Here is a 140,759-nt window from a genome sequence, read left to right as displayed (position 1 = left end):
GCACTGGTAAGTGACTAACGTCTTGCATAACCTTGTATCATAGCACACTAAGACTGTGCATTGGTACCTTTTATTACTGTACCTTCTGTGCACCAAATAACAGAATGAATCTATTGTTAAACAGTCATTTGATAAATTTCACTTTCACAATATCTTACTTCAGTAAAACCACTGTTGCTGCTCTGGTTCTTTGAGTTGTGGAAATCTTCCCTGCGTCAGAGGGACGGTGGGCATTGGTCTTTGGGGGGTCACTATCTGTCATTCTTTGTGCTGGGATGACACAAGACCTGAGTGGGCCAAGGGGGAGGCTGACCTTGGCTGGCTGTGGAATACCCATGGTGATGGAGGAAGAACATGAGGTGGAAAAGTGCCTAAGACAGGGAGAGCACATACTGACTATCATCACACCCATGTTGTAGTTAAGGAATGGCACTCCTCAATTTAGTGCTCCCACTGAGACTCCAAACCACATGCTGCCTGCTCACTCCCTCCTTCCTCCTCTCTCTGCAGCTTGATGGAGAGGAGAGGAGGCACAAAAGTGTGATCGCAACATGCAAAGCAACCACACGGAGACGAGAGATTTGCAGGGCAGAGTTGTTCCTCTGAGAGAACCCAAGGCTAAGCCAAGGCCGAGAGCCCCTCTGCCTGTTTATTTCTTACTTTTTATACATTTGTGGGTCTGGTTGTGGGGTGGCTTCTGGAGTTATCACCTCCCAGACGAATGGCCAGACCAGCTGTCAGTTACAATTGTTTTCAGGTTAGAAATATGCAAACAAAGGACAGAGAATGAAAAACAAAGGATTTGTTTATGTTACATGTGTGAGAAAAGGCAAAAACTGCTCCTAATATTGTACAGAAGCTAAAGAGACTGACTCTGTCTTATGAACAATCAAAAGGCTTTAAAAAACTCAGAAAAAACAGAGTGATACAAAAAGCAAAGATTACAGGTTGAGATATGAACAGTTGACTGCAAAGAGCAATGAGATACACAAACAACAGTAACAGGAACAACACTAATGACTGACAGTACAAGAAAGAGGCAAAAATTCACATACCTGACCTGACCTGTCATTCCACTGACCCTGGAAGGCACATAATCTCTTCAGAAAAGACTCCTTCCCTGTGGGAAATAAGATAAAGCCTTACAGAATAAGGATCTTTTTCACCTTTGTTAAATCCTGTTCAATTCTGTTCACAAGCACTCTGGGAAGTGTTCAGCCATGGGTGGGATGAGTGGGTTGGTAGCCGCCTCATGTGTGAGGCAGTGCTCGCTGGGGACACACATGGACACCGCATGATCAGAGAGCTGGTTGGGTAAAGGGACTCATGAACAGTGACACCACAGTGGCAGGCAGCAGATTAATGCTTATGTCGGTGATTGATAGATACAGGACTCCATTGCTTGTATGCAAGAAGCCAATTTATTGGTTCCACAGATCAGTTTATATACTCTTAAAACAGCTAAAATTAGTAACAATCAAACATTTATGTTTCTTAATAACATTGCTTAATCGTAGCACTGCATTGACTCATCCAGGTACTTACGGTCTTGCATGATTCCTTTCAAACGAAGCATAGCAAGCACAATGTTACCTTCTGCTTCCTCCTCCAGGGTTCAACCTTTTGTTGCCAAGGTTTGAAGCCTACAAGGGTTAAAGTATCCACCTTGGTTACAAGCTGAGCAGTACTTTCAGTCCCACTCCCCAGCTGTATTTCCACATGCTTATTTTGGTTAAGTTTCTGTTAAGTTTCCAATATAAAAAGGCTTGGTTCTTTACAATTAACTATCTTCGTTGGCGCAAACAGGGAGGTCTGTTTGTCTTTGTTCCCCATCGCTATGCTTCCCCTGTCCCTGGCAGTGATGAAGTGGTACAGAACAACACCCATAACATCAGTGTCCTGGACATGACCCTTCACGGTTATTGCAAAAATTCACCTTGTTCTGGAAACAGGATAGGGCAAAATTAACTTCACTTGGGGAAAATAATTTGATTTGTTGCTATTAAAATAGATGCATAATATTTGTTAATTAAAATAGCCTTTGATAGTGAGAAACAAACCAAAAATGAACCATCCCCCCCACCTTTCATTTTTCCCAGGCTCGTCTTCATTCCAACTCTTTCACCTCTGCTCCTTGAGTAGACCAGAGGGAAGGAGGAAAGCAGGTTGAGGTCAGTCCCAAACCGCTCCTTTCTGACATTCCTTCCTCCTCCCTATTTCTCTTGCTCCGGGGCGCGGTCCCTCGTACAGACCGCAGTTCCTATAGTGAACATCATCCACCTGCCCAACCGCGGTGCTCTCCAGGTGCCTCCTCGCAGGCGTCGCTCACTTCCGCGCTTGCATCGCTGTTGCTCCCGTTGAGGTTTCCCTTCGCTCCTCTGCTTGCCGGGCCCTTTCCTCCTCAGGCTTCCCCCGGGCCGCCGCCCGCTCGGCTGCGGGGCTGCAGCCGGCAGCGGGGACACTGTGGCCGCTCTCCCGAGGTGCGAAGCGACCGGGGCGACACAGGAGTAACGCGAGGCAGGCGGGTGTGGGCGCAGCTGGGAGGGAGCAGGGACAGACGGGTGAGCTCCCAGCGGCAGCCCCGCGCTGTAGGGCTCAGGGAGATGGGAATGGGCCCCCGATGCCAAGGAATCTCTGTGGACACGGGCCACGGCGGCGATACGGTCACACCTCTGCTTTGGGCACGGTCGCACGGCTTGGGCTTTTTGCCTGTGAGAGACGGAGCCGTGAGGGGTGTGTCCGCAGCTACAGATCCTCCGGCGAAGAGGAGGTGCAGCCTTCTCTGGACAAGGGAAATTTTTCTCCCTTGATGCCTCGCACAAGCCTAGCACGTTCTCTTCTGGCCATCTCAGCCACTAAAATCATCTTCCGGACTTTCATGTGCTTCTGCCCTGTCTGTTCTGCCCCTTCCACCCCAGTCCATCCTTCCCAGTGACTTGCCAATTTGAACATGCCGGAAGAGGCACAAAGACCTGATAAGCCTGGTTGTTTGGAAAAAAATTAGGGTAAAGGGAGGAGGAAGAAGAGGAAGGGGGAATTAATTCTAAAATGGGAGGAACTCTCAAAATCTTAACAATTAAAACAATTAAAATAGAGATCTAAAGAACTGTTTGCAATAGGACAAGAATGTCACAGATTAATTGTTTATGCTGGAAAACTTAGGTTTTTTTCCTCTTCAGCTGCCCCATTTGTCTCGCTGTAGGTGCTACTGAGTACATTGCAGGCAGAGTGTGTTGGGGTGTTTGAGGAGCAATTAGCTTGACCAGGAAGCTCAAGAAAAACTTAACACATCTCCTCCCCTGCATCTCCCTTACCCCAGGTAGGGACATTTGTATTATATCTGCCCAGGTGTATTTGCAGTCCTGTGCTCATGGTGGGGAAGACTTGCCCCTATAGGAACTCCTAGGAGTTTTGCCTCTGAAATCAATCTCTCTAAATGTCACCTAAGATTTTAATCCTCCTATGTTTACATCCATGTAGCCTGACACCCACCCAGCAGAAGCTTTTCTGAGCAGATTGCAGGCTACGTGTTATCACGTATGCCATGATAAGCGAATATAACTCATGCACATACAATTCAGAAAAAGTTGAGGTATACGAGTATAATTAGCAAAGTGGAAAGAGATATTAAGTGTAAGATGGTTTAATTACAATTTTTATACTGATAGAGTTAATTTATGTTTTCTTCATCAAGTAGAATATGTGATGCCTTGGGAAGGCTGACCTGGAGCAGAGATGGAACAGAGCTGGAGAATAAAGTAGATATTTGTTGAAAGGCCTTTAAAGGCACACCTTGGGCAGGACAAGAGCCTGACCAGGGCTACACCAGAGATGGACTTAGAATGGTCACAAAATGGACAACCAGTCATGAGGTCTCACATTTTTATAAGTTTTGGTCCATTTCTATGTTGGATTTAGTTGTCCAATTACAGCTTTGGGTTGTGAAGTATCATCCTTCTTGTTTTCTTTCTTCAGTCCACCGTTGTTTATGCTTTTGGGCCTGAAAGTTTTACTCATTGTCCTCAGTCTTCCACAGGAAAAGGGTTTGTTTTGCCTACCTGCTCTATGAAGAGAGCTTACTAGCACTTAATATGAGGCTCAGAACTAACACCCCTAGGCAGCATAGAATCTGAAAAATGCAAATGCTGAAACTTAAGCCATCACATGGTAAAAGAAGAACCTTGGAAAAAGCTATGAGAATAAAACATGTTTTAAGTTTTTTTGTTTTAGCTTGTTGCTATATAAGTACCAGGGAGACTGTGATATATATATATATATAGATATTTTTTTTTTTTTTTTTTCCCTTGAGTGATTTCTGGTTTATTTTTCACAACAACCCCCCCCAAAACCACTCTGTGAAGCAAAATGAAGATGTGCCTTAACATCTGCATAACCTAGCTAAGGTCTGTGGCTTGAATGATGTATCACCTTTTGGGTTTAAAAATGTTTGGAGGGGAGAAAAAATATGGTAAATAAAAAATCTACTTGCTTCTGTCTGGGTTATAAAATACCTCAGAGAATGGATGGATATGGCTGATTAAGATAAAAAGACATGTTGGACTATTTGTCTAAGCCACAAAAGGAGAATTTATAAGACTTGACAGTTTCAGATGCTTATTAGGATTTAGCTGTGTTCTAGAGAATAATGAAAGCCATTAGTGATTACAGCATGCTGAAAATTGGTATCTGGAGAAGGCTGAATTGTCTGCACTAGTGCAACAAATAAACTTGAAAGGCAGCTAGCTGAAACATGAGGTCGAACTTCATTTCAGTAATTGGGAGCATATTCATATTTGACTTCTGGAAACAGTGAATAGAATCAAGAACATTTTGTCTAAAATGGTAAAATATTTCCCTACTACATACATGTCCTAAAGATGTATCACTTTTTAATTTTTTAAAAATAAAAAATTCCGTAGTTTATTGCAAGATATTTTTCTTTACTTACCTTTAAGGAAAAAAAAACCCCAAAAACAAACAAACAAACAAACAAACATACAAAAAAGCCCTCTAAGAAATACATTTGCTGTGTTGTTAGCAGATGCAAATGAGAAATTAGAACTCTCATCCCAGTTTATCCAATTTCCTTATTCCCACTCTTTTGCTAAGTACTATATAAAAACCATAATTAATGAGACAGAAAGTGTGAGGTCCTTTAAAACAGTTACCTGGCACTGTCTTCAGCCTGCTTCTCTGGGGAGCACTGTTTTGATTATTTGTCTTCTGTTTCAGTCTCTCTGGGGCTGATGTTATACTTCCACTATTAGAGGAATTGTGCAGCAGTAAATCCAGGCTGTGCAATTCCCCTCCTCTCTTTGGTAAATACAGTTTAAGATTATGGAGACACTCCTTGATGTCTTGCTCTCTGCTCTGAACTGAACACACACCCTTCAGAACCACAGGTTTTCAGAAGGTAAGTAAGTACCTGGCAAATCTCTTCTGCCTATTGCATGGCAACCAGTAGTTGCACATGATTTTATAATTAACTGTTTAACTTCAGCTACAGGAAGCCTCTCTTCCAGATACAGCAGAAAGTGTCTGGGTTTGGGAGGGAGAACTCATGAGGACTTGTGTTATTTTACTTGGAGAGGGATATATTTGCTCCTCCAGACCCCTGTCAAAAATGGGCCATTGTATTTTCTCTGTGTTTGTCAGGGTTCTGTTTAACCAGCTGAATTACAAGAGATGAGACCTATTTCTTTGTCTGGTCTGTGTTTTCTACCTGGCTTCAAGGCTGTCCTCTGAACACACATGCACATTCGTGTCTGTGAGAGAAGGCACAGAATAGATGCCATGTGGTCTTTCCACTGCTTTACAGTTTAGTCCATGGTTGCTCTGAGAAAGGTTAATTTATTCCCATTCTTAATTTGGTTGACATCAGATGTCCTATAGAAATTCCAAGATCTATGCTTGAATGTGCCACAAAATTGATTGCTGGTTCCTGAGTCCACAGACACCTCCACAGAGCTAGGCTGTGAAGAATGTGGGACTATTGCAATAGGTCTGTCTAATCTGTGTCTGCACAGGGGGATTAAAGCCATAGGGGTAGCATCTCATCTTGCCCTGGTGAAGGTGATGAACATGCTCACATATATCAGCCGGAATGTTTCCAATGGCACAAAAATGCAATTTGAAAACAATATAAATTCACTCTGACAAGCCCAGAAGAGACACTAGCTTTAGGCTGCTGAGATCGAACAGCCTGATGTATCTGGAATGCTGGTCACCACATTTCATGCCAGCTGAAACATTCAGCTGTGTAATCTGCAGGGATCATAAACAGAAATATTAAATTATTGAAAAAAACAGATATAGGAAAAATATTTCTTTTATGAGAATCATAAACAAATGTAATTCTTCCCAAATCCCAACAACTTCTGAAACTGTTCTCTGATCAGAAACATCTGTGTCATGGATAAGACTCTGAATATAACACAGCCTCTGATTTTCTTCCTCCCTTACTCTGCTTTTAGCCTAGTCAGTGGTTTCAAGGCTCTGTGCTGAAATTGCCAGTTCTTAGCTATAACTAACCACGATGGGATGTTCAGCTATCACCTCCAGAAAAGTACGTGTTGTATTCAAAAAGCATGGGAGAACACAGGTTTTGGTGGAGGAAAAGTGCAGTTGCTGGTTATCCTCAGAGCTGAAATTTTTTTGGAAAAGACCAATGTTCAATGCATTATCCCTGGATTAGCACTACAGTCAAACTAAAAATAGTAGAAGAAAAAAAATCTGCTTCAGGACTAAGAATACTTTCCTTTGTAAAATTATGTTCTCCAGACTTCATAGTGGATGTCTGTATCTCCCTCATTTCCATATCTCCTCAGAACACACTGTGGAGGATAATCAGTCCTGCTCACTTTCCTAGTCACATTCAGATTCATTTTTGTTATCTCTCCTGGACATTAAAATTCAACATTATATACTTAAAGTATATCTATGTGGAGACAGAAATCTGCTACTTTCTCTGTGGAGTATATTTTTGCTGAGGTGCAAGGGCATTTAGAACACATCTGTGGAACAAGATGCTTGTTCTTTTCTGTTAGTATTTAAAATTAGGTCTCTGATTTAGTGTGTTTGATTCTAGATAACTGTTAGGACTTAGTTGTTAGAACAGTCAAATTTTTACACCACCATCACATGACACGTGGAAAATGTATGCTTACACCGGTAGCTGCTGTTGGCTTTTCTGCTTCTGCACCTGGCATACTTTGAAAAGACAGGCATGGGTGACAATCATGCATACTCATGAAGTGCTTTTACAATGCTAGATGCATGGTTGGACTGAAGAGGAAATGTAGGAAGCAAATCCTTACAAGGATTCCAACTTCAGTGCAGATGAAAAACAATACTCACCTTCTTTAGAGTGTTGCCCTTCATTATTTATTTATTTGTGGACCCTTAACAAATTTCCTGTAGGAAAGTAGGCTCCCCCATCTAGTAAATATTAATTGCCTGGTAATAGAATTCCTTTTCTGACCTTAAAATGATACTCAAGTCCCAGAACTAAAACAGTTGCTGTTAAGCCTCCAATTGTGAACAGGGTCACATCTGTAATTCTTCAGTTTACTGAAGAGAACAGGAAACCCACTCTGAAACAGGCTGAAGGCTGTTTCACCTCTCAAAAAGACAACCCCTCCAGGTAGTACAAAGTCACTCCCTTCTGGTTCCTATTCTCACTTTGACTGTCTCCCTGCAGGAAGTGGCTGCAAGAGAGGAAACCTAAGGCTTGGACTCCTGCTTATATTAGAGCGGTGCTGGTCCTTGGGCAGTGGTGAAATGAAGATCTCTGGCACAGGGTTGGGGCAACAGTCCTGAAGTACAGCCACTTTGCTACCTTTCAGAGGTAATAGGAAGGACCAGCAGCACGTGGGGAAGGGTTGGAGGAACTCCAGAAATCTTAAATTATTTCTGATTCTCTTTGGCATGAAAGTATGAGACACTGGTACTGTATATTGTATAATTATTTTTTTAAACTAAGTAGCTGCACAAGGTTGGTAAGAGGTATCTGATATCCATCCTGAATCTATGATGATGGTAGAGAGGTGACGGATGGTATTTGTAGAATAGACTCACAGGACCCGTGGACCTCCCTGGGTACTTTGTTAGCAGAGGGAGTGATGTCCTTTTCTCTATTAAACTTAAAAGGTCCACATTCTACTTTATCCAAAAAAAAAAAAAAAAAAAAAAAAAAAAAAAAAAAAAAAAAAATCATTCGCAAAGGAGTGAGATTCAAGAGCCAAGCACCTTACGTTTATTCCGTGGGTTGGAATCTCCGGGGGGAACGCCGTGGATCCGCAGGGAATGTCGGAGATGGGCGAAGCGCGCACCGCCGCGCAGGGCTTGAGCAGCAGCGCCACCTGCGGGCTGGCGCGGGGACTGCGCGCGCGCCGCGCCCGGGAGCCACGCGTGGCGACAGCCCTCCCGAGCTCTGTGTGACTTAAACACCAGCGGTTTTCCGACGTGTGCTTTGCGAATTGTGGAGTGGCTTAGGTGACAGAGCTTTTTTATATGCTCGGGGTATTATTTTATTAGAGTTTTAAAATCGAGCGTGTTACTGAGCAACATTTTGTTCTGCATGTGCAGAACACGTAAAAGCCTTGTGTGGATATCACTTGCTTACCTTGAAACTTTAAATTACAAGTCTCTTTATATCGTATGTGTTTAACAAATAGGTGAATATTTCACAAGGGTGGTCAAATGAGTGATCTCATGGAAGAAAACTGCAGGAAAAGCTATTCTTCCCAGGAAACATCTGCAGAAAAAATAGTGTCTCCTGATAAGGACTGCTCAGTAGGACACAAAAATTTGGTATGACTTCTCCAGTACTATTTTATTATCCAGATACTTACAATTGCCTTCAATTTCTTCAGTCATTGCAAAAATTAAGAGCTGGAGTCAAGAGGACAGTATCAGTAGCACCAAGAGTGAAGTGATTTAGAGAGCTAAGAGCAATTCTAAGTAAGCAGGGAAATAGAAGTAGTCTTAGAACAGAAGTAGCCTTAGAGGAAGGACTATCACCATACCTTATTATTCTTTTTAAGCTTAAAATTGCATTATTTATGATTGTGAATGGCAATGATGCTGAAAATCTACCCCTGAGTCCAAAGCACACACGTCTGAATATGGTACATGAGATTGCCCTGTTATGTTTTCAGGAGGATGCAGCTGAAGATACACAGCATCAACACCTTGTAAAAAAAATGCACTCAAGTGCATGGATATTTCTGAATCACTGTATCAGCAGATTGGGCTGAACTGCCACTGCTTTCCCCTGAGAAACAGTGAAAATGCTCAATTGTTTGTGGAAAATCACTGTGGACTGTGAAAGGAATGACACCCTCCAGGGAAGCTGAGAGATGTCAAGGCAACTCCATTTACTTAAAAAGAGAAAAAGATAAATTTGTATGTATTTTTTTGCCTTTACATAATGAATGACAAGTGTATGGTCAAAGTTCACAGTCATTGTCCAAAGGGAAATTGTTTGACATTATGCATATGTTTGTTTGCAGTCACTTTAGAAATATCTGTCAGCATACATGGACTATGTGGAATGGTAATACACAGAGATAAAATTTTAGCTTCCAAAAGTATTCAGCAGTTTTAGCTAATTGCAAACATGAATTCCACAAAATTGGCAGAAAAATGCATCCTCCTATTTCTCAGAAAACCATGCTCAGTTGAACTTTTTTGTTTTGTTTTGTTTTGTTATACTTCTCATGTGTTCAAATGCTTCCATACTGCATTAGTTGCTCCTTCAGACATTTTTCTTGCCATCAGGTTATCTGGACAAAGATAGTTTCTAAGCATCTGAAAGAAGAGTGAAAATAAGATTGAAGCCATTTGAGATGCTTATAATCATAGTACTTGTTTTTTACATTTTAGATGAAGCTGAAGAACAAAACACATAGTTCTGCCTCTCACATGGCAACTTGCAAACTCCATGCTGCTGTACCAGAGTCATGTGTTCAGAGTAATGATTGTTCCATCTCCAGTCAGGATGCACACTCGGTAAAAGGAATACTTGATTAATAGTTGCACAAGCAAGCATTTTAAACAATCAATTTGATCTAATAAGTTATCAGGAATAATAATTTTAAAGCCATTCAAAAGCCAGTGAGGCAACTTGGCAGCTAATATATTATATATGTAATATATATAAATATTTTCCGATTTTACTAATTACAGAATTTCTGGTGTTCATTTATAGCAAAAACTGGAGAAACAATTAAAATGCTTAGCCTTTCAAAATCCAGGACCTCAGGTAGCTGACTTCAATCCAGAAACTAGACAGCAGAAAAAGAAAGCGTGCATGTCACGGATGAAAGAAACCTTTTTTAATGAGTCCAAGTAAGATCTCTAATTTATTACTCATTTTACTTTAAAAAGTGGCTGGTAGGCTGTTCACTGAATCTAAATGAAATTAATAAAAGCATTGTATTTTTCAAACTGATTTCTTACTACCCTTGAAAGCCGTGTTGGGAAAACAAGATTTTTCTGTGTGGCTATAAGGGAATTTTTATACAGTATGGCGTGCATTCATTTCTTAGTACCAATGGCTGTTGCAATTAGGACATAATGCTGGTATTTAATTTTGCTGTGAGTTTGTTAAAGACTAAATACTTACTATACAGATGGTTTTCGCATGTTTGTTTTAGTCTCTGAATATGTTGAAGCAGTGTCTGAGAATATATTTTTTCTCTTTCCCAGATTTACGAAGAAGTATGACAAGCATGGCAAGCTGCTTTGTAATGGCATAGATTTGTGTGATTGCCTGGAAGCGGACTGCCTGGGTTGCTTCTATCCTTGTCCCAAATGCAATTCAAACAAATGTGGACCAGAATGTCGCTGCAATAGAAAATGGGTTTATGATACGATTGAGTCTGAAGCTGGGGATGTGATCAGTGTGCTACCATTTTTTGTCCCTGACTGATTATGTTCTGTTACTTTTTGTGTCTGAATATTGTTCTTTTTTCTTCATGTTTTATTAAAGTAAATTTTGGTTTTATGAACTGTCTCTAATGAAGCACCTGGCAGTGGTGCCTGTGCTGTTTTACTACTGCCTACCTAGCAAACTTTACCATTCCCCTTCAAGTAAAAGTACGTATTTAATTCTTCCTCATCCTTGTGAGCTTTGATGAGGCACCTCATCAATCCTTTCTAAATCCTGACTTTCTAAAATTGAAGGTGTCTGAACAGTTATGGGAAGACAATTTTGTTACCCTGGGAAGCTGAACTGTATTACTTGTCATAATCATTGAGCTTGAGACTCCTCCTAACATACATGAATACCTCCCCACTTCTCCTTCCTCGCCCATCCCTTCTGAAAAGTTTGCAGCCCTCTGTCACAGCACTCCGGTCATGCAAGTTGTCCCACCATGTTTCACTGATGGTGATGGTGTCACAGCATTCCCACAGCACAATGGCAAGAATCAGAGGAAAGGACAACAAGGTAGATATCCTGGTAGGAATCCACTGTAGACCACCAACCAGGATGGAGAGACAAATGAAATATTCTATAAGCAGTCTCACAATCGCTTGCCCTTCTTCTCTAGGGGGACTTCAGCTTTCCATATACCCACAGCCAATAAATTATAGCAAAGAGGGAAAACAGTCCAGGAAGCTCCTGGAGTATATGTAATACCATTTTCTTACGCAGCAAGTCAGCTAAGGGGAGGCACCTGTTGGACCTGTTCTTTGTGAACAGAAAAGAACTAGAAGGTGATGTGATGGTCTGAAGCAATCTTAGGCACAGTGATCATGAAATGATAGTTTTCAATTCTCAGAGAAAAAAAGGAAGGGGGTCAGTATAACTTAGATTTAGGAAGGTCTGTCAAGGGAGCTGGTCAAAATCCATTAGGAGGCAGTCCTGAATGGCAAAGGAGCCCAGATTTTTCGAGAAAGGACTCTTCAGGGTGCAGTCTGTCCTCAACTGCCAAAAGACAAGCTGATGTAGAAGAAGGCATCCTAGATGGACAGATAGCTCTCAGGCTGGAATTCTGGGTTAAAAAAGAAGAGACTATATCACATTTGGAGGAAAGGGAAGGCAGCTTAGGAGGACAACAAGACTGTCATGAGGTTATGCAGGGAAGGAAATAGAAGGGACAAAGCTCAGAAACTAATCTGGCTACTCCTGTAAAAGACAACATAAATGTTTTTATGAATACACCAAATGTTTTCATAAATATATAGAGAAGTTTTGGGAAAATGTTCTCAAGCACACAGTATAACACTTGGAAGTCCTGTGCAGGACTAAAAGTCAGACTTCATGAGCCCCATGGGTCCCTTCTGACTCAGCATATTCTGTGATTTTTTGATCATGACAAAAAGGAGGGCTAAGGAGGATCTCCTTATGTCATGGATGTGGGAAGATGCATTATGACAAAGGATGAGGGAAAAGCAGGGGTACTTAGTGCCATCTTTGCCTCTGTCTTTAATAGCAAGACATGTTGTTCTTTGGGTACCCAGCCTCATGAATTGGAAGACAGGGATGGGGATCAGCATGAAGCCTGCATATTAAAGGGGCCATGACCACTGACCTGTTACACCACTTAGACGCACACAGGTCCATGGGGCTGGATGCAATCCACTGAAATTATTGAGGGAGCTGCCAGAAAAGCTGACCAAGCCACTTTCCATCACAGATCAGAAGTCCTGGATAACTAATGAGGACCCAGATGACAGAAGGTCTGCAAATATTATGCCAATCTACAGGAAAGTTTGGAAGGAGGATTCAGGGAATTATGGGCCTTGGTGCCAGAGAGGGTCATGAAGTTCATGCCTTCACTTGGCATGTACGGGGCAACCAGGGGATCAGGCACAGCCAGTTTGGGTTTAGGAAGGGTAGGTTCTGCTTGACTAACTTGATCTTTTGTGACAGGATGACCCTGCGTAATGGATAAGGAAAAGACTGTGGATGTCTCTACCTGGACTTTGGTAAAGCCTTTGCACTATTCTTCACAGTATTCTCTTGGATAAACTTGCTGGTCACGGCTTGGACAGGGGCACTCAGCCCTGGGGAAAAACTGGCTGGATGGCCAGGCCCAGAGAGTGAAGGTGAATGGAGTTACATCCAGGTCGGGGCTGGTCAGCAGTGGTCTTCCCCATGGCTCAGTGTTGGGGCCAGTCCTGTCAAGTAACTAGTTTGCATGCCTCCTCAGTCAGTTCAGAGATGACGCTAAGTTGGGTGGGAGTGCTGATTTGCTGGAGGGTAGGAAGGCTCTGCAGACGGACCTGCACAGGATGGATTGATGGGCCAAGGTCAGTTGGGTGAGATTCAACAAGGTGAGGTGCTGAGTCCTTGGGCCACAACAACCTCATGCAGGAGTTGGAGAAGAGTGGCTGGAGAGCTGCATAGAGGAAAAGCACCTAGGGATGCTGGTCATCAGCTGAACATGGCCAGTGTGTGCACAGGTGGCCAACAAAAAGGCCATTGGCTGGTGGTGTAGCCACCAATACCAGGGCAGAGATTGTCCTCCTGTACCAGGCAAAGGTGAGGCCACACCTCAAGAGCTGTGTCCAGTTTTGGGTTCCTCATAAGACACAGATTGACTCTGGAGCATGTTCACACTCTGGAGTGGGTCCAGAGAAGGGCAATGGAGTTGTTGAAGGATCTGGAGCAAAAGTTCTATTAGGAAAAGCTGAAGAAGCTTGGAGTGTTTAGCCTGGAGAAAAGGAGGAACAGGGGATACCTTTTGTCTCTCTACAACTACCTGAAAGGAGATTGTGGACATGTGAGCGGTGGTTTCTTCTCCTGGGTAAAAAGTAATGAGAGGAAAAAGGATGGTAAAAAGGATGAGAGGAAATGGTCTTCATTTGTGCCAGGGGAATTTTAGGTTAGATATTAGGAAAAATTTCTTCAATGAAAGGGTAGTCAGGCATTGGAATAGGCTGCCCAGGGAAGTGGTGGAATCTCCATCCATGAAAGCACTCAAAAGACATATGGATGTGACACTTGAAGTCATGGTTTAGTGGTTGGACTTGATGATCTTATAGCTCTTTTCCAACCTAAACAATTCTACGAATCTATAAAAACACCCACTACCAAAAAAAAAAAAAAAAAAAAAAAAAAAAAAAAAAAAAAAAAAAAGATCTCACAGGAATATCTTCTATGATGGTTAAAACACTCTGGTAATTGGATCTGCTCATGTTCTCTCATATACTTCAATAGTCCCCAAGTATCCTTTACTTGGGAGTCCAGGAGTCCAAATAGCCCACATCATATCTGAGCTATATTTCTTAAGGTAGGTGGACATCCTGCTGATGTGTCAGGAGTTAGGGATTGTTTCTTGTTCCAGATGTGCCACAGACTCATTCTAGACCTGAGGGAACAAGCTCTTTAAGAAGATAAATTTGATTTAAGTCAACAGGGAGATAGCAGACTTCTTTTGATATAACCTCAAGATACGAAATGGACAGGTTTAAATTAGCATCTATTTATTTCCATTTTAAAGCAAAACTCTTAATAGTTTATCACATGGATTCCTGCGGTAAGGCTACACGTTACATTTTCTGAGTAATGTGGTTAATACCAGATTGATGGAAATCCCATTTTTGAATTCATTTGTGTTACTCCATGGTTTTTAATATGGACTGTGACTCAGTCATAGTCATAGCTAAATGCAAAGTCTAAGAGAACTCCATCACAGACACATATATTGCAGCCTTGGAAATAGAGCACAAAACCTGAAAAGAAAAGAAAGGTGAGAGCCAAGATAAGGAAATAATAGGGCAGAGTCAGTTCTGCTGTGGTTTGAAAATGACTCTACCATTGCAATGATCCTGCTAACTTTTCCCTAAATTCCAAATGACCAGTTCAGAGTGCACAAGTATAATTCTATTAGGGTAGATGTACATTGGGAAGAAGAAAACTTGCTATACATATTTTTATATGGATTGTGAAAGTTAGTGGTAGATACAAATAGCAACACAGTACCCATATTTGATAGTTTTCTTAGGCAATTACATAATACCACACTGTATGACATTGTGGTTTTAAATCCTTCAAGAAAAATGGCAGAGAATATTTTGTGTGAGAAAATCTCTTGTGAGATTGGTTAAGCTCCAGATGACATCAAATCATCTTACACCTTATAAATAAGTCAAAACAGAATATAATGGAATGGAATGAGTTTGCTCTACAAAGCTATTTACAATAATGGAAAAGAGATCAATGAACTTTTCTTTAAGGTCTGTGTGTCCTTCTTCTCTCTCTTCACAATTCCGCCCCTCCTCCTCCCCAGATTATGGAGGTTAAAGAATTTATGACTCCGTGAATTTACTTTTCCTGTCTTTTCCTTGTCCATGTGGCTGCTTTCCTCATGGCTACCAATGATCCCACTGTTGCTTAAGGAAAGGGAAGCGTATAGATAGATACATATTAAGCAATGACCTAAACTAAGATAGCATCCCTCAAGCTCTTGCCTAAAAATTAATTCTCTTTGTTTGATTTGAAATTATTGTGCCTTCCACTGTATTTCCCTTGCTTACAATCGTTATCTGTCAGGAGGGAGATACCCCCCCTCTGCTTTATTAGATGTTATTACTGCAAAGAAGCCAGCCTCAGGGAAATGAATAGTGTGTTCCCATATGATTTTTGCAAAAAGATGCTTCTTTTCCTTCTAGCCTCCTATGTACTTGGACGTTGTCTTATTGGAGTTGTTTTAATTCCAAAGACTGCAATGTGCATCTCTTGCCTTTTACAAACTTGAAACCTCAGAAAATAAAATAAGACCTATGCACAGTATCCTCTTGTTTGCTTTCATTGCACTGAGCTAGACAACAAGCTAGAAATCTATCCACTAAAGACACTCTCTATTTAACAATGCGTCTCCTTCTCTATAACTAAAGTTGTCACAGCTCTGAGGAAAAAAAAAACAAAACAAAACCAAAAACATAATAGCTGTACTTTCACATAGTATTGGATACTTACAACTGCTTCTAGAGTTGAAAAGGCCATTTAAAAAGAAGTATTAATAGAGTTATTAGCATGTGACTCAGAAGAAGCAAAGGCAAGAGCCATTAAATATTATGACTTTTAAGATGCAAAGGTATGTGAAAGACCATGAACATTTGAGGCTTTATTGGGTGAGTTAAGAGATGGGAGTTTCGAATACGACAGACCAAAGCTGTATCAGGGCACAAGGGTAACTAGCTAGCCAGCTGTAGCAGGACCACCACTCTTGTCTACCTCTATTTCTCTGCTACTAAAAGGAACACACGATGCTGATTTCTTCCTCACTCAGTATTTGCAAATCCTTCATGCAAAGTCCCACCGTGAAAAATTGTATAACATAGCACTTCTGAAACACAGACTAGGAATAAAATAGACCATAGCACTGTAAAACAACTGGCAGAAAATTGAGATCTTTCCCAAAGTAAGCCCCCACATTTTAAATAAAAATTGTTATGGGATTCCTGTCCAAATGGGGACTTAATGTTACATAGCTTTAGTGAGCCACAAGGCATTCCATTCACCTTCAGTGCTTTAAAAACTATGAAGAACAGTCAGTCCTGGGAAAAGTCAGATCTGTGGTTCCAGAAAGTCTACGTATTTCAGTTACAAGACCACTAAACTATTTCTCCTGTCTTAAAATTAACTTCTGCATATGGCAAAGTGCCATTCAATCCCACTGCATTATTAAAACATAAAAGAGAGAGAGAGAGAGAGAGAGAGAAAGAAAAAAAAAGATACATTTTTGAATTCTTTTCCCGACAATTGTCATCATCCTTTTAAATGCTTTCTATAAGAGCATAATTGAACTTCATCTATATCCATCCATACTATGGTGGAATACAGATTTGACTCACTTTAGGGCAAAAACCAAAAGAGATGAACTAAAGAAATATAGACTGACACTTTCTGAATAAATATTCAAATATCCTTAAATACATATTTGCACAAAATGCACTACAGTTGCTACGGGTCTTTTGAGTTGGCACAGCAGAGGATGGGTTGATGAGGGGAGAGAAGTGGATGTTGTGTAACTCAGCTTCAGCAAGGCTTTTGACATTGTCTCCCATAGCATCCTTGTAGGTAAGCTCAGGCAGTGTGAGTTAAATGAACAAACAGTGAGATGGATCAAGAACTGGATGAATGGCAGAGCTCAGAGGATCATGATCAGCAGAGTAGAATCCATGTGGGGGCCTGAAGTCAGTGGCATTCCCCAGGGGTCAGTACTGGGTCCAGTCTTACTCAACTCATTTATCAATGACCTGGATGAAGGGATTGAATGCACCCACAACAAGCTTGCTGATGACACAAAACCGGGGGGGGGGGGGGGGGGGGGGGGGCGGGGCGGGGGACAGGGGGTAGTGGCTGATCCACCTGAAGGCTGTGTTGACATTCAGTCGGACCTTGATAGGCTGGAGAGCTGAGCAGAGAGAAACCTAATGAGGTTCAACAAGGGCAAGTGTAGGGTTCTGCACCTGGGGTGGAATAACCCCATGTACCAGCACAGGCTGGGGGCTAACCTGATAGAGAGCACTGACTCATATGTCTGTGTGCATGGGCTATACCAAATGTGAGAAAAATGCTGTTCTCCTAGATTCTTAACTGCTTAAATTGTTTAACTTAATTTATGAGTTGAGTTAAATGCTGTTAAGTTGATATACTGTTATAAATACTATCATAAATTGGACCTTTGGGGTATATTCCCCTTTCTCCTTCCCATTTCTATCCTCAGTGTGCCTTGACCATCTTATAAGTAGTAAAGAGGACCTATAGAAATTTTTATATTAAACCTGTTTTTACTGATACTTTTGCCAGTAATTTTTTAAACAATCTGTAATTGTTTTAATTTAATAAAACCAGGCAGAAACACCAATTAATGTAGGGGTTCTAGTATTAATTTTCTTTTTGTGAGAGAGAGAGATTAGGAGAAAAAAAACAAAGCAGGCTTACACTTAAAAATGAACAAAAAATAGTTTTATTAACATATATTAAAAGACTGAGAAAAGAAAAAAAAAGTTGAGAAACAAGAAAAACTTAAACTAAAACAGAATGATACCTTAAAACATGCTTCTTTCCTCTTACAAACATTTAACTTTCTTATTGAACAACACAGAAAGACACAATTTAGGATTTTCAGTCAGTTTCACTATGTAATAGACTATGAACACAAAGAAAAGTTCCAATAGGAATTTATTACATTACAGCAGGCAAAGCAAAGGCAAATACAGCGCTGGACAGCAGGGGAGTCTCGCTCCACCAACTGCCGTGAATTGGCAGGTTTTTCAGTCTTGCTTTTATCTTGCTTCTTTCCTCCGATGATGTATGTGTGACGTGTTGCTGGGAGGGTCTCTTTCTGTCCCTCGGTGGTCGCAGAGATGAAGGCTGTAGTTGTAAGCTGGAATTCCTGAAACTTAAAGCTGATTAAGCAAGTAGAGAGAGAAAGAAGGAATGGGCAAGGGTCTGTTTGTCTATAAGCTTAGATAGTAACATAGTAACTTCCTGTTATCTTGAGTTATTTGATCTCCAGTGAACAAAAAATAGTTAATGTTTATCACAACTATTTAGACATAACCACTCATTACTTTAGGAGAAAAGTCTTTCTAAGATCTTTTTATGAAGACGTTTGCCACAAGACAAAATAGTCCAGTGCTCCCAATGTCACACATCTGCTGCTGCCCAGAGTTTTCGCAGACTGTGATGTTCTATCAGCAAAGCTTCTCAGTGTATCTGGGGTACTACTTACGAATACTTCTTCTTATCTAAAATTATCTTTGTCTCAAAGGCTGAGACCTCCTTTTAACCCAGGACCGGGGGCTTCAAAGTTCCCAAATAAATCTCAATTACTTCAGTTCTCAATTTTGATTAGAATAGCATTCTACCCAACAATACTAAGATGCTGCAAAGAACAATTCATTGCTCCATAATTTACCTTAGAAAAGTCTGGTTAAGAATGTCCACTTCTTCAATCCTATTCTAGTATTATTAGTTCTTTCACTTCTCATCTAACTGACTTCATTCGGTGTCTGTTCTATATGTAGCCTCTGGTTTTTTTCCTTCTTTCTCTTAAGGAAGAGTTGTGCTTTTAAAGTTCCATGTTGCTAGGGAAGGGTTACATCCACCCAGGCCTGCAAAAGCCACATGCAAGCGCCGAGGCTGCAGGAGCTGAAGAAAATGCAAAGCTGTGCTGAAGGAGGAAGCTGGTAGATGTCCTTTTTTTCACCCCTCAGTCTTATCCAGGATGGTCCAGCTCGGAGCTACCACAAAGCTGTAAAAGGGCTTCACCCAGGCTGCTCCCATGCGGGTAGCAGTTCTCAGAAGCCCGGCCGGACCCGGCCCAGACGCCCAGCCGGCAACGGGGGGGCTCGATCCGGGCTCCCCCCGCTCTCCATGCAGGCAGCAGCTTCTGAGGGCCCGGCTCCGCGCGGCTGCCTACGATGTTACCTCATGGCTGATTCCAAAGAGAGAAAGAGACCAATCACCAGCAGATTAGTTTTAAATGTCCCCTCCAAAGTCGCATTGACATTTCCCATTGGTTAACTTAACTGCCAATATCCTGGCTAGCTTTTTGATAGGTCCCTGTCCTCCTCCCCAAACTACTCTACGGTTAGGGCAGGGAAAAATATCTCACATTTTTCTATAACTAGAAAACAAAATTATGCCAACCCATGATACAATCTTAAACACTCATTCATGACATGGGTGCAAGTGCAAACCAATAACAGATAAATGGATGTTTGAGAAGTCACAACTTCTTAGAATTCTTTTTTAGTAACAGGAGAGGTATTAGGATAAAGGATTGTATAATGGTGCACTTGACAGTACTTTGTCAGATTAGCTTAATTATTTATTGTTTTCAATCAGGTGCTCTCCTGTGTTTCTTCAGCAATGGTCTGAACACAGAATCATACGGGATAGAAGAAACCTCCAGGGTCCTGCAAATCAAACCTCCACTGTGAAGCAGGACAGCTGGAGCAGGTTGCCTAGCTGAGTTCTTAATGTTCATTTTCCTGATTTTTCATTTAAAATATTCATTTGATGCAGAAAAGTGTGAAAGAAAACACTTTAAAATAGGTCCAGGTTGTAAACCCAGAGAATTGGCAGCAAACCTGAGCAGCACATCCAATACCTGTATCAGCTGGAACTTTATGAAATAAGTAAGCAATTGTCCAGACTTCCAGCTGCCCTTGCTTATTCTGTGTGAACAAACTTTATAAAATTCTGCTCTCGGGGGAGAGTTCCTAGAACAAAGAGATATGCTGGGGTTTTTTTCAGTGTGAAGCAAAACACTCATTTTTTTTTCAGCCAAGAAAATTTCTTGCAGGAATATTTTTTTTCATGTTTTATAAGAGCACAGAAAACCAGATGAGGTAGTTGAATATAATTGTATTTCATCGCAGAAGAATAGCTTGAAAAATGTAATGGCCGTTCATAACAGTGACTGTGGGTCCAACTTGTGGTAAAAGTTTGTCTCGGTTTAAGACAATTTAAAAAGTGGACACTCTGAAATGAATTACGTCCCCCTCAGAGTTTTAACCAGTCCTTTTCTACCATTAGAAGAAACAAATATGAGTAGATGCAAGTGAAAGAAATAACAGTTTACTGACATGCGAAACAGCAACAGGAAAAAAATAACAGTGAGTAACCACTAGATACAAAATTGCTAAATCTCACAGGCCCTCCAGCAAAAAAGAGAAACTTTAAATGGTGGAGTGACTGCCCCTTCAGGATGGCGGACCCCCCACAGCCGGCAATGTGGTTTGAAAGACGAAGGGGAATTGGTGACAAACCCCTCCCGGGAGAGTAGGAGCTTAAGAAGCACTTCTGGTGATAGATGGAAATCACGGGCATTGCTGGTGTGTGACTCTGGCCCTGCGGTGTCAGGTGTCAGTTCTTTAGGTGTTGGTGCTGTGTTGTCTCTCTGTCTCCTGTCATCCCCTGGACTCTGCTGGTGATGCTACTATTTCCAAGCCATGGGTGTGCTGGGAGAGAGCAGGAAGGAACAGTCTCAGCACGGACATGCCGTGATGTGACCCTGACTGGCTCAAGCTTTGCACAGTCGACAGGTGTTGCAAAATTCACTCTGAAACAGGTTCTGATTTTAAAATGCAGCTTTTTGGGTTGCTACTATTGCGACCCCAGAAAATCCACCTGAAACAGCATCTTCCCTCAAAAAAGTACCATGAGGGAAAAGAGCACTTGGTCTGAGCGTGCCAACGTTTTAAAGGGATCGGCACCACCCCCACCTGCCTGTTTCTGGCTGTGGCGCTGGACCTTAAAGTGTCAGTAACAAGTTTCAGGACACATAGATATGGAATCCAATAATATTTTGGGTTGTTCAGGACAGAGTATAGCACAAATATTTTTAAAGTCTCAGGGCGGAATACTCTACTTTCAGATTCCTGTTGGAACATGGCCACATTTTCTCACTTTTTTTTCCTGCTAAATTTGCTTTTTAAGGCCAAGTCTATTTAATCAGACATTATCTTTTCAGATATTCTGGCTGCAATGCTGACCATATTGAAGTTGACCCTACTGACTAAATTCCCTTCAATTAATAGAGGCAAGATTTCAGCTTATATGTTTATAAACCATTTCTTCATGGTACACTCAAAAATTTCCAACCTTTTCCCACCTGTCTGTTGAGCTTACCATAATTTAGTACCATTTATTACCTTTGTGACACACCTTATAAACCTTTGTGGCCACATTCAGAAATCTCCAAAAGACTTTTAATATTTTGAGACATTAATTTTGAAGAATTAAGGATTTTTAGGAAAGTTAAGATAATAAGTTGCTGAATTAGCTGAGGTAGATAGATAAGCTCTGTTTGCAGTTAACAGAGGCCAGATCTCAGATAAGCTATCCTGAATTTAGTAACTCATTGCTTGTCAGCTTTATATTTGTGTAGCTATGCTTGTAACAAAAACCAAAGTGTGGTAAATAGGACATAAGATAGCTGCAGATTTCCTGTTTAAAGAACCCATTGAACACAGGAAACTATAAGTTCTACCAAGGATTCTTTGTCACGAATGCATTGAAAAGGTAGAAAAGTCAGAACGAGGAAGACTCATCTTACTTCCTCATTTTAGGTGACCCCTCCCCAGAATAGACCCCCGACTCATTATAAGAAACACACTACACATGCTTAATAGCCTTTTTGCCAATTAGTATACGAAGCGAGGAATGGGAGGTGACAGGGGTATGAATATGCATTTGTGTTTTGGGTATTCAACACTTTTGTAAATAAAAGGCTTGGTAATTACCTGTGATTTTCACAGTGCGAATTAGGGAAATATCCTTCGTGCTGCCCGGCCGTAATAAACATAGACTTTCTAACTTTAAACTCTTAGAGAGTTTTTGTCCATCACAGTTGGGTATCAATACTAGATCAATACCCATATTTCTTTAATAAGTCAATTCTTAGTTGGCTTCCTAGGAAAACAAGGCTTATGCAGTTATGCTGCCTGTTCCTCTCTCCTCATCCTATTGTCATTGATCCTGTTTTTCAATTTCAGCCAAATCTGATGGAAAATAGGGGTCTCACAGACATTTAATCCATTCAAGTGGAGTAGAAACACACAATTCAATGTTCGAAAGTTGATGGTTCTGTTCTTGTAGCTTGAGAACCTTGTACTTACTTTGAAACAAGGCATGGCGTGCTCTGTGTCTTTATACAGGGGAGTTCAATGGTGTGGGACGGTGCAGGACCTCGGGAGCATTACCTAGGCGCAAGTTGGTTGGGGAAGGCGGGAATGCAGCCAGTCACTGTAGAATCCACGGCCTCCAGAACTATTTGCAGTTGCCGTAAGGGTGGCAGCTTGCTTTGACAAGTTCACGGCCTACAAACAAGATTCGTGATGACAGGAGTTTTAGGGCTGACTGTGCACTCCCACATGGGAACAAACGTGGAGCCTGAGGGGCTGATGAGTACCACCACGAAGTGAGGGCTCAGGGATGTGCCTCAAGGATGAGCACTCGTCCCTGCTGCCTATTGGTGGGCACCAGTGTGCCTCGGAAGCGTCCGTGCCGGGGTTCAGCCGCGGCCCCTCAGACGCCGCCGCCGCTGCAGAGCCCCGCGGGGCGCGCCCTCAGGCCGCCCCGCGCCCTCCCTCCCCGCAGGGTCGGGGTCGGCGCCTTCTCCCAAGCTGCCAGTGATGGGGAGAGAGGACACAGCCTCAAGCTGCGCCCAGCGAGGTAAAGGTTGAACATGAGGAATTTCTTCACAGAAAGTGTGATTAAACATTAGAATGGACTACCCGAAGAGGTGGTAGAGTCATCGTGCCTGGGGGTGTTTAAGAAAAGGCTGGACGTGACACTACAGTGCCACAGTCTAACTGATATGGCGGTGACCGATGATGCACTGGAACCCGACCATCCCAAGACGTCTTTCTCCACCTAGCTCGTCCCGTGATTCTGCGGGTTCGCGTTGCCCTCGCTGAGAGCGGCGCGGCAGGGCTTGGCCCCGCCAGGCCGCCGTCGGGGGTGGGCCGGTGCTGCAGCCATGGCGGCGCCTATCGTGCCGGAGAGCGACAGGTACGGGCGCTCCGGCGGCACAGCTCCCGCCGGGCCGGGCGGGCCGTGCGGGGTGGGGCGGAGCAGAACAGGTCCCGCCAGGGTGCCGGGGCGCAGTGCGGCCAGGGCCCCCCTGACCCTCCCTCCTTTCTCCCAGCATCCGCAGGGCCGTGTCGCTGCTCAACGCCGTGGACCCGGGCCGGTTTCCACGGCTCCTCTCCCGCCTTCTCCAAAAGCTGCATCTGAAGGTTGGCGGGGCATGGGGAGCCGGCTGAGGGTCGTGTCACGCTGGGCTGGGCGGGCTGGGAGCGGGGGCTCGGCCGGAGCTTGGTGCTGGGAGGGCGCGGGGTCGGGCCCGGCCGGAGCTTGGGCAGAGCGGCTGCGGAGCCTGAACCACCCCTCTGTCCCTTCTCCCACCGCCCCTTCTTAAGGATTTTCGATCTTATTTTAATTCATCACTAGTTCTTCAGAACTATATCGGGGAGATGAAATAAAAGCCGGTTACGGATGGCGTGAGAAGGTGAATGGCATGAGAACGAGTAGCTTGTAGCCCGCTGCCTCCGACTGTTGGTGCATCCGAGACCGCTGTCTGAGGACGCGCGAGTTGCTTGGGCTTTTGCACAAACTCGTCCTCTGCCCTCACGGGTGTTGTCCACAAAAATCGGATTTGCTATCCGGTTTGCAAAAAGCAAGTGCTTACACACTCGAACGAGACATTGATTATTTATTTCAGAATTGTGCAGGCCCGATTTTTGGTGGTATTCCCCAAGACAAGCACCCCAACCATGAGAACTTTTTACCATTTATACGTTTTATCAAACAAAGGCTTTAGTCTTCATTGGCAACAAGTTACATCGTTCTTATTAGTCAATATTCTGTGTTCTGCTGGTTAATGACTCGCTTCCTGTGCTCAGTGTTTCTCTTATTTTGAGTCACTGGGCTTCTTGGATTGGCAGTCCGTGAATTGCTGATTGCGGATTCCCCTGCAGGGGGTTGAATTCAGCTCAGTTGCTGACTTGGCTTTATCAGTTTCTCCTTTATCTTGGGAGTTCTGCCAAATGTCCTTGAGACCCATAAATTCTGGGTTCTTTGTGTTCACTATCAATGGTACGTTCTTTGTTCTGTTAACCTTTCCCTAGGTCTGAGATCACTTGACGTACTTGACATGTGTCAAGCCCTAAACATTAACAAGGCAATCTTTTCAACAAGTAATATGTCTTTCTAAAACCTGCACATCACTTAGAGCTTGTTAGCTGCTCTCTGTTTCATGGATTAAATCACCTTTCTGGTTGATTAGGCTTAAAAGTATACAAAGATAAACAGCAAAGAACATCCTTATGAAAATGTTACATGTTCTGCATTTTACAGCACAAAGGAAACACTATATGGATGTTTTATTTATTTTTCTACATTTGTGCATGTCCATTCAACTAACAGACCTGTGGAATTGAGTATAAAAATTAAATCCAGAGCTTTTAGTAAATATTGCTGTCATCTTTGCAGACGACTTTCTGATTGCAGAATTAAACAACAAAATAAAGTAAATCAGTAGTCAGTTTCATTTCACAGTGCTCAAATGTTAAATGCAGGCTGACTCTAAACTTTATACTAAATATTGCCTGGGAAACCATAAAATGAATCTTATACCGGAAATTATTTTGTTAGTTTCATTGTCTTACAGTGTCAGATTTTGTTAATTCCATTGTTTTGTGTTTAGAAAAAGTATAAAAACAAACATGGAAATTGTTTTCTATAGGCATATACATATAGACTAAATGATAAAATATTACAGGAGCAGCATGCAAAAAATTCAAATATATTAAAGATTGTAAGTGTGAGACTGTAAGGATTCATTTGAGTCAACTGCTGGTTTGATTTTTTTCTATAAGCATCACTAGCTTGGATGCCGCTGTTATTGCAGAGAGTTTTCTCATTTGTTTTGCATGGATATTAAACTCTTTGGTAACTAGAATGTATCACCAACTTTTGGGTTGCTTGGTTTGTTCCTTTTTACTACTCCATTGCATTTTAGTAGCTTTTCATAGTTTTAATTGGCATTTACATGAGCTGAAGTGGTTATTGTAATTCAGCCCACTCAATCTCATGAATAGTTTCACTTTCTAAAGTACCTAACTAAATAACTAGTTAAATTGCTGGAAGCTTGAAGTGAACTTCATTGCCTTAACAAAATAGACACTGTGAGCTCTGTGTTTCCTTTTAACAACTAATGATTCAAATAATGTTTGCATTTTGATACTCTTGTTATAAACGTTGGGATCATTGAGTTTTGTATAATTGCCTTATTTTTTTATTTGGATAGCTAAATTGTTTTGTTCGTCTAACTTCGCAGTTTTAGATTACTGAGTGGTCTAAATGTGGTGTTTGTTAGTAATTGGGTTTTAAAAGAAGTGCAATATCTCCATTTTAAATTACTATTTAATTTGCTGTAGTATAATAAATACAACTGCTGTATTTTAAAAGTACAGCACATTCTCAATTGTCTTCAGTAACACAGTGGATATAGATTCAAATTTGACTTTCAAAATATGCATTAAGCCTTTGTTTCCTTTGCAACAGCATGGGTAATTTTTAGAAAGATATCCAGAACGGAAGAAGCATACATAACTAGCTTAACTACAGTTTTGCCTTCAGTTTTCTGGGATGTGGTTTAAGTAATGCACTTTGTACTTGCCTAATTTTTATTTATATAAGGTTGTTTGAGATCTGATAACTTAAAGAAGAATATTTCTGTAGTGTCTATGAGGTACAAAGAGAAAGCTTTTTCTTCTGATGTATGTCAGGTAATCCTGTGGTACTGTATTGGCTTTTAATGTTGATTTTCAGTGAGAGGAATTGCATTTGCTTTGTGATTTCTGTTTAGAAACAACTGATAAGACACTGTGTTTATAAAGATGAGGAGAAAGTTTTTATTTTGATAAGTATGTGCTTGGTCCTTAAATGAAATATCAGCACTAACCATTTCTGTGCTCCAGGCGGAGAGTACCTTCAGTGAAGAGGAGGAAGAAAAACTTCAGATAGCTTTTTCATTGGAAAAACAGGATCTTCATCTGGTTCTTGAAACGATATCATTCATTTTGGAACAGGTATTTTGTTTTCACCATTAGATAAATGTGGTGTTGTTTTTTTTTTTTTTTTTTTTTTTTTTTTTTTTTTTTTTTTTAATCCAGCTATAGATTTCAGAAATAGGGCAGTGATGTTAAAAAGGAATTAGTGAAAATGTATCTGTAGTATATTTTGGGGTTATGATTTAACCGCTTTTTGTTTCATACCTTTCTGATTTGGATGGGACTATGTGCCTTTGTGGAGCAGTTTTTCAGCTAACGTAAATATTAATAGTAGAAGTTAGGTCTGCATGACTCCAAGGGAACTCTTGATAATTATGAGATACAGTATTCTCTCTTATTCATTGTATCAAGCCAGCTGTGCATTTTTTAAGTTCTTGTGAGGAAAATCCTAGACAACATTACTGAGCACAGCTTTAAGTTATTTTAAGAGTCCGTTATGGAAAATTTTCACGGACAGAAGCAGTCTATGCTGAGGTGAACAGGCACAACTAATGTAGCTCGAGTATTTGGAGGAGTGGATGACTGCATGGTGTAGCATGGTGCAGTGACCTTGTAAACAGAGAAGGTTTTCTGATTCCGTGGTCTGCCTCTACTAAAGCTGGAGACCTGTTGTATTAGCAGGTAAATATGGTAACTGTTTTAAGAATTGTTAAGCTTATGATGTAATCTGTCCATTTCATGCAAATATAGAAAGTGGAGTCTCGTGCAGAGGGAATGCATAGTGATGGTCTTTAGATGGATTTAAGTCGGGTCCTTTTTTACACATGTCAGTTTATGATCAGTTCACTTAATTAACACATTCCACTGCATGAGAAATAAACAGTTCTCCTCATGGCTCCCATCTACCATCTACCAAAAAATAAAAATGAAACCTGAGGTCACCTCCAGACTGGAATCTTTAAGTTTCTTCTCGGCAAACCAGCACAGAATTTTTTACTCTTTACTGCCTTGTCCTGATTTCCTCAGGCTGCTTAATTTATAATACAGTTATTGAAGAGGAACAGGAATAGCAGTTAATTATCTTCTTGCTTCTTTTGTATTAAAAAAAAAAAAAAGAGGGAAGAATATTAATATCTGCAAGAAAAAAGTATGAGAATTCTTTTGTTTTCCTGCTGATAGCTGTGCTTCTTGGAGCAGCTGCTTGTTCTGTCAGATAATAGCTGTTTTAACAGCCCTTTAGTCTATGGAGGCATTATAGATAAAAAGACTGCCATACAGCCTTTGCCACATATGCTGTTTCTTTTTTTAACCTTACCTGGTGGTGCCACAATCCTCTTTTGATAGCAAAGATACATATAGAGTGTCTTCCACAAAAACGGTGATGCTTAATAGTGAGGTAACTCACTCAGTTTAGGCGAACTGTTTTTGTTTTTTCAAAATATTACCTCCTAGTTTGGGTTTGCTTGAATAGTGTGAATTTGGAAAAGTTCTCCTTTCTTGATGGGCTTCAAAGCCCATCTTTTTTTCATTGATAGCTGCTTTGCCATTATGTACAGTGGAAACCTGTACATATACTCAGATCTGGCTTGTGTCTACTTTTTTTTGTAGTTTGTCTATCTTGAGTTGTTTGTAAGACTGCATTTTGAGATAGTTACAGTTTTCTGTCTACCAAGTAAGAGGGTAAAGATGAACAGGATGCATATAGTTCCCCTAGCAGAGTTTCTAGTAAAAAAATCTTGTGTGACCACAGTGGCCATTTGTGCTAGAACATGTCTTCTATGATTTGTAGAACAGCACTTAGCAACAGCAGTTATTCTTCCTTTAACAGGCAGTCTATCACAGTTTGAAGCCTACTTCATTGCAACAGCAGCTACAAAGCATTCACCTGGATCAAGACAAAGCGGAAGCGTTTGCTAGTGCATGGGCGACTGCAGGTCAAGATATGATTGAAAAGTTCAGGCAGAGGGTTTTGACCCCTCAGAAGGTAATGTGTGTGGTGTTTCTTCTGAGAGAATAAAATTGTATGAGTTCGGTTTAAAGCAAGGAGTTTAAAGCGCAAAGTTTGTGACAAGGTACTCGGTCAGTTACAGGTTCTAGATAAATTTGATCAAGGCAGTTGAATTCTGTTGTCTTAAAGAGATGTTACATGTTAGCTGAGGTGCTGTAATTGCTGTAACCCATCTGAATATGCATTATTAGCTACTCGCTTACTGTTTGTGAGCAATCTTTACAACGTAGCCAGGGGACAATGTGTTCATGAGCGTTTGTGGTGATTGAGCTCATCGGGATGGTCATTCTCTGCACTTTTGTCTGAGCTCCTGCCATCTTTAATTTTGTAAGCTGCTTGTGTTGTGAATTTTGTGAGACACTTTTTACAATTTTGTGGTGTTTTTCTACAATGGCATATAGTCTTGCTTCCCATATGCCTTTTACCACTTAAAACTTGCTATATGCTTTGAAAGTCTCTTAGTATATTTAGACATAGATGTCTATATCTATGACAAAGTATAATAACATCATTTTGTTGATTCATAATAACTCTTCAAATGCATAAGGAATTGTATATAGAACACACCAGTGTCAGCCAGGATCAAAATTCTAGAAAGAGTTGTGAAACACGACTCAATTATTCTTACTTTATTTTTTTATCATTGCTTTATATCTTGTTGAATAAGGTTCAGTTTGTTAATTAATGATTTGGTGAGTAAGAGAAACATAAAAAAAAAATTCTATGTATTAGGTATACGTGATGCACAGAGAGAACTAGAGTAATATAATTTGTACCAGCATGCTTGCTCCTAAATAAATCTAGAATTTCACTTAGGTGTAAAATTCACATTTTGAGAAGAGGAGGTATATCTATGGAACAGATTAAAGATACTCTGAATTGCATCACAGTTGATTTTTTTTCAAAGCGTTTAAAGTTGATCCTTAAAATTGGGTCATTTTAGACACAAAATTTACAGGATTCTGATGTGCAAAATTATAATAATTCATTAATCTAACAGAGTAAATGATCGGTAGTATAAGTATGTTAAAAAAAAAAAAATCACCAAGATACCTTGGGTTTCTGTTCTTTTTTTAAATGATGTTACCAATGCCAAGTATACAAGTCCCAAAGTTTTAATGGTCAGTGGTACAGTAAGTATAGAGGCAGGTATGACTGTCCATTGTAGGAGGTAAGTAATTTGAAAGCCAAGTGAAATAATGAAAGATTGTAAGGTAAACTTTTCAACGTACAGAGTATATGTGCAGAATGGAAAGCAGTTCTGAAGACAACCTACAAAGCAGACGTTTTTAAAAATTTTCTTCAGGCAGACTATGCATTAATACATATTTTACTGCTGGTTCCTCAGGATATGAGAAACTAATAAAAACACCTTTCATGCTCTTCCATTTCCAGCTTGTACCATACATACATGTGGTCATTCTGTGACCTGGTTTGGGAATGGCATTGCTCTGTTACTTGTCTCAAGTTTTGTGAATCCTGTAACATGCTATGTTTCTGGTTTATGTTACTTTCTAAATTCAGCACCATCTGCTAATGCAATGGTGTTTTCCTACTATATTGCATCTCATATAAAGAAGCTTTAAATTGTCGTTTTTAATTGAGCTTGCAAGTTTAACTGCAAAAATATTATAGTGCCATTTACTTGCTTTTTGGTGTGAAAGCAGGTTTAAATTCAGGTGTGTGCCCCTACATATGCTTAAACAATCATTTTTCCTCGTGCCTTTTTTTCCAGATAGCAGGTGGAGTATCAACCTGTTGAGTAGATTTGAATATAATTTGAGTTAGAACTTGGATTTGCTTTCTCAGTTTGTTTTGAAAATCTCTGAAGTATTACTCCTGTAGACTTGAAGTTCATAAGAGTTTTCCTTAAAGATTAAATTCACAAAACTAATTGCTGAATAAAGAATTTATTCTGCTAGCAAGAAGTAAAATATTTTTAAAATTGCATTGTAATGGAAGAACAACTTCCCATGTCCTTGTAATCTTCCAAATCTCTTTGTAATATCTTACAAGTGCAGCAAGTGTCTGCATTGTTTCCTTCAATATTGTGTGTAATTGCATATCTGTATGAGTTTTCTGTATTACCTTTCTGTGCCTTGAAAAATAGTGAGCAGAATATTCGCTTGTGGTGGATTGCTGTACTAGCCAACTTCCTGTAAGTGTTCATCATCATCTCTTCAATTGAAGTTAAGAAAAATTTTATAATCCTGAAAAATACTTACAGAAGGGTGATTGCTTTTTAGGGTAGGTGTACAATTTAAGTATTTATATTGATTTAGAGATTGTATTAACTTTTTTTGTACAAAGAGATGTATATTGAATTATTAATACCCTCTTCAGCATGTAAATATGGGTGTAACACATTAAACAATTGATCCTGTAAATATGCCCTGTATATAAGTATTTGTTTACATGGCCCTGTGTGAATTCCCAATTTACATTGTTCAGTTCTCTTCCAGAAGCAATATTCTGTACAGAAAAAGAATTATATATTTTTCACAAGTTCTACCAGCATAATCACAAGATAGTTGAAGCTGGGAGGAACCTCTGGAGTGTATCTGATGCACCCCTTCTACTCAAGCAGGGACATCTAAACTGGGTTACTCAGGACCATGTCTAGACAGCACCTGAACATCTGTGAGGATGCAGATTCCACAACCTTCCTGGGAACCTTTTGTCAGTTCTTAGTGACCCTTGAAGTACCTAAATATTTTCCTGTGTACCTAAATATTTTCCAAGGGAGAGAGCCTCCCATGTTTTAGTTTGTGTCTGTTGCCACTTGTTGTCCTATTACAGAGCATCACTGTAAAGAGCCCGGCTCAGTCTATATAGCTTTCCTTTACATAAGGAGTTAAAAAGCTCTCCAGTGGCTACTTCTCATATGTGAGGTGCTCCTATCCCTTCATCATCTTGGTGACATTTGCTATACTCTTTCCAGTACCTACATGACTCTTATACTGTGGAGCCCAGCACTGTAATAATCTTCCAGGTGAGACCTCACCTTTGTTGAGTACAGGGGAAGGATCATTTTCCTCATCCTGTGGGCAATGCTCATCCTAGAGCAGCCCAGGATGGCTCATGATCGGCTTGGTGTCCACCAGGAGCCTCAGGTTCTTTGTCACATGGCTTTTTTCCAGCTGGACAGCATCCAGCTTGTACTGATGCTTGGACAGTGCAGGGCATTTCGCTTCTTGTTGAACTTCATGAGAAGAATTATCAGACCATTTTTCCAGCCTGCTCAAGCCCCTCTGGATGGCAACACAACCCTTTGGTGTACCAACCACTCCTCTCAGCTCTTCTCAGGCCTCACCTGGAGTATTGCGTGAGGGGCTGGCTGAGGGGCCCCCAGCACGAGACAGACTCAGATCTGTTGAAATCGGTCCACAGGAGGGCCACTGGAGGGATGCAAGGGCAGGAACACCTTTGCTGTGAAGACAGACAGAGAGTAGGGGTTGTTCAGCCTGCAGAAGAGGAGGCTCCAGAGAAACATTGTTGTAGCCATTCAGTACTTAAAGGGGGCTTGCAAGAAGGGTTGAGAGGGGTGTTTTACCTGGGCATGTAGTGGCAGGACAAGAGGCAATTATTTTAAATGGAAGGATTATGGATTTCGATTGGATTTAAATAAAGACATTCTTGATGAGGGTGGTGAGACGCTGCAGAAGGTTGCCCAGAGAGGTTGTGCATGTGCTGTCATTGGAAATGTTTGGAGAAGAAGGATTGGATGGGCCATTGAGCAACATGATCTAGTGATCAAGATGTTCCCAGCCCATGGTAGAGAAGTTGGACTAGATGATTTTCAGAGGCTGCTTCCAATCCAAACCATTCTGTGAGTCTATGAATGCTAGTTGTTGGTTCGTTTTTCTTTTCTCTTTCGTGTTCTTCTAAAAATACATACAGGCTTTTTGATTATCACTGCATGTTTAGTAGGGACTGTTGTTGATCTGTTGAGGTGGTGTGCAGCACTACATATGAATTCAGAATTTAGTTCATATGTGATTCTTTCATACTTTCAATTACCATGTGCTTCCTGCACCTCAGTAACTCTGAATTTTCTTTAAAGCAGCTTTAGTGGGTGCCTAAAGGGATTGCTTGTGTGGATCCAAATGCAGAATCAGGGTCATGATTAACATTACTGAGGTCTTGATAGTTATGTTCCAACACATACACAGTGTCCCTGCACACACTCACAAGACAGAGTTTATGAAATAACTGAGATCCATCTGGAATTTTATATTGTGTTTTATTAAAATCTGTGTGGCAAAATAATTTTGTCTTTCCTGACACATGGTACTTAGAGGTTGTCTGTTGCAGAGGTATTGAAATGCTGACAGTACAGTATTTTCTGTTATGTACACAAGAATGACTGGGCAGTAGTCTTTCTGTTTCAAAACAATAGGAAATGGCAGGCAGGGTTTTTTGGTGGTTGTTTGGTTTTTTTTTTTTTTTGTTTTGTTTTTTTTTTTTTGTTTTTTTTTTTTTTTTGTAGGGGTATGGTTTACACATTAAGAAAACATTGGAACCTGTGAGATTGATTAATTATGGTCAAAACTAGTGGGTAATTGAGTGTCCAAGTTTGTTATTTCATAATAAAGCTAAAAAATTTGACTTCTACCATTTTTGAGAGTAGGCCAGTACATCTTTTGGCTTGCAGAAGTGTTCAGGTTTTGACTCAAGACCACTAGTTATTATGAAAAATAATTTCTTACAGATAATTTTTCTGTATTGACATGTTAATTCTCTTAAACCAGATTCTTTTCTCTCCTGCTAAGTTGTTAAAAAGTAGTATCCTGAGTTCTGGGTCTCTCATTTCTGTGCAAAAGGTATAGGTGGTAATGTGCTGGTTGATACCTTCATTGGGATGACAAGTCAGCTTGTGTTTGTTAGAGCAGCAGAACAAATATTTCCTAGAATACTGATTAGGTGAAGTTTTCTGTGTCATATTGAACACTATTTCTAGTGGCATATTGAACACTATTTCTAATTGTTTGAGAAAAGCTATTCTTTTTTGAACATAGGTTTTTGAATTTTTTTTGTGCAGACTGCTTAGTTGATAGTTATTGACTTGAGAAATTAATAAAAAGTGTGGAGTTAAAATAAAGCTGTAATGTTTAATACTATTTCTCATTAAATCTTTTCATTTTTCTTTGCTGAATTATTGGCAGTCTTCAACTGCATAGAGTTATTAATTATATATATTCTGATGTTGCATTAATTGGTTCTTTGGTCCTTAGTCATATGGCAATGCCTTTATTATTTCTGCTGATGATAATACAGTCGTAGTTAATTAAGATGATGGTATTTTCCTTTGAACACATTCTTAATCTGGCCTTTAGAATGATAGGCCAGTGATAATAGTTTGATATCAGTCTGATCCAGTTTTAAAGTCTTTTTTTGGTAATGTATAAGTTTAGAAATGAGGGCACACTGATCAGATTAAAATGTATTTTTTCCTCCCTGCAAAGAAGAGCTAGATTTTTTATAGGGTTCATTCTGAATTCTCATGGCAGTTTTACATAAGTTTTACTGCTTTTCTCCACTTCTCCTCCCCCTAGTATCATGTTCTCTGTATGAGTTTTGGTATTCTGCACAAATTTCTGTTATAAAGGCAGATCGAGCTAAGTGCTTCATAGCTTTCTAGTTTTGGAAAACTATTCAGGGTATCCTTAAAATATATATAATGAAAAAGATAAAAGTCCTATGTTGCCAAGCAAGAGGAGTTTTTTATAGCTTTCAGACAGCATTGCTTAATATAATGATGCGTGGGAATGCAACTAGTGAAATGATATACCTAAAATTCTTGACAGAGTTGTCAGTTCTGTATCTTGAGTGCCTATTTGAAGCCATATGGGAAAAACTTTGAAAGTGATTTTCTCAGAAACTGGCCTTCCTGCTAATGGGTGTATATGTAGCTAAATGCTGGCACATCTGCAGAAATACTCTGAAATGCATCGTGTTGTTATTGCAAAAAAAGAAGAGAATTGGTGTGCTGTATGTGTATATCATGGCAGATTTTTTTTTTATTTTTCCTGATATCAGAAGAATGCAAAATAAGGAGGAATACAGCTCAAACTATAGAAAGATTTTTAATTTCTTGTTAGTATCTGATCAGCTAGTCATTCTTGTAGTGACAAGCTGAGGTCACTAATACAGTGTTGTACCTATGAGCATTGTCACAGTAAATTGTGAACCAGCTTGCATTTTGTGATGCCAATACACTCACAGAGACAAAGACTGCAAATTATGAAATACATAGTAAACCCACAGTTTTTTTTACCTAATGAGAATATTTTAATCACCTGCTACAGCACAACTGAGTCTTATTCTTTCACTCAGCTTTGTTAGTAGGAATTTTAATTGGTTACAGTTATTAGGTACTACTTTTTAAGGATTTTTTAATGAGTTGCTTCCTATCCTTGCCCTCTTCTCTCTTCTACCAAGAAAATATAAGTTATGAAGGTTGGAAGAAGGTACATTTTGAGCATGTTTAGAAAGATCTGTAAGTTTTGTTCTGTTCCTACATGCAAAGTAGCATTTTAAAAGGTTATAAAAATGAGTAGTCGTCTTGTGTAGCTTCCTGTGTAATACAAGCATAGTTTTGCCTCAGTATGTAAAAGAGCTTTTGGAACAGGGGTCTGGTTGTGATTTCAAGGCTTGAAGTGAGAGGTAGCTTCTGGGTTGTTCTTTTTTTTATGTTTACTAAAAATGTTTACCTTATCTCTAATTAAAAACTGTCCAACTTGATCTTTCCTCCATTGGATCTTGTTATATTTTCTGCTAGATAGAAAAAGCCATGAGTTAATAAAAGTGGTCATAGACTGGTGTGCACTTTTACTGCAACTCTGTGCCCACAAATTTACTATAAATGGAGCACAACAAGACATTTACATTTTGTACAGTGAACCCCTAAATGCTATGGTTTTTGAAAGCGGAATGCTGTTTCTAATGTTTGTCATAGAGTCTCTTTCTGTTTGCTTTCAAGCTAGCTGTTTGTCAGTAAAAAACAGTTAAAGATGAAAACTTGCAGTAACTTCAATTAATGAAAAGTCTCTTGAAGTTGTTGCAGCTTAGCAGTAGTCTTACTCTACCAATGTCACGTCATGTTATTTATTTTGTATCCTTCTTTTTGGTTCTTTTTGGAGTGTGTCTTTTTCCTGATCTCCAAGGTTAAAGAGGTGAGGGGATTTGATTTGAGTATTGAACAGAGAAGTCTGAAAATACCACTTCTCTTGGTATACACACTAAGTAAAGTTTGCTGAAGAGAAAAATTTTATCCTTGAAGACAAAAAAGGGAATCAGAAGAAATTAACCTCCAGCTAGTCTCAGATGAAGAATCTAGTTAAATATTCATCAATAAGGTGAATTTAGGTGCATAATTCGTGCATATTTTAGAGTTAAATCCTAGTCTCCTCTATTTCTAATATGCTCTTAATAATTTTTCTGAGAGGTAAGTGAGGTACTGGCTCTTTGTTTTGTTCCTGATCCTTTTTCTAGCATTAATTACAAGCTGAAACTAGCAGCTTATAGAGTTAAAAAATTTTCTACTCTTAATTTTAACATTTTTTTGCTGCCTTCTTAAGTTACTGTGGTTATTTGGGAAAGTTATGCTGAGAGGTCGAAGAGTTGCATGGCAAACAAGATGTGTTTGTTCACATTAGTGAAGATTCTTCACATTTGGTGCCTCTATCTCACTTGGTTTAATCACTTGACAGAGTCTTTGACCTAACCTAATTTCAGTCTCTTGGTCATAACAGTGCCTTCTTTTGAGGCTGAGATTTCTTCCATTTCTTTCCCCCGCTTCCCCCACCCAGGAATTGTGCTCCAATTGATCAATATTTTACAAGATTCTGTAAATTCACTGTCTTCCTACACCAATCCAAATGTTTCCTTGCCTTTATACTACAACTTGTAGTAATAGTTGAACTAACTACCTTTATTTCTGGTTATTCTTGTCTATTGGTGAAAAATATAGTCCTTTTTTTTTTTTTTTTTTTCCCCTGTTTGCTGATGATCTCACAGTATCCACAGGATTAAGGCAGAGTCAGGTTTATTATTGTGTCTAGGTAGATAGGATCCAGTGATTCTTACTTTCTTTTGCCTTCATGACTGAGAAACATAGCAAAAATATCATTAAACTTTCAAAGTCGTCTTAAAAATTTAGTGTGAGTCACTGTAGACTGTGCCACTTCTGTTTAACTTGGCTGTGCATATGTGTTATGACTGACTGTAACTACAGACTTGTAGTTCATAAAAATATTCAACCTATTGTACTGAATCTGTTATGTGGGTGAGTGGTTGTACCTACAGTTTTGTTGATAGTTACATAGTATTTTTATATCAAAATCTTGTGTTTAATTTGAAGATTTGTATAATACTGTCAGCTGAAGATGCTAGTTGCTTATTTTGTAATTAATATATACAGATAAAACATGAATATTACAAATTTTAAACCTATCATTAAAGAGTACTTATCACTGAAACTACAAAATGCCTCAGTAACCCATTTATGAAATGGAGTTACTGAATTGAGTTGAAGTTGAATAAGTTTGTCCAGTGTATACTTTATTTTCTAATTTCTATTAAAAAATTGAAATGTTTTTCTATTACTATTAAAAATGTGGTAAAGGACTGCAGTCAGAAACTTCATGTAACCATATGAAAATCCAGCTGTTTCACTCCAGGATTGGTCACCTATGAAGCAATTGTTACAGCAAGACCTGTTGAAAAGAAGCTGCAGCATCCAGAACTTCTTTCAAAGATGTTCATGCCACCCGAGTTCAACTGAAGTCATTACCAACAATGGAGAATAGAAATCAGTGTGTTTGTGCAGTCATCTCCCATGCTCACAATGCTCAGGTTTCCCATTCAGGAGAAAATTTGTGTTTGATCTGGGGCTTACCTTAAAGGAAACACTCTCTGTTTACAGATTATTTCTGTGATAAAGACCCCACCTGTGGTGATTGGCAATTTTTGCCTGTCAGTCATTGCTTTCTCTTAAAAATTTCCCCTTTTTTTCTGTTTTAATATTTATTTGCTATATTGAGTACACTTTTGGCTACATCCTGTTACTGTAATACTGTAATAAAGTAATACTCTTTCCTTGAGCTGGAGAGAGTTTTTGAAGGAGTTCATAGTCAGGCATTTTTTGTCATGCTTAAATCATTCTTAAATTATTTTTTTCACCACAGTAGGCAAAATTGATATTTTCATGTCTATAATTTTGATTTTTGATTCTGGAACGCTGAGTTTGCTAATGAAAAGTGGAATTGGCATCTCCAGCTGTGAATTTTAGAGAGAAGAATTAATGGTTTCCTCTAGTTTTATGCTGGTGTGATTATACAGACATGAAGTTAGAGTAATGCATTGTAGACCAGTTTTTTCTTTTTTAATATATAATACACATTTAATCCTCTCCCATCATACAAAACTGATAGTTGGTATTGCAACATGCATGTGTAGTTTTAATATGTTTTCTTTAAGTGAAAATTACTCATTTATTTAACAGTGATTTAGTATATTTTTTCTAATTAATTATTGAAAGATGAGGGGAAGAGATCTCCGAACTTTAAACACGAGTATTTTGATTTTCATTTTCTACAATGAATTGAGGCATATTTTGTCTTCAGTGTAGGAACTAAGTATGGTGAATACTCTTTCAGGAATTAAACTAAGTGAAAGTATGGTTTTTTCATTTTCCTCTAGTTTATTTGCTTAGAACAACTGAAAAAATACAGTGAAAAAACTGCCCTAGAAAATTTCTTACACTGAGGATTATTTATTTCCTCAAAATATCTTGTTGAGTGGAAAACATTTTTAAAAGTTTTGTTGTCAGTGTGATATATACTACTGTAATATACGAGAAAAAGAGTTCCTGAAGATGTCTTTCATATCCCGTTTTCTCTTCACTGTTCATAACAGTTTCAGTTAGGATAGTATGGATGTCTTAAATGACATAAACAGCTCTTTCAATTATTCCAGGAAATGTTTAATTCATAAAGTTGGGCTATTCCTCTCAAATTAGGGGAAAAAATAACTGAAGTGAATGAGTTAATATCTGAGATAAAATGACAAAATTCTGATTTCATTTGTTAAAATAAGATGTAATTTCTCTCTTTCTGTAACTGTTGTATTTGGGACATATAAGTACCTTGCTAAGGTATATATGGGCAGAGACATTGAGTTGTTAATTTTCCCCATTGCTGCGAGCAACAACATTATGTAGTGCACTTTTTCAGTTTGTCAGGCTTAATTTTTAAGGTACAGTTTTTGCTCACACTGGGGCTATTCAAGTGTAGTTCCTTTTTTTCTTCAACTGTGAGAAATCTACTTCCTCAAGAATAGGCTGAAGGTTGGGTTTTCATCCCCCTTTTAAGCCCTCTACCACAGTGTTATTTACTAATTCTTAACACTGAAATAGTAGGTGTTTAGATTTTGCAACCTTAAGATGTCAATATTTACTTTTAACTATGAATTAAGGTAGCCTTTTAAGTAGGGAGCACTCCAGCATTGATGTAGTGAAGCTGAACTTAACTCAAAGAGTAGCTGCTGTGTGTAAAGTGATACATGCTCTTACAGATACACCACATTTAGTAGAAATAGATAAGGAGGCGGTAACATTGAAAAATAGTGCACTTGTGCATTATTATGGTGTTTTTAATAGAAAGAGCTTCAAGCGTGTCAATTTCTTTCTCAGGCAATGAAAAGCATAATCTGATGTTCAGCAACACAGAAGTTAACATAAATACCAGATAATTTTAAACTAAGTGCTCTCTCCAAATAAGGATTAAATTATTTGAAGATCAAATGGGTGGCTCTATATACCAGTGGAGCATGACACTAATTTCTGTATTGTTGTAACTGACTTACTTTATCTGCAGTAGTTTGTTAGGCTTCAGCCTAATGGAAAATTTCTCTGGTACCTGTAAAAAAATGAGCCAGTAAGAAGTTATTGGCATTCTCTTTCCTTTATGCCGTTTTTAAAAACCTCAGAAAAAATGAAGTCAATTTCACTGCTTCAGTGTGACCTCAAATTAATCAGACTGCCTGAGAGTGGAAGTAACTAGATGCACTTAAGCTACCCTGAAATTGGTCTTTGAGTATGGACATGAAGTCAGGAAACCTGGATGTTATTTCTTAGCTATGCAAGTCTACAGAAGCATTCTGTGCCATAAAAAGCTGCTGGCAGCCAAGAACAGGGGTGTCCATGTTAATTAAGTCTTTCAGCAGCACCAGTACCAGGTGGGGTCGATCCCACAAGGGGAGCCTACATGAGAGCTGGAGAAGAACTTTTTACCTAGGGCATGTAGTGATATAATGAAGGGAAATGTGTAAAAACTGAAAAAGAGTAGGTTTAGTTTAGATGTTAGGAAAAATTTCTCTACTGTGAGAGTGGTGAGGCGCAGCAATATGTGACCCAGAGGAGCTATAGATGCTATCCCTGGAAGTGTTAGAGGCCAGGCTGGATGTGGCTCTGTGTAGCCTGGTCTAGTGGATGTTGTCCACATGTATGGAGGAAAGGGGAGGTGGAACTAGATGATTATTAAGATTTCTTCTAACACAAACTGTTCTATGATTAGAAGCACTTAGTTTTCTGCCAAGATTTGAATTTGCAGAAGGAATGGTAGGATTTATTTTCATTTGTGCTCATGTTACTGGCTTTTAATTCTGATTGTGGGCCACGAGCTCAGTTTGCTTTAAAATTTTCCTTAGTCATGTTAGAAGGCTTTAGCAGTTCCTAGCAGTTTTGTGGTAGTGAAGATCTTTTGCTACGTAAAAAGGCATGTCAGGGAGTTTTGTTGCTTTAAAAAAGTTCAAGTAGACAAACTAATCATTGCCCATTGACAGTGGATGAGATACTGAATTGAAAAAGTATTTTTGAAAAGCTGTATTATACAGCTGATTTTCAAATATTACAATTATATGGTAATGTTATCACTTTTATTTACCAATTACCTTTAAGCTATACTGAAAACATTTGTTGTTGTAGTAGATTTCTACAAATTGGATATGTTAGTTTGCCTATGGTGTGTGTTCTTTTCCCATCTAGGGCTTTCATAACCTATTTTCCTTCATAGGCATAAAAGTACAGGACACTTCCTGCTAGTTTAGAATTGCTTCTGCGTTATTTGCCCACTGGGATTCTTAACCAGTTCAGCCCAGAACTGTGTTTTTCTCCCTTTTTAGATTTTAAGATGAAACACTGGTTTTGAGCATTTTTCTTGTTCTTTGCTAACTGCTTATCAGCATTTATCGCTCTGCCTGTAGAAATACTCATGGTCATTTGCTTGCCAGAGAGGCTAATATTGGATATGACAGGATCTTCATAGTCTTTCCTGTAGCCAGGTTATATGTGGTGAATTGTTCAGTAGCATTTAACTTGTAACACTGATTAATTGTCCACATGCTGTGAATCAAATATGTTTTCTGAATATCACATTTTATTCTATTTAGTAAAAGCTGGGTGTTCTGAAAGCAGCAAATCTTGCCAATAAAATGGAAAGGAAGTACCTGAACAAAATAATTAGATCTTCATAGCAGGTAAAATTTGATCTTTAAAGTAATTTGCTGTCTCATAACTGTCTAAATGCCTGGTTATAAAAACCTCAATGATGTTGATTTTATGTGTCCAAGTAGTATTTCCATAGTGTAGTTCTTGCAGGTTCTTGCTGTGTTGAGCAACTCATCGTTGCTCTTACTTTCTGTGAGTCTATGCTTAAAGCACTTTCTAAGGGTCAAAGTGGTGCCAAATCATGGATGAGAAACAGTGGTTTGCTTGGTATTATGGCATCCTGCTGGCACTGTGGTAAGAAGTAAGCTGCCACATCAGTGACTTCTGAGAGCCATGTAATACAGGTCTTTGGTAGTTTCTGTAATGATTTGTTACGATGCTTCTAGAATCAGGCAATTTACTTTTCCTGTTTTCTGCTTTAAAATGAAAACAAACGTCCAGTCTTTATGGGTGTAGAGACAGACAGGAGATGTGATCTCAGTTTATCAGCCAAGACCAACTGAAAAATATCCTCTTTTCCTCCTCTAGTACTGACTGACTATTTAAGCCCCTTTTTTCTGTCATCTTTTGAAAATACTCAACCTGCTTCAGAAGTTTGGCTGAAGTTGGAGGTATTAGGTAAGAAATTTTAGGCGAATACATATTTTTTGAAATTCTGTTCGACTTCATTGCCCCTGTTTCACAATACTTCCCCTTATTTTGTTTCTTCAAATTAAGTCCTTGCCAACCATTTTTTAGTTTCAGTTTCTTGTTCACTTGGCCTCTGTCCTTGCTTTTTCAGGTTGGAGCCCTGCAACGTGCCTGTTACTGACATTTGTTCTGCTTTCTTTCTCAAAGTTGTAGTCCTTCATTTTTAGTCTGATAGGCTGGTTCTTGTGTAGTTAAGATGATTAGCCTGAATTTCTTTGGCAAAGAACATTTACTTGATTTCTTATTGAAGAGTGTAAAATAAAAATATCTATGTAGTTAAGTATTTTTTGACAACTAATATAGAAACTTGTCCTATTTCACAATCTTCTTGAACTTTTTCTCAAATTAGGCTTAATTTGTAGTAAGGTTTATGGGCAGCAAAATGTAGAAGTAAGAAACTGTGGAGAGGATATGCTGGGGAAGATACAAAGAGTATGTAAAAACACAGTGGACTTTAAGAGGAATGGTGGATTCTGTAGGTGTTAATTTTGAAAATGTGAGCCTTGATTTAGCTGGAGATTGTGCTTGAAGTTTGTATCACCTGTAAAGGCTGCCTTGATATTTAATGCACTGCGCTTTCTCAAGAGAGTGACTGTCATCAAGATATTTTACCATAGTTATATTAGATTGGTGATGATTTTGTCTTACTGTGTAAAATACTATGCTCTACTATTTAGCATGGAAAACAGTCTGCTGGACAGGGCTTGAGTTGGAAAATCTGATGTTTTATGCTGGAAGAAAAGGGCTGTGGCCATCACAGGCAGACCAGAGGTGATGGTTTTATGTAAAGGTGCTGCTCATCTTGAGTTGAAGGGTCAGATCTTGCAGAGGGGAGCTAGCTGCTTTCTAATGTGGATCTGCCCTGGGACAGCTGTGAGTGGCTGCTGAGAGCGCTGTGTGAGGGAGTACCGAGCTGGTTCCGCAGGCAATGACACCTTACCTCTTCTACAGTTGGTACTGAGTGGGTGCTGGGAGGGGGAGGTGCGTGAGTTCTTCCTTGTCTGTTAGTTCTGGGTGCTATGGTAATCTCTTCAGAAGCCTGAATGAAACAAGATGGACACAAGAACTGAGGATTTATGGGGGTTGTTGAAAGCTTCCTTACATCTTTGTTGCCCTGACTTACTTGCTAAGGGGTTCATGGAGCAGATCTGAAGCATTTTCATATGTTCTTATTGTTGGTTTTGTTTTATACCTATGTTTATTTCCCTTCCTTTTTTTCCCAGCTTGCACCTATTTTTTTGTTGTTGTTGATTTTTTTTCCCCTAAACATAACCTTGAAGTTAAATAAGTGCCAGAGATATCAGTAAGAATTTACAGTAATGTACAGTATATTTTCAACAGTGTTTAGTGTTGCAGTGATAAGATGGCTTGCACATTTCTAACCTGCTGGTAAGAAACGGTGAAAAGAGCCTAAAGGTCTACAGTAGCTAAAAGCACGGCTTTGTTTTCATGCTAGGCATGGAAAAATACTTCTCCTCTGCCCCAGTAAGTGCTTTTCAGTTAGTGTATTGCAGATTCTGGCATTGTTCTTCCATCATTCTTTTTTTGGTAACAAATTTCGTACCAGAAATAAAAATAATTTTATGGTCATTTCATATTTGAAAGAAATTGTCCTAAAGTATGTAGTGCTTGTGACTGACAAGCACTTTGCCTTGACATAAATGCCATGCAGAAAAATGTCACTACTCTCAAAAGGTTAATTGACATTGCAGGATGTTGAATGTCTTCAAGTAAACAAACACAACCATTGCCAGATACATGCTGCGTTTTTCTTTCAAGAAAATGGACCATTTTGATGCCTTAGGCAGCATGCTATCTATTAATTAAAACTTATTCTTATACATATAACATATTCTGTGTTTAAAATAGAAAACAGACATGAATTGTATAGGAAAACAAAGTAATTTTTAAGGTAAAGCAATGTAAAGCAAAAGTTACAGCTGGTTTTCAGCTATATACTCAGGCCAGTGTGCTGCCACCTGTATTGTATTTGTTCTTAGCCCTCTACAGTATTCTGGGATAGATGTGTATTAAAAGTAAAATAGAAAACAGAAACCTGAATTTCATGTTTTTTTGGTGGTTTGTTCTTCATGCCTCACAGAGTACCCAGTATTTAACAGCTTCAGTAAAGTCTTAGAAGTCAGGCTTCCTTGGATATTGTTTTTGTCTCTAGTGGCATTGTTTTATGATCCTGGCTAAGCTTCTGTCCTGTCTTAGGCTTGGTTTCCATACTACAGTAATGAACTGTTGAAGTAGATAGAAGTCCTCTTTAAACTGAGGAGCTGTGGGCATGAACCATAGTGACTGCAGTATGAAGAGCTGTCGCATTCCAGAGCTCGATGTCCCTGTGTTTGTCCTTAGTGGTTAGGTGTTTTATTAGTAGGTGGTACTGTTCGCAGTTGCCTGCTTTGACCTCCTTCTACTATAACCCATAACTTAGGATCTGAGTCCTTTTCTGTTGACCATTATCAATTTTCTTAAATGAACTATACTTTTTTCCTTGATAAAAAACCTAAAGGTCTTTAGTTGTTTGTTTGTTTAAGGTACTGTCTTTATGCTCCTGAAAGAATCAGAGTTAATTTCTTAATTTCACTGAAGTTTATGGAGAGAAAAACGTTTTCTAGTTATATCATTTTGATATAATTTCCTGGAAAATACTGGCTCCCACAGAGACTTAGCAGAGTTGTCCATATAGATAGAATCCACTCTAGATTGTTCTCTGCTTTTGGGTGGGATGGGCTATGCACTATTGTTTTCACCAACCAAGATGTAATCAAATTAGAGAAAATGAAAGCAGAATTATGATTAAAAATTCATTTTCTTTTATAAGTTATGTAACTTTTCTTTAAAACATCTTCTAATTCATAGGCTGTGGGGCTACTGTTATTAAAGCTATGCTCAAAATGAGGTACCAGGCTTCGAATGTCTTCACTGAGTTCCTTTGTACGGTCTGCATGCTTTCATGGATTTGATTAAATGTAAACTTGCTTATTTTTATGAGAAATTGAAGTTTGAATGGTGCATTGATTGCAGAGCAGTTGACAGATTGCAGGCTGACCTGCTGAAGTTCTTCCCGCTGTCCTGTTCCTGTAGCTGCACACAAAGTCAGTCTGAGATGGTGTGTTTCCCTTAACTGTGGCCTTGACTAAACTCCCTAGTGGTCTTGTACTGGCCTTGGTGGTTAAGGTATATTATGATACATAGTCTTCCTTCTGTTAAGCTTAGTTATATGGTGGCCAGTGTTTATTGCACAGTTCTGCTGTTGATCCAACATACAGATAAATGCAGTATAACATACATTAGTATCTAAGTGTAAATTGCATAGCTGCAAGAAATTTTGGAAGTTATGTCTTTGAGGTTTGTCCATGGAAGAAGCTTTTGTCATCATTTCCTATCTTTCATTTAGAGATTAGTGTCACTGTAGGATGCAGGGCCTGTATTGCTGTTCACAATACATGGCCTTTGGCATGGCTTTATTCTGTTTATGATTTTAGCTGAATTTAGCTGTTAGATTGGTAAGAGGTTAACCAAGATGTGGCACACTTCTACCAAGTCAGCCACAAAATTTACTAGAAGAGGGGAGATACTAGGTTAAAAAGAGTTTGTGTGTAAATTTTCTTGGCAGATGGTAAGACTTTGTACTTCCACTTCTTTTTATTCACTAAGGCCAGGAAGATCATTTTGTGGAAGCCTTGTAGTTCTCTTGTTGTGTACTTGTATTGTGCATGAGCAGTACCTTAATAATGCTTGAATATAACTTCAGATTAATGAAAAAAGAATTTGAAATTTATTTTTTTAAAAATTTTCTATTAAAAATTCTATTGCTCACATGATTACCTGGGCTTTGTCCTTCCAGCATTAATGATTCAAAAAGCAGAATTATTTTTGTTGGTAAGATCTGCCTATGATGCAACACACGAGTAGATCTGTGATTAAGAAATCACCATTTTTGGGGGTTTACTATTTATTGTTTTCTTTTTTGTAAAAGTAAAATAAATATGAAATTAATTTGGATCTACAGCTTTGCTGATAAACTTCCACAAGAAGAGGAAACTACCATATTTCGGATCCATAGTTGTGTTCTGTGGATTGGGTCTATCAGGTCTGAGACATAGGAAGTTGCTTTATTTGAGTGGTCGTAGGCAGTTTGAATGGTAATTTTGACAAGAGAAAAGCAAATCTACCTTGGAATCCAGGATAATTTGAAGGAAATGCATTGTATACAAATGCTTAACATTTGTAGAGTGTGACACTGTGTTCACTGACACAGACCACTAGCAGTTTGAAAGTTGACTTCCGTGTTTCTGTACCATCTGATTGTCATCTAAACTTGTGTTTTATAGCTTGAAACAATTGGATGGCAGCTTAATCTTCAAATGGCAGAGTCCATGCAAGCAAAGCTGAAGTCTCCTCAAGCTGTGCTAGAGCTGGGAGTGAGAAATGAAGATTCAAAGGTAAGAAATGTGAGTCAGCATATCTGGAAAAAATTGTGGTGATGGCCTTATGTTAATGTTCTGTTAAAGGCATCCATTGGAACTCTTAATTGTTGTTATTCTTGCCATTATTTTGTTTTTATATTTTGTAAAGGTTAAACACTGGAATTTTGAAATATTGATACAATAGCATAAATATTCAGTAAACTGAGAGCTGTCTTACCAGCTTTTTGAGCTGTAACTGGAGAAATAGGGAGTATGGTTATTTTAGGTCTGTAGAATGTTTTTGTCAAGTGTTTATTTTTATCACATATCATATGATTGTAGTTCTTACGCATTTAATACATAGTAGGTTGCAGTCTTCTACCATGTGTGTAGTTATATAAGACATTGCTCATCACTTGCAGCCTTTCTGTGCTAATGATGTACTTGTATGAATGATGACACTATGTGAGGCCGCATAAACCCAGTATTTGGAGGTTTTAAGTTAGAGTCTTAAGTTCAAGGATTTTAATGACTTGGTGGCATATCAGAACCCAAACTCACTAAAGAACATAATTTGTTATTAGTAAAATCTGTGTCTTTTAGCCAGCACATTTCAAATTAGACATATGATTTGCTTTTAACCTTATCTCGCTAATGGAAATTGGAGTCTTTAGTTCTGTAGTATCTGTCAGAATGCTTACCTATGAAAAATCCAGTATAACGAGTGTGAGGGGAGAAATCAGAACTCAGTGATGCTTTAGCATTGCATTTAATTCACAGTAATTTTACTAATGTGAGTGCAATTTCTGATTTATGGTGAAATAAAAGAGAATACACAGCTTACGTTTGTGCTTCTCACTAAGACCTGCAGCAGTTGTATTTTTTTCAGCATTTCATTGTTTTATCTAAATGTCCACCAGATACAGGAACTGGACAAAATTTTATGCCCAAGCTGCACTGGTGAGCCTTGAATGCAGATTCAGTTCTTATGGCAAAATATTAAAAATATAGAAGGAAAAATAACATTTTCATGTAAGACACAGTTCTTCTTTTTCTTGTACAAACAGGATTCAGATAGTGGACTTTTTCTATTGTTTCCTCTCTTACTTATTTTTGTGGATATGTTTAGATACCAAGATCAGAATTACTTTACAATAATTACAAGCCTAGAATAAACTTGTGGTGGACATTTAGATAAAACAGTGCAACAAGAAAACTTATGCTGTCACAATACAGATATTAAAATTTAAAAATCTGGGTTGGTATGAAGAGCACAACGGGATTACATCTCAGTACACAGATGGACTAATATTTGCTTAGTGTGGGTAATTTTTCTAGTTTTTCTTGCATCTTTGTGATCTCTTAGTGCACTAAGTATTGTATCTGAAAATCGTAGCTACTTGATACCTTTTTTCCTCCTCTACAAAATTATGTATGTGACTTTTGTGTGAAACACAGCATGAATTTAAAGTATAAATTCTTAATGACTGTATTATTTTTTCACCTTTTTTCATAATTCTTGGACATAATGATTTGAAGAAAAAATGCTGTTACAGAGACGCTTTGACGGTCTGGCGCATTAGGGGGCAGTAGTGCTCTTTGTCACCCTGGTTCCTTGCTTTTTGGGATAATACTTGGAAGCAATTCTGAAGTCAGTCATTGTGGGAGGTGTTTAAGTATTTACATTTCTAATCTGTATATGACAACAGAAGTTTCGCTTGTGTATATAAAAAAATAAAACCTATTAATAAAAAACATACTGAGCAAGGTAAATGAAATAGGCTATTATTTTCAGTTTTGCTAACTAAAACTAATTATACTAATACATTAGTGTTTACTACAAATCACACTACTTAAGGACATTTTAACAGTTCTTATTCACAAAATGACATTTAAAATTAGTATTTAAATTTTCTCTCCAGGAGAGGTAATCATAAAACCTGTGTCTATGTGGATGTTACTTGCATGTTGAGAAATAAAAAGAAATCTGCTATATGCTGTATAAATATTTATAGAGTACATTTTGTCAGCTTCAGATGAAATGCAGGGTCTCAGAGGAATAAATCCATCGAAATGCAAAAATAAGGTGTCCTTTAGTTCTTTCAGGTGGTTCAAGCTGCTAGGGACATTTGCATTTCCCAGCAAATACATTGCTTGTGAGTAGCACGAATTGTGATCAGAGCCCGTGATTTTTTTGTTAAACTGTTTTTTACTGGGTTTTGTATCAGATTTGCTGTTTATTTATACTCAGACATGGAATTACGCTTGTATTAGCCCCTGTGTGAGCAGGGGGTGTGGATCAGGTGGGCTGCCAGACAGAGCCTTCCAGCCCAAGTTGTCCTGTGATCTAGGCTGCTTTGGCTGCTGCTGATGTTTTGTATGAGAAAGAGAAAAAAGGAGCTTCCAGTTAACGGTGTTTTATTGCAATGATTAATTTTTAAAAATACTTAATTGCATCTCAGAATCTGTGGGAAGTAGAATGTCTATGAACTAGGCACACAAAACAAACTAGTATAATAGGAAAAATATTTTTAATTTGCAAGGTCCCTTTGCTTCCCTTATGACATTTTGATGAGTTTAAGTGATGTTTGAGAAGTGGTGTGTAACATATCAGTTGTATATAAATACATAGTATTTATAACATAGTAAATTTCGGTTCAGATTTTTGGACTGTTGATTGCAACATGACAATTTGGAGATTCTGTACAGAGTATAATTATTTTTATGTGTATAGGTTCAATTGATCAGTAGAAGAATTAGTAGAAATTAACAATCCCGACAATCTGTGTTGCTAATTTAGATTTTTAATTTGCATACAAAGACTGATCCCCCGAAGTGCTGTGTTTATTTAATATTTCTTTTCTCCAGAAATTTGTTTGGTAATTATCGACATAGACACACCCTCTCACATTCCTTCCCATTGTTAACAGCAGTAATTCCTTAGGCTATCTAGTCCAGACTTTTTTAAACAACTGTGAACATTTTCTATAGCCATAGGAGGAGCCATATAAATAAATAATATTGAAGTGTGTAGAAAGATTGAAGGGCTTCAGAAATGTCACACAATTGGTGCTGAATATCTTCACAGAGGAATATGAGAAGTAGGAGTGTGTTCTTAAAGAGTTGTTGCTATTACTCATCATTAAGAAGATCCAGTAAGGCACATTACTATATAAGGTATTTGTTACTGTGTCTTTTCACATATGATCTGTAGTTACCGTTTATGCTTGAAAATCATTAGGATAAATAAATTATTCTTGCCCAGTGTTGTCTCTCAATAGTTATCCAGTTTTATTCTGCAAATCCACTCCACAGATTTTATTAGATTCTGTTATCTGATTGCAATTTGTCCTGTGGAAGGCTTTGCTCTTTTTTTGGTTTTCTTCTTATTTAATCTGTGAATTTATTCTTAATGATAAAGAACTTCTTGGGGGAGCTCTGTTTTTCTGTATAAATACTATGTAGAGATTCCTTGTGAAAAATCAATGTTTTTCTTCTTTTGTTCTTTTATAGATGTATTTGAAGAATTTTTACAGGATTTTGTCTGATAATGCAAGACAAAAAGTAACTGATAATTGTGCTGGTTTGTTGAACCTGCCAGTGTAATACTTTTGGTGAAAGACACATCATATTAGAATTCTATTATCCTGATATACTTTTATTTAATTTTAAATTATTTCCCCTAACATCAAGATGCTTTGTCAGGGGAATGTAACACATGAGAGACTGTGACAAATTAAGGGAGATGGGCAATCACTAGCCAAATTAATTTTAATCAGGACAAATGCCAGTTTCAGCACCTGGGATAGGGCAGCCATGTGTGTATGGACACGCTGGGGAATGAAATGTTGGATAGTAGCACTGTGAAAAGTAATGCTGGGGGTCGATGGTGAGTTGGAACATGGGCCAGCAGTTCCCTGGCGGCCAAGAGAGCCAAGCATGTCCTGGCGGGCATCAGGCACAGCATGGCCAGGTGGGGCTGGGGAGGGGATGTCCCACTCTGCTCTGAGCTGGGGCAGCCTTACCTTGAGTGCTGGGAGCAGTTCTGGGTGCCACAATATAAAATAAATACTGAGTTATTAGAGAGTGTCCATGGGAGGGCAGCAAAGATGGTGAATGGTCTAGAGGTGAAGCGACACACGCTGCAGCTGAGGTCACTTGGTCTGTTCAGCCTGGAGAAGAAGAGACATTTCATAGCAGTCCAGAGCTTCCTTGTGATGGGAAGAGGAGGGGCAGATGCTGATCTCTTCTTTGTGGTGACCAGTGACAGAACCTGAAGGAACATGATGAAGCTGTGTCAGGGGAGGTTTTGGTTAGATATTAGTTCACCCAGAGAGTGGTTGGGCAGCTGGAACAGGCTCCCCAGGGAAGTGGTCACAGCATCAAGCCTGACAGAGCACAAGAAGCATTTGGATAATATTCTCAGGCACATGGTGTGACTCGTGGGGCTCTGAAGGAACAGGAGTTGGACTTTGATGATCCTTTTGGGTCACTTCCAGCTCAGGATGATTCTATGAAAATCAAACTGCAGTCTGATTACATTTGAAACTGAGCTGATACTACATATTTATCATTCTATAGAGTAATTAGAAATCTAGAAATTTGGAATTTTTATCTCGTTAACAGCATATGTGTTGGGCTTTTTTTTTTCTCCAGGTTTTTACAGACTTTCTATATATTTCTGGACAGTGAACAAAATTTTTACCTTTTTGCTCTGTTTACTTCAATAAGTACACCATTCTGCTTTCTGAGTTTTCCATTTTGATTACTTTTCCCATTTAAAAAAACAAAAAACAAAGCAAAGTAAATGAGAAACGTATCTTCTATCAGAGCTACATCAGTTACTTAATACACACTATAGATTCTCTGCAGCCTGTATGGCATGCAGGCAGGACTTGCACATTGATCAATGTTTAAGGAAATATGGTGGTACTTCTCCTTCCACCTCAGTTTAGCCCTTTGTTTTTCTCTGAAAAGAACTCGTGTTTGTGGAGTGACACAACAGTGAGAGTTGGTGGATGCTAGTAATACATCTCACTTCTGAAATGTAGGAGGTGGCGGAATTGAGCATGTACTCCTTTGATTTGTCATTTCAGTCCTTGCCTTTGGGAATGATGCATTTAGGTGGGCTTTTTTTTTTTTTTTTTTTTTTTTTTTTTTTCCCCAAAATAGAGGAGTAATTTTTATCTGTAGGGCTTTCAAAAAAGAGGACACTTGAAAGTAATAATGCAGAAAGAACTGTGATGAGGTCCAAAGATGAAACAATTGTTAATTGCTCCCCACGTTCATCAGCTCCCTCTCAACCACTTTCTTTTCTGATGAGGACATTACCCTTTTTCTTCTCAGAGCACAAAACAATCTTGTATGTACACCCTGGAACTGAGCTTAGTTTTTTCATCAAGCTTATTTGCAAATCTCTAACAATTGCAAAAAAAAAAAAAAAAAAACAAACCAAAAACGAAAAGTAGGACAGCCCTTGGGTGAATGCAAAAATGTTTAAGGATTAGATTGAGAGAAAAGTGTTTCTTCATTCCTATTTGGAGGAATTAATTTAACCTCAGACAATACAATCCTGGTTCAAGGTTTTTCTGTGCTTCTGAGCAAGCAATGTGGCTGCTTTTGGCAAGGTGTACATCATGAAATGAGTTTTGTTCTGCGAGTTAAGCCCTAATAAATAGTGCTACTATTAAGAAAGAAGAAAGTTGCCTAAGAGGAGGTTTCACAATATAAGAAAGGTCCTCATATTTGTAGGAGTGGTAGTAAGAATGACAGTATAATCTTGAGTGTTTGGAACAGCTCAGAAAAATGACCCTGAAATTTATGACTTGATTCGAGCAGTCACATCGCTACAGAAAGATGACAGAAATTTAATTCCTCCACCATGAGTGACAAAAATTCTGTGCTTATGATGAAGAGCAAATCTTACATTAGACTGTTTGGTTTTGATCACAGTTATTACCTCTGATTAAATCTATTTAAATAGAGGAAAAAATGAAGCTGTGGTCCAGAATTTTTGAAATGCCAAAAGGACTTTTTTGTTTTCTTACTAGCATAGAAGTGGATTCCTGTATAACCTGTGTTCTGTAGTTTGACATTTTTCTTAGTAAACATTTACCAGGTCGTGTGGCTCTGGGAGTATGCACTCACCTCTGCAGTTGTTCTGCAGTGTGTACTTAGGTCTCTGACTTCATTTGGGATTTGACATTATTTAATTACCCAGCTTATAGTAAGGATCTCTTTACAGTATACTTATGTTTCTTTCATCTGGCTATATGCACAATTTATGAATACAAACTATATCACATAAATTTACAAACCCTGCAACTGGTTGCAGCATCTACACATGCTCTGTTAATGGCAGAACATTCTTCGGCTTTCTCCCTGTCATGGTGCCAGTTGGCTGTTTATAATTGGTTGCAGCCTTGGGCAGCCTCAGTGTACAGTTAGAAATGAAACTCTGGTTTTGTGCAGGAGTATATTTAATTGTGTGTAATGTGTAGCTGTACTGTTGTCAATCCCATTAAATAGCAGAAAAGTAGTTCAAATACTTAAGTTTAAGCTTGGTGACCATTTCATTGCCAGGCAGAATTAAACTTCAGGGCCTTGGGGGAATTTGAAAAACAGAAAGATCTGGTGAGCTTTTCTTATTTAATGCGGTTGTTCATGACATCTTCTTTCTTAGAAAACTTGGCTCCTGTTTCCCCAAATTGGTTTTGTAATCTTGGTACTTCAGTCTTTTCAGATGAAGAAGGCACGTCCCTGGGATTCATGGAAAATTCTCAGGCATATACTTTCTTGCCTGTTATTCTCAGAAACTATGCAGTGCTTTAACTGTTGAACTGTTGCTTTTATTTGTGTGTTGCAATGGAAGATAATCATATTTGCTCAGTACTTTTGCTATGCTTTTGCACAACTTCTGGACATTATTTTTCCCTCTGCTTTTACTGAGGCAGTAAATTCTGTGGTACCTTCACAAATATGTTAAAAAACATCTCTCCTGTGTCTGTTTCTTATTGACTCTGTGGTAGGTAGTCTAAGAAAAGGGTGAGGTTAGGGAAAGATGGATGTGAAAGTTGGACTTGCTCTAACAGCAAATCTAAGGTTACCGATATTGCTGTTCTGTCTTTTCCTCTGTCACACTGATGTTGACTGCTGCCTTTGAGAATTAGAGGTGGAGACAGAAGTGGACACCAGGTATGACAAAAAGAAGGGCAACAGAGCTGGTGAAGGGTCTGGAGTCTGATGAGGAGGGACTGAGGGCTCTGGGAATGTTCACCCTGGAGAAAAGGAAGCCAAGGGGAGACCTGGTGGCTCTCTACAACTGCCTGAAAGAAGGTCATGTCCAGGTGTGGGTCAGTCTCTTCTGGGCAGCAAGTGGTAAGACAAGAAGAAATGGTTTTGCTTTGCACCAGGGATGGTTTAGACAGGATATGAGGAAAAATACCTTCACTTAAAAGGGTAGTCAGGCATTGCATATGAAACTGCTTAATTTGGCTTAAAAATTTGCAGATTCTGTTACTGTGTAAAATAAGTAAAGTAAAAATACTGTGCAGCCCAAAGGAGAGCTGATCTGTGTCAGAGCATTTGCATCTTGCCAGGGTCAGGCCCCACAGCTTACTTTGGGACTGCTTTAGGGCTGTGCATGCTGTACCTACTCATGTTTCCTCCTCCATACACAATCTGTCACATGTCTTGTGGAAAAATATGTGCTTATCTTTTCTTCCTGATAATGTCAATACTGATATCAGAAGAGGCTGTGAAAACAGTTGAATGGGTTGACAAGGAGCAGCGGCCAAAACAAATTCAATACCATGCAGATCACACCTTGCTTTTGTGTCATGTACCTTTAAGAAATATTATGGTGAGAAGGACCATTTCCAGTTACTCTCTTGGTTCATACCTTGCCAGCAGTTCTGTATTTAGCTTAGACTATTACATACTAATTAGGTGTTTTATGTGATAGGCGCCTCACCAGGTCTGCCCAGAGCAGTATAGAAGGAGCCCACACTTTGTAATTTGCATTCAGGTTACATTTTTGTTCACCATTGCAATTCTCTCCTGTGCTTTACTTTTCTTTGTGAGTTCTTTAAATTCATTGTTTTGTGAGTTTTGGTACAAAATGGTGCTGTCAAGGAGAAGTAATCTTGTGGTAATGAGTTTCAAATCAAACATCTTTGGGGGTTAATAGCATGGTTTTGAATTTAAAAGCAATTTGATTGTCCACATTGCAGAATTGCCGGACTTGCTTTCCGGTTACTTTTGCTAATTTTTTTGTCAATTTGCAACTAATGTAATTCCCAAATCCGGCTTTTTGAAGCAATAGTATGTCTGTTCTTGAAAGAGTAGAAAGTTAGTGTCTTCTGCATTGCTAATATCTGTCCTTCTTGAGACAATAAATATGCAGTACATGCTGTCAAACTATATCAACGGTGAGCATTTGACATAGAACAGGTGTCTAACAATGTTTTGACTCCCTTTCCAGATCCTCTTCAGGTGGAAGAAGGTAGGTCAGCACCTCAATTGTATACAGAAGAAACTATTTTCACTCATCTTGTTTTCTGTTGTTTACCAGTGACAGAAGTCTGGTATCTGAAACTGTGTGGCATCTCCATTTGTGCCACTTGGCTTTGTATGAGTGTTTAACAAACTTTAACAGCTGCTATGACAAGTGACCTCTTTCACTGGTTAAAATGAAATATGACCTCTTTCACAGCAAAACCACAACCCACAGCATGGCCTACAGCCTCTGAAAAAATCTTGTTCAATATGATTGTATAAAATCACTACTAATGAAACAAAACATATTTCTAGAAATGCATGCTCAGTGGCAAGACAGTAATAGAAAGAGATTTCAAGGGAGAGAGGAAAAAATATTTTTTTCCATATTGAGACAGATCTTGTTACTAAGAATACATTTTGAAGCCTTGGAGTAATGAAAGGATAATCCAAAAGGCAAAATAGAGCCAAAGCTACTGAAAATGCTTATATATCTTTTTTAGTAATGCCTGATTTGCAGCTTTTTATATTACCTCTGGTGCACAGAGGCAGGCAGCAGACTTTTAAAAAGCTTTAAAATAACTGAATTATTTCTCTGTCCTCTTTTGCAATGTCAAAAGAAGCAAGAATTTGGGAGATGCCTATGCTTGGAACTAAGTCATGTTATGAGACTGGGAATTTGACAGCAAAACAAGTCGCCAATGGCTAGATTACTATGGAGCTCTATATCTACTCTTACTCTGCTGTTGGTGTACAGCTCTTTGATTAGGTACTTCGACAGTAAAGTGTTGGCTTGTCTGCTTCATGAGTTGGAGAAATGTATTAGAGAATCATAGAATCCTTAAGGCAGGAAAAGACGCTCAAGATCACCGAATCCAACCAGTGACTTAGCACTGCTAACCCGTATCCCCAGTGCTACATACACGTGCTGTTTGAACACTTTGGGTATGGTGATTCCACTGTTTCTGCAGGCGGCTGATTCCAATGCCTGATCATGTCAGTGAAGAAATTTTTCCTGATATCTTTAGGAGAGTCACAGGCTTAAGCTTTCTGGAGGCTGGACACTGCACCCTAGGGGGCTGCCAACAGGTAATTAAGATGTGCCGTCATACCTAGTAGTTCTGGAAGGTTTGCAGCCTGGTATTCAGTATTCAGTATTTAGTAACTGCACAGTGGAGTTCAGGTTCATGTCATCTTTACTCCTCTGTTCTGAATCCTAAATAAAGGAATTTTAAAATCTAACCATACACATGTGGAAACAGATACATCTTTTGTTCAGGAACAAGTGAAATTTCAGGCAAACGCTGCCTGAAAATACCAGAACTTACTGCTTTTATTAGAAGATATTAAGAATAGTCAGGAGGAGAACATTTTTTTGAAGATGCAGTTAGAGGCAGGAAGAAGGCCCTTTGTAGATTCAGGAAAGTGCTTTTGACTACAGAGAAACAATTCCTGAGCTGTTTTTTTCCTTGTAATTTCTAGATCACTTTGCCTCTTCACATTCCCATCCCTTCTTCCTTTTTGTCATCTCATTTTTATAAAAATAGATGCATTGTTATCCTATCAAAGAAATGGAACAGATTCCAAAATATTTTTGAAATTCCTCAATCATCAGAGTTGCCATTCAAGTGGGACACAATTCCTCAGTTTGATGCTATGTCTAATAAATTCAATATAAGCTTTCAAGTGCTGCCATGTATATATAACTAGTAACTTTTTAATGGTTGTGTCTTTTTCTTTTGTTATTGAACAATGGTTAAGTAATTATTATAATCCTTTATTAGGTCAGTTGCCTTTGTTGTTGAGGCCTTAGAGCCCTTTTTATGCTGTAAGGTATCTTTTGCTCCAAAAGGATGCAAAGCAGTGTTCTATAAATGCAAGATGTTTAGACAGTTTTTACACAGTTCCAGAATTCCTGTGTGGCAGTATATTCCTGTCTGTACTTTTGAATGCTAAAAATTACCAGGTTCTTGAGTGAGCATTTTAGTTTCCTTTTTCTAAATCTGTATGCCATTTAATGAAAATGAAAGTCTTTCTTATGACGACCAAAATGTGTTGGTACTAATATTGATGAAATGAAGAGTAGCCAGGTTTTAGTATTGAAATTGATTTTTTTCATTTTTTTCCAAGTGCTGATGTATTTGAGGCACCATACAGGAGGAAAAGGCAAACCTTTTCAGGAGAGGTATTCTGATATAGCAGCAAGGAGCAGCTCTGCTTTAGTGCATTAATTTGCCAAGGGTACTGTAGCCAGGCAGATTCAGGTAAGCTGGCACAGTGATGTTTGAAAACCATCAAACAGATGATTGCTGCAGAAGTGCATGAAACAGGTATGGGGAGATGGAGGCAGTAAGGGCAGTGAAGAGCACAGCAATGCAAGAAAATAATGTTCATTGGGAGTTGAGTTGAACCTGAAGAAGTTTCTTGGAGTAAAACTGAGGATGATTATCATGCAGAAAAGCTGTGCACTCTGAGAAGTGTTATGCAGCATGATGCAGTGCTTTGTTCTCAAACACTGAACAGTCATTCTGAAAAGCTCTTGAAAATTCAAATCAATCATAATTTGATTTTTTTTTAGTGGAATTTCTTTAAAATTCACATTACCATTTCAAATGGCAATTGTATACTTCTGTGGCCTTCAGAGAGTCACAAAGCACTTGAAACCATCCTTGACTTTGACATTGTGGCCTGTGATGCTTGTCTAGGATGATGTATAAACAAATTGTATTTGCTAGTTTCGGAAGAGAGGAGCCTGACACATTTTTATCTGAGGAACTGCATTCCAAGGATGAACCATAGGCCAACAGCAGATCTTTTGAGGAAGTGTGGAAAGAGTAAGGCAGAAGAAGGATATGGCAGCAAAAAAACTCCCAAAAAAGCCCCAAATTAACCAAAAAAGGCATCTGTCTGTTCTTTATGGATAGACAGATGAAATGCAGAGCATGCAATGCACTGTCAATCTGTCAATGCAGAGCATGCAATGTACAGTGCAGTAACTTAAGCACTGCAGTGAGGCTTCAGGTTGTGGGTACTTGTTCTGAACTCCTTCTTTCCTAACTTGCAATAAAATAATTATTTTTCAAAACATTCCAATCCAGCTTGACAGACTGCTGACTTTTTATGATGTTGTGGCTTTAGATGCTGGAAAAATAAATAAGAAAGGGAATTCTGTTCTTCATGCTGTTTTATGAAGCAGTTCAGTAATGTGCTTTCATCGTTAGCCTTTTAAATTTTTTCTTTTTCTTCTTTCTTGCCTATTTTTTTTGATAATGAGGGAAATAAAAATTGTGGACCAAACATGAATCAGCCTATAAAACTACAAAAATAGCTTTGCATGTCTAAACCAAAGTGCTATTATTTTGGTATATGTCTTTATATGTAGATAAGCATGTCCCGTTTGCTAAGTTATATGAAACTGATACGTGTTTAATTCTGTCAATAAAGTTGGACAGGAGGAGGGCAAGTGTGAATGTCAGGAAGACTGCACATTATTACCAATGGAAACAACATCCAGTAGTGTGCTGTTCTAGCAACAGGTCTGGAACAAGTGCAAAAGTAATGTGCCATTATATTTGTACCTGTGTTAATATCGTCATATTACCTCAGAGCTTGAAAAATTAAATTATTCTTTGACTTTGTGGAAGATTTTTTTTAATAAAGTACCTATTTACATCGTGTCATTGTTTCCTTATTTGCATGTAATTCCTAAGTTTGCAGTAGAACACTCTTTTCAGTTATAGGTTTGAGGAGTTTTTGTGTGTATTTTTGGTGTTTTGTTTGTTTTTGTTTGTTTTTTAGAACTTTGGTGGGGGGGTGGAGTTTGTGTTTGTGTTTGTTTTTTCTTTTTAATTAAAGAGTATTAATATCTTTACTGAATGTAAAAGTGTTGAGAGGAGAGCCTTTGTGGCTAGAGAAGCATCTTGTGGTTTGTGCCACAAAATTCCTTTCAGATTTAATTGACTTAAACTGTATAAAAATTACCATTACATTTTTGCCCATGGTTTCTCATAGAACTCCTGGATTTTTTCCCAAACACTAGGTCATTATTAGCATTCTGAGTTAAGGTCAGGCTTTGGTATCATTAAACACCACACTGTTGGGCACTGCGGGGAGCACATAGTCTGAGGCCTGAAAAATAATGATGGAGAGGTCTTGGCACTGCTTTCTTCCTGCCTTGCGTCTTAGTACAGGACATCATGCGTTCCATTCACTTTCTGAAGTTGGTGTTGAAAATAATGTAGAACATGATGGCTGCTATTCCCGCAGGTGGGTGAATGCTCTACGGAAAATAAAAAAACCCCAATGCTTCCAGGGAGTTTAAAATAGGACGTACTCATGCTAGCAGAAAAATTGGTGAGGTGACCCAAAGGATTTTCCCTGTAATTTTTTTTGTTTGTAATAAAATGATTTCTTAACAAAAATCTAATATATATGTATGAAAGTACTAAGGGACTGCATGTGTGCTAGTAACGATAAAATCTGTGTTGCTCTCAATGCACTTCCTCTGTCTGTGGCCTGCACAGCACCTGGAACCTAGTACAAAATGGGAGAGGAAGTTGTAGACCAAGGAGAAGATTACCTCTGGAACAAGCATCAAGGGAAATAGCCCATCGTGGTGGCTTCAATTTCCTTAACTATTCTTCTTAGAATGTTGGAGATGTTTTTAATCCTTAATGATGCTTAACTTAAGTGGTATTGTTTTGCATGTGAAAGTAGATACCTTTGTCAGCAGTTGTCAAGTATCCTTCAAGACTAATGCAAAAGCAGTAGAAGAAACGGTGATTATAGATAGAAACCTTGGAAATAACAACAAAGCCAAACCTCATTCTTCTTCTGGCAGTTGGGAGTTCTGTTGATTCTCCCTCTAAATACAACAAACACCCAAGTGTGTGTTTTCTTCTGTAGAGCGTGAATTAAGTTCACATTCTCACAGTTGTGCCTGTATGTTTGTAAAACTATGCTTCAAAATGGAACCCTGAAATGAATTAGGAAATGAAACAAAACTGATGGCATGAAAGTTTTTAGAAATTATGAGATCTTATGTTTCTGGTGGGATCTACAGAAAAATTGCACTGGTACTGAAAGGAATAGATTTGCAGGTGGTTATGAGTTGTTAGCTTGGGGAGGGGTATGACATAGCAAAGAAAATGCAGCTTTAATACATGCTCTGTTTTTAACTGTTAACACTTCTTTTTCACAAAATAGCAGTCATCTCCCAGATTTTAGTAGGCATTTAAAGACTATCATTCTGCTTTACAGATGTGGATAAAAGTGAGGCTCTTACGTATGTATGTTCGTCCCTTTAGTATTGCAACTAATGTAAAGACTAGGATGATTAAAACTCTTTTCAAAGGCAGGAAAGATAAATTACTTGCATGGAATTTGTTAAAGTTAGTGCATTGCAATTTCTTTTTAATGAAATCAGATGGGGAGAAAATTAAATATTTTTACATTTCTGACAAATTAAGAAAGCAGGAAATTGCTTGGTGCTTTTTTTTTTTTTTTTAAAATCAAGTTTGTCCTTGTTTGTCTGAAATGCTATTTTATTAGATTGTTTTTCTGTTATCAGTAGTGTTGTTCATATGCTCAACCTTTAAATGACATAATTTTTACCCCAAGCAATTGAATTTAAAAGAGCTGTCTGTATAAAATTTGTATATATCATTTTAGAGCTGAATATATCTTGTGCTACCATAGCTGTTTTGAAATAATTTTCCATTGCACCCAAACATAAAAAAAAGAATACAATAAGAAGAATTTGATATGTAAATGAAGTACATAGAACTAAAAGGTACAGTGTAGTGGTTTTAATTCAATAAAACCGGGCAGAAACACCAATTAATGTAAGGGTTCTAGTATTAATTTTTGTGGGAGGGAGAGATTAGGAGAAAAGCAAACAAAGCAGGCTTAAGCTTAAAAATGAACAAAAAAATAGTTTTATTAACATATATTAAAAGACTGAGAAAAGAAAAAGAAGTTGAGAAACAAGAAAAACTTAAACTAAACCAGAATGATACCTTAAAACACGCTTCTTTCCTCTTACAAACGTTTAACTTTCTTATTGAACAACATAGAAAGATACAATTTAGGATTTTCAGTCAGTTTCACTATTTAGACATAACCACTCATTACTTTAGGAGAAAAGTCTTTCTAAGATCTTTTTATGAAGACGTTTGCCACAAGACAAAATAGTCCAGTGCTCCCAATGTCACACATCTGCTGCTGCCCAGAGTTTTCGCAGACTGTGATGTTCTATCAGCAAAGCTTCTCAGTGTATCTGGGGTACTACTTACGAATACTTCTTCTTATCTAAAATTATCTTTGTCTCAAAGGCTGAGACCTCCTTTTAACCCAGGACCGGGGGCTTCAAAGTTCCCAAATAAATCTCAATTACTTCAGTTCTCAATTTTGATTAGAATAGCATTCTACCGAAATAATACTAAGATACTGCAAAGAACACTTAATTTCTTCATCATTTACCTTAGAAAAGTCTGGTTAAAAATGTCCACTTCTTCAATCCTATTCCAATATTATTAATTCTTTCACTTCTCATCTAACTGACTTCATTCGGTGTCTGTTCTATGTACCCTTCTGTTTTCTTTCTTCTTTCTCTCAAGGAAGAGTTGTGCTTTTAAAGTTCCATGTTGCTAGAAAAAGGGTTAAATCTGTTCAGGCTTACAAAAACCACACAAGGCTGCAGGAGCTGAAGAAAATACAATGCTGTGCTGATGGAAGAAATTAGTAGATGTCCTTTTTTCCACCCCTCGGTCTCATCTAGGGCAGCTCAGCTCAGAGTTGTTACGGAGCTGCAGGCTTTCCTTCTCCTCAGCCAGCGGTGATGAAGCTGGGCCATGTTTTGGCCCTTTCTGCCGCGGTCTGAGCACGTGGCCAGCACTGCCGAGCTGCAGCCGCCTCTCTCCTCTGCCAGCAAGCGGGAGAAAGGGGCTCAGCCGGCTCAGGCCTTCCCTGTGCAGGCAGTGGCCTTCAGAAGCCCAGCCAGGCCTGGCCCAGGTGCCCAGAGAGGCCGCGAGGCCCGGCCCGGCCCGACCATGATGTCATCTCATGGCTGATCCCCGAAGAGAGACAGGGCGGTCACCAGCAGATTAATTTTAAATGTCCCTTCCAAAGTTGCATTGACACTTCTCATTGGTTAACTTAGCTGCCAAGATCCCAGCCTGCTTTTTGATAGGTCCTTGTCCTGCCCCCCTCCCCCCGCCCCCCACCCTACGGTCAGGGCAGGGAAAAACATTTTACATTTCTCTGTATCTAGAAAACGAAATTGTGCTAACCCGTGATATACAGGTATGAAGTAGCAATGATAAGAAAGAAAAGCTTACATGGTTGTAATCAGCATGTATTATGAAAGAGAAAACAGGAGAGGAAGAAGAATGGGAATTGTGGAAATGTCAATGTGACCACATTTAGAGTAAATATTGGGCAAGTTAGTAATAGATAAGATAAAATGAAGCCAAAATACTTTTGGTTAAAGGATTAAGAGTGACATGAAATGTATGAAATTGCTCAAGGCAGAAATGAATGGCTGAGAATCAAAGTTCTCTTTCAGCTGCAGGAATTAGTGTACCACTTTGTTTTTGCAGCTAATAATTGGTGTGTATCTAAGAGAGCTGAGGAAATCATGTACGAGAGGGATAATGCTTGTAATTTATCCAGTGATTACTATATATATATATATATATATGTGTGTGTGTGTGTGTGTGTGTGTGTGTGTGTGTCAAAGAAAAGACAAGGTTTGCAGTAATCAGGGCAGCAGCAACTGAATTGCAGAGATTCTTGTCTACAATTATAGTGATTATTATCAAAAGGATTTCAATGCATTCCTTTAGTATTTTAAGTAATATTTTCAAGAAGGGGAAAAAACTGAGTACATCAGTGGTAATGGTTAAATATGGTTTGGAAGAAATAGTATCAAACTTTGAAAAGTTTGAAGTTTTCACACTGAAAGTGCTGTCCTCAACTAAGGTGTGAGTAGTAGACATTTGTGGGGCATATGTTGAAAATTCTCTGTAAGGCAAAATACTTGGACTTGCAGAGGTATTCCTGCTTTGAGCAGGGAATCTGGGAATGGTTGGGCCAGATGGCCTCCTGAGGCCTATTTTCAAGGTAAATTATTCTGCAGTTATGCAGAGATTTTATTTATGAAAATGTAAATAGACTCTTCCAAAGAACTCAGAAAAAGACACGAAAGAGATTAATGATAATTTTGTATTTAATCTGCTGTTTTGCTTAAACAAGAAAAGTGGGATAGGGTGCGTGGGTTCCAAAGAAGAACCTTTTGTGGATGATTCCTAATGATGGACCCGGCTCTTTCTAAAAAGAAAGAGTGGACGCCTCTTTCTAAAAACCATGCTGTACTAGTCAGTTGGTCACATTTCCATTTTGAGTTTTATGTTAAGATGTCCAACTGATTTTTCATTCGAAATGCTGCTTAATGGGAGATGTAAAAAAAAAAACAACAAACCCACAGCCATAGCATAGCAGATGAGTTCTTCAATGAAATGATTCTCATTAAAAATCACTCAGTCTCTATTAGATAATGGAAAATAACAAGTAGCTCATAACCTGGCAGACTTGGGACATATGTCAAACATTAATCAGTAGTATGATAGTTAAAATATCCTGGCATTATAGTAATTATATGAAACATGCACAATAAGGGGCAGTTTGACAAGAAAGAGCACCAAAATTAGGTAAAAGCTATTTACAGGATAAAGGACCAAGGACAATATTTGTTCTGTGCCTAGAGTGCAAATACTGTGGTATCCCATATTTAATGTTATATGGAAATAGCATTTGGGTATATATTTGTGGTTGCAGTTAGTCTGGGCATGGCGTGTTTGAAAAACAAACGGTTTGGGGTTTGGATTCTGATCTCTTGTGATTCTTTATTGACTTAGTTTATTTTTACTAGAGTAATACTAGAGATTTAAGTTTTTTAGTGCCAATAAGCAGAGTAGCAGTACAAGGAAACTTTTTTCTGTTTCTTCCATGAACCTGTAATCTGATTCTGCATTTTACAGTGTAGGATTTGGTGAGTAAGGCATGAAGGTTAAATGTTAAAATTCATTAATTTTTTTGTCCCTGAAAAGCTTCAGTGTTTGAATTGACCTCACTTTTGCTGTATATTACTTTCTAAACTCTGCAGTGTTCTGTGTGGAGAAAATACATTGTTGTAATAGGCAACTTGTATGAGTAATTGCCCTTGGAAAAGTCTGAAATGACTGGTAGATTTCTTTTAGCTTGTTACTTTGTGTGTAAATAAGATAAGCATTTGTAAATTCCTTGCAGCCGTGATCCATTTTTGTTGTACTTAAAAATAGCAGATTTTGCCACAATTGGAAAATGTTCCTTCAGACTACTGCTAAAGGCAGTTCTTGATTTTAGTCTAGTGCTTTCATATTTCCTCATATCAGTGTTCTAATCTGTTTACTGTTACGGCTTGAATTCTCTCCACTGCTTTCTTTAGGTGCTAATTTTAATACAGTGCTAATGCTCTCTAGAAAAATTGTTGAAATGCTGTGGAAGTTTTGGATTCTGTGTAGCTTTGTCTCTCTTTTTCACAAGTAGTGAAGGGCAGTGTTCCTTATTTAATACACTGGGTGCTAAAAAGTGCCAGCACATCCCATGGCGCCTGGCACTGCACCTGTGCGTTTGTAGCGCCTCCACCAGCAAGTCAGGTGTTAGGAGTGTGCTAATGGGGTTTCCCTTAGAGGTGCAGCCAAAACACGTCACTTCTCTCGGTCCACTGCATACATCACTAGCATGAGTGTGGTGAGTGAGGGCAGAGGAACTGGGCAGCTCGTTGGGGAATGTGGAATACTGCATGGCTGCATTTCCGTGACTATTGCTGGGTGGTGTATGTCGGATCACTCTTTAAACCTACTGGAGTTGTTTATAAAATGAAAAACGTACAAGCCAGTTGTTGGACTGAATTCACATTTAGTTTTGATAAAGTGCAAGAAACAGAAAGTTGGTAGTAAAATGTTACATTGCTATAGTTAATAAATGAAATTTTTAGAAAGCGTATTATAAAATAAAAAATATTATTTTCAGGCTAAGCTTGGAAGCAAGATTTTGCTTGGATTATATTTTTTTTTTTCTTTAACCATGGTAACCTGCCAGTAGAAGGTGTTCATCCCAACATGTAAGTTGCCTTCCTCACTTATGCTAATAAAAATTATGCTTTTATTTAAAGTTTAAAAATCATGCACTGAAATATGTGCCCTGCTTCCGTTTGGGTCTTGTTTATTTTACTGGTTAAATTCTGATATTAGACTTGTGAAAAGTTTTGGAAATGCAAAATTAATCCTTTTTTTTCCCTTCATCATATGAAACAACCTTTGCAGTGAAGGAGGAGTTGAGTTTTTTCTCTCTTTAATGTTCTTGTGAATTAGGAATGGAATCACTTTTTTCTGAGAATGTATTTTCATATAAAGTCATAGATTCTGATGTTAAATTTTCTATATTATTCCTATTTGTAAATTTCTAAAAGTTAAAAAAAATCCAAAACCCAAAGCAAAATAGCCAGCTTTAATTCTGTAATCTGAAACAGACTAATGCACACAGAGGTAAAATAGTAGCACAAGGTCATGCTGCACTGTTGTTAAGTTCAGGACTAGAACTCAAGCACTGTCTCCTGGGTATCAGGATGTCTTAATTCTGGTTCTTGTGAACAGAAGGGAACAAGGATATTTGTGATGTGTTTTGTAACATTCAATTGACTCTGAACTATTTTTATACTGTCAGATTTGCAGAAGTAGCAAGTATGTCTAAGGCATGGCTGCTTAAAATAAAAAATTCATACATGCTTTTATTGTCTTTAATCCTGTGCTGTAACCATTCTGTAGGTGTGGACTGTATTATTGCAGTTTACTCTGTTGTTTTGCTTTTAGTAATATGACATGCAGAGCAACATGGTGGGAGAATAAAGGCGTGGATTTTGACAGTCATGATGTTTATGGCACAGTTAAAACTGTGTAAATGAAACTTTAGATTTGCGTCTCACTGGGGCTATATGTTGTAAGTAAGGTTTTACAGAAGTAGATAATCTGAAGAAATCTTAAAATCACTGGGGTGTGTTGCCTTGTTTTTTCTAAGATCTGCATTTACAATGGCCATCTGCTTACCTCAGAGCAGGAGCTTTTTTACAGCTTCTTGTGACATGTGAGTTACGGTTACTTCTGATAAAAGTGAAAACTAGGCATAATTTTTAGACTAGATTTAACCTAACAGTGCTGTCTTTCAGTGTTTGGGTTGTAGACATATTATTATTTGAATAATTTATTACAGACACTCATGCCAGGATTTGTTATGTATTATTCTAGTAATTTTTTGACATCATAATTTGATGGATAGCTTGCTTGTTGAAAGTAAAAAGCTTCTGTATGTTATTTACTTTTTCTTGATTAATTTTTTTTATGAGCAAGGGATTAATTAATTCCTTTTGCTTTATCAGTCCAACTGATCTACTTTATTACATTATGTCCATGATACCCATGACCTTGGAAAAGCCATAAAATTTCCAAATGACCTCTCCACTATGCCCATGTCACTTTAAAGGACAGTCCTAATAGGGTAAATGACAGCAAGCAGAAAGAAATATGTTACATGGCAAACAAATACATTTTTCTTTCTTGCTTCTTTATTTACGTTGGAATACTTAATTTGTATTTTCAGATGCCAGGCTTTTATAATCCAAATAACCTAGGTAACCTTAATTCTACATTTGGAACATCAGTTTTAATAATTGACATTTATATTAATTTCTAGACCACATTCTGGCCTTTTTGCAGGAATCAGAGAACCAAGAGTTCCTCAGTGCAACAGTTACTATGAGCGTGGTACACAATCTAAATATATTTGTGGAGGTGGTGTTATATCTGTATGTTGAGGAATTCTGTTTTATTTGTCCTTAAAGATACTTTTAATTGGTGTTTAGAAGGAATAAGCCTTTGTTTCCTAAATTCCAATATTTTTAAACAGGACATTGTGATTTATTGGAACTGTGAGTAATGTGGCAGGCAGTAATTTAAATTAACAAGTATTTTGCCTAAAGGCCTTTTTTTTTTTTTTTTTTAAATGCAGTTTGATAACCATTGAATCCTAAAACATGGATGAAAGTGGGAGCAGAATTTTTGTGCACTGTGGAGATACCCAAATATAATGCTACTGCTGTCTAAAATCATAAAGAGTAGTTAATCCATTGAACAGAATAATTGCATGCAGCATTGACCCAAAAGAAAACAGTGGTCTCTTGTTTATCCTTTTGCTGTGGCCTCTTTCTTTTCAAGAGCAATTAGAGAATGTGTTAAAATCAAGTGAAGTGCATCACTGTAGGGCACGTGTGAGACTTTCTTTCCTTAATCAAATACTACAGCTTAGCAACTAAGGTTGCATAAAAGATTTTATCATTACACTGTTTCAGACCTATGATTTAGTTTTTTCTGCTGTACAAGCACAAGACTCTACACCTTGGTTTTGTTTTCTTTTTTTTGTAGTAGTAGTGGTGGTAATATAAAAGGTTAAGGAACATTTTACATCTAAAATTGTGTTTCTAATGAACTCCCATGTTCCCATAGCAATTTTAGTAACCGCGCACTGTTTAACTAGAAGAGTGACTTGAGGATATTGCCTGGTTTCTCTCTACCTCCCATGGTAAACCTTCTGTTTGTTTTGTGAATTTAGTAGTCAGAGGTGCATGGATAAAACTTGCCATTTCCTACTTAATGACATTTCACAGCCAGTAAGGCTGCCGAACTGTTATACAACGTTTTACTTCATTAAGCAACACAGAGGAACAGATCACAACAGTTACTTTCTACCATAATGCCTCATGTTGGCTGAAACATTTAAGTCTTAAAAATAGAGCCTCACCATAAAATAAAAGGCTTAAATGGGAGATGAACATCTTCACAACTCCAAATAGGTCTAAAGAGAGAAAAAGTGCGGAATCACAGGTTAAGAAAATTGAGCTGTTTCAAATGAGTGAAACATGAGTTGAAAATGGCGAGAAACAGTTAAGCTATGCTTATCATAGTATATTATATTAGAGATAAAACTGCGGGTTTTTTGTTTTGTTTTGGTTTGGTTTTTTTAGCAAAACCACACTGAAGGAACAAAATGGAGCTAAGTGTTGCTTCTTTCCCTAGTGGCAACACTTGAACTATAGTGATACTTAAAATAATCTGTGTGCTATTTTGCAAAGAACATGACTGAATCAAAAGTTCTTTAATAACTGTCTGACCGACCTGCATTTGTGATGCTTTAAGAGTAGGGCAGCAGTAGTCTGATAATCCTCTTCAGATACCAAAATGTCTTACATTATAAATTGTTTGCTTGTGGTTATGGAGTTTGTGATTTCATATGTGATTTTCCGTTTCCAAGAGTTGTAAATAATAATAAAAAAAATTATTTCCTTTTTCTCCCTGTCTTCTCTCCAACAACAAAAGAAATTCCCCACCCCATTCATCTGTAATACTGGTGTTGGCACATGGTGTTTCGTTTGTTAAAAGGCAAATAGACTTAGTGCTTGTGTTAGCTTGACTTCAGGGTTTTTTTTTCTTGAAGCGGATCAGACAAAATGTTCAAGATGAGAAGGTGAAGAGTGGACAGTAAAAAAGTGTTCTGTGTGCAAACCACTGTATCAATGGAAAACACTTCTGTGGTCTTGGGAGAAGCCTGCAAGTCAGTTAGAATAAAATCTGATATCCACAGTATATGATAACAAATTGTCAGTACATATACGTGTTTCAAAAGTGTGTTTTTTCTGTTGTGGGTTGTTGCGGTGAGTTCTTTCCCAATTGTTTGTCCCTGGGCTCCCTATAATCCCCATGCAATTGGTTTGGCCCAAAGGCAGTTTCCGACCCTTTTTCTAGATCCTTGTCTGCCAATTCCTGTTTGTCCCCGCCCCTTGCTTGCCAATCAATAGTTACTTCTTCCTCCATTCCAGAGTTTCATGTTCCTCGACACCCTGTTGGTTCCTTGGGATTGTAACCTCTCCTTGTGTTCCCCCGTTGGCTAGGATTTCGTGGACCCCTCCTCACGATCCTCCCCTGTCGGATTGTGATTGGTTGTAGCATTGTGTCCACCCCTTGTTCCACTCCCGCTTAAAAGTTCATGTGTACCCCATGTTCATGGCTCTCTGGCCCTGGACCCTTTGACAGCAATAAACCTGTTGGAACCTCATATTGAGAGCCTCCTCCTCCCCCTTTGTTTGGTCCTTGATGTTATCGTACTCCAGTGTATTGGGTCTGGCGGCCCCAGAGGTCCTGCCTAAGGCTAGCCTGATGCCTAGGCAGCTCCCCATACCTGGCGCCGAGGTGCCCCATTTGGATCTAGCCGGGGCATATGAAACTTGGGGGTCACGTCAGCGGGTCGGCAGGGATCACAGCTAGACTGTGGTGTTGGTGTTAACTGAGCTTGTGTCTTGCTGAGAACTTACTTTGCTTGTTAGTTCAGATTTCACTGGAAATTGGGCAATTGTTGTGATGATGCATTTGCATAAGAAAAAATTGCCACTTCAACAGGCTTACAGTGTGACATATTGTGGACAGCATTTGGGGAGGGCTGGGAGATACCCTGCTATTGTTTAGTGGTTTTACATTGCTTGGAGGATATATAGATTGTTACAGGAGAGGGTGAATGTCTAATGACTTTTTTTTTTTTTTTTTTTTTTTTTTTTTAAATCTCTTGTCCTATGAGGAGAGTAGGGTCTGGAGCTTTGTCCTTATAATTTTTCATTAGTAGAAGACCTATTTTACTACTTAATTTACATATTGATGGAACTTCCCATAAGCTGCCTTCAGCATTAAATCAGTAGCATGCAAATTACTTTGATAATACTACCTGAAAATACTCCAGAACATACTGCTGTGGGATAGAATATACTGAATTAATCTTGCACTTGAAATTTAGAGCTCAACAATTCTGGTTGTTTCTGTCCTTCACACAAAGCAAGACAAAGACAAAATAGGAGAACTGACTCTTACAGAAAGGAATTTCAATTTGTTATCCGAAATTTCCACTATTTCTTTGTGTTTATTATTTTTAACCTGTTTTTCTCAGTTTAAATTTAGGTGATGATTTCAAAAGTAGTGTCTAGGCTGTCAGGTTCAGTTATGGTCTTTTGATAAAATAATTTTAACTGAAAATTTGACATTTCCTTGTCTGAAATTTTGTTGCTTGTGCTATCTTCATAAGTTTTACCCTGAACCTCTGGCCATTTCAGCTTATTTTTCCAACACAAATCCAAAATAATGAAAATACTGAGTTACTTGAATTGAAAATGTTGAAATTGGGCTTTGTGCAGCAAGGCGAGCCATGACTTGATAAGTAATCAATTTCACTAATTCTGCATTGAATTAATTGTAGAGGAAGCCACTGGGAATTCTCTTCTGCTGTATTTTAGGATTTTCTCTGCAGGATTTTCTGTAAGGAATCCACAGAGATCGCTGTGTTGAGTAATGGGTTAATGTAATTAGTTGAGTGGACATGAATTCACCTTCTGCATTTAAACTAATGAAACTGCAAAGAGGCTGATTGTATTCCCCTGCTGCAACAAGCAAAACCAGGAGATTCTTTTATGTGATTTTGAATAAACTGTCTAAGTGCAAAAACTCATTTCTGTTACTATAATAAAGGCATTACAGATGCCAACTTCTCATTAGGATGATACTCCATAAAGCATACAGGTATGTCTGTGTGTGCTGACTGACCCAGTGATAACTTGGAGTACTCATACAGTGTCCCAGAGCTGCGGTGGATAGACTGAAAGAAAACAAAAATTATGGAGAGCAAAAGGAAGCAAGTTTTTTTAACAGATGACCTACAAAGCTTTTCCTTTTAAAATACTTTGTGTCATTGCCTATTAGGTGACTTAATCCACTGCAAAATGCTCAGTCCTGCTTCTTAAGGAAACTAAAAGAGAAACCAAACCAGAATCAGACCTACCACTGAACTTCTGGAATGTTTTTATTTCCTTGCTTCAGAAGGTTAAAAAAAATCAGCTACTCCTACTTCTGCATCAGGAAAGGATACTATAGAAGCAAGTATGCAAGAGCTAATAATAAGGGTTGGCAGTGCAGTCTGTTGAGTGATGTGAGAGATCAGACTGGAAATGTTAAGCTTTTTAAATAGAACTTTTACTATCCCATTGTCTTGTTTCTTAATTAGACTCTAAATCAGGAGTTGTTTTAATTACCAGTAGAGGTTTTAAAGAAAAAGTATGAGCTGATACCTTAATAGTGTTACTCTGATGGTTGGCAAATCTGGTAGCATCAAGGACAAGTTGTAGGAGCCTATCATTATTGAAGATAAACTTAGTAGATCATAGGATATTATAAACACGCTACCAGTTACTTTCCTTTGTCGTAAAGTTCAGGTGTATCCACTGTGCAAGTTAGAAGTGTCTTGGCTTTTAACTCAACCTGTAGGTTGGAAAGAAGTGTAAAGGAAGAAGAACAAATACCCAAGTGGTTCCTCACAGTTGCCAAGTTTTTCTCTAAGTGCTAAAGCTTGTTTTTGTATAAACTCACAGAATGCCTATAAAGCAAAGGTGAAAATTGAAGGCAGAAAGGGTGTCTTCACGCTCAGACTTGGTCTTTTTTTATGAGTTTGTTATGCTGAGCTTGAAGTACTTAATGTTTTTACATGATAAAAGTGGGAATTTTTTTCCCACATTTGCTGGAATATTGCATTATTGAAGTGCCATTTAGGAAAAAAGGGTTTTTTTACTTCATTTCACTACATTTGGGTTTGGAGACATTTTTGAAAAACACCATATCTGGGAATCCTGGAATATTGTGTCCTAATTTGTTATTTGTTCAGTGTGAGAAGACATGATTTTGGGATACCATGGAGCACTTGCATTAAGTGCTTGTAGTGCTGCAAGGTTTGGTGTTTTTAACATGAATTTTTCAATTTGCCTTTATTCTCACAGATTTTATGTGAGAATCTTAGATTTAATTTTGTCTGAAAAGGTGTGAGCTCATTTTGCACTGAAACCGAAGTGCCTTTGCTTGTTCAAATGGAGAGGTTTTTCATGGGTGCCAGATAGAAAGATGACAACCTGCATACTTGTTTACAGTGTTTCTTTTAATGTTGACATCCACATAGCTATAACTGGATTACTCATAAGGAATAATTATTTGCTGGAAAATATGGAATCTCTTCTTTTATAAGGAGATTGGTGGGTTAAAAATGGTAAAATTCAGATGAGAATTAATTGCAGCTTTTTAAAAAGTTTCAGATTAGAAATTCGTTTTGCATGTTATCTCTGAGTTGGTTCGAGAAAGAAATAATGTGTTTATAACATCTATTAGTAAATGTTTCATCAGTTCAGCATTGTACTGTCTGGAAGTTGGATAAAATACTGAAACATAGCTGGATAGCTATACAAACATTCTTTATTTTTTATTTACAGTTTTAAGTGGTATTTTAAAATGCAGATAATCTACATGTAAAAAGCTGTTCTTGTGGAATAATGTAGTCTTTGTAAAAGAAAATAAAGTTACAGTAACGTGTCAAGACAGCATTGAGGAAAGAGACCCCAGCCACCTGCCTTGAAATATGAATAATAAATTACTCAGTATTACCATTTTTAAAAAAGTGAAGACAAATCTTATACAATGCTAATGTTCAGATCAAAGTGGGAATTCATGGCTCGTGTGGCAACATGCATCCATTGTCTGGTTTCTTCTACATTTTGTATTTGCATTTAATTGGGTTTAACATTGTGAAGTGTAAAACTAGTTTAGGTATGAGGGACTTCTTGCATACTGTAATTTTGAACTGCACATGGGAAGTACTGAACAATACATAAAGAAAACTGCATGTACAACCCATTTACTTTACTGCACCTAATTATTTGCAGATAAAAGGGGCAGTTTTGCTCTGGAAGACTGGTATTCACGCTTTCACCTCTGTGCAGTGAAGAACTCTCTGCTTTCATTAATGCCTGTTTCAGACAAACATTTTTTTCTCCTTGTTTTAGCCATTACTGTCACTACACCACAGGTGATAAAGTAGTAGAAAGTGAACTTTTGTCATCTAGATTCACTAAATATAGGAAAGAGAGGGAATGATGCATTTAAAATGCTCCTGTTTAAGATATGTAAAACAGAATTAAAATTTGGTTTCTTATCAAAGTGTAAGGCTTCAGCACCTGAAGTGACTCCAGAAGCAAAGCGGCAGTATATGAAGCAGGCGTAGCAACACACACAGAAGCGTCTTATCTTGGTTTCTGCCTTTCACAAATGCATACGGGTGGCATAATTTAATTCTTCCAGTTATTTTAATAAATTTCTAAATACCTGTAAGCATGGCTGCTATATGGGAAAAATTACTCCCCCACAGCAAACACAGCTGAAATGCAGTAACAGGTTCATCACTTGTAACCCAGTTACAGTTTCATCAGCTTTTTCTACCGTAGCATCTTTTACAGTTATTTCAGCTTAATTTGTTTCAGAACTCTGTTTGAAAGAACACAGCTATATTTCATGTCCATTAAAGCTTTTACATTTCTTTGAAGTTTTCACAGTGTCTATAAAGATTGAAAAAGGAAATTAATGAAATTTTGCAAGAAGAATAAAATACTAAAATACTTTATAGGCGTAATAATCATAGGCAAAGGGATTTTTCCTTTTTTTTTCCAGTTTCCTGTGTACATTTTAGAATTACAGCTTTAATTTCCACAATGCTGTTATTAACAGTGTTATTAAGAATGTATAATAAACTATAAAATAGATTTCTGAAATATAGCAAGGACATCCAATGTTCAATGCAATACTGATTTTAATTATATAGTGTACTTATCATGCATTTTATTCCAGCTTTGCTTCTTATTAATGGTGTATTTGCTGGAATTTTAATACCATGGCACGTTTTATTAGGAAGCATGCTTTTGATTTTAGAGGTGGGTTTGTTTTTTTTTTTGTTTACTCTCTAAGGAACAGTTTGGTACTCCTAGTCAAATATCATGGCTTCCAACTTAAATTTCATATAAAATGTAGGGAGGAATAATAATTATGATGATTATGTTTTCGAAAAGGAGAATCCTAGGAGGGAAGCCTTTCTTAGTAGCATCCAGAAAGCAGAGAGTATTGAATGAGCTTGTTTTGTATTGTGCAGTAGACCTTTATTTGTTTTGGTATTTGTTACCACACAGCGGTAATCTCCCTCAAGGGCTATGATTTAAGGTTACTGGTCTGGATGCAGTTTGCAACATATTGTTCTTTTCCATTCTCTGCTATCTCGAAAGTATCACACCAGTCCTTATGTCAGAGCGATAGTCCTGGTCAGTCACTGTAGGAGGCATCATGCTGTCCACACAATTGCCTAGTACCAGTGAAGTAGTTGTACTGATGCTTCCTGTGCTTCCAGGTGATGTCTTGGGAACCTCCTCTGCCTATTGGTTTTCTATGCTTTAAGCTGGTGCTGTTTGGAGCAGCTTTCCAGCTTCTGAGATGAGATTTTGTCCTTTCATATTCCAGCTTTTCCAGGAAAAGGAGTGTTGCAAAGGAAGAGGGGAAGTAATATGTTTTACTTCAGGCTAGATACTGAACCATGATCTGTGTAGTAATTGTGAGTTGAACTCTGCCACAGATAGTCTTGTTGGTCTTGCAGAAGAAGGACATCATGAATTCTTTCTGGTTGTGGGCTTGTGCTAAGTTACTGAACAATCGCTTTGGGTAGAATAGCAGTAGACCATGGCAGTTTGCTGTGTGTTTCTATTGTTTGTAACAAATTGTCTTTTTATCTGTGCCGCAACTTTATCTGAAAGTAATATATGTATTCATAGGGTAGTACATACTCAGGTACCTTGAGGAAAGCACTGAAACTTGAAAATTGCAGTGGAGGTATAGACAGTTTCTCAGAACATTTTGCTGGAGTGTTTCAAATACGAGTTTTGGACAGAACAATTTGCGCTTAGGAAAAAGAACAAAAAAAGGCAGTCTGTTGTAAGGCTGTCGTCTTGGGGTGCAGCTACATATTTTTAGGCAGCTGATTTGAGATTGTCCTATATGAAGTCACCAGTAGCTAGTGGATATTAATAACTTGGACAGTTTTAACAGGTGCTGCGATCAGATAAAGCTGTCTTGTGATTGTATTACACAGTTTTTATGTCACTGAGAAGTAGAAGCACATGGAAGGAACCACCAGAGGGTGAATCTCTCAGCTCCTGATACCCTACAGATCCATACTGTGATTTAAGTAATTGTGCCTAGTTGAATTTCCATAGCGCAGCGCACATGTATAGCCTGTGTTTTTAAGCTTGTGGTTCTTCATCTTGTGTAAATACTATTTCTTTTAGTTGTATTCTCTCATACTGGTATTTTCACGTTTTCTGTTCACAAATGTGTGATATGCTTTAGGAATTTAGGGAAAGAGCTACACAAAAAGATTTTCAATGTCACATTTGATTTAGAAGTTTGATATATTATTTTAGCCATTTTCCTCAGTCATCATATCTTTTCAAGGACTGTACCATTAAAATAAAATCCCTCTTCTTGATCTGTTTCAAAACTGATGGACAATAAGAAAATCACATGTCTTTGTAGCTGTAGTAGCGTAAGCATTTTGCCATGTAGACACTAAGTTTTGTTAGTAGTGTAGACACTAACAGGAATGTCTTCCCCGGCTTAGCAGCACAAGGAGAAATAACAATGGAACAGAGAGTTAGTGATGGTATTACTTTTGAGAGGTATCTTTAAAGTGACAATTTCTAAGAAAAACATTTTCATTTAAATTATTATTATATCTTCTTTGTTTGCTGTTGTGGAATCCTTCATAATGTTAATGAAGCAAGTAACTTCAGTAATCAAATATTTCTTGTCAAATGAGTGATTTTTAGAGAACCAGTGGAAATGCTGGTGTCTACTGCAATTATTATATACTTCCAAATAAGACTAAATATGTTTAAGCATAAATATGTTTATGCTGTTTGGCCTGTTTATGCTGTTTGGCCTGAAAGGACAAGTCTCACAGTAAAAGGTCATTGCCAGAGATACCTAATATTCTAGTTACAGGTGGAGGGCTGCATGCTGGCAGAGTTGAAAAGGAATCCAGCATATAAGCTGCTCAATCTAATTATAACATTACAGATGGCCATTATATAAGGAATGCCTCCAAATCAATATCATCCTTGCAGGGAGGCTTCTAAGTGTATATCTGATCCTCAAAGAGCAGGAGCTTGCTATTTTTCTCCAGGAATGTAGCTCTTGAAGCAGCAAGAAACACCTTCCCTTCTAGGTTACCTTCTTGGCTGCGCTGACTTGGTATTTACATTCAATTCCACCACCACCCCCTCCTCCTGCCCCGATCACCATGCTACCTTCCTTAATATGGTTTTCATTTTATTGTATGCATGCATCAGGCTGAGCCACACATTGCAAAGAGATAGTTATGCTTTATTAAAAATGTATGATGTATACCCTGGTTAGGATTTTTTCATTAGAAGGAAGAGTATGGTGATGCAGAGATTGAATTTAGCTGAAAGGGAGTAAACCAAGCTAGAAAGGGAATAATGTGCAGAAACCATAACTACCCATGCTAAATTTGTCTTCAAATGCCTACAGAAAGTGGCAGTGAGCTTTCAATAACAGCAGTAATTAAGTTCAGTGTGTTAGCGTACTATCTGTAAGTACAAGCTCTAGCAAACTGGAAGGAAAAGTAACTGTTCATAAGAGTAATATAACAGTGGTGGGAATTGGGCAAACAAGTTCCACAATTTATGTGATGTTTAGGTCTAATACAGGATTAGACATTAAATAATCTATCCTGTTTTCATACTGAATGAAAATACCTTCCCATCCATAGGTAAAGAGCTCATCACCCTTTCCTGCCAGGCCTGGACAGCACATAAAGAGGATTGTGTATCGTATCAGTGGTTCATATACTTCAAATTTGTAGCTAAACATACACTTCTGTGTTTAGTTGTGTTCAATTCAATTGCCATCCACTTTTAAAGTGCAAAACCACATGCAATCTCTGCAGGTTTGATTAGTGCAGTTTGCCACCTGTGTCTGCACAGTTCTAGGATATACTGCTTTTCTACAGCTGACTGGGTAGAGAATTTTGAAGGGTCTGAACACCAAGGATTTGATATATGCCTGCGCATCTGTCTTGCTGGATGCACGTTCATAAAGTATCCAGACTAAGGCAAATAATAAATGTGCTAGATGAATCAAGTTGATATTAGAGGAAGACCAGTGGATCCATAGTCTGCTTGGATTTCTGGACATATATCTTTTCATAACAGAATACTATTCATTAGGATAATGTGCAACTTCTGGGTAGAACAAGCAGTGTTTTTACAGTCTGCTGCCCCCCTGTTCAAAAATAATAGGTGCCCTGCTAGGTTGCTATGTGTAGGTTCAAATAAGTATTACAGATCTAGTATATGGACTATATTGATTATAGGTGTCATACAGATTGAAACAGCACATATCAAGCTTTTGTCAGGTCCCAGCATGATCTCAGCTGCTTCTAATTGTGAAAAGTTAGTAAACAGCTACTATGCTCTTTTCTTGTGTTGCAACTTTTGTGCACCCTCATTTATTTATTTATTTATCGTTAAATTGGGACCTTCTTTTAAAAATGCATTTATCTTTTTAGCATTTAAATAATGAAATTTGTTATCAGTATGATGCAGTCGTTATACGTAATGACACATTGCATGACAAAGTTACATTTCTTGAAAGATTGAAGTTCTTAACATAAGGTGCTCACAATGCCAGGAGCTTGCTTGTATTAAATAGTGTGGTTAGAGTGCTTGGCTCATTGATTTAGTTTGTTCTACACTGCAGTATGGAACAGCTGTTAGTTTATTACTGGCTTTCTCTGGGATTACAATATAAGGGTAGGGAGAAGATGCTGGAATTCACAAATTGTTGAATTACGCAAAACAGCATGCGCTATAAAGTTGTTGTCTTGTGCTGCTGCTTTGGGATGTCTTGTAGACATCAAAATACCCTAAGCTTTTGTTTACAGGTGAACCTGACAGAACCACCTCTGAACCTTTAGGTGCACTAGCGGTTAGGTCAGAAAAGGTTTTAGCCTTTTAGCTAGAGTATTCAAGCTGAGGAATACCTCAGAGTGAGGAGGTTTTGTATGGAAGTGTGTGTAAATGGTTTTCAACACTGTATACACAAAAAGAGAAGATGTGAAAGAAATAACAGTCAGAAAAGTGGTGTGTGAGCTTGGAATATGAGTAAGGCACAGGCCTGTAGAAAAAAGGACTACTGAGATCTTCTGGCTTTCAGCAACAGTAGTACTGTTTATAACCAAACAAAAAAAGCATCTTGCTCCTGTGATGTTCCTTGCCTTGATTACTGCTGGCAAAAACCGTTCAGCATATTGTTCACCTGATGATGAAGGCTTCCAGTTCCCAGCACTGCTTGTTACTACCCACTTCTTGTGTGCCAGTGTTGCCTACTGCTTAAGTGTTTTTCTCCTTCCCTTTTCTTACATCCCTGTAAACATTTGTTTACAGAGAGTACTTACCACCTCTCAGCTTTCATTTTACTGAGCTAATTAAGCAAACCTCCATTGGTATCCTCTTTGTACTGTCCTCTCCTCGCTTCTGTGGTTATTCTTGTAGTTTTCCCCTGCACATTCTGGAACTTAAATCATGAATTTTCTAAGGCAGGTGACCAGAACTACTCGCAAGTTCCAGATGAGATCTTAACCAGTTTATTGTAAACCATCCCCATCTCTACTGAAAATTTGTCCCTTGATATAGCCTGATTCCATATACCTTTTTGACAGCTGTAGCTCTTTGACAGGTTGTATACATCCCAGTTGATTAATACGTCCAAGGCATTCTCCTGTTGTATTATTTTGACTTGATGATTCTCTAGTGGAATTACAGTAGAAATTTGTTCTGCTCCCAGAATGCTTGACCTTGTCTTTGTGCTATTGCATTTCGTCGTTGCTATCACTTTGGTCGTCAACGGCTCTTCAGTTCTTGCAATATAATATTCTGATTTTACTCTGTATTGATACTAGTTCCAATTTTATTCTTTTTTTAACCATCATCCAGTATCGTATTTACGATCCAGGGCTTTTTATTTATTTTTGCCACAAGGTCATTTCTCACAGTGGCTTGCAAGGAACTCCACTCTTAATATAATTTTTAGTTCAAAAGTTTCCTTCCACATTGTAGCCTCACTTTTTTTTTTAGTAAAATCCTTGCTGTTTTGCATTCAGGGTTTTTTTTTTGTATCTTACTTACTAGTATCCCTACAATAAGGTATTGTAACACTTAGTGAAGTGCCTGTTTTTATAAGACGCATTGATTTCAGTTGTCTAAAATATTAGTTATCTCTACAGAACAAGTTATCCTGGGCTATTGTGCTTCTGTGTATGAACATAAACTAAGCCCAGCCGTTTTTGTCTGGGTGAGAATCTGTTCCTTAAAATGCAATATAAATTTGACGAAAATGCCAAATGAAGAAAAAGAGGTTCTTCAGTGTCAGAAGAACCATTAGTGACTCTTAGCAGTCTCTTTGATTTTCTTATGAAGTTTTCTGAATGTAAAATATAGTTATAATCCTGTCTATGCCTTTTTATGAGACCTTTATTTATAAGACTGTCTAGGCATACTTTTCAAAAGTGTAGTAGGTAATTGGGAACCCTGGTGACATTTCATTTTTGGATTATAAAATTAATATATAGGCTCAGAAATACATTGAGTTCCTGCTTGCTTCCTGCTGTGGGAAAGCGGCAGAGCATTTTACAAATTTTTTTGTAATATACTGGGTTTTCTTTTTTATGATGGAAAAGAATACCAAGCATATTAAGGAAGAGCCGGCAATATTCCACTAGCAGTCCAGCTACAATACTGCAGAACATCTTAATGAAATACACTATTCAAGCCTGTCTTTCTTCAACAGAAACATACTATGCAAATCTGCTGGAGGAGACCTGTATTTGTGTATGCCTGCCTTAATCAGCATGGCTGTTAGACATGATCGTTAGATCTTAACTGTGTCAATCTTGGGAGCCTTCATCTTGATAGTACCTGACTGTCTCCTTTGTATTTAGAAATAGAAACGACAATCTCTCTCCCTCTGCCTTTTTAGCTTGATTAGTTCATAGTTGAAAGTGTGAGGCTCCTGAGGGAAAAGCTAAATTGAAGGGTTGAGGCTCCCATTCTGCATGTGGTTAAGATGCATTGTTCTTCCAGGAGCAATTGCTGCCGTCTTGTCTTTTATCACAGTCACATGAGAGCTTTCTGTTGTTTGTCAGTTGAGCTGGTGTGGAATATTACGGCTGTGCTGGCAGAATAGGGAATGGAGAGGGAACCCAGCCTTTCAGCAGCTGGTGCCATGAGAAACACTGGGAGATGCTTAAGGCTATTCTCAGAACACAGCAAGAGCTGTACCAGAGCAATGAGTGCTCACCTTCCTGGCGTTTAGGATTTTTAAAATAATTTATGTGTGAACTATATTTCTGATAATGTGCCTGCAGTGTTTTTTCATCACGATGATTTAAATAATTCAAGGTGGCCGTCAGTTGTATGTGGTACAGGTTGTTTTTTCTCTATCATGGGCAATGATGGAATGCAAGGTTACTGTCTATCAATGACCGTGAGTGGTTTTTCTCCTGTTTTTTTCTTAGTGTTTAGTGACACTGACACCCTCAACAATATATGACACTAAGCAGCAGCAAAGAAAACTTTACTGTAGATGCATCTATGAAAAAGCTGCTTCAGTGGTTTTACAACAAATTGATGGGACAGGCTTTGTGCTCGGTAAAGAGACAGTGTTTGGACTGAATAGTGTTTAAGGGGAAAAGAAATAGAACTTCCCTAGGGGCATTAAAATCTCTCTTCCTTCCCTATAGTGTATAGATCCTATCCAAAGAAAATGAAGTGTGTGTTTAGTTCTTTTTAACAATTTCTCAAAATTATTTTTAACACTGGAAATGACACTTCTCATTACTCTCTGTCTGGCTCTAGTCAACATTATTGTAATTGATGTAATTAACGTATTTTTATGATTCCATAATTCTGTGCGAGAAGAGTCCTGTTATTTACATAATACAAGTAGTAGCTCATGAAGAGATAGAAAAAACAGATAAATTTACAGCTAAAGCTCCTAAATACATTTTGAGTTCTCTATATGGCAAAACTGTAATCCATGCTTTTGTCTTATTGGTAACTGAAGTTGTTTAAAAATACGTGTTTTCACCGTGATAGCATCAGATGAGTTCAGATGCACTAGAGTGAGTCTGAGGTTTTTGTGCAACTTGGGGGATGGTGATTAAAAACAAGACAGTTATTAGAAAGAAACACTAAGAAATGTGTATGTGTCACTTCAAGCTATGTATAAAAATACAGTCTATAGATATTCATCCCCTTCTTCAACCAAATAAGCTTTTTTCCTTTTGCCAACAGAGGGCCTTTAAGTAGCTGTGTATTGCTACATCTATGTGTTGAAAATTATCCTACCCAGGTGTGATCCTTCAGTGCGGTGTTGGCAATTACGAAATGCAGGCCAAAGGGGGAGAAGATAAAAGAAGACAGCTTGGTGCATTTTCTCATGGGAGATAATACCCAGGGCACAATATAAGAAGTATTACAGTGATGCCAAACAAACTTCTGGAGCATTCAAGCTCAATTTATCTCCTCTAGTAACCCTGCTTCTGTGAAAAAACTCTTTTGAGTGTAGCAGGGAGGGAGCATGGCCAACTTTCTTTTCTGGCAAGTTTGGTTTAGCCACTGGAATTGAATGTTAATAGATTAATTTGGAAACCTACTCGACCTGAAACTTCATCTAAGAGAAAAAACGCAGAACTATAATATGACTGAAAATATTTATTTTGATAAATTTTTGCAGATACTGCTGCTTAATAATTCTCTGAAAGTGATGTATTTAAGCCTTGTATACCTAGGTTTTATGCTGTCATAGACCTTTAAGTAATAAGGCATTCCTGCCTTACAGCAATATCCCTGTGTTGTCAGAAACACAAGATAGAAAAAGACATTTCCTTGAAACCATATTAGCAGAGAGTTGCCTCTGTCTTGTATAAATTAGAGGACTTTTTTTAAAAAGGATTTCGGAAGGTGTAGGAAGTTGATGCACAAAGATAAATGTGGGGTTCTGTTTGTTTGTTTATTTATTTTGGACTTCTGTGCTTGGGATTTTTCTTAAAATGTGAAACTTGATGTTTGTCTCTACTTTTTTTTCTACTTGAAAAAACATAATCTTTAACCTAATTGCTCAAAGATGTCTTACACTAAGAGTCTTGTGTTGTGATGTGCTTAAAGGCTATAATTTTTATTATTAATAATTATCACTACTATTATTCAGATATGCTTTACCAACAATAGCTTAGTTCATCCCATTTCAGAGTTACTACTGTTTGCAGTTAAAACCAGAAGTAACCGTATATCCCTTTTTTAATACAGTAGTGTCTTGAATCCTTCTACGTTACACCTAGGTCCTAAAATGAAACTTGTGAGAGTCACACATAATGAAGATAAAGGAAAACACAAGAGAAGAGAGCTCAGGAATAAAAGAGCTGTATGCATAGTGGATATGTCTGGTGAGTAGGAAAGAAATAGGTGTGCCAGAACCCCAAGATTTACTTCTCAAACCCCATGTGCTTTGGAAGAAACTAACTCAATGGTGGTAGACTGCAAAAGTCAGGAAGTTAGTGTGGACATCTAAGAAATGTGGAAAGTATTTTAATTTCCCAAAATCTTCTCATTGTGGAATACAACGAACATACTAGAGTTACTGTTGTGAGATTGGTGTAGCTCAGAAGAAGCCAGTTGCATTTGTCTGTGAAATCAAGGACTGAAATCAAGGGTTAGAAACTGAAATGTTGTGGCTCCTCATCTATCTAGGGAAGATAGAATTATGTTTCTGTCTGATCCTATACACATAGCAGAGTATAGCTCTTAAAATATTGACCATCATAACTGTATGCATAAAATCCACTTAAAAAAGCAGTACAGCACATACTTCTATTTTTATTCCTCTTTTGGCAGGTCCCAGGATCAGTATTATCATTGGTCTTGGTATCCAGTCATCCTTGCATTTGGTATTTAGGATATAATTTTCAGAAATGTTTGGCAACTAGAAATAAATTTCAGTGAAATTCCAGAAATATAGCATTTAGAGTTAAGAGATGTAAAAATAGGGTATAATTGTAGGTTTGTTTGGTTTTGGCTTGATCTAAATGTAATTCATTGTAAATCTAATATGTAGATAAAATAAGTCTTTACTTGTACAGAAGATTTAATTAGTCTAGCAGCAATGTATTAATTTTCAGGTAATTGTTACAGGTATATTTGTGTATGCATTCTGGGCTGACCATAAGGCTAAAGTATTCATTCGTATTTTATATATTTAAACACTTGGTACTTGTAGGCCCTGTTGAACATTCCTGTATAAATATCCATTGTGTAAATGTAGATGGAAAAAAAAAGGCTAGCTTCCAAGTTGCTCACTAAATTATTGATATTATTCTAGCTATTTGCTGATCCTGCATTGTACTGTATAGTACGTGTCATGATTACTGCCTGCCATTAGGTTGGAGCTGCTAGCAGTGATGTAATTTCATCTTTGTGTCATGGAATCGGATGCAACTACTTACTTTAATTGAGGGGGTTTTCTTTCCTCAGTATAGCTGAAAAGTGCTCCTAGTTTGATTGCAGGACAGTACCTACTTTCTAACATTTTATTTTAATGCATTAAATCGAAAATTTCTGTATTGGTTACTTGAATCTGACCCTACTGATGTGATTTCTTCATGAAGCTTGTGTCACCTAACCCATCTGCAGAAGACTGCTCCAGTCTTCTTGCCTCCTAACTTTTTAAAATATTACTTTAAAAAAATGAATGTGAAGGATTTGCTTTAAAACTTCAAGGTTTTAAAAACTGCTTCCAGATTTTAAAAGTTGTTTCTGTGTTATTCATTAAGAAGCCAAATAACTCTTTTCATTGCCTGTATTTAACATTGGAAGAAGAGAAACAGTAGGGATTTTTAATGGTTATAATTTATTTTTCTTCCCTCCCTTTTTTTTTTTTTTAATTCTCAGTACAAAAATATTGGTAAACTATCTCTTAGAGAGCACCAGCAACCTTTTATTCTTGGGTATATGTCTCAATAAAGAGATGTGCAGCCAAAATGAAGTCAAGGTTCAAGAATGGTAGACTGACTATCAGCAGAAAGTGTGACTGGTCTAATGGTGAGACATCATTTTTAAGTGAAAGAGTGTAGACTAATTTGTCCTGTATTTTGTGGTTTCATCTGTGACATTTGTCACAGTGCTTTGTGTATTTTTCATAGCAGAATAGCAAATGTTAAATAGCCTGATCTGTGGTGTTCAGTGCCCTGCTACCAGTTTTCAGTTCAGAAAAATTGACTTCCGGTTTTGCAGTCTTGGATTTCTTCGCTGCTATACCTTCATCTGCAACACACATACAGAAGTAAAGCTTAGTCGGTTATAATCCAGATTAATCATTATTTGTTAACCAGTAGGAACCAGACATTGTGCTTGGCCGAAGTCGCTTATGAAACTCAAGGTCCTTTTTTCACTGTGCTAATGTGATCTTCTATAAATGTCACCAAAACAAATGACAAAATAAAATGCCACATGCAAGAGGCACATATACGAAAAACTGCTGCAGATAACACTGACTGCAGTTTTTTCACCACAGATGTTCAGCCTTGAGAGTCAGTGCACTTGTTTGAAGTGTTGCTGTTTGTGAGAAGGAAGATTGGTCTGTCATTTCATTGAATATCTAATTGTGGATTGATGAAGGAGCGGTCTGTAGAATTGATGCATGGTTCATAAATGATCCTGAGTTAATTACTTGTATAGCATTATGGAGTTTAAGGCTGCAGATTCAGACACAGACATTAAAGGGTATGTCTGCGTAACATTCTTTCAGTACAGGACAATGTGCTGTTTTTTCATACCATTTCTCTCATTTGTAGAAGGTGTATAATGATGTATGCAAAGGTATCAGGAAGAATAACAGTCTTGAGACAAAGAAATTTGAATATTCTTCAAGAATTCTTGGAAAGGCTAAATCACTGTTTGGCAAAAATTAATTAAGTGAATATAAAAGCCTGAATAAAAAGTCTGAGGCAGACAACTCCATGGAAAATTTTAGTTGAGAGTTGCTTTGGCAATGTTGTCAAAACTCTCCTTACAAAACCCCAAAAATTCTATGTATATTCTTATGCAAACTGGGATTGGATGAAATGGTGTAGTGTATATGAAGATGTTAGATAGCTTGAATGTATGTATGTAGTCTTAAGGAGAGTTGATTTATTTCTTTCAAAGGTCGGTAGGTCTGTAATAATTTTTAATTAATTCCTCATACCTTGGATTTTTATTTTAAGTTGTGTGTAAGATCTTGAATCTTAGTTAAGACGAAAATGTCTTGCATGCTGGTCCCCTTCTCCTAGGTTTAGTGTTGAATGTGTGTGTTACTCTGACCATTTTTGTGTCAGTTAGTATCTTAATACATCTACTGTAGGAATTATCTTTGCATAGATGGCAGTAAGTGGTTATCTGAAAATCAAACTAATTTGTCTCTCTATATAAAATAGATAAATCTGACTTTAAGTACAACTGTCTTTTTGGAAACTATATTTTTAAATTGTTTTTTATTTATACGTTTTTGAAAATTTTCCAATAAAATAAAATCTGCAGTCTAACATTGAATATCATTTCTAGACAATAAATCAATTTTTCGAAAGACCAAACTCTAGGGACAAAAGCAGGGTATCATAGGTTGGCACAATTTTGTTTTCTGGTTATAGAGAAAAGTGAGATTTTTTCCCTGCTGTTGGGGGTTAAGTTTTCCTGTGGAATTTTTTCCCCCCATAAGTTTCTAGGAGACTAAATACTGATGCTTAAAGGGTGCTTGATCTGTACAAAAGAAGTGGATCACTTAGTTTGGTAGGGGAGGAAAAGGCTCCCGAGAGCTGAGGTTGGTAGTCTCTTGGCTCTCGGTTTTCCAGGGAGGACGGTCGGGCAACGGCTAGCTGCGTGGAGTCCACAGTTAACAGAGGGGTTCAGTCCTGAGAATTCTATCATCTGTTAGAGCGCCCAGGAATTCAGAGATTTTCTCCTGCCCTGCTGCATCTGGGTCAGCCCGGGTACAGCCGCGACAGCTTCTTCAGCACCGCTCACTTTGCCTGCCGGGAAACCCCACCCCCGCCTGCCAGGACAACCCACCATTTCCAGCCATCAGCCCCGAGTTTCCACCGTTTTGGCTTGGTGCTCTTGGGGTCCCAAGAGATCAGACTGCCGGGAATTGTGAGACAAAGCCCCTCAGGATTCTTGGTTCTGTTTATTATTATAATTGCTGTTGTTGTTTGTCTGTCCTGTTATATTTACTAGTAAAGGACTGTTATGCCTTTCCCCATAGCTCTGACTGAAAAGTTTTTTTTTTTAATCTTCCAAATTATAATAACATGGAGGGAAGGGATTGGAATTCCCCATTCCTAGAGAGGCCCCGCCTCTCCTTAACTGATACCTGTCTTTTCAAACCAAAACACCTGCCCTAACCATGGAGTGGTTTGGGAGGAGAGTACAGGGACATAATCAAAAAGTTGGCTGGGATATTGGCAGCTAAGTTGACCAATGGGAAATGTCGATGTGACTTTGGAGGGGACATTTAAAACTAATCTGCTGCTAATCACCCTCTCTTGCTTTGGAATCAGCCGTGAGGTAACATTGGAGGCGGCCGGGCTCGGCCTCCGAGGGCTGCTGCCCACACGGGGAGGGCTGAGCCCCTTTCCCCCGCTGCCGGCAGGGGAGAGAGGCGGCTGCAGCTCGGCAGTGCTGGCCACGTGCTCGCACCACGGCAGAAGGGACCAAAGCATGGCCCAGTTTAATCGCTGCTGGCAGCAGAGAAAGAAAACGTGCAGCTCCATAACAACTCCGAGCTGAGCCGCCCTGGATGAGACCTGGGTGGAAAAAAGGGCATCTATCAGCTTCCTCCGTCAGCACGGCTTTACATTTTCTTCAGTTCAGGCGGCCTCGGGCTTGCATGTGGCCCTTGCAAGCCCGGGTGGATTTAACGCTTTCCTAGCAACATGGAACTTTAAAAGCACAACTCTTCCTTGAGAGAAAGAAGAAAGAAAACAGAAGGTACGTAGAACAGACACTGAATGAAGTCAGATTAGAAGTGAAAGAACTAATAATATTGGAATAGGATTGAAGAAGTGGACATTTTTAACCAGACTTTTCTAAGGTAAATGATGAAGAAATTAAGCTTTGCAGTATCTTAGTATTATTTCGGTAGAATGCTATTCTAATCAAAATTGAGAACTGAAGTAATTGAGATTTATTTGGGAACTTTGAAGCCCCCGCTCCTGGGTTAAAAGGAGGTCTCAGCCTTTGAGACAAAGATGATTTTATACTAGAAGGAGCATTCGTAAATAGTACCCCAGATACACTGAGAAGCTTTGCTGATAGAACATCACAGTCTGCGAAAACTCTGGGCAGCAGCAGATGTGTGACATTGGGAGCACTGGACTATTTTGTCTTGTGGCAAACGTCTTCATAAAAGATCTTAAAAGGACTCTTCTCCTAAAAAGTAATGAGTGGTTATGTCTAAATAGTGAAACTGACTAAAAATCCTAAATTGTGTCTTTCTATGTTGTTCAGTAAGAAAGTCAATCGTTTGTAAGAGGAAAGAAGCGTGTCTTAAAGTGTCATTCTGTTTTAGTTTAAGTTTTCTTTTTCTCAACTTTCTTTTTTTCTTTCATTCTTTTAGTGTATGTTAATAAAATTATTTTTGTTCATTTTTAAGCTTAAGCCTGCTTTGTTTTTTTTATCCTAATCTCTTCCTCCCACAAAAAGAGAATAAATACTAAAACCCCTACACGGGGAAATGCAAAAAATTAAATAAACTTTCTCTGTTATCAATGCAAACTCAGCAAGCTTCATGCACCTTAACTGAAACTGATCTGTGTACATCACAAGGCAAAAGCTTTCTTGCAGAACTTTTTGGATACTTCTCCAAGGCCTACTGTGATTTGACAAAATACGCATTTTAGAGAAAGAAGCTGTTACTTTTTGTGGGCAATGCATGATATTCTGCTAAGGTTTGGTCCCTTGTAGTTTGTGACTAAATTTAAGGCACTTCTAAATTTGTTCACAAAAGGTTTCAGAATTATTTACATCCCGTTTTTATTACTCCAGACATACTTAAAAAAAAAAAAAAAAAGGAAGGAAGAAGACACGAGATGCTTAGTTTTAAACCGTAGTCATGTTTTATTTTATCTTATTTTAAAAAGGCAAGATTTAAAAAAAAAAAGATTGGAAAATTACATTTTTGCCTACACAAAAAGAGTGCTAAGCACTAAACAGAGTCTCAGGCTTTGTAAATTTGACTTAGTAGACAAGAGATTTTAGTTTGCCTTTTGATTTATGGGATCTGGGATTTTAATGTGATAGTTGTTGACTAAGCATTTTAAATACAAGTCTAGAATGGATTTGAAGCTGATAGTGATAAAATACTGCCTGTTATTAAAACACTTCTTAATAGACACTTCTTAATAGATATGCACCTATAAATATAGTTGGCTTTCATTTTTTATTTCATAACTATTGCATCATTCATTTTTATGACTTTTATGGGACAATAAATTGCAAAAAGTTTATCACTGAAGTGAAATTTTCCTCTAAAACTCTCTGTATACTTTAAGGTAATTTAATATTTGTTCTTGCCATGTGCATTTTGAAATGCTTTTTTTGACTGCACCATTTGTTACGTTATTTTGAAACATACTAAATTTAATAAAAAGTGAAAGTCTCTCCCTGCAGAATTGAAACCCTATATAAATTATAGATAGCATTTTGTATAGAACAGAATTAGTGATTCCTTTATAATCTGTGCATTGCCATTTTCTGACATTGCCCTGTCTTTATTTTGGATTTGAGACCAGTGCTTAGACTTAAAATGCATGACATTACTTATCATAATTCTGCAATTACATTGCACTGATAGTGGCACCTAAAGTATAAGCTGGTTAACCAAATACAAGTTTATACTGTTGGATAAAAAACCCTCCAGGCTTCCTTAAAAGTCTAATGGAATTTCTAGCAGCCTGACTGCTGTCTTATTGATGTGACTGGACAGCTCTTACACGTCTATAGGCACTGTTTAGATGTTTAAATCACTTAAAACAAAATGTGTGAATTGGATGGTAATTTAGACTACAGGTTCCATAATTTCAGCAGCTAGACCCTGGGATGTAGAAAGACATGTTATAGGAGAGAGAGTAAAATATCTAGGGACATCCCTAGGTAGAGGAGTATAACAGGAGAATAAAAAATAGAAGCTGAGTGACTGAAGAAGCAATTCAGCTGCATTGCAGATTGTATGGTGATTTGATAGAAATCCAAGTTATATTTGTGATCTCTGATTGATGCAGTCCATTGTGCTTGCAGTATCTTGGTCCTGAGTAGATTTACAAAACATTATCTTTAGACGTCCTTCATTTTTCAGTTGTAACCAGTTCTTGCAAAAGCAAGATTTTTGTATATACCAGAAAGATACAGCACCTGCTGTTCAAGAAATAGTGAAAGTGCAAGACAGCTCTTCAAATTCCACTCAGTTACAACTAGAAAAGCCTTTAGAATTTTTTTTTTTTTTTTTTTAACTTTTTAATTATGGAGCGGTGTCTTGGTTTGAAAGACAGGTATCTGCTAGGGAGAGGCGGGGCCTCTCTAGAAATGGGGAATTCCAATCCCTTCCCTCCAAGTTATTATAATTTAGAAGATTAAAGAGGCTTTTCAGTCAGAGCTATGGGGAAAGGAATAACAGTTCTTTACTAGTAAGTATAACAAGGCAAACAACCACCAACAACTACAGCATTGATAATAAACAGAACCAGGAAACTCAAGGGGCTTTGTTTCACAAAGCCCGGGGCAGTCTGATCTCTTGGGACCCCAAGAGCACCAAGCTGGAATGGTGGAAACTCCCAGGCTGGTGGCTGGAGCAGCGAGGGTCCCCAGCAGGCAGAGGGTGCGGGGCTACAGCGTAGCACAAAGAGCAGTGCTGGAGGAGCTGAGACAGCCAGGCAGGGCTGGCCCAGCTCCAGCAGGGCAGGCAAAGGAGCTCAGACTTCCTGGGCACATGAGCAGATGATGGCAGATCTCCCAGGACCGGACTTGTGTTGACAGTGGACTCCTCCCGCAGCAAAGAGCAGTCTGACCGTGCTCTCCGATGCCCAGAGCAAACAGCTCCCCCAGCCCTGTCTTTTTCCTGCCCCAAAACTCATGTGATCTTCCCCCTCCCAACACCTTTGTGTTGGTCAAGCACCATCTAAGCACCAGTACCTAGTCTCTTAGCAACTTATGGGGAAAAATTCTTTAAGACAAAAAAAAAAAAAAGGAACAAACCTAACTCCCAACAAGTGGGTTTTTTTGTGGCCTGTTTAAATTGTGTGGGAAACACAGTCATGAACAAATGCCTAGTTAGTGCCTTTATTTTGTGATCACTTCATACTTTGCACCTTCTTATACTTGTAAGATGGGCTGCTTAAGCTCAATCGGTTATTACGGTATTGGAATGATCTTGATGTTAAAAACCAGTTTGTGAATACAACTGTTTGTGGTGCTGCTTTTTCCGCTGCGTTTTGTTGGAATCTTTGATTGTTTGCTTTCACTATGTAGTTACAACAGTATAGTTTGTTTTCTTTCTTTTAGCTACTGGTCATTCATTTAATCAAATGCATCCTAAAATTATGGTACATATGAAAATGCACACTGATTTGGGGGAGATAAATTTCTCATAATGACTCAATTCTTCATAAGGCATATTAATAAATAATTTCTAATTTATTGATTAAATCCTTAATTTATTCAGCAAACTTTTATTTACTGTTCTGTCAGGGCAGATCCAGACTTTGAATCAGCTTGGGAGTGACCAAACTTGTTGAACACACAGATCAAGCAATTTTTGGCAGTGTAAAACCTTGAGCAGGGAGTTTGAACTGTATGTTCTCCAAAATCCCTTTCATCTTCACCTGCTCTCTAAATCTGGGAAGGCTTCTTGTATTGCCTGCTTAGATAGAAAATTGTAAGGAAGGAGATGCAAAACAGGATCCTGCACAGTGTTGCTAGATTCACATTAATTCTGCATTACTACAGAAAGTTTATTTATGAGTGTTTCTGTAGATACAGGAGTAGCTGGCTGCACATGTTTTGGGTGCAACATGTAGTGGTCTGGCCTGAGGTGATGCAAAGCAATGCGATAGAGTCTTTGTGCTGCATGTGAAAATACCTGTGGTTAACTGCCCGAGTTGTTCTGGAAGCTACCTTACATTTGCACGCTTCTCTCAGTGAAATGGAGAAAGTGGCAAGTAAGGAGTAATTGCTGGTCTCACTACCACACTACCTATGTTTGTCTTTTTGAATTTATGGTTGAAGTGATAAGCAGGAGAGCAAAAGCAAATTCATGGAAATTCATGCTTAAGCCTTTTCCAGGAAATAATTCTCAACTGTTGTTTGCATTTCCCAGTTGCAGAGATTCTTAAGTTTCTTCTATACATTCTACTAAGGCAAATTTTCTTTCCAGCTCTATGGATACTGACACTAAATCTCTCTGACTGCAATTTGGTCTGTTTAATAGTTCTACCATGGAAAAGGCCACGGAGCACAGACCCTCTTGTAATGGTCTTCTGAATGTATCAAATTGTGAAATATATGCCCTTGATCAATTCTATTATTAGATTTTTTTTTTTCAGCTTTTTGTTCATGGTGTTCTCTGAATGTTATTTCATGCTGCTGCTTTTCCCTGAATTAATTTCAGTGTGTGCACATTTGAAGTGAAGTAACTGAAACTGGATGCAGCTGATGCTTTTTCTTCTACAAATAAAAAACCCTAAACAAAAAACCTCTGTGTCTTGTATGCAGAACTTCTGTTAATGCACTAGAGAGGGCAGCATCATCCCACTATTGATTCAATTAGTGATCTGAAGTAGGTTCAGGATCCTTTTCTACAGAAAGGGGTCAACTCTGAACATTTCAGCATTAAATTTCTTTCAGTGCTGGTGGCATGGTTCCTTTGTTGGCAATGGCTTTGTTTTTGTTTCCTCTGAATCTGGGACCATTTTTCATTCTGTAGCAAAAGAAAAGGAAGGGGAACTATCTGCATTTGAAACGCTTGATAATCAGAGTTCTGAGAGGTTGATTGCTTTTTTAATGTTTTTCTTCCTGTTTCCACTCTTCTCCATCCCCTCACCCTTACCTCCCAAAATCTGTGACACTGAAAAAGAGATTAAAGAACAGCATTAAAGGCTCTGCAGAGTCTGACTGCAGAGGTCACTATTCTATAGAGAAAAGAAAAATCTAAGACTTCTTTTTTTTTCCAAGGAGAAAATGAAAAAGTTTCAGGAAAGAAGACTGTAATGCAAATCTTTCTATTGGAAAGTCTCTGAAAAGAACAAAAGCTGGCTTAGGAAGATCAGAGAATTCTTCATTCATTTTTATGGGAGCGAGGATGGCTCTTTAGTCTTGGGGCCAGAGCTTATGAAGAAGAATACAGCTTGCTTCTTTTTTTTTCCCTAGGAACATTTGGATCTATTCCTTGAGTTCTGTTTCAGATCCTATTTCCCAAAGAAATATATGAAAAAGGATGAATACATCTACATGTAAATCTGTCATTATTGTCATACTACCAAATTGTTGTTACAAATAATAAACACTTTCCAGAGCATCTAGTATTTTCTGCATCCTGTACAGGTCTTGTCTGCTGTGACTAAATGATGGTCTATGGTAGGAACCTTGGAAAAATAAAAGTGATGAAATGTTTGCATGTTATATGGATACTACATGAAGGAGGGGAAAAGCAGGGAGGGTGGAAATTGCTTGTGTAAATATCTTGCCTGGATTGCACTTCAAATATATTGTATGTCTAAAGCAAAAGCAGTGATCCAGATTTGTTAGTCACGATTAAATTAATGTGTAACTGGCTTCACTTGTGTGCAGCATTGCAATAACTTTACAAGATATGATGGAGAAGTGATATTAATGAAACAGTGGTTGCAAGGCACTTTAGCTACTCCATTTTAGCTACTCATGTTTGTACCAGTCAAATGTCTGAGATGTGTCAGCGTAAATGTTATTCTGAGTCCTCATCAGAAACTTCTATTGAGAAAGATCACTTCAGCAACCTGTGTGGGTGGGTAAGCCACACTGTTAAGTACGGGTTAACCTAGTCTGGATAAAAACAAAATGTAATTGTATTTGGAGTTTTCATTACAATTACAATAAGATGCTACACTGCCTAATAGTTATCATGTTGCTTTTTCTGTGGTCATGAGCACAGGATTGTGTGGGGGTATAAAATTGCTAATTTTTTTACATGGAAAAAAATCTGTGAATACCATCCTTTTACTGAAAAACCAAATAGTCTTGTTTTTCGTCCCCTCTTACAAACTCTTTGAATTTTCCAGCCTTTAAAACTCGTTATCTAGCTATAATCACCTTAGAGGCTAGTATTGAGGGGAGGATAAAGAAACAATGGCGTTGTTACCTGAGTAAAATTGTGTTAAGAATAAAGATGGTATTTATTGCATAAATAAACTCAGTTACTGGAAATTCTTCACCCACCCCTCAAGCTTCTGTTGACACACAAAACAGATTTTAAGTAAGTAAACGAATTAAAATATAAAGCAAACAAACAAACTGACATATGCCTCTGGCCCATTTTTAGTTTCAAAACAGTTCTGAAACTTGAGATTGAATACACTTTCTTTACCAGAAAATATCTAGGTATGCTGGTTTATAACTTAGAATTTATCATTTGTAACAGCTGCTAGGTTCTGAATTTTCATAAGTCCTGAATGCCATGAACAGTGCAATTCTGGTTTTTTGAAGGTTAAGAAGAGGTATTATTCTCTTCAGCCTACATGTTCTTTCATTAAAGGCAGTGAAAACACTAGCCTAAAAGGCCATATGAAACATTTAAAAGAATGGTGAACAGACTTATCCTCATATTACTATTCTACACCTTTAATTTGCAAAATGGAGTCTTACTCAGTCTTTCTCTCAGAGCAATATCTGTTTCTAAAATCACATCTTTGTCTTTTTAGTTCTTGACTATATTACACATTGCTCTTGGACATCTCATTAGGATGGAGTTGAACACTTTCCTGACAAAGCTGAAGACAAATACTATCTTTCTTTACTTAAGTATATTTAATGGTGAATATTTATGGACCAATCTTACTCAACAGTGTAGGCTAATTCTGAAGCAGGCTGGAATTTTCATTTTTGGAATAATCAGTGCTCTGTTGTTTGATCCCCCCCCCCCCCCCCCCTTTTTTTTTTTTTTTTTTTTCTGTTTTCCATGAGTCTTTAGATTCTACATATTTACCATCAAAATAACTGAAGAACAGCATTATCCTGAATTCCTCTTTTTCAACTTGAGTCCGTTGTTCCGTTGTCAGATGTTAAACTGTGATCCTGCTGTCACAAGAGCTTTTGTTGCTGTTTCTGAAGGCACAGAACTCTTGCAGTAAGCCAGTAAAGCACAGCCTGGTACCTCAGGAGGGGCTGTCATACCTGGTGCTGCTGCTTGTTGGTGCAGGCATGGTGGTTATGACCTCGCTGTATACTATATGCCAAGGCCAGCCAGCTGTGTGCTGCTGCTGGACGAGGAGCTGGCTTCTGCTGGCAAGCAGGAATGCTTGCTCTCATCTACAGAGGTTGTTGTCACAGTCCCTTGCGTCTCTTCCAGCAGCAGCACATAGGTTAAATACTCTACCAGTAATAAACACACACAGAAACTGCAAGGATTACAATTGTTTATTAGTAATTATGCTGCAAAGATTTTTTTAGTTCTGTCAGAAGCAAGTAGAAATATGCTCCTTTTTAAAACTGATGAATTTTACAATTCAGAACATGTATGATTATCCCGATAATGGAATGGTTTATGTGACACCTCAAACGTTTGGTTTATGGAAATTATTTGCATTACTAACTACTGTGGGCACAAGTGTGAAAGAAAGAGTAATACCATTGTTACAGAGCAAGGAAATAAATGCAGTAATTGGAGAGATAGGAGTGGCTAAGAGGGTCCACAACGTTATTATCCAAATCTTGGTCAAGAAAGTTTGTATTTCTTCACAGAAACTGACAGCAAAGAGATTTCATATGAGTTTCTATTATGACAGTTGCTATACTTGTGGTTTCATTTTGTGAAGCCTTGCTATTTTGAACAATACTTTATATTTTAGTTCTGAAAGTTTTACTCAACAGTGAATATTTAAGGAGTTGTTCTGCTTTTTGTATGCCATTCCCAGAGGAGAAGTTTTGGCTGGTATATCAACATCGTATGTATTTCTCCTGCTGATTCATTAGATCTAAAATAGTTCAGATGTTGGAATAACACTTCTCATTGCTGATAGCTATCTATCCTGACACCTAGTCTGAAAGGGAATCTTCTGGAAACTACAGTATATCATTAGGGGTTACTTAGTAGACCTCTCTGACCTTTTTCCATTTTCTATGTTTAAAATATTAACAACTCACATTTTAAAATACGTTACCAAAGTAAGGTTTCTCCCTCCTGCCCCCAGTTATTCAAGAGCTGTATTTTTGTTGCTGTTATTCTGGTTTTGTAGTCAGATTCAAGAGTTACTAAATTATATAGTAAATAAGGGGGTTTTTTTATCTTAGAGGCTACTAGTATAGCATTTAATTATTTTCATAGCAAAATAGTATACTGTAATAATTAAGTCCATGGTACTTTAGTGTATTTACTGTTGCAGCTGGTATGGCTATGTGTTTGAATGTTTATGCTGATTACATGAATCTATTTTGGCATACAAATACTTTGACATATAAATATCTAAGCACAAATACAGGCTGGATAGAGGATGGGTTGAAAGCAGCCCAGAGATGAATGATTTGGGAGTACTGCTGGATGAGGAGCTGGATGCAGTCCAGAAAACCAACTGTGTCCTGGGCTGCATCAAAATCAGCGTGGTCATCAGGGGAGGGAGGGGATTCTGTCCCTCGGCTCTGCTCTGGTGACGCCCCACCTGCAGGGCTGCATCTAGCACTTGGGTCCCCAGCACAAGGAAGACAGGGACCTGCTGGAGCAAGTGCAGAGTCACAAAAGTTGCCATAGAACTGGAGCACCTCTGCTATGAAGAAAGGCTGAGAAAGCTGGGGATGTTCAGCCTGGAAAAGAGCAGTCTCCAAGGAGACTATTGCAGCCTTCATGTATCCAAACAGGGCCTATCAGAAAGCCAGAGGAGGACTTTTGATGAAGGCATGTAGTCACAGGACAAGTGGGGGTGGTTTTAAATGGAATGAAGGTAGATTTAGATAAGATATTATCAAGAAATTCTTTACTATGAGGGTGATGAGGCATTGGCACAGGTGGATGCCTCATCTCTGGAGATGTTCAGGGTCGGGTCAGATGGGGCTTTGAGCAGCCTGGGCCGGTGGTAGTTTCCTTCCCACAGCAGGGGCCTTGAAACTACATAATTTTTAGGGTCCCTTCCGAGCCATACCATTTTAGGATTTGATATTGAAAAAAAGTATCATCTTAGGGGAAAAAATAATAATTGTGGAATGAAACTGAAAGACATTTTGAGCTGTGTGATTATTATATGCAACTTTATTACACTTGGGTGTTTTACCTTTGCTATTGCAGCTATGTTTTTGACCAGTATCTGAGCTCTGAGAACAGTTAACTTTTTTATTTTATCTCTTTACAAAGTCTTCCCTCCTTATTTTTGTGTATGTGTAAGAGTTATCTTTCATCCCAAGACTTTTCTGTAATGCTTCCTCTGACATTTAAAGAGCAATTTTATTCCCTAATTGCCATTGTATTGCAATCCTATGCAAGCCAGGCTACTTTCGTTGCTAATGTAAATAAGTTTTCCATTCCCAGAAATTTCTATCATCCTTTTCCTGTTTTTCTGCCAACTTGAAGCATATTTTTTGCAATTGGATCGCTGGATTTGCCTGTCTCAGTTCTGATGAGTTCTTACTAGTACCTTGTGCTGTGGTTAACATGGTGTTCACCAATTTAATGATTGCATTCCTGCTCTTGTCCTGTACTTTATAAGATAGTAAAACTTGTGTCATCTACATAGTCAGTGTTTGTGTTCTCATTGCCTAGCAATTTGAACCTCTTATTTGTTTCCTTCTAACTTTGGTAAAAACAACAGAGGGATAAAGATAATTTGTTCCCTGCTAATCTTGAGAGCCGGATGTAGAGTATTCTGTAAATCCTTGACTAGATGAAAAGCGACAGGATGAGTTTACATACCATCTGGCAAAGAGAGTCCCTGTAAGAAAGAAGTCATAAATGCCTTATCTTACCTGGACCACACAAGTGTGTGCACACAGGTGCATGGCTTTATTAAGGACTGTACTTAATTGTTATCAGTTCATTAACTTTCCAAGTTTTGTTTGCTTCTCCAATAAAATTACATACTCACTCTCCAATATGAAAGATGTTTTTCCTTTGACTGCTATACAAGTTCTCAGATTTTTTGGTTGTTTTCCTGGTAAGTTTAAAAAAAAGGTCAAAGTCTTGCCTTTCAGGTCCTGAACTATTCAGTAAGATTTCACTGTTGTTCTTACATGTTACTGTGTGGGAGCTCTGATCCAACAAACCATTTACATATGGTACAAGTTACACCTGTGATGCTTCTGTTTCCTTTCATGGTACTACTCAGTTACTTGAAAATGATTAGATTTGTATATTCTGTTGAGTCGGAGCAACCGGGGTCAGAAGATAAAAATACTGCATCTGCCTCAAAATTACATGGAGAATTTATGTTCATATTTTCTTAAAGTTTATCCATTCATCGCTTCAGTGGACTACTGAGAAAAATTACTTATACTTTTGTGTTGTTAAGTTTCGTTTTGCTTGTGGTTTTGTTTTGTTAGCTGGTTCTTTTTTTTTTTTACTCTTGTTGGTACATCATGTTGGATGGTGAGATTTCTTCCATGGCTGAAAGCAAGAGAGTCTTGCATGCTAAATGCATATACTTCAAAACATTTTAGGGTCACCTGAATCGTTAGTTTAAACAAATGACAATATTAAATAGATACATACTTTGATAAAAGTGGTTTATTAGCTGTTAGAAGTTTTGGAATATTGAAATCTGTCATTAATATATAATACTATTGCAGCAACAGAAGCTGCGTCTGTTGACATCTTGCACATTTTGTCACTTTTTAAAATGATCTTCTGAAACGATGGATTTGCTATATTTTCAGAAAAAAAAATATATTTGAATAACATCTCTCTTGATAAAATTCTAGTGTGTGAGCCTGTATCGACTCATCAGAGACATACAGAGACTCAGCTCTCTCTGAAATTACTGAATAAATGAACAGTAATAGGTGACTCTGTTGTTGTATAGGGTTTTTTTCATCTTTAGTAAATGGATCAGTATGTAAAGGCCACTTTGTCAAATATATTGAAAAAACAGTCTAAATAAAGAAGACAAGCTATTTAACTGAAATGTGATTGAAACTGTTTACTTTAAGTATAGACGAAGAAGTTATTTTTGGTCTTAGGAAAACAGCCTGCATGTCAGGCTGGCAATTTTACAGAAGTGACATTTGTGAACAATAGCGTTGCAAGAACTCCTCTTACAAGATAAAGACATGTTAGCACATATGTATTTCATGAATATCATTTTTAGGGAGTGCTCAAGCTTAAGTGTCTGATCAGTGTTTCAGATTTTCCCTACTGTCTTACTGAGAGGAAAGTGGATGACAAATACAGCCCAGTTATTTTAGTTTTAAAGTAATATATCCGATGTCCTCTGAATGGTTTCCTTTTTCAGTCTTAGCATTTTTTTGTATCCTTTATTCTTGATATTTTGTTTATTGACATGATATATGGATATTAAGAGCTGGATTGTTATAAAACATGAATTTACCTTTTTGAAGCTGGTATGTTCAGAAATAATGCCTTTCTTTAATATCCATAAAACTCAAGATCACTTTTCCACCTAATTTCTAGCACTTAAATTAGCTTTCACTGTGCACTTCAGCATGTTATAGGTCCCATGATTCTCATGACATATTTTGTTTTATTTAAATCTGAACTATTTGGTTTTATTTAAAACCGATTCTGAACTGAGGCTAGAGGGCAAAACTGTAATTTAACTTTATGGAGTGATCTTAAAGAAACTGAGGCAGCCTCAGTGGATGAAGTACTATTGCTACTTGTTCTTGAAAAGGATACATCTTTAGCTTTAAAGATACGGCGGGGTGCAGCTCCAAAGAAACTTACCTGTGTGGAATGAATGATTGGTGTCTGTTATAATTTAACCTTGGACACTGACCACCTCTCTAAGAATGTTTATGAGAAGGGCTACATGATAAAATAAAAATGGAGATCCAAGAAATTCTACGTTTAGTGTCTCTTGTGGAGGTGTGAAAAAAATTCTGTTTCTGAATTCCTCTGGAATCCCCATTGTGGTTCCCCCAAGTGGCTGGAGCAGTGCACGGCTGATGGCGGCAGCCTTAGGCTGCAATCCGGCTATCAAGAAAAGCATCCAAGTCCATGGGATAAAGCAGTAGGAGGAATATTTCATAAATACAGTGCTGTTCCTGCCTCAGCAAGCCTGAGTGTCCCCTTCTACTCTCCTTCTTAGCCACCCAGCATCTCTCAAGCCTCCACTGAGTAAACTCAGACTCTGGGATTTTCATTTTCCTCCAAGCCATGTGTTGCTTTATGGTCCTATAATGATGAATCAAATCTTCTTGATGGAAGCTTTTTAATAAAGGTGAATTTTAGACTATTGCTGACATGCTGAAATGTGGTGACCAAATCTGAGAATCAGATGAGACTGAGTGATACAGAAATGTAGCCAAGACAGTAGGGATGGCCCTAAAAAAACAACTTTACTTAAGCAGTTGGTATTGTGAAGTTAAAGAAAGGTACTCTGGGAACAGAAAAATTTCCCCAAAATGAATGGAAGAATAAGGGAGTAAGAAAAATAATGAACATTTCCTTAATGAATTGCATTTTGATGGCAAGTTTTGCATTTTTATAGTGCGTCTCACATGACATACAAAAGGACAGTAATCTTCACAGGAGATAAGGTTTGGTAGGTGCTATTACATGTAATCTTTCTCTAGAATTGTGTCCCTTATGCTGACCAAGTGGAATACTGCTTTTCCTAATGCTATTTTATAATGGTAATTATAAAAGTTTTCTGGGAACTCTATAAAAGAAGGTGCCATTTGGATGAAAGTGTCATATTTTACAGGAATTATACTTTCTTAACTATTCTAATTTGAAAGTTCAAGGATGCTGTATCCTGCTGAGCGACTGGTGTTTCTATTTTCAGTACTTTGTGTGCTGCTTGAGTCATATTGATTTCCAAATACTTTTATAGTGTACAAAACAGGAAGAATGTAATAGCCTCATACAGCAACTGAGATGTTGGTGGTTTTTTTCCTAATTAAAGTATTTATTAAAATTGCAACAGGAATCACTCAATGTAACAAGAAGCTGCATTTTCCCTGTTTGCATCCCAGGCTACTGCTTGAACTGACTCCAGCTGTTTCTTGTTATTATTCATGTGCAAGCATTATCTGCTGTGGAAGAAAAGTAAGGGAGATACTTTCTTTTAGTGTCTTTTCGAAATGTAGGAACACAATTTGTGCAGGTCAAGTGGTGGAGTCTAACAATACCAAATTACTGGCAAAATAATAACTTTCTTTGTGTCTGTGTTATCATTGTTTGAGCTATTTATTTGAATGTTATTATAATAATTAATATTATGTAACACCAACTTGCTGGTAATTAGGGTACGGTTTGTTTTGCTTCCCCTGAATATTCTAAAATACACAACTTGGATAGAATTCTGTTTGTGAAATAGTGTTGCCAGTTCACATTTACATGTGGATTTTGTTTTTTTTTTTTAGTAAGAATGCCTGTAATATTTTTACTTCTAAAGTAAGTTATAAAGTGCACAAACAATGTTTTCTGCTTTTAATATATATGGGTACCAAATACTTCCCCATTTTTTAGGAAAAAAAAAATTCCCTACAGCACCTGTTTGGTTCCTCTAAGGAGTTTTTAAGTTCTGAGATTTGATGATTCCGTGTAGCTGGTCACGTCCTAAGAGTGATCAACAGTCTGCCAGATTTCCTGCACAGACATTAACAAGTCTGGTGGAAATCATCCGGTAGGATTTATTTTTGTGCTCTTGAGAGACTTGATTCATTTTTTCCCTTCATATATGCCTCTGAGGGGCATATATTTCTCTGAGGGGCAGGGACAAATATCAGAGGCTGAAGCCATCACCATCAGTGTGCACCTTCCTTCTGGAACACATAAAGCTTGCCTTTTGCTGGTCGCATGATCCCCATACTGGGGGGGAGAGGTGGGTTCACATGGAATGTTCAGTGTTTTGGCTAACAGCATTTTACAAATGTGCCTCTGGTTTCCACGTACGGTTCATACACTGAGTCACATGTCATAAGACCCATCTATTGCATCCAAAGAAGAACATCTGAAGCTATTGCCTTCGTTAGAAGTTAGAAGCTTAGGTCCCACAGAACATATCCTTTATTATTACTGGTGGAATTATTGGTTTAAAGAAGGAAGATATCAATGCTAATGTTATATTTGTCAATATATAGGCTTTCTGAATCAGAAGAGTGCGGGGTAGTTTGGACCTTCTCCAAAGCTTGATAAGGTGACTCGGTTATTTCTGTAGTTGCTTTTGAACTGTAACAATAGCAGCTTAAATACAGGCAAATCACAGGAAAATTTTGGGCATGGGTAAGTTTTAAACGTTTTGCCGCAAACTGCATAATGAACTTGTAAGAGCAGAATACGAAGTCTGAATTTCACAAGGCATAAGCCCTGCCATCTTCTTCTTGTACTTCTGATTCCCGCTCTTTCACAGCCTTTTAAATACAGCCTTTTTGCAAACTGGTTCTTTGCTATTCTTGCATCCTCTTCTTTTCAGTTCTCTATACCTTTAATAAGATCTCTCTTTCTGGGAGAATACCTCAAGAGTGTGAACCGGGCTCTGCTGAACAGCAGAGAAATGGGAGGATGATGTAAGGGCAAAGAAAAGGGTAATTAGAGCATTCTGTATTCAGAAATATCTCATCAAAGAATTCACATAAATGGAAAGAAGGATTAGACCTCTGAATTAAGGGTCTGCCAGGAAATCTGCTGCTTTGAAGACCAAGGAAATAAATGAATAAAAGCTTCACTAACATGGGGTTAAGATTATTCATTGGTGCTCTGTAGTTTTTGAGTATGTAGAGAATAGCTAATACAAAGACTCTAGAAACCAGAAAGTGCATGATTTAATGTGCTCGGCTTCCACTACAGGATTTTAATTCTGAATTTCTGGAATCATGCCTTCCTCTGTCTTCACATGCTCTACACAGCCTCTGCAGGTAGAGCATGCCTCATGCTCTAACAGCTCTGGGCAGAGAACACCTAGGGTCTTTGCCTGACAAAATTTGGATTTTTAAATAGGTATGGTAAGTAGGGGCTTTTCCCAGCACTGAGGTTACTCTTCATATTACAGCTGACTTGCCTGGGGTTTCATTCTGAGATGCTCCTTTCATTTACCCATTGCTATACTTTCAGGATTCATTATCATATATGCCAGTAGGCTATTAGTAATTCCATGACACAGAGGCATTTTTGTTCATCTCTAGGGAACTTTTCCCACACAATCAATTCAGTTCAGCCCTGAAAGGAGGCATTCTTGATTCCTTGGGATAAATATATACTCTTTTCAAATCACAAGATGCAGCTCCTCCAGGCTGCTCTCACTAACAACTCCACTGGTTGCCACACTGAGTGTTAACATAGTGAATGCAGCTGGAGTGTTTGCAAATATGTGCCAGAAAGTAAATGTGTGAATACAGCATAAACAATAACACATTGTTCTAGTTCATTCACATATTTATTCATGTATCTTCTAGCAATTTTCAGGTCCCTGAGAACCGTCCTCTAGTCTGGCCTCTTGGCTATCAGTTTTGTATGGATTTCTCAGACAGTAGCTTTCTTCAGGAGTTCATCTTTGAGTGCCAAAAAAATCAAAAGATGGACAATCTCTACTACTACTGCAGAGGTTTTCCTATCCATGAACACTTGTCACTGAACCATTCCAAGATACTGTTGGCAGGTCCCTGACTTCATAACCAAGATCCCATTGCTGAGGTGATGAGTACATTATTTTTCATTGGCTAAAGCACCTGAGACACCAGTGGCACAATTGAACTGCACTAACTAAGCTTTGTGAAAGTTCAAAACATACAGAGTTAAAGAGTGTTTTTTGTCATATTTCTTTCCATTTTAACTTTTCATAGGAAAATGTGGAAGAGAGCGCTAGGCTTCTTAAAATATACCTTTTAGGTCCCTGTGTAAGATTGCTGAAGTTCTCCTCTTCCATTCCTGTATGCATGGCTCAGCAAGTCCATACAGGCTATAATTCAGATGAAGAGGAGTTAGCACATGAGTTGCCTTAAGGGAAGATTTTAAGAGGAGCCAGCTGAGGAAGAATACTTTTGTTGAAAAATATTTTACGTTTTGAACACTCGCTGATGCCAAAATGTAACAAGGGTTTGCATATTAACTTTGGACTGTATATTTTCAGAGTCTTGGCTATGCCCTTCCTCTGTTAATTTTCTGTATGTGATTGAGCTGTGTTTTGGGAGAGCCATAGTCTCTAAAGCCTTAACACTTTGTATTAATTTATTCGTAGTACTTTGCCGGCTTATTAGGAGAACAATGCCTGCCAATGCTCTCTATTAACTTTCATAGTTATCCTTGCGAACAGTAATTGATCTTTCGGTGAATTTAAATATCCTTCTTCAAAGGCATGCTGGGAGATTTTTTTTCTGTGGCTGAGCAATAATCTTTATTATATTTACAACTTTTCACAAAGCTCTGGTTTCTCAGCTAATTAAATTGTGCAGGGTTTCTTTCTTTTTTCTTTTAATAGAAATACTTTCATCTTCACTGCTTTTTTACCTCTTGAGATATTTTTAAAATTAAAATGATAGTATGAAAAAGCCATAAGACATATGTTATCTGTCTTGGTTTAGCCATTTGTAATGGAGTCTTGAGCCTCAAGTGAGAATATATCAAGAAAAGTTTAATTCACTTAACCAGAACACTAAAGGAAGTTTGTTCATTTTGACACAATAGTAGTCACATTTTAATAGAATTAACTCATGATCTGTTGATTGTGAGTTAAGACTGTAATAATTTCCACTTCTTCCATTTCTTGTATTTCAAATACAACTTTTTAAAAGTAGCTGTTGAGGGGTGCTAGCTCATGCTCCTCTTCTTCCGTCTTGCATATATGCTGTAATGTAGATTGCATTAGTAGAACTTACTTTATTTGAAATAGTGTCTAAAAATCTATAGTAGGATATAAGTGCTTCAGAATGCATCTTTTTATGTGTGTATATATATATCCACACATATGTATATACACACACACACACACACACACACACATATATACATATATACGTGTATATTTACTTCCCTTTTAAATCATTGCAATGATCACTACTGTCAAACTAGGTTAAGGGAGTAAAAGTTTTTTCAAACTTGTTCTGAGAAGAAAAAGTAATTAATGATACATTTTTTTCCTAGATCAGGAAACTATTTCTTAGTGCAAATGTGAGTTCTGTCTCACTAACATCAATATTCTTATATCAGTTTTACATGGATTCAGCAATCTAAATGCTTTCTCCAGCAAAACAAATCAAAGTTAATTAATTAATAGTCTTCAGGGCCTTTTCAATATTCTGTCCTCAGAGTTGTAAAGTGGAAGGTTTTTATTGGGGATTTTTAATTAAGAAAATTAATTTTGTCTTAATATTACAACACATTTCACCGATGACATACTGAGCAATGCCATTTTGTTCTGCTGATAAGTGAAATATTCTACAACTTTCTCAGTGGAGTCATTTGGCTTTGTTAAACTAAATACTTTGAACATGTCAATGTGTGCTTTGTTCTCCTTGTTCTGTATTTTGAGAAGAGGTTCAGCAAATAAGGCATCCATGGGCTTCACAAAGTAGAGACATTTTTTTTCAGACTTTTCCATGCTGGGTAAGGCATCAAGATTTTTGTTTTAAGCATTAGTAATGATTTAATTTCAAGGGTTAAGTTATTGTGAGTTTTTAAATGAATTGTTACATGTGCTGGATAAACAGTAAAAGGATGATGGTATTCCCTTTCTGGAAGCTGCATTTGAGAAATTTAGTGGAAAGATGGGAGCTTCACAAATTTGAGCCAAGTCTGGTTATGTTGGGAATGGGGGAATAAGATCTTTTTTGTGAGCTGCATTACTGAGGGATAGCGATAGCATCCCTCAGTAATGCAGCTCACCAAAAAAAAAAAAGCCAAAAGAGGCATCATATTGAAAAAAGGGTGACAGAAATTGGAGGTTTTTGTATTTGGGTGAAAGCATATTTTTGAGGGCTAAGCTGCAGATTGAAAAGAAGGGACCCAGCTTTGAAATGCTTGAAATAAGTTGCTCTTTACTATCATGTTCCAGATAAGCATACTTGCTAAGGATAATAGCACCTGCAGTGTAAGTAAAAGTGTATTGTAATTAGAGATGCAGCTGGGGCCTTGGACTCTACAGTTCATAGCAATAAATGTGCTTTTCCTGATCACAGGACAGTGATAAGGTGTAGAAGCTATTTGCACTTGTCTTACAGAGTGAGTTCTTTTATAACTAGCTAGCATTTATTGTTCTTCTGCAGTGTTGGATGGGTCTCTGAGTAATGTGATCTAGTTGGAGATGTCTGTGCTCATTTCTAGGGGGTTGGACTAGATGATGCTTAAAACTCCCTTCCAGCACAAACCATTTCATAATCCTATGATTTCTTCTCATCAGTAAGGCTAGAATTGAAAATATTTAAAAATCAAACCTGAGAAGTCTGACTACAGTCTATCAATTTTATCCAAAGGAGGCCTGGAAATCCCTTTTCAGGATCTGTAGAGTGTAGGGTGGGAGAAGGAATGAAGAGACCGCTACTGCTGTTGTTTGGTTGTTTTCTGGGTTTTTTTGTTTTTTTTTTTGATGGAGTTAATACATGAAGACTGTGTTATGATACAGGTTGTGTCTAGGCTGCTGAGGACAGAATGTATGACCCATAAGCAAGTGTGCCTGATCTCAGGCTCTGATTGTACTTTGAAGCATGTGTGGAGAGAGTACTGTCTCAAAGGGAACGTGTGCAATGCTTAAGTAGTTGTATTTTGTCTTTGTTTTGTTTTCTCAGAGAAAGAAGAAAGCCTTTTACCATTTTTATGGTTTTTATTCAGGAATATTTTGAAGGAAAATATAGTCTTTGATCAGCTGTCACCTGGGCAGTGTACTGGAATGTTCTCACAAATTTTATAGATTTAGAAGTAAAGGAACTGAAACTGAGGGAGACTTTGAATTTTATCACTGCAAAAATATTCAGTGGTTTTTAGCCAGTATACTCTTTTGAGCTGCTTTGCTCTATTTGATAAATTGTTCACAGGTAACTGCAAATTCTAACCAAATTGCTTATTTAAATGGATCATTACTGGACACCTCACCAGCTTCTCATCCATTTTCAGCACGGTGTACTTCTACTTCATATCAAAGCTTATTTTGCTTAAGAAACCACTCCTGTTTTTCCTGGTTTACTGTCTGTGCTCAGAAACTTATGATTCTACTACTCTTTTTAAGCTGTTTATGTGTTGCTCATGTTGCAACAGATACAGTGGTTAACTGTAGGGCTTTTTTTCATGCTTATTTGCACCAGTTATGTGATAATGTTTTTAATGAACAGTTGTTTATTTGATTTTACCCTTCAGACTTGGTTGGTAGATATTTCATACAGAATGGGACAGGATTTCTGGATCCAAGATGTCATTCTATATGTAGTCTTTTGCTATTCAAATGTTTTAGCTAAAATAGAAGTAAAAACAGCCTGAATTTTGTGTCCAAATCCAAACTTTAAGGGGCAGACCGGTTCTCTTGGATGATACCACAAATGTGGTCAAATCAGTAGCCTTACAAAGTACAAAATCAAGTCCCAGTGAAGGGGTGAGGGAAAGAAAAGATTAATTTATTGCATTTTCTTTTATATTGTTTTTGGATCATTCAAAACCCCACCAGCAACACAAATGAAAACCAGATAATTACTGTGTGTTGTCCTTTGCAACTAAGGGCCATTGCCTTTATCAAGCAGGCTGAGGCTGTAATAATTACAAAGCCTTCCCACACCTAACAGTAGATGTAGGAAAGTCACCTACAGCTAGTGATCTTGGTTTCTTACAAAGAAACTTATCAGATGCCAAGATAACCCAGATGACTTTGTAGGCTGCCCAGTATGACAGACTAGCAGGTGTTTGGCTAAAAGTACTGGTCGCCTTGAGGATCTGTCTGGCCACCAGACAGCCTGTTGGCCAGAGCTTCCAGCAGGCTCTGGAGGTGCTGCCTTCAGGTCCAGAGCTCAGAACCCCAGTATCTTCATTGTCCACAAGCCAGAGCTGGCACCGGTTTGGAAATCCCAACCTGTGGGTGTCTCAGTATTTTTTGCTCTGCAGCAGCTCTCTGGACAGACTGGTAGAAAATGCAGGGACCCTTGTGTCCTTGACGATCTTCAGGCCAAGGGAAGTAGGCCAAAGAAGAGGCATGTTTTTAGCTACTCCTTTGTTAGAATTTTTTTTTTTTTTTTCATGGACATGGCAGATTCAGCATTTTCTACCCGAAAGTTACTATAGTGAAACAGTCTTAACTGTCTGTATTGAAAGCTTAAATTCTTTCAGCCTGAAAAAGAAAAAAAAAAAAAAAAGAAAAAAAAAAAAAGAAAAAAAGAAAAAAATATAAATAAAAATAGGAGGTTGGATGTTGGTGATATCTTGTGTCATAGTTTTAATTTTAAACCAGGCAGAAACACTAATTAATGTAGTGGTCTCACATTCACTAAATTTTGGTCTTGGTACTTACTCTTTCTGTGGGAGAGACTAGGAGAAAAACAAAGCAGGCTCAACCTTAAAATTAACAAATAGTTTTATTAGCATACACTAAAATTAGAGAAAAAAAAAGAAAGTTGGGGGGAAAAAAACCCCAAAAACCTAAAATGGAATGAAACTCTAAAACCACTCTTCCCTCCCCTTACAAACTGTTCACTTTCTTACAAAGCAACATAAAGAGACAAAACTTGTAATTTTCAGTCCGTTTCACTGTGTGACAATAGTCTTTCACCAATTCATGAGGGGAAGAGTTTCACTTAGAGTCATGGATCCCACTGACAACCTAGAACAGTTCTCTTGTGGGTTTTAAACTGTCACAAAAACAGCTGCCTGGAGAAACCTGCCTTTGTGACCCTCCCAGGAACAGTTTCCCAAGCTGCTTATGGGTCATGGGTCTTAGACATTTGCATACTGGGGTGTCACCTTTTTGAAGATGAATGAAGATGAAGATGAATAACTCCAAAGCAAAGGATTCTTCACCTCAAGGTACAGAGATATCTTCTCACTTCTTCACTGGCACAGGGGACTTCTCATCTTTATCTCTGTTCTAGCATCTTACACGATATGATACTTAGTTCATCACAAACACCTTTGCTCAAATCCACACACAAATTAAAACAATCATCTCCCCAAATGCATATCTTTCCCATGATTTAAACGAATGATCTAAATATAGAATTCATTTCCATGGCTCAAGTAAGAATAGAACAACCAACTCTTCAACCCTCTGTCTCAATAGTCTTTTCACTCTTGCTCTACTGACTTCAAGCTGTTGGTTTTTTTGCTCACTCTGTCCTTTCTTACTCTCTCAGAGAAGGGCTAAGCTCTGGAAGCTTCATGTTGCCAGGAAAGTGATAAATCTGCCCAGAGTCTTTTTCTCTCCCGTGGTAGCTCATGGTGTTAGATGTTCACAGCTGCACTGGTGAGGGAGGAAGAACTCACAGAAACATCAGAGATCAGAGCACTCGGGCAGTCCGGAATCACAAAAGACCAGGCAGGATCATAAATGCCTTTTCAGCCCACCCCTCGGTGTAAATCGGAGTGGCTTTGGCCCAAATAGTGCCCACAGCTCTTATCAGGGGCCTGGCAGGCATCTCTCTCTGCTCTAGAGAAGTCTGAAGAAAGCAGCTGTTGCAAAACAGCAACCTCTCCTTCCCCCCTTCACCCGGGAGTTGATGGAATCCGGCCAGGCCTCAGGCCAGATCCCCCCAAAAGGGGGGAGCAGCAGGCCCAGCTCGATGTTACCTGTCTCTTTTGGGCCAAAGGAAAGAAGAAAAAGGACCCACCTACAGGAAATCAAGGGGTTTTATATGGTACTTCCCAAAGTCGCAGCTAACAACTTCAGTGGTCAAAACAGATGCCAATATTCCAACTAACTCTGTGATAGGTCCCTGTCCTTTCTAAAGCAATTCCCAGGTCCTGACCTGGAGAATCATTCTACATTCCTCTATAACTAAAAAACCAAACTGTACTAACCCATGGCATCTTGGCATCTATGTGTCTACAATGCTCTTTATGAAGTCAGGTCAGAAAACTAAAATATCCCAAAGAAATAGGGATTTGGACATTTGGTTCCAAGAAGGAGCTTGAAACAGTACAAAATGTTTTGCAGTTCCTTTAGATTTTTTTTTTTTTTTTTTAATTTGAGGTAGACGAAAGATACTGGGCATAAGAAAGAGGTTGAAAATAATTTCTAATTCTTCTCACATTTTAATCCTGATATACCCTGTGACCGATTGCAATCAACAGTTTGCAAGGTAGTGTGCCACCCAAGTTTTTCTTTACTTACCAGTTAAAACCTTAAAACATTTTCATGCTTATATTTCTATTCCTGAATATTTTTTCAACTTCTAAACTGCTGATGTATTTTTTTTATACTACTGATTTTAATAGCAAATATTTATCTTAATTAAATATTTTAATTTTAATTACTAGCATACTAGAGAGGGGGAGAAGAGTTTGTCCTGTTTCCAAATGCATTGTAAAGCTTGATGAGACTTACAGGCAATCAGAGAATGATCAATGTGCATATTCCTGACTGAATTTTTCCAAAGATTAACTTGAACACAAATGTTATCTTTGTGTGAGATTAATTAAACAGTATATCCTAAAGCACATCAAGAGTGAACAAATAAAAACCCAGGTGGATTGCTACTCTCATTAGATTATCTTCCTTTCTTTCTCTTCCCTTTTCTCTCTAGAATTGATATTTCTGTTCGGAAATCCTTGATCTTAAAGTGAGTGTTTTGAAAAGTTACTACTGTTAATATGGTCGAGCAGATTTATCATTTAGGGAAGGAAAGATAGCTGAGAGGAGGCAAGAACAGCAGGTGGCCAGAGACCCCTTTTCTGTTGTGCTTCATTCCTGTGTGTCTCTGTGCAAATCCAGTACTTTAGTATTAAGACTGTAATACTACATCATCCACTGTCCTGGGGTTATGGTAGTTATGCAAACGTCCACATTTAGCAATAGGGTAAATTTTGATTAAGAATGAAGGACAATGTTGAAAAGTCAGTTACAGAAAAGTAAAAATAATAACAGAATGAAATCTCGTAAATCCTTCACTACCAATTGCTTGCAAAGATTGACCATTTCAAGACGTTCAGATTTTTTAGACTCTGTGTGTTCTCACATGCTGGGACAGCTCCTTTCTTCTGTATCAAATCTATAATTTATATTTTACACATATTACCTCTTTTTAAATTCCTGTTCTCAACAGAGAGATCCTTGAAAGTAGCATGTAAAGATAGGCATTGTGTTAATGGCTTTATATTGTGATAGCTTTTGACTTATGCTGAGAAACGCTGCTCTTTTTCAAACATTTCAAATAAAAAGCATAACGTCCCTTTTCTTTTTCACCATCATAAAATAAGGTATTCGGACAATCCTACACTATGGCTTCTCTGAACCACTTAGCTTGAATTTGCATGGTCTTTTATTAACTTTTTCTTAGTGCTCCTGGTCTCTGATCTGTGAATTTACTGTTTACTCTGTGTTTGTTCATACAGACATGAGCCTGACAAGGAATTTGCTTGCTTTATTTTTTGTTTTTTAATAGGTCCTCTTTCTTCTCAAAATAAAAAAAAAACACCACCACCACCACCACCACCACCACCACCACAACAACAACAACAACAACAAAAAAAACCAAACAAAAAAAAACCACCAAAAACCCCCCAGGAAAATACCAAACAGAAACAGAAAAACAAAACAAACAAACAAACAAAAACCCCCAAACCAAGAACAAACCCCTTAAAGATGCTAAGATTCTACTACACATTACTTTTTTACAAATTCAGTTTTAGAAATCAGAATGTGCCACAGACAGATCCTCGGTTTTCAAAGCAACATTTTAGGAATGGGAAACTAACATTCATTAAGAACATTAAACTTGTTTTCACTCAAGTGCAGATTGTTTATAGTTATATACAATTACCAAAGTGTGACAGGATCCTTCTACAAAATCTCCTAAATTCAGCTTTGCAGTTTAAATATTCTTTTTATATCCATTAGCTGAATGAAAGCACAAGAGGAAAGTTAAAATTAGTTTCTGTTGTGTGTCTGAAAAAGGCATCAGAAGACTGCATTTAAAGACAAATCTGAATAAAGAAACCTTCAGGGGTCTTGGTGCAGAGGCAGTAGGCTGTAGGAGATGAGATGATATGAAAACAAATAGGAAGATTGGAGATTTTCAATTTGAACAATAGCTGAATGAGAATGTTTTCTTTCTGTTGTGTGGAAATCAGTGCTGTGATGGTAGCAAAATTAAATATTCTCTGTGTGTTCATTTGGCTAAAGATTAGCCCTTTTGGGACTCATCTCAAATGCAAGAGTAAAATAAACCGCTTCTGAGAGTTTTGAAGACTTTCTTTCCTCTGTGCCCAAGAGAATTAAAGGGGGAAAGAAGTAAAACATCAGTGAACTCCTTTTTCAATTATTTCACAAAACAATAGAATTGCAGAGAATGAATCAGCTAATGATAGTTCACTTCTTAAAATTGTAATGAAAGAGATTATTCTCTGAAGTAACCTGTTGTGCCTGTTTCACAGTGACAATACACAATATTCCCTGAAGCTATTTCTGACATCACTGAGTCTAATACGGTTTAGGATGTTTGATGGAAAATTAGGTGTGGGGGGAGATGCTTGCTAGTGTACCTTGTATCTCAGGGGTGGTACACAAACCTGGGGGTCTGGGCAGAGTGGATTTTTATCTTATAACCTGTCACATATACTGAAGCAAAATAATAAAATTGATATACTATTCGGATATAATTGATATACTATACTATGACAATCTGATATACTATTCTGTCACATCACAGTAGTAGAAAGCCTGCTTCTGAGATTTTGTAAGTGTTGTAAAGTTAAGGTACATGTTGCTATTGATGATGTGCTGAATGTAGAACTGAAAGTTTTATGTCATGTTGGGTCATATTAGCAACAGCATTGCAATCAGTGGGCAGAGAGTAAGGTATGTGGGTGACTGCTTTTTTGTTTTGAGCTTCATGACTTTAAGGTTCAGAGGCTTGTGGCACTAGCTGATCTTAGCTGTCAATATCCAGTTGATTTTTGGTTTATTTTTAATGTGGCTTGATATTTATTATCCTTTGAGAAACTAATGTTCTCTAATACTTCTGAATTTACTTTGGTGTAATATAGTTAGTGATACAGCACTCAGAGATACCTTCTGATTTAGGATGCATCACTCTTAGATGAGAATTCAAGAAACTGGAACTAAAAATCTGCTATTATTTCCTTGCTTTCATGGGATTGCTCTGTCTTATAGAACTTTGTAAGTTCTCTGATCTTCATTATAAAATTAATTCAGGGTTCTTTTCCCACCATTACTTTGAAGGCAAGATTTCCAGGCTTTTCTGTCACAATGTTTAGGAACCTTTACTTCAATATGAAGTGAATATTTGGCTAATTTATGTCAGTTTTCATTCCAATGTTCTTTTACTTTCTTCTTTCTCTCTCAGTCATATTTAAGCTCCTGTTGTATTTATGCTCTGTAATAAACTTAAAGAATCTTGCATTGTGTAAGAAATTAAGGTAGCTGAGGTAAACTCTCACTGCCTTTCTACTGGTGACTCTTCTTTACATTTAGTGGTGTAACATTATACCACTGACACAGTGTTAAATGCAAAGTTTTCAGTATTCCTTAGGATCTGTATTCCCTTTCTCTGTCTAGATGCCCTGTACACTTCATGCTTAATGTGGTAGAATACTATGTATATAACATTTCCTGCATATATGGGAACTAGCTTTGCTAAACTTCCTAAATATTCAAACTAGCTATTGCAATATAATTTTGACATGATATTCTGTGCAGCATTATGTTTTCCAGCTATGATTATGTTGATGTCATCAGCACAGATTGCTTTTGTTCAGTTCCTTTTATTTGATGGACCTCAGAAAAGTATCTATTATGTATGACCTCTGCAGATGCACTGTGAAATCATAAGCTGTCCAAATGTTGAGCTGCTTTTTGTTGCACAAGTGCCAGTAAATTTGCAGAGTTATCAAATACTAAACTACTTCTGTACAGAAGGACCAAGGCAGTAATGTGCGTTCAACAAGTTCTTTGTTTTCTTCATTGTGGTAAAGACAAAAATCAAAAAAACAAGTTGTCAACAAGGAAAACTGGCCAGATGAAGAACAAAGATTGTCTCTGCAAGCCTGTGTTTGAGATTCTTAGGGAAGGAGCTGAGGAGACACAGCAAGGTCTTCAGCTAGAACTGTACTGCTGTTGTGCTGAATTTTATAAGCATAACAGGCTTGAACTGAAATGAGTTTTAATAACTGTTACATTAATGTTAACAGTTGCTTAGGTATAGATACTGTTCCTGAAAAATAATGTGACACATATTTGGAGAGAGAAAATCGCATTCAGCATCTTTAAGTATTTCCCTGTATTCAGAGTACATGTCTTATATACTTTTTTCTTCTTTTATGTCTCATTTCTCTGCTTTCCCGCACAACACTAAACATTGAGTGTTATTTTATGATTCAAGATTCATCAAGTCATTAAATTATGGCTTTATAGTCTCCTTTTCTTTTTTTTCCCCTTCTTGTATTAGAAGAATAAAAAGCTTGCCTATTGTTTATTTCAGTAAAAAAGCAGTGGAGATAAGTATACGTGTATATTAAAAACCTTAATGTTAATTAGAGTTATGTTAATACAGGTGCCTACAAAAATCACAGAATTCTGGTAAAGGTGATGAAAATATTTCTTTGTTGTAATTAGACACTTTACATGATAAGCTGAAGCTTTAGTGAAGCACATCACACTCTTATGGTGGGGAAAAAGATGATAGAAAGTAAATTGTCTAAATTTGATAGTAAATTTGATAGTAAATAAATTGTTTAAATATTGACATATGGTCATACAATACACATAACAATATCATTCTTGTTTCGCTTACAGTAAACTCCAACTAAGACTAAGAAATTTGAAGGGTCTGCCCATATGTCCTGTAGATAAAATTTTAGCTGCTTAAAAAACCAAAAGAATCAAAGAAAGAAACAAATCAAAGAAAGAATCAAATAAAACAAAGACTAAAAGAAAGGAACAAAAGGAACCCCAACAACAAACAAAACAACCCCCAATCCAGTAATAAAGTGTTCTTGGTTGTTGTAAAAACATAAAGCAATATAATGGGTACTAAAGCTCTAAAAAGTATTTTGTGTGCTATAAAGGCTATTTGGGATTAAATGCTTATTATGAGTTCTTTTACTTAGTGAATTCAGACAAGTTGTTGCTTTATTATTCAGAAAAAAAACTCTGGGAAATCTTGGTAGAAGAAGGAAAGATCTGCTGCATGTTCAGTTTTGGGGTGGCTTGTGCTTCATACCATGCGTTTGCATACCAGCTTTGCAATGGCTTGAGGAAGCTAAGCTGTTACAAGAATATAACATCTAACTTCATTCTTCTGCCTGAAAGTCTTTGTGGGTTTGAAAAGCTGACTCGCATGACCCAGTTTGCTCCTTATGGATGAAAGTATGTCAGCTGAACTCTCCTGAACTGTGCTTTAACCAGCTGCGTATGCGCAGAAATCAGCTGTCTTTTAACATAAGCTGATGAACAATTGACAATTATAGCAAGTCATTATCAGATTTGTCTGGAAATGATTTTTTACATTAATATGCTGTCACCTAAAGCTGTATGAAATCTTGAAGCATATTTAGATACGTTCAGGCAGAGTCTAGTGTTTAGCAGCAGGCTGGGAATTTCTACAGTAGAACAGCAGATTACATTTTAATGAAATAAAGGGAGTGAGTAGATGAATTGAAGTGATAGCCTTGCACAAGGGCCTTGCACAAAGAAGGAAAAATATTTTATGATCTTGAGAGGCACTAGGTGCTTTGGCAGCAAAAAAATTAATTACATACTGTTTGTAGTCTGAATAAGATTTTGAGTATTTTTACTGTAAATTTAATGTTTATTAATAATTACCAGACTTTTAAAATCCAATATTTGATAGAAAAAGGGCTCACTGGGTTCTTAAATTTGAGAAGTGTGAGTATAGAAGAAACAATATGTACTAAATCTGTAGAAAAAATTATTAAATCAATTACTTTACTTTGTGTTTACTTAAAAATAATATTCTGGAATTCCTAATTCTAAAGGACAGCCACCATTTTATAAAAATGGGGGCTTTAAGAATGGGAGTGCAAATTTTAAGGAATTATCCAGGTTTTGAAAAAAATATTGGGGAAAAAAAATTGCATGTTTGCAAGAGGGTTGATGGTGAGCAATAATTTTGTTGCATTACCAGTGTAATTTCTTCTTCTGTCTCTTCTGCTGCTTCTTCTTCTTCTGTTTCTGCTTCTGCTGCTGCTTCTCCTTCTCCTTCTCCTTCTCCTTCTCCTTCTCCTTCTCCTTCCTCCTTCCTCCTTCCTCCTTCCTCCTTCCTCCTTCCTCCTCCTTCCTTTTTCTTTCTTCTTTCGTCTTTTCTTCCTTCGTCTTTCTTCATCATCTTTTTTTTTTTCAGAATCCTCATGGATTTTTACTTTTAAAAATAGAACTAGAGGCAGGAGATCATGCTTTTCTAAAGTTCATTCACATTTCAGTCATATTTAAGCATGGGAATTTTTGTGTCCTGAAAGAAAGTGAAGACCTCACTGTGAGTTCTGTGTATGGAGAGAAAACTAGATTCTTCAGGAAAGAGGGACTGGAATAAAGGTGGGAAAAAATGGAACTGAGAGTTAAGGTGCTTTGGGATTTAAAGCAAATTCTTCCTTATTGCATTATAAAATACACCTTTCTAAAGCTGAGTGGATAAAATGCAGTTTAACCTTTAAACAGCAACTTAATATATTCCCTTCAGTTTGACAATGGCATGACAGTTAACAGATGGGGGGAAGGCATTTGCTGAGATTAGCAATACAACTGTCATTGAGTCATACTGACTTTATAAACTGAGCTGATACATCAGGAAGAGTTTTTAATTGAAGCTAAAGTGTTGGTATGGTCATGGAAGGAATAATCCTTTGGAAGCTGTGCTTAGAAATGTGGCCGCAAACTTTTTATGTGAATGTAAGGAAGGATGGGACAAGCCTACAAGTAGAGGTCTGTTGAAGGTTATTAGACAAATAAATTCACATGACACTCAAGAAATCCAGCTGAATTCTGAAAAGGTGTCTGATGGGAATGCACGGATTCTGCCTTTAAAACCATTGCTTTCAGAGTGTGCAGTCAAACAGAAGAAATGTGAAAATATTATGTATTTTTTAATCTGGAAAGCTGATTATCTTTTAAGGGAAGTTCTGCCTGCATATTTCCTTTACCTTTTTCATTCCAAATATTTGTTCCATAATTTCTGGTATTTTGAGCTGTGGGGTGATTTGCTTGAGAATTTGTTAGGTTTTGTGTTCTGAGGTAGAATTAAACTGACGTGCCAGTTTGATCTAATTCTATAACACTAAACAAAAATTGTAACAACCAAGAGTGTATTTCCAAGTTTATTTTGTCAATTAAACACATGCACTGAACAGTTATTTTGATAATGCAAGTGGATTTGTGGAAAATAAATTAGCACTTAATGACTTTCGAGGTCCAGACACATTGTTTCAAGTGGTAGCTTCAATGACTTTTGACAGCAGTACCAATGTGTTTGAAATACTTACCCTGCAAATGCATGAAGGGAGAAGTCTGAAGAGCATTTACCACTTGAAATTTGTGAAATTTAAATGGCATTGCAGTTCTGATTAGCAGAGCGCGACAAAAGGTGTTTCTCTCTGAGCCATTGAGTTGATTTCAAGATTGAAAAGTTTGTAGAGGGCTTTAGGATCAACTTGGGTTAGGAATGGAGTCAAAGATCAAATATGCCTTTGTTTTTCAGAATTATTTGATTTTCTGATATTACAAAATAAAATCTGTTGCATTTTCCATCCCTGGAAGTGTTCAAGACCAGGTTGGATGGATTCCTGAGCAACTTGGTCTATGAATAGCATCCTTGTCCACTCGTAGAACTAGAGGACCTTTAAGGTCTCTTCCAACACAAGCCAGTCTGTGATTCTACGATGAAAATAGCTTCCCTCTTCAAGATTGTATCTCTGGCTTCCATGGTATTGCTAGATATTTCTGTAACATGCTTTAGTCTCTTGTTGAAATCATTTCTAACACAGGAAAAAATACATTTTCTATCTTAGTTTTGTTTAATGGTAACGTCTTCCCCATTTATTTTATTTACTTTATTTTTTCTGTCCTCTGCCAGTTCTTCTTGAGCAAAACCAAAGCAGCTATGCATTTTAAAAAATAATAACACTTACTTGTTTTATCCTGACTGTATAATATGCATGTGTCATAATTTTCCAAAAAGTACTTTGTGACAAAAAGTTTGCATTTTGAGGAAATTTGTATTGTCAGTCTGTTTGCTGTATAGAATGTTACCTGCTCATGTTAAGACAGACATTCTGATTCCATGTTAATAGGCCCATTGTTATTAGTATATGCTGCCTGCTTCTATCTGCTTTGCTTAGAATATGTGTGGGTTTTCAGTGTGTGTGACATTTAAGGGTTATGGATTAAAAAAATTAAATTTTCCAAAACAAAAAATATCTCATACATTTTTAATAGAGTTTGCAAAAGAGCTATTCTACATTTTCCCCTCTAGCAATACGGTACCGTATTGAGTTAAGTGTTAATATTTCTATGGCCATGTAAGATTTAATGTTCTGGACAAAAATATTAATTGTCTTTTGAAATGGACAGATGGTTTTGCCTAAAACCTGCTTGTTAATTAATTGGATTTTTTGAAAAGCAAATAATTTTCAAATGAGGTTTCAGTCTCAATTTTTTGATAGAGACTTTTTCATATTGTAGGCATGAGGGCTTTCTCAAGAAGTACATTGTATGATGTAACATTTTCTATTGGACTACGAAAGTAGAATCCAGGTGGTACAGGAATTCACATCATCTCTCATGCAAAAGATGTCCAAACTTGTATTGAAAATAAATAATAATATCTCAAGAGTCAAGGTGTTACAGCTCTTCATTTCAACATGAGGAAACTGAATTGACTGATTTATACAGATCTGCACTTTACTCATAGTAAAAAATATAAACTGCTAGTAGGAAATGATGTATGAGGCAACTTACCGCTCTTAGAGTCTCCTAAGCTTTTTCAGAAGTACCGCTTTTAAAACTTCAGCTGTTACTGCTGAGGATCAAGAGAAAAATGAAGTCAGCAGAAGTGTTTGCAAGTTGTTTCATCTTTCTGCAAAAGGTAGACCTGAACATCAAAGCTGTGGTGAGGTAAACTTACCAAGAAAGCATTAGACTGTATAGCTAGTCTAATCTCATGCTGTGCTGCAGATGACACACAGGCCTTTGAACAAATGTGGTTTATCTTTGGTAAGTTCTCAGGGATGCTGGTAGGCTCACTTGTGTACATTTTTATACACTTGTGTGCACCATTGCAGTTCTTTTAGTCTACACTGGTGTAGTATTAATTCAATGAATACAATAAAGGCTGGTACCTTTACCCTGTTCTATTCCCCCCTTTTGTCCACTGATATTTATCTTTGCCATAGTAAAATGATTTCATGCTAAGCATTTACATAAAATATGGATGCCCTTGAGAATATTTCATTTTTATTAAAAAGTATCTCTAAAATGTGTTTATTTATTTTAGGTGTGTTTTCCCTCCCTGTTATTCAAAAAACCTTGAACTGAAAAAAAGAAAGTTTTGAAGAACAGAATACAAAATATTAAGTAACGAATGCTGCATATATGCACCTAATATTTACTCACAGGTTTTAGGGCAGAACAATCTACTAGATAATGGTAGTATGGAAGGAACCATTTCTGATGTAGCATGGATAGGCTTTGACATACAGGGCCCCCCAAAAATTAAAAAGCCCAAATAATATGTTACTGCAGTTCACTGGAAAGCAGATACAAAAAACAAAAAACCAACCAACCAAATGAAATAATAAAGCATTTACTGCAGTTCACTGAGAAGCAGTCATACTGGCAAAAATACTGGGCATACTCTGGGACTTTAACATCGAGTGAATGAGAGATTCTTAAAAGTTGCTTACTTAATTAAAGGCATTAAAAAAATTTATTGCACTGATGGAGCAGAAAGTTTTTGTCACTGCAAAACTTAACATTTTTACTTTTTAAAAAATACATTTTAAAAAACTTTTCTCTGTTACTAGTGAAGCACTCTAGTCAAATCCTTATTCAATAGGAACAAGATGATTGTAGGTACATTTTTTTAATAAATGGACTTTATGGTGGTCTGTAACTGTGGTCTATCCAAGTTGCTTTTTGCCATGGAAATACAGGGACAGACGGTTACTGAAATACAGTATCATCTAATTGGGTATTTTGGGGATGGCATAAGAAGGACTATATTTTCCTCCTCGCTCTTAGAACACAGAGGGCTGGACAGAAGCTAGTCCTGCAGATGCTTGATCCTGAGGTCTGTCCAAGGTCTGTGTTGATTTCTAGATTGATCTTCATGAACTAATTACTTACTTTGTAATCCCCCATCATAACTGATTTCACACATTTTCTTGATTGTGAAGCTATTTAAACCACCGTGGTCAAGGTGGAAAACATTATTTGTGACAAAGTTATATTTAGTTTTTAAATCCTTGCATTATTTTGTGCTTTCAACTGTAGTTATTCAACTAGAGAAGACTGTGGAGCTTTTTGTAGTCAGCAACTAGAAGCAGTGGGATGCTGTGATTATATGAAGTAACTAAAGTAAATTGCCTTAAAACTTCATTAATTTGTGTAGGTTTTGATTGTGAGTCTCAGTCAGTGTTTCTTGGTTTCCATAAATCAGTATTAGAAAAATACATTATACAGGAAACTGCAACACTAGGGAGATGATGCCATGCTGCATTAAAACGTAGTGTAGAAAATACAGCATTTTCTAGTAACCATTGTTGTTTTTATCATCTGAATAATGGCCTGTGAGATTCATTCTGGTATGGCTTCAGAGTAGTGAAATATTCCAGGCAGCTTTTGGGTAAGAGCATTCAGCAAGGTAATTTACAGCCCCATTTTTGTATCTATCTTCACCTCCTCAGTCTCTTGTTTGCTTGAAAGTATTGCCACAAACTGGCCTGTAAATAGCATTTTCAGTTCAATTCATAGCCAGTAAGTACCCAGCTGTGAAATAAACTAAGTCCAATTTCACAATTAGGTTAAAGCCATGGAGTCAAGGCATGATTTCACAATCATTAATACTATATCTCCCTGCTGGATTGCTCACAGAAGAATTGTAATGTTGGGTACAAGACAGCCATTCTGTCACATTAACTAGAATATATGCAGCTAATACAGAGTTTATGCCAGCCTTGCGTTTTTATGCTGTCTTAGATTCTGAGAATGGGCTATGCAACCACTAATGCAAAATTAATGTATTGACTTTCTATTAAGCGCATTTTAGTGGCTGAAGGTAATCTAGCTCCTTGTATTATCTGACTATATAGCATTTTTCCTGTACACCAAGAGTGCTATGGCCCAGTGATGCCCTGAATGATAGTGTCTAGAGGTGTAGCTGACTAATAGTGGCAATTTTTTATCCAAGAGCTCTGGACCCTTTGGGTATTCACACTTATACTTGCTCTTTATGGATGTTTTATACCCTCTTTAAAGTTTCAGAGTTATAGAAGTTTGTGCTGGAATTCTTTAATCACCCTCCAGTTGCAGCACTTTCAAACTGGTGGTGATAAACAAACAGGAGGCCAGCAAGCCTTCAGATCCCAGGACTTGACTGTTCAACAGCCTTGTCTCTTGTGAACTTCACTGGCCTCCTACCAAATTATCTAGATCGTCTTTCTGGCCTACTCTTACTGCTTATCAGATTATATCTATTGAAATTACTTATGCATCCAGATCTAGGTCTTTTAAGAGTGAAGAACAATGGCCATCTAAAAGGTGTGGTTGCCAACTTCTAGGGATTTTGTTTGGATCAGCTCCCTGATTATTTGGATGAATATTTGTAGAAAGTGAGTGGTCTGAATGGATTAAAATTGTATTCCTTGTTGATTCTTCAGCTCAGGGATAGTTATTATTTGTTGCCAAACATGATTCTTTGTTATGAGGTGAACTGCCTAAACAGATAACTATATCTGTCTATTCAACAGAATAAATTATAATCACCTGCCACAGCAGATTTTAGTGCTACAATTGTTCCATAAAGGTACATAGATTTGAGACAGTTTAGAGGTGGGCAGTCTGAAATGAGTAACTTCTTCAATTCCAACTAATCCCTTCCCACCAGTAATGAATAAGATACCAACATATATAAGTGAAAAAATAACAGTTTAGTAACAAACGAAGTGGCAACAGGCAAGAATAAAAAAGGTAACAGTAAATAATAGTTAGATAGCTACAAACTCATGATCTGCCACACCAGCAAAGAGACCGAAATGCTGGAAATGCCCTTCCTGAGACTGTGCCCAGCAGGGATGGCCTTAGGCTTGTAGGGCAGAGGGACAAGATGGCTCATGCAGGGCTGGCAGCCTCTCCACAGAGGGCCAGCAGGACAAGCACAGCAGGCGAAGCCACTGGGCTGGGCACTTGGGGGTTTCTGTCCCCAGCAGGGCCACTGCTCTGCTGCTGGCCAGGGCCTCAACTGCAGACAGGCACCTGTGGAATCCTCCCCAAGGCAGCCCAAAACCCCTGCTGCAGCCTCTCTGAGATGAGGAAGAAGGAAAAAAAAAATGAAAGGAGAACCCATAAAGGAGAAAATCTCTGCTTAAGCAGAGACCAAAGAGCCAGTGAAGCAAATACCACGAGGCAAAGACCAAGAAAGCACCCCAGGGTTCTTGTTTGTAGGTTCTTAAAGATACAGTGAGAATTTGCAGGCAGAGAGATACGGAATAAAATAGCATTAAGGATAACCCCAGGACAACAGGACTGCGGGTAGATTCTCTATGCTTAACCCTGTTACAAACTAAGCAAACCTTCTAATATCTCTTCACATCTGGTATATTCAGATGATAACCCTTCAGATCAACTCCCCCCAGTTCCCAAACATCTGGGGCTTTACAGGACTGGATGCAGTGTCTCAGGTGAAGCTTTACAAGTGCTGAACAGGGGAGAATCACTGCACTGTGGCTAATGGCTGTGTTTCTGCTAGTGGAGGTAAACACTCTCTTTAATATGTTCTAAGATAAAAATTTGTTATCATTGATGTATTAATCTTGAAGGGTATTTCTCAGAAAGCAAAGTTTTAGTTCCCGGAAGAAAAAAGGAATGGAAAGTTTTTCTGGATCTTCATTCTCTGTTGTACCAAGGATAACTATTGTTAAATGGCTTGTAGCTTTTGACATCCCCTGTGCTTATTTTCACAATTCAGTATTTTCAGTATTTTATTTCAGTTTAAATACAAAACCTCATTTTGAATATTTATCAAAGTTCTTGCTGATACAGACATGCAGTTTATTCAGTTGGCCGTTTCTCTTGTAGTATCAGGTTTTGTTACTACATTCTAGAATTTCATATCCTTGTAGGCTTCAGCTTTCGAAGGATTATACAGAAGAATTTAGAGGATATTACCAATGCCACAAAACTGGAACTACTGTGTTTATCAGTTTGAAAACTAGATTGCCAGCTGGCAGGGCAACTGTTGGATTTGTGTACTCTTTAGGTAGCTTCTAATCCCACAGAGCCATTGCCTGACCATAGAGTCCTGCCTAGTTTATGGCAACCTGTTTATCTCCAAAATAAACAAAACAGTTCAAATAGCATTACTGCTCTTTCACAATAGTGTTTTAATCCTTTTAAAGTAATACTACCAAGTATGTTAGACTGTTGTTCTCAATAACGAAACTGGTTTGCAATTTGGGCAATTCAGTCTTCTGCGCAGGGTTTTGGAATTACTTTCTTCAACAGATACAAAGCATTTCTCATGCCTGGAATCCAGTGGCATCTCCCTTTAGTGTGTGTTCAGCTGTTAATTCTGTCACACCAATAAGAAAGCACAGATACTCTTGATACACTCTTTTATCGAGACTCCTGTAAACCTGATGCTGACTAGGATCATCAGGCTGTCTTTCTGGCTTACCAGTTCAGCTGTCATCTATTTATTCTTCTAGTTCATTTTTCTGCTACTCCGTGACCACTTTTACATCATGAATGCCACCGGACACAGCCTTGGTACTAACAACTGCCTCAAAGGAGGTTGTAGAAAGGTAGGGAACTAGCAGCAGGAGAAGAGGAAATGGCCTCCAGCAGCTCCAGCTGTTCACGTTGGACATCATGAAGAAATTCTTCCTGGAAGGTGTTACACATTGGAATGGACTGCCCAGGAAGGTGGTAGAGGAAGTGTTCAAGAAATGACTGGGCATGGCATTTAGTGGTTTAGTTGGCAGAGTGGTGTTTCGTCAAAGGTTGGGTGGGCTCAATGATCTTGGGGGGTCTTTTCCAACCTTAATGAAGTGTGATTCTAAGAAAATAGTATTTGCAAACTGACCTTTAACAACTTATTATTCAATTTTTCCCTTTGAAGAACTCATATGATATAAAGATAAAAAAGACATTAAGTTTAGTTTAGATATTAATTTCATATCTATCTTTGTGAGAAAATTACACCACTTTATATTGCTTGCCCTGCCATTTTAGTTTTGCGTCATGCAGTGCTGTCTTGAAAGAGAAAAATGTAATTAATTGGGAGCTAAATGGATTAATTTTGAGAGAGAAACATAAAAAATATCTCAGTTTTGATAATTATTAAAACCATTGCAGCCGGCCTGAGTACTGGATTGTGCTCCTGCTACCTGTAAAATAATATGAATCTAGTACTATATTCCTTCATATTACTTACTTTTAAAATAAGTCTTTGAAAGAAACCTGGATGAACTGTAATTCAATAGCACACAGACTTGATGAAAATAAAAAGGGATTTGATACCCTGTTTTGAGTTGCTTATGTTAGCCAAAAATTGTGGTTTTTTCTTTCTTGAGAGGATATTACTTACACACTTATGTTCATAGTCTGGCTTTGGAGGAAACTGTGGGTGAGAGATCTCATTTCATCTTCACTGTATGTGAAAACACACATAACTTGTATTTTCTGTCCTTAGCACTTTGACCAGTTTTCAGTAAGCTGTGAGAATTCACACCACTCCACTGCATCAAGCTTTAAATAACTTGTCAGCAGAAGCAGTAAAGCAAAATCTCTGAAATTCTATTGTCTGAAATCCAAAATAGCTAATTTTGTGTCATTAGAATGTATATAATGTAGTGGTTTCATGTTTACTAAATTCTGGTCTTAGTACTCACTCTTTTTCTGTGAGAGAGAGACTAGGAGAAAAACAAAGCAGGCTCAACCATAAAAATGAACAAATAGTTTTATTAACACACACTAAAAGAATAGAAAAAAGGAAGTTGGGAAAAATCTGAAACAAAACTGAATGAAACTCTAAAAACATTCTTCCCTCCCCCTACAAACTGTTAACTTTCCTACAAAACAACATAAAGAGACAAAACTTGTAATTTTCAGTCTGTTTCACTATCTGACAATAGTCTTTCATCAATTTTTTACAAGAAGAATCTCTCTTAGAGTCATGGGTCCCACTGACAACCTAGAACAGTTCTCTTGTGGGTTTTAAACTGTCACAAAAACAACTGCCTGGAGAAACCTGCTTTTGTGACCCCTCCCATTAGCAGTTTCCCAAGCTGCTTATGGGTCATGGGTCTTAGAATTTTGCATACTGGGGTGTCACCTTTTAAAGATGAATAACTCTAAAGCAAAGGATTCTTCACCTCAAGGCACAGAGATACCTTCTCACTTCTTCACTGGCACAGAGGGCTTCTCATCTCTATCTCTGTTCAAGCATCTTATAGGATTAATATTACTTAGTCCATTACAAACACCTTTGCTCAAATCCACACACAAATTAAAACAATAATCTCCCTAAATGCATATCTTTCCCATGATTTAAAGGAATGATCTAAATATAGAGTTCATTTCCATGGCTCAAGTAAGAATAGAACAACCAACTCTTCAACCCTCTGTCCCAATAGTCTTTTCACTCTCGCTCTACTGACTTCATGCTGTTTCTTCTTTATGTTCACTCTGTCCCTTTCTTTTCTCTCTCAGAGAAGGGCTAAGCTCTGGAAGCTTCATGTTGCCAGGAAAGGGTTAAATCTGCCCAGAGTCTTTTTCTCTCTCTCTGTAGCTCATGGTGTTAAATGTTCAAGGCCGCACTGGTGAGGGAGGAAGAACTCCAGAAACATCAGAGATCAGAGCACTCAGGCAGTCCGGAATCACAAAAAACCAAGGCAGGATCATAAATGCCTTTTCAGCCCACCCCTCGGTGTAAATCGGGGTGGCCTTGGCCCAAATGGTGCCCATAGCTCTTATCAGGAGCTTAGCAGAGATCTCTCCCTGCTCCAGGGAAGTCTGAAGAAAGCAGCTGTTGTAAAGCAACAACCTCTCCTTCCCCCCTTCACCCGGGAGTTGATGGAATCCAGCCAGGCCTCAGGCCAGATCCCCCCAAAAGGGGGGAGCAGCAGGCCCAGCTCGATGTTACCTGTCTCTCTCTGGCCAAAGGAAAGAAGGAAGGGCCCACCTGCCGGAAATCAAGGGGTTTTATATGGTACTTCCCAAAGTCATGGCCAACAGTTTTCAGTGGTCAAAACAGATGCCAGTACTCCAACTAACCCTCTGATAGGTCTTTGTCCTTTCTAAAGCAATTCCCAGGTCCTGACCTGGAGAATCATTCTACATTCCTCTATAACTAAAAAACCAAACTGTACTAACCCATGACAGTAACCTTAGTGACAAATGAGAAAGTTGTTGCTTGATTGCTTCATTTTAAGTGGTTGTTTCCACATTCTTATTAATGTTGTAGAGTCGTTATGAGAGAAGACCACATAATCTTTTAGTAGTTCTTGTAAAAAGGCAACATTTTTTTGTCTAATTTGGGAAACTTTGGTTTTAATGACCTTTTCCAGTTTTGTACTGTGGCCTGTTGCCTGAGAAATGTTGGTGTTTACTTGGTCAGGCTAGTGATGCAGTGTAATTTTGTTCACACTCTTACGTCTGTGTGTCCTTGATAGCTCTGGTTCAAGGCTTTGTTGGGTTGCTTATGGCAAGGAAGAGTTATCACCACTTATTTGTAAATTGTGAGCATTCTAGCAAAAGCTGTAGATATATTACAGCCCTTAGAACACAGTAAAAATTGTAAGTAGGTGACTTCCTCATAATAATAAATAATTTTTTTAAAAAGGATAAAATATGCAATACTTTACAAACAACCTTATTCCCTAGGAGTTCTGTCTTTGATCCTGCTGCAGACTAGATTGCTAGCTAACATCCTTCATTTCTGCATGACTTCCCTGTCTTTCAGCAGCTGAGATTTGCATGCAAGCCCCCAGTTGCTAGCTGCTGGAATGATTTGCCCACTGGAGATCAAAAACATAAATTCTGACAGTCACTAGCATCCCTTTAGCACAATAATAATAAAAAAAAAAGTGTTGCACTTAATATTTACACTGAATTCTGTTAGTTTCCTAGAATTTGATTATTTTCTGATCTCAGTATTAAAAATATTTCACAACTATGGCTACGTGACATCTTTTTAATATGTAGTTCACAAAATTTAAAGTGGTATCAAATCAAAATGGCATCAGCTGTGATCAAATCTGGTGAACATGTGAGTTCAGAAAAGCTTGAAAGCGTTTCTGGTGTCAGCATGTGTAGGGTTTCCATTTCTTCAGCAGAGGTTATCTGTGAATACAATAAGAAGAAAAGTGAATTCCTTATCATTTGAGATTAATGTAAGATTGTTGAAGATTGTTGTATCAGTTTTGATGTGAGCTATCTTTAGAATGGAAATGGGAACTCACTGGTCTTCAGGGCTTTGAAGAATTATGTATACTAGCCCCAGTGGAAATAAAAGAAATACAGAGACAGCCTAGTTTTCCTTTCAGTGTTCCTGAACTTATTTTTTAAATATCATAAATTCTGTGATAAATGAAGTGTATCAAAATATGAAAGATGAGAATTTAATTTCTTCTGAGGAATAAAACCAGTTATCACAGTATAGATCTGACTAAAGAAGAAAGTTGTATTTTGATAGTGTCCTGGTTTGAAGGACAGGTGTCTGCTAAGGAGGGGCAGGGCCTCTCTAGGAATGGAGAATTCAAGTCCCCTCCTTTTAATTTATTATAATTTAGAAAATTAAAGGGGCCTTTCAGGCAGACGTGGGGGAAGGAATAACAGTTCTTTACTAGTAAGTATAACAAGGCAAACCACCACCAACAACTACAGCATTGATAATAAACAGAACCAGGAAACTCAAGGGGCTTTGTTTCACAAAGCCTGGGGCAGTCTGATCTCTTGGGACCCCAAGAGCACCAAGCTGGAATGGTGGAAACTCCCAGGCTGGTGGCTGGAGCAGCGAGGGTCCCCAGCAGGCAGAGGGTGCGGGGCTACAGCGTAGCACAAAGAGCAGTGCTGGAGGAGCTGAGACAGCCAGGCAGGGCTGGCCCAGCTCCAGCAGGGCAGGCAAAGGAGCTCAGACTTCCTGGGCACATGAGCAGATGATGGCAGATCTCCCAGGACCGGACTTTGTGTTGACAGTGGACTCCTCCCGCAGCAAAGAGCAGTCTGACCGTGCTCTCCGATGCCCAGAGCAAACAGCTCCCCCAGCCCTGTCTTTTTCCTGCCCCAAAACTCATGTGATCTTCCCCCTCCCAACACCTTTGTGTTGGTCAAGCACCATCTAAGCACCAGTACTTTGCCTCCTAGCAACTTATGGGGAAAAATTCTGTAAGAAAAAAAAGGAACAAACCTAACCCCCAACAGATAGTTAGAGATGGTATAAGCAGTATGCAATAATTAGGGTGGATATGATTTCCTGTGGACTCTTTTTTTCCAAACTTGATACAGTGAAATTTAGTAAGAAGAAAGAGTGTTGAGGTTTTTTTTAATTTTTAGTAATTTCGTTTCTTCAGAGAGCTTTCTGCACTATTTGGATTACAGTAGAATTTGCAAAATTTGGTAAGAGATGAAACAGGAAAATAATAATTATTAGGACCTGTGTTCCTCCAATTAATCTCCAATTAATCCTTCTTAGTAATTTTGGCAGCCTTTCAGTGAATGAACTGATTTTTAAACATATTTTGTTGGATATACTGTTTTTGGAAATTATGTGTGTTTGCTATTAAATCCTGAAAATACAACAACATTCATGTTGATGGATGCTTGTTGCTCATTGTGACTGAATCCATGTGAGTCTACTGAGGAATCAACCTGGAGCTTGTGCAGTGTGTATAGCTATCTTCAAAGAAAGAAAGGGCATATGAAGGTAAATACAAAATACAGAACTGACATAAAGCAAGTCAGCCTTTCAGTAGTCTTCTATGAGCCATTTTCTGTATGTGCAACATACAGGGAAGTATCAACATATAAGACATGCTTTTAAGTGATAGGCATACACTGATTTCTCCAAAAAGCATGTTTGTTCACTGCAATGTTTTTCTAAAACTGAATTTAACATAATCTGCGCAGTAGTGTTAACCCTTATCTCTAGATTTTTTGTTTTGAGAGGTTTTCCATGCAAAAGTATCATTAAAAGGCCAACCAATATAATGATGGTACTTATAGGAATATAAATTCCTAGGAGCACTTTTGCTAGGACACAGCTATTGGAAAAAAGGTTTTTCTATCTCTCTTTTCTTTAGCAAGATGGTATTTACTCTGACATGATGTACTGAGGTGAAAACTGTAGTTTGTTTTTTTGGTTTTTTTCCAGATAATTCTCTCAGTTTTAAAAGTATTTTTCTTACCTACTGTGAAAAAAGGGACTTGTCTGCCTCTAATGCTGTGTAATCTTCCCAGCCTATATGGTTTTTTTAGTAGTTGTGTCCCATTTCCTGTCTATAGTTTTGCATCAGCTCATTCAGCTAGTAATGGATATTTTTGTGAGGATGGAGAGGAACGGGAGTAATGAAAATGGTAGTGACTGACAATTCTTATTGCTGTTTGGGAGTATGTCAGGTCTTCTGTAGGTCTCCAAATGCCTGCAGAATCTGTTGCCTTATTACCAGACTGGACACTATATTCATTCTTGCCATTTTCCATGCAACCATGTTTAAGCGATCCTGAATCTGCTGGAGTGAGATTCAAGATTTATCTCTATGTATCTCCATAAATGGCAGTAACACATTGGTTAGATCTCATGAATCGACACAGACCTTGGGTTAGGATGCTTACATGTAGATTGCAAAGAGAGGGAAAGACATCTTTAGTATGATGCAGATCTTGATCTCCCTGAATTCACAAGGAATTTGAATTTCTTAGGTTTATATGAAAAACAATTGCAATTTTGAAAGGTAGAACGCCGTATGCTTACAAACTAGATGTTAATATGTTGGTCAGGAAAAGAGTGGAATAGTATCCTACATTTTATAACACTAAAACTTGAAATGCATGTGATTCAATCATAAAACACGGTTTTTATTCTCTACAAAAAGAGTAATTTGATACTGCAAATTCCAAACGTTGGAAAAAGAATGAAGTTTGAAGGTCACATTTTTTGATGATGTGAAACAAGTTTAATTAGGAATATATTAGTCTGTATTTAACTCCCGTATTTTGCTGAATCCCTGAGCTGAATCACATCCATCTACAGCTAAAAGATGTAGATTTTTTAATTACTGTCTCTTATATGCAGAGTTAAGAAACAGCTGTGCTTCTAAGAGATGCTGGTCTGTTTTAATGCATATCCTCTTCTTAAAACTGATCTTCCTGACAAAGCACCTCAAACTTTTTGATAAATTCTGTGAGATACAGATAGAAAATGGGCTGGAAGTTGTAACTCCTAGGTGAATGTACGGTACTCTAGGGTCCAAGCAAGTTTAAAGGAAGTCTGAATTAATGTAGCATAAAAATTGATAGGTCCAGAGGGAAATGTAGGCTAGTAAGAATCAGCATTCCTAAATCAATTCATTTAGGATTGAATCTTAGTTTGTCCATAAACTGACTAGCTTAGTTATCCATATCATTCTGTTATATCTGAGATTTTAAGGTTATCTAACAGGAATAAATTGGAGAATGGATAGCAAATGTGGAAATACTCTTCTCTCAAACCTAATGGACATGTGGCTCAAGACAGTATTAAAGGTAATATTAGAATATGAAGACTGGGATGTATGTTAATACACTTAGTTACTATTAAAAAACTTTGAATATACTTTATTTCTTACATACAGCTCAGTCACAGAACATTATCATTATCAGTAGACATTTAGCTTATAAATATATTATATAATTTAGCTTATCCCTCCATTTGCTTCAAAATACTTGGCATTTATTTTTAAACATCATTGAAGGAGTTATAGCTTTGCAGTTGAGAACAGTAGTATCAGGGTTTTTTTAAATTCAAGTTAGCTTTAAACCGTAAGTTTAGCTTTTATTTTAAAACTTCTAGTGCATTATTCTGTGCTTGTGCATGGGGTTGAGGACTTAAGTGTGTGGAACAGCTGTGTAGTATGTAAGGTTGCAAAACTCTGTTATTAGTAATAAGGCTTTTTGCATTAGTACATTAAATCAGGAATATCTAGAACGCTGTATTGAAACAAAACCAACAAACCACTATAAATAGATAAACATCCCCACTGTAAAACCAGCCAACCATCCAGCCAACCAACCCCCTAAAAAGCAAACCCCAATCCTTTGGTTATAACCAGACATTTGCATCTGCTTTCTAAAGTATTTTAAGGAGACAATTTTTGCTTGATTTCCACAGAAACATTTTGCAGCATGAAGGTATTTGTGTTTAAAATAGTTAGCCAAAATAATGGGAAATTAGAGGCTCTTACATATCTTTTGTACTTGTATCTTCATCATTTTATGCTGATCATCATTTTCAGATAAAAATTTTCCTAACTGTTTGGTGGTGGTTGTAAGCTAAGTGTATATTAAAAGACTATAGTTATTTTGTAGAATTAGCCAGACATTCAGAATGGCTGTTTTCGTTATGATAAAACATTAATAGCTACTGGGATACAAAGGTTTTATCTTTATTTTCCTCTTGCTTATCTTTTCTCTTCCCTGCCCCCCTTCACCCCCAAAGGAAATTTGGTTTTAGAGACTGATGAAGTTGTTATGTTTTTTAAAATAATAACAGACAGTAAGTGAGAAGATCCTTAAGGGGAGAAAACAACCCTAATCAGTTAAACTTATTAGAATTTTATCAGGAGGCTTTAAGTTGTGAATTGGTACAAGCCTGGGGTGAGGGAAGAGGTGGAATCAAATCAGATTTCATCTAGATGTATGAAGGTAAAATGGCACAGAAATCTAATTTTTACATTTAAAATACATTCACTAGTGATACATGGCCAAACATGTTAAACCACACATTTCTTATGGAAAGCTTATTACTGTATTCCTTGCAGTGAATTCAGAGTAATATAAAGCTTTTTCTTGTGACACCTGCAATACACGCAGACCTTTCTGGTAGTAAATGCAAAACTTTATCCTGTTCTACAGCAGATGAACCATTGAATTTAACAGAAACTTTATTTAGCTAATGTGATGCACATACTCTTTATCTATGCCCATTGAGTATATTGCTCCAGTGCAGTCCCTGCCACCCTTCATGGATATTGTATCAGACAAAAAGCCTGTCTGTATTTTCAAAGCAGCCCAAAGAATGAACATTTGGTACTTTAGAGATTTCTTTGTCTTCTTAAGAATAGCATGTTAAGCTATGTTTCTGTGATCCTATGAAACTGTCAGACTCAAGGCTAAAACTCTTAAAAGTATTAGCTAGGAATTAACACTGGCACAGCAACAAAATTTGGGATGGAATTAGAAAAACTACTGGAGTGACAAAATGTGACAATGGGAATTAATTCAGGTTAGTTTTGTGGTTGCTGAACTTAGTTTTCTTTAGCATGAAGATGATAAAAAGAGAGAGAAAATGAAATGCCAAAAATTAGGGAGAGAGTAGTGTGAAGGTGAGGTATGTGAAGAAGTTTATAAGGTAAGAGGAAAATATAATGATACATTTGATAAAAAGAAGAAAGAAGCTAGACATCCAGCAAATAGCTGTTTACTTATTTTCATCTGAGAAGCACATACTAGATCAGAGGCAACATCTGAAAACTTGTATGTGCAGATAAAAGAAGCCAGCTTAGCTGTACTTTTCATAAATTGGTTGAGGCTTTGTCTGCACACAGTGACAATTAAGTAAGCTGAAAGCGATTTTTTTCTTCCCGTGTTTTAGTTACGGTTGAAATATTACTGGGGTTTCTAATTTTGTATGCTTATCTGAGTAAAATTCCATTAAGTATATTAGGAATTTGCCTGCTCTGGGGGGTTTAGCAGTATTCTATCTATACAGTAATTTTTAAGACAATTTTACTGAGTAATTGAAGAACTGGATGGTAACCTAGTCCTGTGGCACACAGTTTTAATTGCCCTTGTTTATATTCACGCAGAATAAAGCAAATAAGTGAATAATGGATATCAGCTGAAAATGGAGGCCATCAGCCACCCGAGAAGTAGGGCTTTTTGGAGGGATCGAGTTATTATACAATGTTTTTGTAATTTACATAGGAACTCCTGACCGCTTAATACAGATAATTTGTTGTCTTCTTTAATGGGCTCACGCTAGTGAGAAATTTAATAAAGTAGCATTTTAAACTAGTGCCATACTTCTGCATGGGTGACACTGCTCTCTGCTGTGGTGCCATAGATGTACCAGGTTTTTACACATACAAACAAATGTGTTTTAGCAGATGATTAAGTGCAGATAAACAACATATTTCATACAAGATTGTTACACCTCTCTCCCACTGACACTGCTACTCTCACCCCAGATCAAAAACATAGCCTAGCATGGCATGCTTTCTTTTAGATCTCCACAGACATTTGCCTGTCACAATCCAACATAAGTTTTGTCCTAGTTATCAGTGTGAGATTATTAAATAATAATGGAGAAAGAGATCTCATCCTGTTCATAAAGTTTAGTGGGTTTTTTTAAGTGTAAAGATAATCTGAATTAAAAGATGTGCACTTTTTTTCATTTGCATACTCTGACTTCCAACAGTAACTAATGTAGTTAGAAAATAGGAAGGACAACAAGTGTGGGAGAGAGAGAGAGAGAATTGATTGTGCTTGCTGATCTGAAGTAGTACCAGAAGGTGCCCATTTTGAACAAGACACGGAGATCAGAGAAATGAGATCTGATGGTCAGAGGTCTTTCTCTGTCCCTCTCTGGAAGCATTGTGAAACCATCTCATCAAAATCCAGCAGACACCCCTTCCAGAAATTGATTCTAGCTATCCATTCAAGAAATGATCCTAACTATTAATTGTGGCTGATAAACTTTTAAAGTACATGATACCTTCCTTTCATTGAACCTCCTCTTTGCAGTTCTGATTCCTTTCATTCTATTGCCAAAATCCTTCTAGGAAGGCGAATGCAAGCAAACATCCCAGTTGAAATGGTAGATCCCTTTGCTATTGGTGTATCTTTCTTCTTTCCTCTACTCACTTTCTCTGCTGAAAAATACCCTTGTTTGCTTTCTTTTTTGTTTCCTTGCTGTTAGAAAGCCTTTAAAAATGCTTTTACTTTCCTGTCATGTCATTATGCTCTTTGGAGAGAGGATCAGCTGGAGTCATGGCAAAGAAAACTGCTGTCCTGGTAGTTTTATTTTGTATTCACCATACGATTCACAGTATTGCATTGTTCTGTCACAGAGGGGGAAGATTGGTCTCTCATGCAAATCACTGGTCCTTTTCTAGGCTTTTGTAGCCGTCCTGAAATTGTTAGAAGGGATCCTTCTTTCTGCAGAGCGAGAGGGAGGAATTGCACCAGACAGGCTGGCCCCAGTTATTTTATCTCCTTCCTGTGTCTCTTTAGAGCTCCTTTTGAGGAGCAGGCACCAGGCAGTACCTATACTGTGTTCCCAGGGCTTCTGCTGCTCTTGTGCATTGGGTGCGCCAAATTCAGTGACATTGTTTGGCATAACTGGAGACTTGCATTGCTTTGAGTACACAGAATCTGGCCCACAGCCTTGTCTGCATGCAAAAGTGTCCTTGCTCATTGAAGCTGAGTGGATAAGCAAGTGTTTTTTCTATTGACCCAAGTGGTACATGAAGTTTGTACCAGTTAGAGAAATGTGGTGTGTATATGTTATTTCAGCTGATAATATTTTGTGAGTAGTGGTGTCTAGAGATTCAGCTTTCATTGAACCTCATTAGCTTTTATGGAAGTGCAGCTTTTATCCTCAGGAATGCCTCCAAGCCTTGAAAAGTCTAAGAAAAACAAAGAGAATGTGCAGAAATAGACATTTACTTCTAAATAAATAAAGTCACAAAGTGAAGTAGAAGGAATAAGGGTAGGAACTGTGTGGATAGACCCGCATTGTGGTTGAAGGTAGCAGGCTCCAAGCAAGGTCAGCAGGACAGAAGATTTAATTTAACCCCCATCTCCACAGACATCAGCACATGCATGCAGATTATTACCATCATCTGTTTTATCTACAGTAGTTTTCATCTGTTGTGTTATTTTGTGGGTTTTTTAAGTGCTTAAGCACTGCTTTGAAGCTGTTATGTTAATTGTTGACTTGGATTGAATCTGCATGGATGCCTATAGCAGTGTCAGCATGCTAAGATTGGAACTGTTAGATTAATGAATGGAAGTATCAGCTCTATGCCGGTGCAGTACATTAATAGCTGTGTCAGTTCAATCAAATACTACTGACTTTGTCACTGTGAAATTTACCAGATCTTAGATGGACTGCTGAGAAAGATGAATGTAATCTTTCGTTTTTGTCTGACTTAAAAATAAGGTAACTAAATTCTTTACATAGATTACTTTATTACTGTTCTTCACAGGAGGGGAAATATACATGTATGAGGAACATTGTAGTGAATGGAAGCTATATCTTTCATATAGCTTAATCTCATTTTTTGATTTACTGGGGTTAATAGAAGAGAGAAGAGGGAAGAGGGAAGAGAGAAGAGAGAAGAGAAGAGAAGAGAAGAGAAGAGAAGAGAAGAGAAGAGAAGAGAAGAGAAGAGAAGAGAAGAGAAGAGAAGAGAAGAGAAGAGAAGAGAAGAGAAGAGAAGAGAATGCTTATTCCTTAATTTTTTTTTAATTTGTTTTTTTTTTCTTCTTTACAGAACCTGAAGAAGGTGTTTGTAGAATTTAGCCATCAGGATCTATTTGAGTTCTACAACAAGGTCTGTAGATTTTACAATAGTATAGTTTCTTTGTAAACACCTTATGCTGCTCAGCAGGAAGTGTTGCCTGTATGAATTAAATCTAATAAAACTGAAAAAAGGAGTTCCAACTTAAATTAAGGCAGTTGGATTTCTTTGATCGCATAAACCATTTTCAAGAAGAGGCTGTGCATTCAGCTTTGGAATAGGCAGGGCTTGTGTCACTGTAAGCATACCTGGCAGTTAGATCAGGAGAGGTAGCTGATGATTGAGAGATGTTTCTCTCTGGAAACAGCATCTTCATGTTACATCTTCAGTCAAGATGCTAGGCTTGTAATCCAGTCAAAATGAACTCTGTTATTTCTTTTTCTTGTTATTATGCATTAGAAATTCACAGGAAAACATCTGTGCATGCTAAAGAGGTAGTATTTAGACAACTGTTTCTTTAAAATTTGAATATTTAAACTGCAGCAATGAATTCTAATAGCTTCATGTAAAAACAAATATTCATGAGTACAGGATTTTTATATTGGTATGCAAATATATTTAGTATGCATAATTGAAGATATTGGATATTTCTGTTTGCATGTTTCTGAACAACATTTTATGATTGGAGTTTTTTTTCTCTCTTTTTTTCTTTAAATAGCTGGAAATTATACAAGGACAGCTGGATTCCCTTACGTGATGTTTTTGAAGACTTATTTCTCTATTACGCTCCTGCCACCTCATTATTTTGAACTGAAGATAGATTGCCAGGCTGTGTTTCCTGAAGGATTCAGCGGGTTGCTTCTTCTAAAATTATAAGACTTATCTGCTTTTCAGACTAGTACAATTAGCCAAGAGTCTTTGTCGAGGGTCTGAAGATTCTAATGGACTTCCTCTTGTTTGCTTAGCAGTTGTGAAAAATGTCTTCTTTACTTGCAGTGGGCAAACACCCTGCCCACCCCTTCCCCCCCTCAAAAGAATGCTACCCTGCTTCAGAAATACTTTTTTCATCCTATTATGCATGTTACTTGATTCTGGTAAAAAATTGCATGTTAGTGACAGATGAGGAAAAAACCCTTTTTTGTAGACATAAATTTAGAAGTTGTAAGAAAATACACATAGAATCTCTATCCTAATGCTCCTTGCAGATTTGTCAAAATAAATTCAGAATTTTAAAAGTTTGTTTTGGGGCTAGTCAAACTTCATTTTCTTTCTTTGTTCTATTTTAGGTGGGTTTTTTTCTTTGAAATAATCAACAGTGGTTTTGATTCCAGTGTTTACTCTTGGCACTGAAAATAAAAACATGGCTTCTTAGCACTGCATGCCTGCTAATGGATTTAAGAAGTATGGTGTATAACTGAGGGGGGAAATCTTGGAGTATAAAACAAAAAATACTGAAATTATCTGACAGATTTCTGAAAGTTATGTTGATCCTTCCTCATGCTGTTTTTACTGCCAGTGTTTTTACACTGAACAGGAAAAATTGGAGTGTAGTAATTAGAGGCCAAGTTAGTCATACTTTCACCCATTGGTTCCACATGATTCATGAGCAGCAGGAGAAAGGTAAAAGTCATTTTAGTTCTTGTTTATTGCTGTTTGTTGACAGGCAGTTTCATTGCTGCACAGTTTACAGCTCTGGGCTCTGGGCTTAAAAAAGGTGAAAGGAAATTTACCTGATCAGAGATTTAAGAATTTTTCTTCCTGATGGCTACATCAGGGATGGTTAATACCCAACGGACAGTTTCTTTCTGTAGCTTGTTTGCTCATGACTATAGATATAGGTATGACCATAATGTATGTTTTGAATAGCTGGTTCTCCTGAATAGTTCAGTTCCTCCTTTGCCAGATTTCCCACTTCATTGCTTTTGGAGGGTTGTTTTGTGCCTTTTTGTTGCTTCATTGTTAGGGATTGTGCTGTCAGCTCTAGAATACTGTGAGGTTTGCACAAGTTGACCAAGCTGAAAATTAATAGATTCAGGTGATAAAGCCATTAACAGCCTATGTGGGAGTAAAGGGCACTGAAGAGAAAACACAAATTTACCATAGTTCTTAGCTCTTAAAGGAAATGCCAAATTATACTCTACTGCTCTGGTACAGTGGCACTGTTACCATGGAAGAAGAAATGAGTCACCACTGCACTGCTGAATATCCTCAGCTATCCACTATGGCTTGTGAGGCGGGCTGCCAAAATCCTGTCTTGTCATAAGCCCCTGTCAAATGTGCCATATCTTCTGGAGATACAGTGCTCTCACCCACAGACCTCACATCCTCAGTCTGGCTGTTCAACAAGAGTTTGCCAGCTCGCTCATCCCACACTGCATAGACTAGTGCTTGTCTGCATCCCCACCATAACCTCTGCTTGCTGACAGTGGCAGTGCTTTATAGTCAGTGCAGCTGAGGGAATCCCCTTCTGCATGACATGTCTTCCTCTGCCTCCTGTGGCACAGTAGGCTTTGTGCAAGAACACTGCTCTTAAGCCTTTTCTCTGAGTTTCCAGAGCTTATGTTCTAGAAGTCAGGCATGAAGTGAATTCAGACATTCCTGTGTGGATACAGGAGATACTAAGGCAGTTATGCGAGAGATTTAAGTTATCTTTGTGAATGTCAACAGTGATTGATGAATCTAGGAGGAGGAGGTGAAGGCTGGGCTACTTTGGAGAGCAAGAGCCATTGGACAAATCAGCAGGCACATCTGAGAAAAGGAAGTCAGAGTAGAAAGAAATCACATTTTTAGAGCACTTTTAACTTCTTGTCATTGGTATTAAATGTTAATTGCCCCTTTATGGTAATATAAAACATACATTGAAGAAGATGTGGATGAATGTAGTAGCTGTCTCTGAGATGGCTGTGAAGATCCACAGGGGCCATCACAGGTAGCTGTAGAGTACTGTTTCTGGAATTGGACACACTGGAGCAGCAGATTAGCTCTTTGGAATTCATCCTCTGGTCATTCAGGACAAGGGAAGGGAGGAGGAAGCAGCACTCCCTGGACAGTGCTAACAAGATTCCTGACATCTGCACTATGTTGGAAGGGTCATCCCACAAGGGTTAGTATGAAGAGCTCTGCATAAGGTGAGCCGCCTTTATTTCATTTACTTACCATCCACGGTTTCAGTAGATAGGACAGCTCTTTAATAAATTGCATTTCATGGGCAGCATGAGAATACGGCACTTTTTCTATTCTGCACTTCTCTGTTTTTCTGCTTTCAGGGTTAAGAAATGGTTCTTTATTACAAAAAGAAAGAAATCAGTTTGATTTAAGAAGTTATGCAGTTAATGTATGTAGTAAGCATTTTAAATAGTGTTTGCATTCTTGTGCTTGTTTTTAATTTCAGTGTCCCAGCCAATATCCTTGCAGGCAGCAGAGAATGAATCTCAGTGAGGTCAGTGAAGCCCCAGGAGTGAGGAAAGGACCATGTCTCCTGTTCCATGCACTCCTCCATGTTGAGCCCTGTGGGGCAGCTCAGGCTGTGAGTCTTTCGTTGCACCTCAGACTGCCAGCTGGCTGAACAGTCACTACCTCTTTCCTGGATAACAGTGCATCAGGGAAAAGTCAGAGATGCTGACTGTATCGGAATAAACAAGTCAGACTAAGTCTTGTTAGCTTAGCTCTTCACTCTGGAAGGGATGAGAATATTTTCTTCATGCAAGCTGCAGTTCTTCCCAGGTCTCCTCTATGTAAGCGGTGAGGTCAGAGGAGTGCTTTGCACATCAGATGAATCCCTGAAACCTCTGTCAGGAGCCATGCCTTGTGATGGTGGATCTCCACCATCTTCTGCTCTTCTAATTCCTAGCCAATTCTTGCCACTTCTAGCTCATACACAGCCTGGAGAGAGGCACCACAGGCCTTAAAAACAGAAAAGGATCTTTCTCTTGCTCTTGCTTGGGATCTCTGCTCCCAAGAGGGTCTCTTCTCTCTCAGGCTAATGTTTGGTACACTTCCAGGTAGTAGCCTACCTACAAGCTTTTGTTGAGGTTTTCTTATCACACCAAGTCTGAAACTCACTTTGGGAAAGGTCCAGAAAAGATCCGTATGAGAAGAGAAGTAAAACAAGACCAACCTTTCGGGTTATTCCCTTTCAGGGGTATTCACTGTTTGGCCATTTCTGGAGAAAACTCTGTGTTCAGCTAATCAATGATACAATTTATTCTTTGCAGCCGAACTGCCTACATGAATAAAATTATCATTGTTTCCCCATATCATCCTTATGGATTGCAGCAAAGTAAAATATCCTTGGAATTGGATTTAGGACAACAAAAGTGAAGTATATCAGATAAATGCAGAAAAAATGAAGCCTATAAGTGTGAACTGATACCATCAGAGTTGTGTTCGCTCACTGCCTGACAGGATGAATGGCAGTGATCCTAGTTTCTTAGGTAATCTGATACTAGAACATAATAAAAACACACCCTAGTTAAAATATATATATAAAGAGCCAAAAAGGACACAAATAAGCAAAGCAGATTCTCCTTTAAGCAAGAGAGCACGGTATGTCACTGAGGATGCTTGAAGTGAGAAGTTTTCTCAGGTCTTACTTGGGGCAGCACAGACTGTGTGTAATCCTCATTGCGGTACCCAGTAAGTGACTTGGAGTGCTTTTAATGTCCTCCTGCAACAGACCTGCATCTCCCCATATCCTGTCAAATGTTATTCCTGCATCTACCCATTAAATTCTGCTCTGAACTGCTTCTGCAAACAGCACCCAAATGGAAAAGCAAAACATCTCAAGTAATTTTAGTGTCTTTCTGTCTGAACAGGCTATGTTTGCTAGGATTGACAGACCAGGTTTTGGGTGGGTGAGTCTCTCTCAGCACTAAAGTTGGTAAGTTTTAAGATCCATCTTCTGTCTGAGAACTGAGAAGTTTTAAATGTTTAGTTGAAATACTCAATATGAAAGAGAAGCCAAAGGTGGAACTTATTCTGGTGCCTGGAGCAAAGTTCATGCTTTAACTACTGTGTTAGATGAATTAAATCTACGCTTGAGTTCCTTCCAGATGGACCTGGATATGAATGTGTAAAAGTATAACTGAGAAGAGGTCGTATCCCTCTGGAATAATGATTATAATGATTTCAACATGTTGGAAGAAAGGAAATCTCCTATTAATCAACCTTATTCCAGTGTACAAGGTCACAAAGCATGAACTTGGTACCTTATTCTGCATTTCATAGCCCTGCCTAAATCAAACCCAGGCTGCAGACATGACTGTACTATTTACTTGCCAGAGTAGCCCCATTATCATAACTATCTTCAGTAAAGTGATTTTGGTGGTTTCAAATCAGACAGAGCCTTCAGCTACCATGTATCCCACTTCTGCATCCAAGGTATTAGTCCCTGAAAATTTAGCCCTTGAGCATTCTCCAGATAAAGTAACCATATCTCTTGTATAAAAAGATACAAGGGATCTTCTTACCACTTGTGTGAAGATCTACTCTACCTCTTGACTATCAATATGTGTGTGTGTGTGTGTGTGTGTGTGTATGCACACACACACGTGTGCATCTTTACA

The 140,759-nt window shown here is 37.9% G+C and overlaps 2 protein-coding genes across 2 annotated transcripts; both read left to right on the top strand.

Moving 5' to 3' along the window:
- The first annotated feature begins 8,700 nt into the window (after positions 1-8,700).
- On the top strand, positions 8,701-10,933 carry ARL14EPL (ADP ribosylation factor like GTPase 14 effector protein like). Its single transcript, XM_040091224.1, has 3 exons — positions 8,701-8,811; positions 10,211-10,350; positions 10,711-10,933. Exons 1-3 carry the CDS (start codon positions 8,701-8,703, stop codon positions 10,931-10,933), a joined length of 474 nt encoding a protein of 157 aa, XP_039947158.1.
- Positions 10,934-23,412: 12,479 nt separating this feature from the next.
- COMMD10 (COMM domain containing 10) lies at positions 23,413-136,433 on the top strand. The gene is made up of 7 exons (XM_040090956.2): positions 23,413-23,485; positions 23,622-23,712; positions 26,458-26,568; positions 28,319-28,474; positions 46,040-46,150; positions 135,229-135,288; positions 135,914-136,433. The coding sequence occupies exons 1-7, from the start codon at positions 23,454-23,456 to the stop codon at positions 135,950-135,952; spliced, it is 600 nt and encodes a 199-aa protein (XP_039946890.1). The 5' UTR covers positions 23,413-23,453; the 3' UTR covers positions 135,953-136,433.
- Positions 136,434-140,759: the final 4,326 nt, after the last annotated feature.

The sequence above is a fragment of the Hirundo rustica genome, chromosome Z (genome assembly GCF_015227805.2).
Source record: "Hirundo rustica isolate bHirRus1 chromosome Z, bHirRus1.pri.v3, whole genome shotgun sequence".
Classification (NCBI taxonomy): Eukaryota; Metazoa; Chordata; class Aves; order Passeriformes; family Hirundinidae; genus Hirundo; species Hirundo rustica.
Note: the sequence above shows the minus strand (reverse complement) of the source record. Positions and strands in the feature narration are given on the sequence as shown.

What these genes read in the sequence shown, in the direction of transcription:
- ARL14EPL (XM_040091224.1), top strand. Translation starts at nt 8,701, where the DNA reads ATGAGTGATCTCATGGAAGAAAACTGCAGGAAAAGCTATTCTTCCCAG. An exon ending in CAGTAGGACACAAAAATTTG is followed by an intron (nt 8,812 to 10,210) that starts GTATGACTTCTC and finishes GTTCATTTATAG; the next exon opens with CAAAAACTGGAGAAACAATT. An exon ending in ACCTTTTTTAATGAGTCCAA is followed by an intron (nt 10,351 to 10,710) that starts GTAAGATCTCTA and finishes TCTCTTTCCCAG; the next exon opens with ATTTACGAAGAAGTATGACA.
- COMMD10 (XM_040090956.2), top strand. Translation starts at nt 23,454, where the DNA reads ATGGCGGCGCCTATCGTGCCGGAGAGCGACAG. An exon ending in ATCGTGCCGGAGAGCGACAG is followed by an intron (nt 23,486 to 23,621) that starts GTACGGGCGCTC and finishes CCTTTCTCCCAG; the next exon opens with CATCCGCAGGGCCGTGTCGC. An exon ending in TGAGAAATGAAGATTCAAAG is followed by an intron (nt 46,151 to 135,228) that starts GTAAGAAATGTG and finishes TCTTCTTTACAG; the next exon opens with AACCTGAAGAAGGTGTTTGT.